This window comes from Magallana gigas, chromosome 10 (assembly GCF_963853765.1).
Source record: "Magallana gigas chromosome 10, xbMagGiga1.1, whole genome shotgun sequence".
Classification (NCBI taxonomy): domain Eukaryota; kingdom Metazoa; phylum Mollusca; class Bivalvia; order Ostreida; family Ostreidae; genus Magallana; species Magallana gigas.
The window spans coordinates 27,281,374-27,425,552 of record NC_088862.1 but is presented as its reverse complement, the minus strand read 5'-3'; the positions used below and the strand labels follow the sequence as shown (position 1 = coordinate 27,425,552).

Sequence of the window (144,179 nt, the reverse complement as noted above, 5' to 3'; positions counted from 1 at the left end):
ATACCAATCAGTTGTTTCATAATGGGGTCAAGGACAAATCTGAATTTATATAAAATATGTACATTTTTTTACTATCCTCTCCACTGAATGATAAAAAAAAACCTGTTTTAGAGCAGTGTCAGATTGGTTCAAAAAATGTCTGGATCTCTTTCGCCTCTGGACCTCCACAAGGGTTTTGATATAAAGGAACGTTGTGGGGGGGGGATGAGAAGGGGTCTCATTGCAGCCTCCAGGTTTGTCTTAACCCGTTCAGGGTTTTTTAAAGCATCTAAGCAGATTTCTTTTGATCATACAATCTATTTCGGCTTTTAGCCTCGGTCCACATTTGAAAAAATCATTAAAGATAGCCAGATTTATTAAAAAGGAAGAAGGAAAAATAGTTTTGCTACAAATATTTAATAAAATCAGTTTCAAACGCATTTTCACATAAACGATTTGATATATTTGCTCATAACTTCTCGAAAAAAAAAATGAGAACCGCCACTAAAGTTTATGTTGCTTACATTGTTTGTTTTCTAATTCACCGTTGCACTGATGCTTCATACAATGACATGTACTTTTTTAGTTGTTTACTGACGCCAGACTGTATCTTGTACAATACTTTAAATTTGTTTATGCCCTGATGTAACTTGTCAGCATATTATCGTTCTGCTATTGTATAGATTAGGTGGAACTTCCTGCCTTTTAGGACATCAGGGTCATCATACTAAACAAAAGAGTACAAGTAAGTACATTTATAGCACACGTAAGAATATTAAGATTTGTTTATTATAAATTTAGAATATATATTCCCTTTCATTGTAGAACGTAACTTGGGTTTCTCCGAAAATGATTGCCAAAACCCTTGTAATTATCTTTTCTATGGAGCCAAATGCATTTTGACGTGTATATATATATATATATATATATATATATATATATATATATATATATATATATATATATATATATATATATATATATATAATCCAAAATGAGTTTTGATTCGGCTTTCTGTTATTTTTTATTATATATATATATATATATATATATATATATATATATATATATATATATATATAATTGTTCAAAAGAAGAATGTCATCTTACAAATGGCTGAAGAAAACATTATGTGGAAGGTATTTTTCTAGAGACTATGCTTGATCACAGTTTATAAATATTATAGTGTATACATATGCATGACCTTAACTTTACAAAAACATGGGCTGTATACAAGTACAGAGAGAGAGAGAGAGAGAGAGAGAGAGAGAGAGAGAGAGAGAGAGAGAGAGAGAATGAGAGAGAGAGAGAGAGAGAGAGAGTAAATTATGGCCAAATGTTTTATAATATTGATAAGTATTGTTTCTACGCCGTTTTGTTATTTCATTCTGTCAAAGTTTTGTTACAGCATTTTATCATATTTTGTATTTAGGTGAGAACAATCAAAATAGCACATCAAAAATAGACACGAATGACAAGAACGTCAAAAACGGTAATAGCAATATTGAAAAATAATTGAATGTTCTAATTTGATGTCTTTTTATATTATTCACTTTAGATCATTATATATTTTTTTTAGATTTATCTCTCTCTCTCTCTCTCTCTCTCTCTCTCTCTCTCTCTCTCTCTCTCTCTCTCTCTCTCTCAGAAAACAAACGCTGACCTATTTGACTACAAACAAAACCTTCTATGTATATTTTAAATTTTTAAATACCATTTCATTCATACACGTACATAAAATGCTCTGGGAAAGTGCGTGATTTTTTTTCTTCCAAAAAACGATGGTTAGATACATCTGCTAGCCAAAAGAGAATGTAAACAATATCAGCAAGCCAAAAGAGAATGTCAACAATAATGATCGGAATCATAGTTCTTGCAGCGATGGACCTTTTCATTTCACTGTCAATCATGTATACTTATATTAAGGAAATCCATTGCCGCCAAGGACCAAGAGTAGATGAAGTGAATCAACTGAATTCAATTTTTTAATTTTGAGTTGAAAAGGTTGTGTTCTCATTGCATAAATTAAGATATGCTTTAAACGTGCTAGTCGATGTTTTGTTAAACAACAAATGATTTCGGGGAGGAGGTGCACTGTGGAATCTTCATTCGTCGTTGAGAAACAATGTTCGTATCTCTCGTGGGTAACCCTTGCTTACAAAGTTACATCCCCACGAACATATATACAAGCATATATTTGATATTAATTTACAAAGCAAATTCGAACTTCCTAACGACAAAATTACGTCCCTACGAACCACGAAATCGCTGCCACTTATCAACAAAGAAACGTAACTATTATATTAAATGTTTAACAATATTCCATTGTGCATCAACATGATTGCGTAATGGAATTGGATTACAAGCGCTGCCTTAATAAGTGCTCTCCACATACGTTGTCACTATTTTAAAGGAGATTTTAAAGGAGAATAATATGATCATAAATCATAAAAATGTACATTTAACTTGATAAAATGTCTCCCAAAAAATGATTTGTAACAAATTATTCTTTACAAATTTCACAATATTCAGACGATTCTTTGATTACTCTTGATGGCTAACCAATTTTTGTTATTTGCTATCCTTGATAATTTAGATTTTTTTCCAGAATGTTCTAGTTTAAAAGTAAATTGTTCAAAAATCAAAATTGTTTGGATTGCCTCTAAAAAATTCTCAAAACAGGTCTTCAATCATACTATATTAAATCTAGACTAGGGATTAACAACTTTTGTTTTGCTTGGAATTCTTTTTTCATTAAAATTAAAAAAAAAAATTACTGAATTAAATTATAAAGAATGATAACATTATTCTACCAAAAATAATTACCGAATCAACAATGGAATAGACGAATACTCACTCCAACTGGTCGGGTCACAATCGTCAAAACTCTCATTTTGCCAACACTTTATCATCTTCTTATTTCTCTTCTCTCACCAAAATTATGAAGAAGTTACTCTACTTTGAATAGATTTAGTTGCGTTTAATCGGAAATGAAAATGTGATAAAGTAAAACAGTTGTTGTACCTCAATACTACTTACTTGAGAGCTTAAAAATGGATAATGTGGACTTTCATCATCATTAACATGCTCTTGAAATAAGAGACTAACAACAAAAAAGCTATGATTAGATATATTTCTAGCAATTTTAAATGGTTGAGACATTATAAATAGAATACTTGATTTTGGTGATGCATTTATTTCAGATCTCTTGATACGTTAAAAATAGATTTTTGGTATGATGTTTTTACCTCTCTACTATATGTCCAGAAGAATACTAAAAAATGAAATGTATGTGTAAAACATTTCTTTAATGTTCAAGTTTGGTTTAATTCTAAAACAACGATTAATAATACCAGTGTTTTTCTTTACAAGCAATGGTATCAAATTGGTGTGAAAACTTTTAATGATTTTTTTATCAAAAATTATGTTTCAACAATTAAATATGTGTAATGCAGTACAATAGTATTATTACTGCTATATCCGGTTTTTTTTAAAATGTATATCATTGAATAGAAAGGTTATGGAAAGAGATGTAGTCCATATCTACCTTTTTATTTTGAAAATATTTTAACAACTGAGAAATCTACAAAAGTGATTTAACATTGTACATGTAATAACAAAAGGAATACTGTTCCAACTTCAATATACAAAGGAAATAAAAAGTCTCCACATGAACTTAATAGTCTTTGTGTATAAAGTGTGTTCAAAGATTGTTTTAAAACTACTATTGATTCCTAACTATGATGGTTAAAGTACAGAATCCTTCATAGGATTCTTTATGCATGTTACTACCTTAGAAAATCAAAATTAAAACTTTTGACTGTTGTAGATTTTGTGGCACGGAAATAGAAACTATACTAAATGATTGTGTAAGTTTTGTGTGAAAATATGTTTCCTCTGTTTTAGCTTGTCTTAGCTAAATTTAAGCTTGCATTTATACACAAACATCTAAAACAAAGTCGGTTTTAATCTTATCAATACTATTTTTGGTGGGACACCATTAAATTGTAAAAACATGGTAATATAATTTTATTATAATTTGTTGCAAACAGTGTATTTTTTCATTCGTATTACAAAGTAGAACTCCAAATTTGTGTGGACTTTTATATCATTTAAGAATGAAATATTACATCGAAAGATATGTAACAATACATGATTCAAAATTGCAATTGGTCGCTCTGAAAATATATTTTTGAACAAAACAATAGCCAGTTAATAATATGTTATTCTTTGTATTTGTTTCGTATCAAGAGCAGGACATGTAAGCACTTTTTTTATATCTTCCATTTACCTTTGTAAATCTAAGGCATATAATTTTGCTGATGTGAATGTGTACATGTATGAACGGGGGTTGAAAGGGGGGAAAAGAAAAGAAAAAAAAAATGTAAAACTTGCATGTATCTTAAATCTGTTTATGAAAATACAATTATTTTTTATAAATAAATGTGAAAAACAACAACAATCCTTAATTTAGCATTATCTATTAAGGACACACGAGACGTTCCTTGATTTTATATAATTTGTCTTGATATTTTATTAATTATTTATTAACATTTAAACCTGTTATTACCCAAAAATTCAGGGTAGATTACAAGGCTTTTTTTCGGAGCTAGAATATTCCAAATTTTCCTTTAAAAAGCATGCAAAATGTATTTGAATGCGTATAAATTAGGTCATACTATACATTTTGAATTGAAAACTGTATAATTATCTTAAAACAAAAAAAGAATCATATCGCAAAAAATATAATTATAAAATTACTAAGAGGAAATTTTCACATTGTTGAGAGTCTGACCTTAAAGCAACTTTTTGTTGGTACTTGATTAGCAAGCCTGATGTTGAAATTTTGATAAATAGTAGTCAAAAGTATAATCAGCAAAATAATTTTACTAAACTACATGTATATAAAAAGTGTAAACGAGTGTATACACTATGTCATTAATACAACAAAAATATCATAGTTCTATCGGAAAGAAAATAAATGTACAAAATCACCCACTTTAAACTGTATGTTTTAAAATACACAATTACAGTGTAAGATGTTCAACTATTCCCATGGAAAATAGAGAGCATTTTCATTGAAAATCTAGATAAAATTGCAACAGTTGAAATTTTAACTGTTGCAAAATTATACTACATCTACTTGTAACACTTGGTCAACAGTTGATAATAACAACTTTGATTGCATCTTTTGAAAATATGTTTGAACGTTATTGAATGTGAAATGGATAGAGACTGCCCTGTTTGCTAGCGCAATTATTAGTTTTCAGAACTTAACGTCGCCAATTAAATGGTCAGACAGTTGTAAACTTGGTACTTGTACGAAGCGTAAAATAAATGCGTTTCTTCCATTGAAAAGCATAGTATTATTGAAAGAATTTTGTTGATGATGTAGAAGCCAACATTACTTAATCAAGTATGTCCTTATATATGTGGTCATCACGGACACCTTACACATTATAGTGTATTTGTAAACAAACATCCGCTATCCGTCACGGACATTGGTTATCGTGATCACTGGCCAGAATCTGATGACCCAGTCATGGTCCGTTAGACACACATACAATTTTTATTATGCAGTTAATAATCACTGACCAGAAACCAATGACCCAGTCACCGTCAGTTAGACATACATACAATTATAATCATGAAGTGTAATACACCGTGAAATATTAGTATAGATAGTAAAAAGTAAATCATATTCGTATATGACCATTGCTTTAAACTATTAAAAATCAAATTAAAATAGTTCGATCACCTTAAATTTCACTTTTCATAACTTGATTCTATTTTTTTTAAGCGAGTATAAAAATGCACTAGCGGTTTTAAACTCGTTCGTTGCAGATTTCAATGCTGTGCAACATCGTTATTGTGAAAGAAAGGGTGTATGTATGTAGAGTAATTAGTATTTTCATATAAATACATTCATACTTCTATAATTGTTTATTTTACGAGAAAGTACGTTACAAAACGGAGATACCTTTACCTTCTTTCAGAATAAAGTTCCTTTCTTTCTTATCCTAAAAAAACTGACAGATATATTCCTTATAAAAGTATAAGTATACATATACATGTACAGTGCATATATATAGAAGAATTTTCGTCCTTTTTACAAGCTTTTTCCCGTCACTTTGAAAACATCCTAAAAATCCCAAAGATTTGTCGGCTGATTCTTGCAGATGGGATAAGACGTTCTAACGGCAAATTCAATTGTATAACAGCAAAAATCAAAAAAGCAAGAATTAAGTACAATGTACACTGTTTATTAAAGAAGGGTTATACATGTACAAGAATACATATTTGCAAATGTTAATATTTAGATTTGGTTCCTGAAAAATCCTGAGTTCTGAGTGTTCCTCGCTATTATCTTAAGTACTCATTAGAAGATGCATATCAAATGGCTTATATATAACTGTCTTTTTCTTTATTCTTTTAAAACAATAAATGAGAAAAAAAAAATAATGAGATTTGTCATCCGATGAATGATCATTCCAGTATCAGCCGAGTTCTCAACTGCGCATGACCGGAAGTGCGACAAACATACAGAAAATAATAGCCGACCATTTTGACAGTGGTGCCGCTGCAGATGTAGACGCCAGTTTGTCTTCTAATTCTACGTAATTTACTCCCCTGTGGTACTCGTAAACTGTATAAAAGCACTCGTACGCCACCTTTACCGAACCGTACTTTTTACCATCGAACCCCCCAAACCGTAAACTACAATCTGAACCCACGACGTCATTCAAGAGTTCATTGAAGATCATCCGGAATGTGCCGTCAGGCCGTGATATAATGGAAAGATTGCCGATTCCGGCATTATTCATTCGGAAGGTAAGGATCCGGTCGCTTATCTGCCCGATGGTCATTGATCCGAAAACACGGCTTCCGTAAGTCCCAACATACTTTCCTGATTCGATCGGCATGGAACCAAGAGGTGGCTGAGTCGTGTTTGAAGACGAAGTAGACGCCGGGTTCTTCCAGGGAGCAGGAAAACTGCAGATGGTGTTGTTATCCAGCCATTGGCTCTCTCCGAGAATGATATCGGACAGGACGTAGGAGAGGGGTGCCAGATAGGTACGGTAATTATTGTACCACGGACCGTTAATGGAGATCGAAAACCCTGCATTTTTATCCGGGAAAAATCCAACGACCGCGGCATATCCGTACCAACTTCCCGGATGTAAAAGCCGTTTGTGACCTAAAATTACAATGATTTCATCTCATATGCACTGCAGCAGAAAAATTATTGTAGACATATACATGTATCAATTTAAACTAAATGATATACATGTACAAGAGGCGTTCAATAAATAATGTCACTAATCATATTGCATAAAATAAGGGTTCAAGTGACCTACGAATTTCTTTTGATTGGTGTTTATATTTTATTTATGGTCGTTTATCTGACCACGTTTTATCATCAAATACTCTTTTGAGAAGCTGATATATATATATATATATATATATATATATATATATATATATATATATATATATATATATATATATATATATATATCCCCTCCTCGAGACACTGTATGAAACTATGAATGGTAAGTCATTAACCAATAAGGCTGAAATTAGAAGCATGTGTCAGACTAGGTAAAGAACGAAAGATATTTTCAAAAAACGGTGTGATGTACATGGAAACAAATGTACATGTATGTCATTGAGACAAGTTTACAGGTTGGACACAAATTCAAAAATGGCCAAACAGACCATAAGGGTAAGCAACGTCCTGGAGCACATGGTACGGCTTCAACGGATGATTGAACAAATATAACCGATATCATTACTAATGATGGTCTATTAGCTATTAAACAAATAGCAAATTTAGTAGGAATTTCATCGGCATATGCTAGCCAAGGGTTTCCAATCACTCTGCTCCGAGTTAAATTGGAGCAGCTAAAACATTTTTTTTTTACATCTATGAGGTATTTTATCTGAAGAAATGGTCATGTGAAATAAGAAAGAATAAGTATGCATGTTATTCATTAATCAGGTAAAAATTGTAATAAACTACACCGCAAATTAGTAGATTTCCTGCGATCGTATGTCTTCGCAGCTAATCAGATTCCGCTGCGCAAGTTTTTATTATGTCTGCTAAATCTGCCAAGGGTTGTAGAGGAGCAGAGTGAATCGTAAACCCTTGGCAAGCAAAGATGTTAATCGCGGGCAGTATTTTTTAATTTTAAAGAAACACCTTGGCCCCCGAAAAGTTAGTGCAAGATGGATACCTCATCTATTAAAAGAAAAACAAAAACGATTGCGGAATAAAATGGTTTAAAAGGTACAAAAATTACAATGAACGACGTTTATCGGAAAGTTTTACAGGTGATGAAACACAGATACATTATTTTGAACCCCAGAGAAAATTTTTATTAGACGATGTGGTTGACTAAAAAGGCCACACGCCCTGTTATAGCAAATAAACGTCAAAATACAAAGAAAGTATTATATAAGTACGCAATTTTCTTTAAAAGTTAATGTCCTGTAAGTTCAACTGAGACGGTATTCACGGGATATGTATACAAAAACTATGTGCTGAAAAAAGTTAAGAAACATTACAAGACAGACGAAAGTGTGGAATTCACAACATTTGACTTCTTCATGACAACGCCCTAGCACATAAATCCCATATTGTGAAATCATTTTAGGAAAAAGAAAAGGTTTATGTTTTGCCTAATCCTCCCTATTCACCCGACTGGTCTTCATGTGAGTTTTTTTCTTTTTCCTAAATTAAACAGGCATTTGTCGGAAGGAAGATATGCATCACAGAATGCTTTGGGTTCTGCCATTTATCATGCAATAAATAAATACCATTCCCTAAAACATTAAATGAATGCGTTCAAAGCTTGGATAAATCGGTTGACATTATATGTGTCTGTTAAAGGAGAGTATTTACCATTAAAAAAAATATGTTACTGTGTTTATGTTGTAACAAAGATGACATTATTATAATTGAACGCCCCTTGTACATTGATAAAATGTTCGCATTAGGATCATATATGTTTACGTAAAATATATTAATAATTTTATTAATTTAAAATCTGAGTGCAATGTTGATTTAAAATATGAATTTATTAACTCTCTCTCTCTCTCTCTCTCTCTCTCTCTCTCTCTCTCTCTCTCTCTCTCTCTCTCTCTTATACTAGTAAAACATTACAAAGAAATGTTCCGGTGTTTTAGTTTAAAATTCAAGGAGTAGCCTTACCCCTGTAGTCTCCGCCATACCAGCCCAGACCGTACCAGGTGCCAGAGGCACTGACAGGGTAATCACTATCCAAACTAAACCTGCTAACTGACCAATCGTCAAGCAGCATCTGAGGTTTGGTGATCTCTTTGAACAGATCCGGATGGATCAGTTGTACCTGGTTCGATGTCTTGCCACCGGAAGCCATGAATTGGACCCATTTCCCGAGATCCTCTGCTGAAGCAATTAAACAACCGGCGGGTGCTACGTCCCCAATCCTGTGTTTAGAAATCATGGTCAAAAAGTGTCATGAAATAAGCTCCCGAATACCCTTTCAAATTCCTTGTTCTCGGTGAGAACTTTATCAAAGCGTTTATTTTTTAGACTTGCTACCCAACAGAATTCAATTTTGGCCAATAAACTCACATTTTGTTTTCTGATACAAATGGTAAATAACTCAACCAATTCCCCCCGCCCCGCCCTCTATCCCTCTATGCTTAAAAACTATGTTTGTTGATTTTTAAGAACATACCTGTACCATTTCAAAAAATATTATTAGAGTATTCCTGAATTATAGTGTTTAATGAGTTTAAATGTTTTCATTACATGCATATATGTCGGTCTATCCGTCGATGGGTAAGTAAATTAAATGGATAGTTACATACTTACTGGTATATACGAGAATCTCCAACCACCAATTTCCCGTTTTTTAAATGATATGGAAGTGCGTAGTTGGTCTGGGAGCTTGTTGGGTATATTTCCGTTCCACAAGACGCCGTACTCATCCCTAAAGCAGCCAAGATTTTACTGTTTACAAGGTTTTCATATCCTTGGCCAGTTTTCACTTGTGCAACATGGCCTGCTACGGCGTAAAGAAGATTGTTGTATATCCACGACTCACGAAATGGAGAGAGAGTCGGCAAATACTGAAGCCTCCTGAAATAGGTACAGAACACAGCTGAGGAATGAAGCCCAATGTATTCTATTACTTTTTTTTAATTGATTTAGTTTTTTGCTTGTTTGTTTGGGTTTTTTGGGGTTTTTTTTTTTTACTTATTCAAGTCATATCTGCATTATTTAACTCATCATACAATTATTAAAAAAATCTACTTTGTTTTGTTCCTTAGCAATCAATGGTCATTACATGTAGAAGTAAATGCATGACTTTTATCAGTGACAACATTTATCTCACTTTACCCTTAAAAAGGTTTCAATTTCAATACTCTTATCCCTTTACAAAAATTATGTTCCTTGGCCGCCATCTTTTGGGAGAAACCCATAGATTTCTTAGTACTTAGCTTTTGTAGTTTAGGGGTTTGTAACTTAGTGAAATCCGTTTTCTTTGTGTATTTGATTGTTCAAGATAGGACAACCCCTTAATCGAAGAATGAATTTAATTTTTAAAAAATTCATCGCAGGACGCCCAAGTATTTGGTCGCATAAAGAAAGGGGAAAATCAGGTTTTCCCTTCCGACCTTTGGATTGACCCCGCGTAGAGAAACAACTTTTAGAGTGTAAACAGACTGTTTTTAATCCTCCCAAAACATATCACTAGTTAGGTATAATAATTTTGAGGTACGTTTTACAATTGTACAGTCTATTTCCAATTAAATCGTAAAGGAATACAATACCAACACATTTTTGGGCATGCATTGCATAATGTTCAGACAATAATATCATTAAACCATAGCGAAATAATTGATTACACAGGTACAAAGGTTAAAAAACTAAACCCGAATTTTTCGTGATCTAGGAAGAGTTGTTGTTTACATTTCAAGTAGTCTTCCTTTTTATTCATTACAAAGCCTGTACATCTCTAAACCAATAAAATTCTATGATTATCTCACTCCCAAGGATATAAAACAAAGTATTATATAATTATGTCTGCTTAGTCATTTTTACTTTGTTGATAGAAATAGATGGTCCAAAAGATTCAAATGATGACAAGACCTAAGTAAACGTCGGCCATTTTGCGAACTCATTTATGGCAGACTAATGTATACAAGATCATGAGAAACGAATGTGAAAGTGCCGTCAGTCGGTTGTAAACGCTTCAGAAAGATTTTAAAAAAAAGTTAACGTAAATTTTGAGGAAAGCTTTCAGTTAGGATTTTCAACACTGCAAGTTTTCATTGGTTCGATAAACATAGTAAAATTTTCCTTACTTGAGGAATTCTGCGCTACCGATTCTCTGCTCATCAGTGTACACGTCAGAATCGCTGAGTCCAGTCCGATGGCTCAACAGGTCTTTGATCGTCATCTCAGATCGCCTGCATGTATCGGTCAATCTAAAGTCGCCCCCAAATATGCTGGCGAGCTTGGTGTTCCAATCAAAACTGAAATCAAGATATATTTAAAAAACATTGCATTATTTAGAAGCTCCTCGGGTTTTATTTATTTATTTCCCCATATACACCCCAAGAAACCAAACTCCCTTAAAAGTATTTTTTTTTATTTCAATACTTTTTTAACAAGGATACGTTGAAGTCTAGTAGCGAAGTATCGAGGTTCTCGCATCTTTGATGAATCATTGCACAAATTTTTACTCAGTGTGAAAAATTCAATTATAGAATTTATATATCACAATCCATGCCAAAACGATATTAATTACTAATTCTTTTGGGTTTTTTTTGTTTGTTTTCGGGGGGGACATATAGCTATGAACCTGTTTGATGTATTCTTGGTTTCGGTCATTAGAATTCCCAATAAGGCTGAAGTAATGGCTTTCCCAACGGATCCAAGGTAGGCCGGAGTCTGGGAGGTCCAATTGAGAGGCGGATCCAAGCGAGCGTGACCATAGCCCTTAGCGAAAAAATCTCCTCCCCGAACCATCGACACACTCATTCCTGTATAAGACGAAACGAGCATTATCCTAGTATATCTTTTTACCGGGTTCTTCATATAAAGGATGTCAATAACGTTTCAAATGGCCATGACCGTACAGCTGTCTCAAAATTCAACATGGATTACTCAAAGAATGATTTTAGATTTTATTTCATACGTGTGTTGTATCATATAACTTTACATGTAAATCATATCATCAATTTTTATCGTGATATTTTAAATAGACTATATATGTGCCGGTCGATTCTAGAATGGAAACATTCTTCTGGCATTATCAGCGGTGTAAGATCGGTTTGTCCACTGTGAAGCAACGGTGTGAGATTTTTCTGTCTTACAATTGTATTATTACGACGCTGTAAAATGTAAACAATCAGCGTATGCTGTAAGAAATTGTTAAAAGACAGATTGTGCTAAGATTTAAGGTTTTTTTTTTACTAAGTTGACTACAATTGATAAGTTTTTTTGAGGGGTTTTTTTGAGGGGTTTTTTTAATGTCTCTTTCACTCTTTTTTACTTGCACTATTTGTAGCGCGTGTAACGATAAACACTTCCCGCTATAAACACTTACCTGGAATGTTCTTGCATCCCATCACAGATCTAACCATAGCGTCAACAAGGTCAGTCTCATTTCGGAAGAAGCTGCCCTGACCCGAAGCAAACGTACACAGCACAAACAAGACGGTCATCAAATGTTGCGCATTCATGGTCCTATGAATGTTAAATGTATAAACAAAACAAACTAGCATATTTTCAAAAATATCGTATGCAGAACTTTTGTTTAATTGTACTTTATATCTTTAGTGCATGAGAAGGAGTTGGTCTCATTTTGCATACAAAATATTAGGAAGACCTTGAAACAGAGAGAGCGTACAAATATTCTTTATTGTAAAGCAATGCAATGCTAGATATTTATAAGTGCCATCTGATCAAGATAAAGCTTGGATATGTGGGTATACCTTATGTCTGGTGCTCTAACCACTGAGCAATTTCAGCCAAAATGTGAGTTATTTCAATGCTATGTGTGACTTTGCCTACAAATTTCGGTCTTGTATTATTTTTTTTCTTAAACGTTTATTTGTTGGGATACAGAATGATATTGTTGAACTATTTTGGGTCATCTCTCCACTTTTTTCTTAATTGAAATAGGTTTGTTTTTCTATTCGACCTTATTTAGACTATGAGAAAAATATGGAGCACAAACACACTAAAAATGACACTATTTGGAGGTTTTGATACGTACTCGCAAGTTTGAGTGTCTTGATCACATTCCAAATATTGAACATGTAAGGGTTACAAATCGATGATATGTTAAATATATATTGTTTGAATTTTTTTTTAAATATTCTCTCTGAATTGTTAATATTTAATATTTTCATAATTTTATTCGTCCTTGTATGGGCATTTTACACTCCTTATATGCCCACTTTTTTATGGTCCAAATTATGATATATAATTACATGTATAATGAAAAACAGAACATGGCAACCCACCACATTCACCTAAAAATAATTCTAAAAACTGATAATAAATTCATGTTCATTAACTTTTTCTCTAGATATGACTGTGGTATTGCTTCCAATTACAGGGCGAGTAATTTAAAGGGGCATGGTCACGATTTTGGTGAAAAATTAATTTTCCGATTTTAATGTTTACAATGCTTCAGTAAGGCATTTTTAATAGGCAACCAAACTGTGAGTGTTATTTGTTGAGTAATAAGCGGATTACAAGGCTTACAAATCTTTGCTATGTAAACAAATCTTGTGTTTACATTTTGAATGTTAAAAGGGAAAATTCCAGTTTGAGACCTAAAACGAATGTGTTAAACGTTCGCAGCTGTTTATCTATGCTTCAAAACAATAAGAAAATTGATAATCAGCTTGAAAAAGATTTTTTACTGGTATACTAAACCTATGTAAACAAGAATATGGCTCTAGTCTTATTAACAAAACATTTCGAGCTCTGTGTCTTGCTTTTAACTGTACGACTGGCTCTCAAATTTTAATAAATCATTAGAAATGCATTCCTAAAGCAGTTTATATAATAATTAAAAAAAAAACAAACAAACAAACAAAAACAAAAACAGAATTTGACCAAAATCGTGACCATATCCCTTTAATGTAGAAGCGTAGGTTACAGTCGATATACTGTAAACCAACCTTTATTCGTTTGCTAGAAATTTTTGCGAGAGTCTCGTCGTCACATATATTTCAAGCCGCTATCTAGTCCTTGCCGAATGGCTATTAAAACGACACAAATGTAGATGAAGCTTGACCGCAAAAATTAGTCGCCGCGAACCAGTTTTTCTTCGCGAAATCAAGAAATAGAGTCATTGCGAATAAAAGTCGGCTGATAGTTGTTGGCAAACAAAATAAATGACGTTAAAAAACATTGCCATCACGTCATGTTTCACAAAACTATATCATGTAACCCTTCAAAAGACCATTACCACGGTATATGTCACACAATATACATTTTTAAATGAAGTAAAAAAAAAATAGCCAGAGAAACTAAAACTATTTTAAGAACCAAATAGTAGCGAGGAATACACAATCAAAGTACACATAAAAACTGATAACATGTTTTACCTACAATGTAAGTTATTAGGTAGCCCAATGAATCCCCAACAATTTATCCTATCGAAATAGTTCCTGTACATCTACATATGCATGTGTGTAATTCACGCAGCAGTTCCTAAACCGAAGCAAACCGCAACAAGGGGAGCCTTATATAAGCTGTGGTTTGTTCTTTATAACACTTTATTGATGTCCGCTATGTTAGGATGGTGTAAACCCATCTAAAATATGCAATAATTATTTGTATGTATGTAGAGGACAAGAAGACATGATTCTGCTTCACGTTTGTTTTTACTATAAAATAAACAACAAAAGCTTTCAAAATGAACATTCAAATACGATCAACCTATTCCGTTTAGCGTCAGACACTAGTTGGTGATGTTTTCAATACGATGTAAGTTCCGATGGTGAGCGAGGGTTTGATTTACATGTATTAATACAAAATGTATTGTTTTATATTTACATTATATCTTTTTTTATTTTTGTGATATTACCGGTATTATGAAATAATTTTTTGTGATAATATAAAAGTCCTGACCATGGAGCTAATCAGTGTCCTTATATAGGAACCTAAAAGATGCCCTACGTACATTAGTTATCTTGCCTTAACACAGGAGCCTAATGCTTTAACAGACGGCCAAACTAGGGAGCCTAATGGTGTTAGGTGTCTGTAATGTATCTTAGTGTCAGTATAGTATTAATATTCACTATATATTCTTACCAAACTTGCGCAACTTTAGATACAAATTAAAAATTTAAAACGAATTTCTTGAAAACATCCTCTTGAGGTCTTTTTAAACAACCATTCATTTACAATCTAGTAGCAAAAACACACTTTTATCCAGCAAGGCATGAGACTTTGTTTACGTCGAAGTTACATATGTGCTTGAAAATCAAGCCCGTGCCGGTTCATCAACCTTCGGAAATAACACGCATCAAAAATTCATTTGACCTTTCATTGTTACAAATATGAAATAGTCAGACATCTTACACATTGTTTTTTTATCTAAAAGATATATTCTCCCGTCAGCTCCTGTCGCCTCAAATTCAAAGGGGAATTGGGGAATTATTTTGCCTCAGCCATGTTTTGACGGTAACCTTTAGTTTATTACTGTAGTGACACTATCAATGGGAGAGAGAGAGAGAATTTGAGGTAGCAGATGTCGAGAGCCAGAGAGAATCAACTGTTGGATGTACTTGTATTATTTGTTCTTTAAGTACACCAGTTACTAAAAAATACCCCAAAATTTGTGTTAGTGTTCATTTCATTAAATGTATAAAGATCTACGAAATCTAGGAAATACAACGTAGAATCCACAATTTTTGACGCAAGAGCAATGGGATCACTAAGCATTGACCCGGGTACACAGCAGAAAAAACCTCGCAATCTATCATAGTGGGTGCTGTTAGGCGATTTACTTGGTTAAAGCTGACATGAACTCATAAAAGTATTTGGTCGCCATATTTGTTTCGAACGCTCCTCTACTGCCACCGGGGTATATATACCGGTTCAGAAAGTTACGGTCGGTTGCTTTCCGATCGAGGCATTCAGGTTGCACGGACGTCTAAATGCTTGAATTACACATTGTAGTAAAATGTTTATAGCAAAGAATAAAGAAAACAATAATCAATGAAATACAAAATATATTTATTATGTGGATGGATTTCCCAGATATCTTTATTATTTTGCACACACAGTGCTGCTTTACTTCGCATTCACATCGAACACGTGTGTCGTTCATACAGAGTGAATAACGTCTGCGTCTTTTTTAAAACCCCCGGCGGCAGTACATCCAACACAGTTGATAAATGATAGTAAATCCAAGAAAATAACAACGTAACATCGGTTCCATCCGTTCCTACAAAAACGCTCCGTTTCTAAAACCCATGCGATCATTGATATTGCTGGATCTGCCACAGTGTGTTGTTTGCGCATGTGTGATGTTATAACATACACAGGAAAACGGTCCACAATTATCGAGGAATTTTATAAGTATCTGCGCCTGGATTTCAGTCTGTCTTGTTTCGTCGTTTATTGGATATATCTTGCCAGTTGTTGTTATTTTATTTTTCTTCAAAACGCGTTTTTACACGTCTTTTCGTCCAAGGTAACGTGTTCGGGTGTATGAAATACCTGAACGCGGTGAAGCATGAATAGTGCTCACAGCCTCATATAGGGGGTGTTTAGCGATGAGCAGAACAATGGAAATCGACACCTAATATGGCGGTAGTCGGAGATAAAAGGGAAATAATGCGTATTTATGAATTCATGTCAGCTTTAAGCAAAAGCTTCGTCCCGCAAAAAGCGCTAAAACAAAACAAAATGTATACTAATATAATTGCAATGTACGGTAACTAAGATATTGTTTGGTCCTATGAACCCTGCTTGGGAGTTAATAGATCAGAATAATGCTACATTCCGTGTTATCAGATTGATGTAGACCGAGCTTTGTGAACTGTGCCGTTAACAGAATAATCTTAAATTGTAATTATTATGTTTCTTGTTATGTTACCAAACCACGCCGATGCCGGGTGATATCAAAATATTGATTAATCAATATGTTGTTATGTGTGATGTCAAAAACTTATAATTAAAAAAACCAAAAAAATAATATATGTTGATTATTAACTGTTATCATACGTCATTGTGTTTTTATTGTCAACTTTTGGAATCAATGGTTTTCCTCTTTTTTTCAGTTACTATTTCAGATTATACTGTCCTTTAGGATTTATGACTGCAATGCATTCACAGCACAGATGATTTCTAATATAACTTCAATGTTGTATTACAATGCATGTATATTCGAACTTTGGAAATTACATATACACTGTACTACAGTACCGATCAGACCCAACCTAACAGAAAGTAAACCCTAACTAAACCCTGGATTTACTTTCTGGGTTTACTCGGGGTTTACTGGGAGTTTACTAGAGTGGAAAAGAGTAAGCCAAAGTAAACCCAAAGTGGACACAGAGAGGAGTATACCCCTGAAAGCAGACTCTAACTGTGTATTCGGAATTTACAAGGAGCAGGAATTACAGGCAATAGGATGGTTAGATAAAAGACAGGTCTGCTTCACACTTCAGTGCGTACAGCTGACCTCAAAAGCAATTTATTTCCAAATAAACCCAAAGTAAACCCCTAGTGGAACTAAGTTTTCAGAAAGTAAACCCCAAGTAAACCCCAAAAGTAAATCCAGGATTTAGTTGGGTTTACTTCCTGTTAGATTGGGTCTGATCGGTACTGTATATAATATGCTGGTCATATACTATTTCGGTGTAATTGTTTAAAAGATGAATTGTTCAAAACACAGCCCAGAGCTTTCAGTCTATTAATGTTATTCCTATAGCTTTCACATTGTTTAGCATTAAAAAGTTAAAAAAAACAAACCGGACAAATAAAATGTTTAACACTTTTTCAATAAATTCTGTAATCCTATATTGATAAATATATAGAAAAAGGATATGTTTTATAATTCTTGTTCAATATTAATAGAAAATGCAATCCAGGTTATAGTATTCCGTTTTCCCGGTCAAATCAATAGAGTAATGAAAGATAAAATCATATTGCTCCTAACAACGAAATATCAACTAAAGAAAAAAATATTTAGAAATCTTTGCATTAAATTTGAATTTAAATTTGAAAATTTGGAGTTGAATTGAGCCTTACCATAATTTATCGGTAAATAGTTGAGCTATAAAAAATAGTTTAATAAATGCCTCTATTTAATTTCCTTTTTCTTCAGCTTTCTCAAAATAAAGTATAATGCTTCAAAGCTTATTGTTAAACAAAGGTAACAGTTTATAATAATTAGTTAAATCTATAAGAATCACTGAATAATCTCGTGAATCTCTGAAATATTCGGCAGCATGTTCAAACAAAATAAAATGACAAAGAATGCTTCAAACAAAAATATGTTTTGCAGAAAATGTTCGCAAATAATAATTCCTGATCTAAATCCCTACCGAAAAATCCCGATCAATAGACATGGGTTTGCTACCGATAACATTGCAATCAACTTATCGAGTTTGCGTAAATGTACATACTTAAATATTTAACTGAATTCTTGGTACAACAACATGTTTACATGTACAATGTTTACAAGATATATATAATGATTGAAGAAATATTTCAAATAGGGTACGTACATTAAATTTTTAATAATAGAAACACGATCGACGATCAAAGGTAAGACAAGAGTGTAACATGTTCATGTGCTTAAATGTGTCAAATATCTTATCGGGCTATTGTAAAATCCAATCAATGTCTTCGTTCTATTATAATTGCGTGGACCCTGAGGTCCACGCAGAAAATATATAAGCGAGGTTAAACCGGATGCTATGGGGAAATTCAGCCTGCACATGAGCTAGCCTGGGTCCTGTGCGTAATGGGTAGCTCAGGATACGTTTATCTGAATCGGGATCGGGATTCCGTGCCATATGTGTGCATAAGTTCAAAGGCGCTGTAATTGTAATGTTGTCGGTAAACAGTACAGAAACAAAGTATTCCTTTTAAAGAAATGATTGGCATGTTATATGAACTATCAGTATTATGAAATAAGTTAATGTTATGCCGAAACTACAGCATGCATCAAATAGCATAATTTGCAATGTTTTGTTGTTTTCCGAATACATATATAACTTAACTTTACTTTTATAGTAGGCGAGGCTAGAGTACTTCCCGATTAAATTTTTTTAAGATTTTAAGTATGATTGAATAATTATGTCACTGTATAAAAGTTTAAATCTCAAGATAAATGCATCAAAATACGAAATTTTAATTTACACAAAGCTGTCACTGCATAGTTAACAAAGTAGTGCGAATCGTAATGTGTGCGCAAATAGTAGAATTCACCGAATGCCTAATACTATACATGCAAACTTCATTTATAGATAGATCATAATTATTTTAGAAGTATGAACCCTTTAAATTCTGAGATAAAAAGTCAGGGCTAAACATACATGTATATTTAATACAATTTACAAATTTAGTGGTTAAAAGCAGAGGGCTAGAGTCGGTGGAATCTCTGATAATCTTTAGGCTTTCACGTTTTCGTTGGAAACACATGCTAATGGTCCACGTATTGTAGTCCTTTTTTAAAGGACAGCAACTTGTTTTCAGTTAATTGTCGTTGGACTATTCAATGTGTTTGGCTTGTGAAATGGTAATTGTGGTTAACTTTTTTAATGATTATATCTTAAATTAACACATAATTATATATTCTATATATCATATCCAATTAACGTGTAATAATATAATATTTATTTATCGACATGCATTCCTAAAAGATAAGATGACTGCTACAATTTTTAACAATAAGGAGTTTACAAAACAGTAGGTTGACCTCTCTTTTGCGAAATGGACATGTTCTCTCTAGTTTATTTTTATTAAAAAAAATGGAAATATCATAGTGGTAAAAATGTAAAAAAAATATAAAATACCATTTTGAAATTATTTGGATATTAAAACTTCGATTATCAAAATTGTTCATAATTCGTTTGACAACATGATCATTACGACTGTTACAATTGCTTTTGTAATTCTCCTTTTCTGTAATACAGTGAATGAAAAAGTTCAGCAATGATACTTTCCTTCACAATAATTGACGTCTTTTACATTTAAAATGTTGGTAACAATATAGTCTATTTATAAAAACTCTAACGGTATCTTACAGCATGATGTCACATGTCATTTTGCAGCTTAGATGACTGTATAGGTGAGTACATACCACGTATGAAAGTTAATTCAATTACTTTCATTTCTTTAAGCTTGAAATATACGATTTTAATTGCAGAATGTGACGTGATATTCTACGGGAAAGGTTGCAAACCCCCTTGTCATTATCCATACTACATGTATGGAAACGCCTGTGTCTAAGTTTACAATTATTGTTCCAACGAAGATTGTAACAATTTAATGGTCGGTAGAAATATTTTCAAATTCGGTATTTCACCAGCGAATTTTCTTAATAACTTAAAATTGACAGTTGTTTTAGCTTGCACAACCAATTTAATGACCTTAAACGAATATGCAAGCAGGCGTACATATATTACAGAGAGAGAGAGAGAGAGAGAGAGAGAGAGAGAGAGAGAGAGAGAGAGAGAGAGAAGTAATTTGTTTTTTTCTAATTCTTAAAGTAATGCTCAGGTGGTGGATACGGCAATCTTGGTCGTATATGAATTTGTAGTGTATCTATGACTGTCTATAAATAAACATATTATATAATCAGATTAATTCAAGGGAAACAGGAAACATTAGGATTGTAAAACTGTTAAAAATAATTGATATAATCATTTTAAAAACATTTTTCATCCATAGGATGAGGACGATTGGATTCTCTGATAAAATGAAAATTACCATTTATTGCTATTTTTCGTACATTGTATGTTTTCAAATACTCCATTGCATTGATACTGCATATAATGAAAGGAAAGCAATTAATGCTTTTTTTACCAATCAACTGACGCCCTGCAGTATTTTGGACAATAATTTGGTTCACATCTTAAAGTTCTTGTGTACATGTACATGTAACTAGTCAACATAATATGGCGATGCTATTGTGCAGTTTAGATGAAACTACTTGCTATTATGGACATAAGTGGGATGAATTACAACAAAAGTGTACACGTAAGTACACATATATCACACATGAGAATTGATTGAATTGTTTTTAGTTTTTAAAATTGAATATTAACTATACCCAACATTTTAGGATGTGACGTGGGTTTCTTCGGAAATGATTGCAAAGTTCGTTGCGAATACCCATCCTATGGAGCCACTTGTATTCTAACGTGTAATTGTACAAAAGAAGAATGTCATTTTATAAATGGCTGTAGAAAACATTATATAGAAGGTATTTTACCCTGCTCAATCACATATGATAAAACTCACAGTTTAAATAACTATTTGAATGACCTTATTCTTACACATAAATATGCAGAATACATGTGTGGAGAGAGAGAGAGAGAGTGTTAACCAAGCCATGATATTTTAGGTGGCACGGGACAGTTTTTTTTAAACATTTCATTGTAGCAAGGGTGTGTCTGTCTTTGGAACTCTGTAACTAGAATTTCCTCAGCTCCCATTCAGCACAAATACCTTTAATTCACTCTTTATAAGGCCAATCACCAATTTCTGGAGGAAATTACAGTCAAAAACTATAACATTTTCTACATACTGGTTTTTATGAGATTTTTGACCCTTTCATATTTTGCTATTTCATGAATTTTCAGCTTTTTAGACCTCCCCCAGCCAATTCCCTGCAAAGGGTTGACCTTCCGTACCGTGTGCATGTTGCACCATCACTTGTCAGAAACTTATCAGCCTAAGTGTAAAGTTCACAATGTCCCGTTATTTACCCTCCCGTCTGTAACTTGCAATTTCACTGTGTAAAGTCAACACAACAATCATAGCCATAGGTTTCGCATTTTACTTCTGATTCTCATGTACCTAATGTATAGGGCCTACATATTGCATATTAATTTCAACAATATCCCTTTAACTAATTATAATCATTAAAAATCATTTCATGAATTTTAGCAACACTCATAAGCCTTCAAGTACAGCAACTCTCAATTTTACAAAATTATTGACGGGTACTTTATCCGAAACTGTCCCTTGTTACCTTTATAATATAAGACTGGAATGATTATTGTTTGTACGCCGTTATTTTTTATTACTTCATTCAATCAATGAAAGTTTTGTTACAGCAATTTATCATATTTTGTATTTAGGTGAAAACAACCAAATTAGCACATCAAACATGGACACAAATGACAAGAACGTCAAAAACGGTAATGGCAATATTAAAAAATAATTGATGTTTTAATTTGATGTCTTATCATATCATTCAATTTATGTTAAGTAAAGCTATAAATTTGATACTGGTATCAGTGAAAAAATGTCGATATATTGCATAAAGTAGACTGTACGTGTTGTCTCTTGCTATGTATCACAAAGAATTCATACATTTAGGGCTAAACAAAATAAAGAAAACGCACTCTCTAAACCATTAGAATAAATCCTTGTTTTAACACAATATTGTTTCGCTATGTTTTAAATTCATTGGTACTGTTTCACTTGTGCTTGTACATTAACTGCTCTTTTTTTTTCTTCCAAAAACGATGTTTAGATACATCTGATTCAGCTAGCCAAAAGAGAATGTCACCAATAATGATCGGAATCATAGTTCTTGCAGCAATTGCCTTTTTCATTTTACTGTCGATCATACATGTATATACATATATAAGGCAATTCCATCGACACCAAGGACTAAGAGGGGATGAAATGTATCAACTGAATTCAATCATTTAATTTTGTGTTGAAAAGGTTGTGTTCTCATTGCATGAACAATTTGCATCGAACTTTATTAATACAAAAGTTTAATGCATTTTTTTAATCTATTAATAAAAACATTTTTATTGTATTGTTTGTTATTGTGTAACGAGCTTGGTGTTGAAACTTTAAAAAAAAATAATGGTCAATGTATAACATGTATTAGCAAAAATAGTTTCTTAAACCATATAGACAGTGAAAACAAAATTAATATATTAATATCCAATATTCAAAAAGAATATAATAGTTCTTTGGGAAAGAAAACAAATGTACATAACTTTACCCATTCTAAACTGTGTTTTAAAATACATAAAACCATACTGCCCTGCCATCTGAAAAGATGTTTTTGGAATGCAGGAAAAGTCTGTCCGTACATACATAACTTTACCAATTTTAAACTGTGTTTTAAAATACATAATTGCAGTGTAGATATGTTTAACCATTCCCATGGGATATAGACGACACTTTCATTAAAAATCTTGATAATACTGCAACACTCACAAATTTTAATTTTTTACAAAAAAAGTTTTGTAGCAGAATTATACAACATCTACTTGTGGTACTTGGTCAACTGCATTTTAACGTTTTAATTAGTAATGGATAGAAATTGCCCTGTTTTTTCCGTATCCATAATGTTTAATTAAAAATTAAAAAAAGAACTTTTTAAAAACCATGTGTCATAACACTATGATATTGAAAATATTTTCATAATGGATGTAAACATCTAATTGATAAACCACAGAGTTCGACAAGACTTGTTACCATTAGAGGTGGAGTACTGTAAACGTATTATATTTAGCGTGTACGATCTTTGCCGGAATATGATTTTTAAACAAGTTAGCATAAATTTGATTTAGCAAATTTCTAAATGTAACTTTTTATTTCCTTACATATTTTACATTTGGCGATGTACTTGATTTAGCGGACGGCGTATTCCGCCAAAAACGCTAAATAGAATACACAGCCAAATGCAATTACGTTCCAGGAACGTTTTGATAACAAGGTACTTAAAAATGAATTGACTAGAATTTTGTATTTTTATTAGCTTAAACATAAACAAAACACCACAATACCATCACAATAAAGGCATTTTTTAAAATAGACCAAAGAGAGACCTGTGCACAAGCTTTATTTTGATACAAGTTTATTTTTCTGAAAAAAAAAAACTAGGTTGGTGTACATGAATACATGTATGCACATAAAACTATGGAAATACTTTAGCACATTCATTATAAATTCAGCAATTCAGCTCCCATGATATGTTTGACAATAAGTGATGCATTAGTTCACAATTTATCATTATCCCATATTACAAACACTACTACACGATTATGTAGCTGATTCCTACATGTAATAGATGTACACGTACATCAAACACTGGCGGTTGAAGCTTCTTGTAGGAATTGGGCATAACGTCTGAGGTAATCATCATCTACAGAAGGTCTACAGTTGGACAAGCTCTTCCTTAAATCCGCCTGAAAGTTATGAAAAGTAGACTCAAAGTAAGCACAAATCTCATGACATACCTTGTTTCATGGATTTTCACTTGTCACAAAATTTGCCTAAATGAGGTAAATAGCATTATTTTTATTTGCGCCCATTACTTTTTGGAAATCAAATATATTTTTTTTTAATAACAAACAATAACATAATAAATACTGCAGATACAGTTTCTGCGTATTTATTTGTTGTTGGTGGGTTTTTTTTTTCTTTTCTTTTTTTTTTTTGATAGCTGATCACAAACACTTTAAATTTTTATTATAGTATTAAAAACATTTAATACGAACTCACTACAAGTTAGCTGCAGGTCTGTAGCTCCCGGTCTGAAAAAATTCGGATAGACGACCTGGGAGCTACAGTGCCTCCCATAGTAAAAAACTGCAATTTACGGCGCACACATACTTGCGCTAGTTTTGGACTGATTAATCTCATTTCCGAACATATTCTGTACAAATACTTGATTCCAAAAAATCCCTCGGACAATTTACTACAGATATCGTCACTTCACTTGCCTCCGATATTCTTTTAAACACCATCACCATCCCTGTAAAGAGAAGTGGTGCAGTTTGTTTACATGTAAAAATGGCGACTCTCTATCTCGACGTAAATTAATATACTTTATTTTCCGAGGTCGGTTTGTATGTTTCAAAAAAGGCTGAGGCAAGTAAAGTAACAATAACAGTAGTAAATTGTCTGAAGAATTTAATGGTACTAATTGTTTTCAAAGAATTTGTATGAAAATAAGGTTAATTAGTTCAAAACTAGCGCAATTTTTCGTGCGCCGTAAATTGCAGTTTTTTACTATGGGAGGCACTGTAGCTCCCAGGTCGTCCATCCGAATTTTTTTCAGACCGGGAGCTACAGACCTGCAGCTAACTACAAGTTAGCAGGTATTAAACGTAAACACATGTTATACAGTTTCGCAGGTCATTTCAGTATTTTTTTAAAATAGTGAGAAAGAGGGTTGAGTGGTCATGCCAGGTTCTGAATAATTTATTTATTTTCTCATGTATAAGAGCTTTGTACAAACTTAAAATTATATGAAAATGCTCAAATTTTACAGCTGAAATATTTGAATGTTAGTTTAAAGCCAAAAATAATGTAGATTAATTAAACGCGAGGAATTATTTTTTGCATAAAATTGCAAGAGGCAACCCTCGCAAATTTTAAAACTTTGAACTAAAGGAAATTATAACGAAAAATTGGAGATTGCAATTTTATATTCTTGCGATTTGATACAAAACGGTGGAATCGTGAAACCAAGTACTCGCGTAAAAGAAGAAATTTACAGTATGATAGGTCAAAGTTTGAGGTAGATCTAATGATTAATTTGTTGACCATTCAGTCTCCATATCCAAACGGTCAGTAATAGATCTGATGGTCAAAATAATCCAAACAATCTAACTCACAAAGGTTACAGTCGGCTCCAGTAGTTCGTCCGCCTGGACGTCTGTCCACGTCATTTCTACGGCACCGGGGGCGTCAGGGAGACACGGCGTCCACTTGGTGTTCTCTTGGACCTAGATTGAACGTATAGATATACCTTGTAGTTAAAAATACATTATAAAGTGTGATTAAATTGCCAACCAATGTCTTTTATGATATTTATATCTAGAATATATTTAAATGTTCATCTATAAAGGTATCAGAGCTATATTGTTTAAAAGGCAAAGTTTAAATACTCGCACCGATTATAAAAAAAACTCACTTTCATATAGTGCGTTGCCTTTTGTACAGTTCTAATGGGTTCTATTAAAGCATCCCGCACAACTATTACAATATCAGATCCGGTAAATCTGTATGAGAACAAATCATTACCAATCCAGTAAGCCTTGTCATTACATCTCATTGAAATCATATTCATATTACATCATTGATAATATGTTAATGATTATTTAAAAAACACCAATCAATAAATATTACTCGAACGAAACAAAACTTGTCGAGACAAAAGATACGAAAGATGAATCTGCATCGGATCCAAAAATATTTTCCTCGGGGTTGGGGGTGGGGGGGTGGGGGGTTATAAGAGTTTTCCGGGAGGGGGGTGGGTAGGGCGAGGCATATTTTCGGTAATTTACGTATTAAGGTCCCCCTTCCCTAGATCTGAGGGTATGATTCTGTGCTACTGAGTTAATTGAATGTTTATATAAAGATTTGAAAAGATAGCTATACGGCAGAGCTACAATGTATCTGTTCAATCATTCAAACAACAATAATTTGGTTACGTTTAAGTTGGCACTTTTCAGTTACTAGCTAAATGGCTGGGATTCATCTTGTGTTGTATGTATATTTACTGTCTCTGGAATAGAGCAATAAGAATAGCGCAAAACTGGGGTTTTTTGTCTATAGTCTATTTAGTATTTACCCTGATGTTTTTCTTCCCAATTCAAGAAGTTGTTCCTCAGTCAGGGATACCTTTGCATGATTTAGCTCAGTTTTGAATATTTTACACCTGTTGTCCTCGTCTGGCAATTGAATTTCAATTCGATGCTGAAACCTACAATGTTATTAAAATGTCGCCGTTACATAAGTCTCTTCTTATGATAGTTATAAATCTCAATGCACGTGTAAATCTACCTATTTTCATTTTCAAATTTTCATGATTACCTAAATAAAAAGTTAAATTAAAACTTATCTTAAAGACCCAAGTATTTTTAAGTTTAATTTCTGTTATCTATTTATTTGTTTATTTATTTGTTGATGTAATGTTACAAAGTCTATTCTCCCTCCAAATAAAACTAGAACTGTCCTAATGGGACTAATACCCCCGCTAGGCTAATTTCAAATGGGACAAATAATTGAATTGAATAATAATTAAGGTTTGGAACATATACAAAAAAAAAAATTCTAGAATTGTAAAACAAAAAAAAAATAGTTAAAGAAAAATTAAAATCAAAATTGTCAGAATTTCACTGTAAATACATATCTATAACAGTAATACATTTACAAATGTATGTATTTGATGATATATTTTTTTAATTTAATTGATTTAAAGAAAAACCAACAAAATGACAATATCCCCTCCCTTTGCAGTGAATAGATATACCGGTAGCCAAGCAATGCTCTTCTGTTGATAAGACTTTCAATATCTTTCTAATAAGAGTCTTGACAGATGCAATTAGTTGTTTCAAATTTTCCTCACTTTCTCCTATGGCACAATTGAACTCCATATCAGAAAATTGATCCCTTAAACTCCCAAAACATTACCATAATTACCATACTATGTAAAAATATGTAAAAAAGAAAATTTAATATTGCAAACAATTTTAAAATTGCCAAAACACTACAATCATATCAGTAATTTTGAATTTCATTTAAATTAATGCCCAATAGGGTCACTTCATCAAATTACTTGACAAATAAATTTAAACAACCTCTAAAAAATAGTTTAACTTCTTTATTAATAATTATATTATTTATTTCCTTATAATGATAGACCTTTTGGTTTACATGAAACAGTTTTAAAATAGCCCCAAAACCATCACCCATTTTACAGATTATCAATTTCCCCTAAACACATGCTCCATCTGAACCATGGCTCAGATAATGGCTCCCTTGGGACAAATGAATTCAGCCACACTTGTCTTTGATGTTCTCATTAGCTCCTAAGAATTTATCATTGACAAACAAAAACTTTGCATTGTCAGTTGATAGAATACTTATAAAAAATAATTTTTTTTTATTAATTAAGACATAAAGACAAAAAACTCCATCTGGATGTATTTATATAAATATATTTTAGAGTGTTTTCTATTAATTAATTAATAAAATCTGTAAGGATTACCTCCCTTACTTTTCAACATTAGTGTACAATATATAGAATAAGGAAAATGAAAACTGTCATAAAATCATTAAATCTTGTCTGATCTTAAAAAAAATTGCAGGTGCACATCTTCAGATGGTGTTCAACATATGTACAAATTTTCAAATTGTTCCATGCAGTAATAAAAAATTCTATATGGGGGACAAAGTTGCGTCTACAGACAGACGGACAGACGGACAGACGGACAGGGTGAAACCAATATACCCCCCTAAACTTCGTTTGCGGGGGTATAAAAATAATAAATTGACCAGGATGACGATAAATGCAATTATTTACACCCTACATTTTTTACCAATAAAATGTGTGTAAAGTTACTGCAGATAAAGCACTATACCACGACAGGGTACCCAAAGGTTAAAATTAGTTGCATGTACTTGTAATTAATGTTTATTATAGATTCTTTCCTACCATTTGTACAGGCTGTATTTGGGGGTTTTTTTATCAATAAGCACACTTGAGTCAAGGAACCACACATTTGATGTTTAATATCATATAAGAAAACGAGGTGCTGTTCTCAAACTTACTGATTATATGAGATAATAGTTTTTACGATTATCATTTTTAAAGGCCAGTTGTGCTTTTTGACTCTAAAAAAATATATTCCAAAACCATGATTTTTATTTTTGGTTAATTTAAAAAAATTATTTTGAAAAAGTTCAGTAAAAATTCAAATATTTTTGTAGCTAATTGCAACGTATATAATCGGATTATGGATTCAATTACAACAAAGAGGCGAGAGACTTGTGCATAAACAAAATGATATTTTCATTTTGAAAATTCCGATTACTGATTACCAGAAATGTAAGTCTGAATGATTTTTCACGTGTTTCTACCAAAGCCGAGAAGGATCATTCGAAATTCGAGATTCAAAATACGAGATTCGAAATACGAGATTCGAGATTCGAAATTTGAGATTCAATATCTAAATTAACCAATCAAATCATGGATCTGAAACCTGTATCCTAGCAACATCAAACTGTTCTTAATAAAGATCATTCGTACATGCTCTTTCCTACAAATAAATGTCTTAATAGCTCTTATATAGTGGTTATAAAATGGTTAAATTAACATTGATGAATTAACCCCACACAGTATAAACAATTAAATTAGAAATAACACTGTTGGCTTTGCGAATCTAAGTAGTTTTGTTTGCCCTGTATGTATTTCCTCCCGAACAATTTTAACCCGAAGTGTATTCGCCCCAACTGTGTAAAAATCGGCTCGCGAAGAAAGATCTGTTTAATCTAAATCATGTTTTAGCTATGAAACGAAACTCAATGAAATAATCGACATGTCAAAATATAGGTTATGATAAAGTTTTAAACCATAGAAGATATAATGATTTACAACCTCAAAGACAAAAATCCAGATAAGAATAGTGTATTGTAGGGTATGGCAATGCCATTGTCGATATGAGAGAGAGAGAGAGAGAGAGAGAGAGAGAGAGAGAGAGAGAGAGAGAGAGAGAGAGAGAGAGAGAGAGGGAGAGAGACAGACAGACAGACACACAGAGAGAGTTTTGTAGTGTCAAATTCAGTTTTGATTTAGAATTTGAAATTGATTTGATTTGTTACAAGCATATATAGACAATAATTAAGCCTCTAAAAGGAGAAAAGAGAGGAGGTAGCTAGGGTAGGGCAGACCAACTAGCAAGCTTTAATTTTAACGGTGTTAGCGCACCTGTGACTTACATCGAGTCCCTCTCTCTCTCTCTCTCTCTCTCTCTCTCTCTCTCTCTCTCTCTCTCTCTCTCTCTCTCTCATCACCTAGCATTTCCTTTTCCGTGAGGGGGTTTGGGGTATTTGTGATGTCTTACATTAGCTAGCGAAAATGATAAAAAAAACCATGAAATTGTCTTTAAATTGTGTGCGGATGTTGTACTCCAATAATCTGTTTTCAGTATATACATTTCAAGAAGGGGGGGGGGGCTATATAGTCCTAATTAGTTTGCCAGTTATTCTGTCCCCACTTTATTTTCTCTTCGTTTTCCAGGGTTTTTTTTTATTTGGCTCGGCAAATTAATATAAAACTTTCTGTGTAGCTCCATAACGATGCACTGTAGATAAATTATGAGTAGTTTTACTTTTGATAAACAGGTACATATCCGTACTTGATTTTTAATTTGACTCTTATAATCGGATTTAATATTCCAATAAATATAGGGTAGGAAAGAGTAGACGGGACTTTTTTGCGCATATCCGACTGTACCATTCATTCAACACAGGTATTAGCACTCATCGAGTTCGACTTGCTTTCCTTTTTTTCATCCACTGGATTTAAAGCTATCAATTTTTGAAAATATTTTGAATTTATGGCCTGATTATATACATGTATAAATAAGAGCTGCGCTGGTGCATCTATTTACCCAAATGGACCAAATTATAACCAAATGAATCTAAAAAATTTGACAAAATTAGTTTTAAACGTACGACTCTTTTTCAATTCTAATCGGGTATGTCCTTTAGAGAAATCTTGAACCGCACACATTTTAGCAAATAAAACGACAATTGTTTCATTTTTTATTGGGAGGGAGGTGGTGCCGGTAAAGGACATGCATTGCTTGTGGCAGTTGTGCTATACTCTCATTTGTTATAATAGGTAATACTACATATTGATATAAAATGAAAGTTTCCAATTACACTGTACATAGCTTCTATCATGCATTTTGACCCGTGCGATAGTTTAAAACAATTTTTAAAGCATTTAATGTAATTCAACCCATCATTTTTGACATTTAATTTTCTAAATCCCCGCCTGATACGTCAGCCTTCTTGTATATTAGAATTACATGTACGTTGACCATATGTACACATTGACTTAATCGGCTATGTTATGTGACGATAACATTTTTTATCAATGTTTTTGCAGGATATGTAAAAAATAAGTCTATTTGTTGGTTTTTGCACTGATTATTTGAGATAATTTGCCGCCATCTTTTATGCATTCCACACACCACTCACAGTTTCTTTATTTGGTGTTCTGTATGTATGGCGACAAATTGGTAAATTTGCACCACTCACCCCTTGGAGCTTCATCCTGATTACATTTTATCTGGCCAAGTGTAGTGTAGTAGTATATTAAATACACACATCTTTGTTTGCAGTGCTTATTTACATATTTAGAGATTTACTTACAAAAAAAGTAAACATTTGTATTATTGTCAATTTTGGTGCGGGGGGGGGGGGGGGGGGGGGGGGTAGGAAACTACAGAGAAACTTAACTTGGCTGTGAAACATATGCTTTTATTCTTTCTTGTTGATATATCAATGAATGAATTATAACAAAATACATGTATAACAATTAATTTTGAAATATTCATGCACAATCAAATTTTTAAAAAGTTTTACTGTTCTCTGCACAAGAAATCGGCAATGTGAACAAATTGGCACCCTATCATCCATACCTTTAATTGTAGAGAGTAGGTATCCTTCTATATTGAAAACATTTCCAAAAGTAAGACTCATAATAAGTTGTTTACTGAGGAAAAGGAAAAAAAATTGTATTTATAAATAATTCCGTATGATGTGATAATATCTCAATGATTTGTTTATAATCATAGTACTAGTGTATCACTGTATGCATACATAAAAACGATAAGTAATGATTATATTTATTAGTGAAACAGGACAGATTACTTATATTTAGATTATTTAGATACTTGTACTAATCTTCATGCGGGGATCTAGAAAGGAGGGGGTCAGGGGATCTGGACCCCCTGCTCGGGAAAATTGGAGCTTATTAAATTTACATAGTGAAATTTTTTAAAATTGGCCTAGGACCCCCTACAGAAAAAATTAGCTACGCTTATGAAGTTCTCTACCATAACCGCATTTTTACACAAAAGGGGTGAATAAACCCGGGTTTTAAACTATTACTGGTGGTGAAATACCCCAGGGTTCAAACGCATCAGGTGGAAATGCACCAGGGCAAACAAAATCACTTAGATCCGCGAAGCACACTGCATTATTACTAGTCTACTTAGATATTCTGTGTAAAAGTAAATACACATAATTATTTAGTTAGGTAGGGAAAGTGAATATAGCATTTATTAAGAGCTATTAAGACATTTATTTGTAGGAAAGAGCATGTACGAATGATCTTTATTTAGAACAGTTTGATGTTGCTAGGATACAGGTTTCAGATCCATGATTTGATTGGTTAATTTAGATATTGAATCTCGAATTTCGAATTTCGAATCTCGAATCTCGAATCTCGTATTTCGAATCTCGTATTTTGAATCTCGAATCTCGAATGATCCTTCTCGGCTTTCGTATGTTTTAGACACACTTTGAACAATCTTTCTGGCTTTAAAAAATGCTCACAGTCATGTAGTACGTATGATTCATAGCGTGTTGGGGATTAAATTGTTTTGCTATTTCAGTAATGCTTGGCATATATCATTCGTTTCCATTGGTGAATACATAAAGTTTCACAAAGATGTATATAGTATAAGTCAAATGTCATTAACACTAAAAATCTTAACTCTGCCAACATAGGGTTGTCTTATATTATACATTATATCCATATCTTTACATTCAGTGTATATGTCCCCTTATGTTTGCATTGGAAATCTGCGATGTTCAATTTCCTGTGAATACGCTTAGTCTATTCATGCGCCATGAGCCCAGATATAAACGTCATTATGCGTTTTGAGTATATTTATTTTTGTAAGATTAAATGAAACTTACATAACCAATTATGTTTATCAAAAATAATAATTGAATCATATCTACTACTAAGTTAATAACAAGAGGCCCATGGGCCACATCGCTCACCTGAGGAACAATAGGTATGATAAAATCAGCTTAAAGGAGTCATAATACAAACTATCTGGACAATGTACAATAACACATGTAGATCCTGTATAAATAAAATCCATTTTACCCTGGATATTCTTATGTTTATAATCATTAGTCCCTTTTCTAACAGGATGATTTTATAGCAATATCATATGTCGAGTATTGCAGTTCTCAAAAAGATACAATAGTTTATATATGGGATATAAAGCTACATCAAACTCTGAACCTTCTTGTGAGGCTGAAGAATTGTCCTGGAGACAAAGTCTTAACAATTATAAAGAATCATCTGGCTGATTGGTTTCTGAGAAGAAGATTTTTAAAGAGTTACCCTTAGCTATATATTCCTTTGTTAAACTTTGACCCCCATTGTGGCCCCACCCTACCCCTGGGGATCATGATTTTCACAACTTTGAATCTACACTACCTGATGATGCTTTCACACAAGTTTCAGCTTTCCTTGCTGATTAGTTTCTGAGAAGACGATTTTTAAAGATTTACTCTATATATGCCTATGTATAACTTCGACCCCCCCCCCCCATTGTGGACCCACCCTACCCCCGGGGGTCATGATTTTCACAACTTTGTATTTACACTACCTGAGTATGCTTTCACACAAGTTTCAGCTTTCCTGTCTGATTAGTTTCTGAGAAGAAGATTTTTAAAGATTTACTCTATATATTCATATGTTAAACTTCGATCCCCCCCCCCCATTGTGGACCCACCCTACCCCCAGGGGTCATGATTTTCACAATTTGAATCTACACTACCTGAGGATGCTTTCACACAGGCGTCAGCTTCCTTGGCCGATTAGTTTCTGAGAAGAAGATTTTAAAAGATTTACTCTATATATTCATATGTTAAACTTCGACCCCCCATTGTGGCCCCACCCTACCCCCGGGGGTCATGATTTTCACAACTTTGTATCTACACTACCTTAGGATGCTTCCACACAAGTGTCAGCTTTCCTGGTCTTATTTTTCATGAGAAGAAGATTTTTGAAAATTTCTCCAAAATTTTCATAAATTCCTTATTATCTCCCTTTGCAAAAGGGCGTGGTCCTTAATTTTCACAACTTTGAATCCCCTTAGGCTAATGGTGCTTTGTGCTGAGTTTGGTTGAAATTGGTCCAGTGGTTCTTGAGAAGATGTTGAAAATGTGAAAAGTTTACAGACAGACGGACGGACAGACAGACGGACAGACGGACGACAGACAAAATGTGATCAGAATAGCTCACTAGAGCTTTCAGCTCAGGTGAGCTAAAAACGAGTTTTCTCTACAAAGTTTCTGGCACTTTACATTTAGTTGCAGAAGCGAACTAAATAACATGTTAATACATGTATGGCTGTTCCAAGTACGTTTCATATCCCTGACTAAGAGCGTATATAAAGGCTTTAAAGCGACCATGCACAAATACTTCATGCAAATAAACATCAATATGAATGTAAATATAAACAGTGAGTGTTTGTTTTTGGATGTCATCGGTCCTATAACACACCAAGGATGTGCAGACAAATTACTATACCCCGCTAACGCACAATTTTCAATTTGTCTGCACAGCCTTGGTGTGTTATAGGACCGACGACATAAACAAAATAAGCATCAGTACTTAAGAAAATGTATTATATAATCTTTTACGAATTAATCATTGACCATGTGCATTGTGTGAAAGAGCCAACCAGAAAAAGAGTAAAAATATATTTTTCTTAAGATATTCCAATTTTATCAATTTTTCAAAATTAAAATGATTAAAATTGTCGTTAAGTTAAACTCATACTTGATATGTTTCAAAATAATGTTTACATATTCAAGACTTTAAATAAAGAACAGCCTTAAGTCTAAACTTTATTTTGTAATGCCCTTAAATAATGTAAATAATTCGACTGTTGGTTTGTATATCGCAAAATACAATACAAACAGGTATATGTAACTGTTTTAAATTTATGACTCAAGAAAATCAAAGACTTAAATGTCTATTCTCAGTTAATGATGTTGTTGCTGTGTAAACTTAGTCAGAGATCAAACCACCATTGTATATTTTCAAGCTGTATGTCGGTCTTTTATGTCGCATGATTATAAAGGAAGCAGACTTTGATGTAAACACTAGTAAAGTTCAATCAGAAGGGATTACCATTGCAGTATAGAGGAATCTAGTTTCCACGGCTTGTTTGTCATCCCAACTACCAACACGTCACTGCCATTGGTGACCTTTAACCTTTCCAACTGACGCAAGAATTCCGATGTTATCCTATTCTCGACATCATCTTTGCTATTACTGAAAACTTCGATGTCATCAAGAAATACCAGAGTGGGCTTCCTTTGTTCTGCCTGAGAAAACAGTTCCCGGACGATACTGAAAAGGCATCCAATTAGATGTTCAAAACTATGTTTACAGCCTGAGTATAAATTTTAATATTACGTTAACTTAGTGTTATTATTTTAACGGCTCTTTTAAAATGCAAGCATTCGAACAATCTGTATGAAATTAAATTGAGAGGTTAATAAATTACTCATTTTTTATCTTTGAAATGATGAAGGGGATCACGAATTCAATATATATATCAAACCTAAAATGGGGATATCATATGTATATTTTATAGGAGGAGGGAACAAACAAAATATAGTTCTTCAAAGAACTTTAATATTGCTATAGAAAAAGAAAAAAAAGAGTATAGAGAGTAGATTTGTATGCAATTGAATAAAACGTGTTGTTAATAGTAGTACATGCATGCATTACAGACCTTTCGTTTTTTATTTCGTAGTAAGACAGACTGAAGCACGTCGCAGACTTCAGCTCCCCCGCTATAGCAGACGACAGAAAGGTTTTCCCCGTCCCAGGTGCCTGCAGAAAAAGAAAGACTATTGGGTTTAGTCAAATTGCTGTAACGAATTTGTTATCAATCAGCAAAGTGGGACTCTGAGTACATGTTTTATCTCTCTCTCTCTCTCTCTCTCTCTCTCTCTCTCTCTCTCTCTCTCTCTCTCTCTCTCTCTCTCTCTGTTACGCATGCGTTTTTAATGGGTAAGAAACAGTAATAATCCCCAAGGGTTCGTTCCGATACCACACTGGCCTGTCATCTGAAAAGATGTTTTTGGAATGCAGGAAAAGTCTGTCGGTACCAGCGTGTCTTTTAGACAAATATTTTTCGAAAGACTGAACTGGACATCATTCAGAATTATGGCGTACATTCATCCCCCTGTGCCTTCAATTTCGTTTGTAATACCTTGGTGATTTTTTGATAATTCTGAAATGACTTTTTGAACGTATTTTTGTCCATTCCAATTGATGATTTTAAAGTCCTGCACGCGAAAGTTTTTCTGTCCCCTTCTACGGAAATAGTACATTATTTCAAAAAACAATTGTATTTAGTAGACCTTGTGGGTTATTAGTATCGAAAATAAGGTGATAGCTGTACAATTTCTTCAGGTCCTCTACATCCTCTACCGCCTTTTCATTCCGCTCGTGTCTTTCTCAGTAATGAAGAAAAACCCACTCGCCGCTCTTTAATGGTTTCTGTCAAAACATCCACCGTGCGCTTTTTTGGCATATTATGCTTACGCTATAAACACCCTTTGAATACTATGCGAAAATAGATAAGTGTCTTTTATTAATTTTCAATCTAAAGTTGAAAATGATTACATGACAAATTATTTGTCGTGGAGAAAAACTTACAGTTTTTCAATATACTTATTCATCTCTAAAATATGTATTTAAATTTAGTAATTCAAACAGTTAAATTTAAATACATATTTTAGAGATGAATAAGTATATTGAAAAACTGTAAGTTTTTCTCCACGACATAAGTATTGAATATATAGAGCCAGGAGGCATATAATATTATTTTACTTTCATGTTAAATACCGAAATCTGATTGGTTTAGACGCAGTTGGTAATCCGTTCTATTACCCTCAGCGTTAGCAACACACTTGGCAACGGGTAACACAACGAATTGTTACATGCGCGTACGGTTCGCCGTAGAATTCACTTCATTTCTATATAAAAGCAGTAAAATTGTCTTCAAAATTAAGACATTCAGTATAATAAAATAAATAGTGCCTGTTTGGGAGGGTAACTGTTGAAATTGACACCCCTCGAAAACCATTGTCGACCTCCGCTTCGCGTCGGTTGACAATGGTTGTCTCGGGGTGTCAATTTCAACAGTTACCCTCCCAAACAGGCACTAATATATAATGGCCAATATGGTCAAAGAGTGATCAAACCCATTAAAGCTCGAAGGGTTTTGTGATAGATTTAATCACACCATGATCATGATATTCAAAGAATGTTTTTTTATTTCTTTTGTTTATATGATTTTCAGCAATTGTACGGTTAAATAACGAAATTATTAACACGTTTACGTTTTAATTTTGTATAGTTATGCAAATTAGGCCTGTGTACATTCCAGCATGCAGTTCGTTATTTGTACATGTAACAGTCAAAGTCATTGAAGAAATTATTGATGCGTTGCAAATTCTATCGTAGTGCTATCACAGACAAAAAGGCCAAAAAAATGTATTTTAATATTAGTATCTAAAAATTATACGAACCCCGAAGAGAAGAACATGTCCGACACTTTCAATAGACTCTACAAGAAATCAACAACATTTTAGCATAGTAATTTTAAATAATTCTACACTAGACTTTGACCCGTGCGTGCACGGGTTGACATTGCATATGATATCGGACATTTACGAAATAGATACATCGACACATCGTATCGTTGACATTTACATATGATAACCAAGCTTTTATTCTACAATAATGTTCTTAATTGCACTACATTCTGCTTAGTAAGAATATTAATCTAACTGTGTCTAGAGACAGACCTTCTCATTAGTTAAATTGCCTCCCATATACGGTGATATACCCGTAATGTAGCAAAAATCTGCAGAATCACTCCGAAACGTTTTTGGAGAAAATTAATGAAGTTGCATTGAAAATAACAGTCAACTTATTCATAACAAACCATTTTAAGGCTGTAAATACCTTCCATCTAAAACTTTAATTCATATTATAAATGAAGAATTAAACACTTTTTCACCAACGATTTTTACTCGATGCAAATTTACGCACCATGCCGAGATTCGGAACTCTCGCGATTTTTCATATTAAATGCACTGAGTTAGATTCATATCCCGTATTTCCTTTGATGAACAGAATATAGGCCTATGACAAATTTTCAATGAAAATTTACACGTATTTGTATTATCGTTTCTGAGTTTATCTATGCAAATGTGGTATTTTGGAAAAATGAGCTAAAGAGCAGCCTGCCGTGTTTAGCGTGAATCTAATGCGAATGCGCAAGATTTTTTTCTTGGAAAAGAAAGACAAATTGTTTTAAAAAAATGGACTATTTCAAGTAAGTCATCCTTTGGATAGAAAAACAAAAACATTATTTTCACAACCATAATAAGTTTGTTTAGGTATGAAGATAAATATTAAAATAATTTCTTTAAGGATCCTCAACACCCCGTGACTTCTAATTATAATTAAGGTTTAATGTGGTGCAATGGGTGTAGCTTAGACCTACCGACTCGCAGGTCCCAAGTTCGAATACGCAGGGACTTTTATTGTTATGAATAGCGGTAAAAATCTAAAAAGATGGACCCCCCCCCCCCCAAATTGAATTTTTTCCTGTCATTTTCAAGTCGAACACATGCTAGAAATCCATATCTTTACGTAATTTAGAAGAATGGATTTGTATGCAGAACTTTTTACAGGTGTGTGGAGGATCCTTAAGAATCTATCTACCAACTACTAACCGGAAGTAAAGGGAGAAGTGATCATATGTTTCCTGATTTTATCGACTGTACTTTTGGGTAGGTTGACATCGTCAAGGGTAACGTTTGATTCTTTGGACATCAGGAATTCTACAGAAAAGATAATTAAATCAAATGTACATTGTTACAAGTATTTGCTGAATATATTATTTTACATATCATTTTTGAGACATTCTAGAGACTTCCACTTATTTATTCATTGTGTAAGTAATACATGTACATGTACCAATACTAAGATAATAATTATCTTTCCCCGAACTTACATGTACTTATTCACTTTTACAAAAAAAATAATAGTGCATCACAGGATCTTGAAACTAAATTTTCTTTGTTGTATGATGTGATTAACTATCTGCCTACAAAAAAATGTTGCACCTTCAAATACCCAGAGATGTAGCACATGCACATGTTTAATCCATAGTTATAAATGTACATGTAGATACACTACTATCTTAAAATGTAAGTTTCTGACTTGATTATTGAGGGCGATAAAAATCAATTTAAGACCAAATGTCCAATCGTATATTTATGTTTTTCCAGCCCTTCCCTTCCCATTTTTATATGTATTCCCTAACTCTCGAATTTTTAAAAGTGTTTTACAAGCGTGTTAAATGCACAACAATAAATGATATGCTGGTCTATGTGCACATGAGATTATTTATTCATCAAATTAAAAGAAAAATATACCTTGCATATCCATTTTCAGATTTTCTTTATGATATCTGAAAATTAATTTAAAAAAAAAACAGTTAAAATTGAGAAGAAATATTTATTTCAAAATTTCGCGCGCTAAAATTCGCGTCATCATGATATGTAGGTCACCGGATATTGACTATAAATAAACCAGCATAATGTAAACAAGCGATGATTCAGTTGTTGTATATTTAGCACGGTACGAAATCCTGAAGCGACATTTAGTGTATAAATATACAGAAGTACTCTATGTAAAATACACAATAGCTTGTGCAATCATTAGTTTTTATAACTCAACGACGCCACTTTTTATATAGTCGGATGCTTGTAACCTCAGTATACATTGTATACTTAAACGTAGCGTAAACAAATTGAAAGACATCACATTATAAGGATTATGAATAAGATATATAAGCCAACATTACCTCACTTACTACGTACGTATACTACGTGGCCATTCCGGGCATCTTACACAGCTACATTGAACATGGTTACAAACAGGCATCCGCTAGCGGTCACGGACAGTGATGTACATGTATAATTGCTCGTGCATGGCTATCATCATCACTGGCAAGAACACCATGACCCTGTCACGGTCAGTTAGACACATAGTTAAACATATACATATTCAGGATTTTTTTTTACGGCCATGCAGATTTTCCAAATTGATACTTTTTTAATCTCGATGCAATACTACATATACTCATAAATATAGTCTGGATGTGTTCGGCTATATTAACGGGGTATATATATATGTATACAATTATACATACATGATTGTTTATTAAAAACATTTATATAATCAATATACACGTACCGGTTATCATGATTAAATGTTTATTTAAAAAAGACTTCTGCTACGTTAATAGGCTAATATTACATTACCATTTTAGACTTGACCTTAATTGTGTATCTTAAATGTGTGTGTGTGTGTGAGAGAGAGAGAGAGAGAGAGAGAGAGAGAGAGAGAGAGAGAGAGAGAGAGAGAGAGAGAGAGAGACAGACAGACAGACAGACAGACAGACAGATTTTAAGTTCTAATTGAATGCAGTTGAATGCACATTTTTATTAATGTATCATTTTTAAAAGCCTGAGACAACCAGTTTTGTTCACCTCAATTATGAAAAATACATGTAGTTCTTAATTGTGGGCTAGTTACCATTATACATGTTTGCTTGTTTTTTTCACTTAAAGTTTATATTATGGTCTTATGCGCATCTTTAAAAATATATTCCTGAAACAAAACAACCAGAGAACTACCCAACTAGATTTCAAGAATGCTGTCTAAAAGGCGGATATTTGTTGGAACTGTGCGTTAACCTTGCTCTCATACACGCTGAGGTAGCTTGTATATATTTACGTTATCTTATTTTATTGAATGGAATGAATGGTATGGGACACTTCCATGTTGTGATGTATTGTTTATCGAAATAAACAATAAAATTTGGTGTAATTATAAAGGCATAGTTTCTTTTAGAATTGTGTCACCCATTAGCATAGCACAGTGGTTTAGAGGGTTTACTACGAATTTGTAAGTCATAAGCTCGAATCTTGCTTTGTTTTTTTTAAATTTTTACTTCTCCAAATATCTCAAAAAGCTATTTTTTTCGTTAAATATTGTAAAATTTGAAAATTCTAAACCGATGAAATTATTTTAATTATAATTTTCTTTAATCCACATTAATATCGACAGACGTCCCATACCACCTTAATAAATCAAGAAGGAATTTTGATTCAATAAGATGCATCTCTGTGGCTATCTCCCTCAGCAATTCGAATTACATGTACACAGGATAGAGACTGTCTTGCCCCCGCGGTATCAACTTAAAGAAAACGCCCTGAAAAAAACGAGGTAAAACTTTCTTGTTTATGGATACCAGACAAGTATCCATGTATAATTCGCAACCTAAACTTTTGATCTAGTTTCGTCTGGAAAAAAAATGGTGTACCAAACACTTAACGGTAAAAATATAAAAATATTTACAGTATATACATGTATGTATATGTACGCCATGATGAAACTCAACGGATAAAAAAAGACTGACCAAATATTAATTTATTAAAATACATAAATTTATGCATGTACTGTAGTGTATCAATAGAGAGGTTTAGCAAATCAACGTGTACGCGTACGTGTACGTGTAGAACGGAAAATATGTGCATTACGTCATCAGTTTGTGAAATGACGAATTTCTACACGTATGTACCCGAATGAACATACGTGTAAATTGCAAAGTACCCGTAAGGTCGAACTTGTAGCCTCTGTTTCCCTGTTGTCTATTAATTTTAAAAAATATATTAACTTTTCTTAAGCCTGAATATTCAATGCGAATACTGATATCTACCAACATAAATTTTCATTAGCGTTTAATATGTTATTGGAGTTATATTTCACGCATCTCTTCCTCCAAAACATGCAATGGCTCCGTTATCTTATTAATTTGCGATAAATAAAAATGTGCATACATAATAAATGATGTTTAATAAAATTAACACATGCAGAATTCCTACTTTTCGTTTATAACCAACATTCTCAGCTTAGTAGGAGAGGATATCCATAATAAACATTAAAACATTTAAACGTACAAGTACACGTTACAACTGCTAAACAAGAAAAGTAATTGAGCTGGTACGGGTAGTTCTAACTTGTAACCTACACATACAAGTACACGTACACGTTGGTCTGCTAAACCTCTCTAATATGTGTAATTATGTCCGTAAACAAATACATTTCTACATGCAAGTTGTAAACGACGATTTCCCAGGCACGATCATTATAAATGAGTTTCCCATGCATAAGATTATAATTATTACAACATTTTAATAAATTCTGAAAAAGGAGAATGACCCGCCCCACAATTTAAAGATTAAGGAGATGAAAAAAATGTATTATTGAAAAACGAACGAAATCAACCTTAAAATTGGAAATTTTAAGTAGGTGCATGTAGTTGGCATGAAATTATTTTTTTTTTCTTTTTTCATTTTTTTTTTCTTGTCAAGATTTTGGATAAGTTTGCCCCCCCCCCCCCCTCTTCCGCAGTAACTTTCAAAACCGACTATTCGTGTCTAGGTTGTATGGTACAGCATGAAATATAACCGTGAAAAAAATACAGTTATTTTATGCAGTGTGGTTTACATACCGTGGGTATCAATAATAATAGTGAATAGTAAATCATATTTTAAGAGGTTCGCTCCTCAGGTTTTGTGTAGCCAGTTTTGATCAACTCTAGTTTGAAGATTCTGCATTACATTTCAAAATCTTATCATCTGCTGTTGAGTTAATTATGTACTGGCATTGGAAGCCACCAGTATGGCAAGTTTTTTAAAACTTGACTTAGATATTACTTTTATAGTCACTACATGTGTTCAACTTCATGCTATATTGAAATCATAATTAAATGATAGTTCAAACTATAAATTTTTGTTTGATTTCTTCAAATTATCCATTTTCGTGCCAAAGTTCAGCAATAATTTCAGAAAAATTATCATTTCTGTTTGGGGCCTCATATTTCTAAAAACATTGCATGTGACATGGGTCACAAATAAAATAAATGAACATTATAGGTCCCCATCTTTATATCAAAGTGGTTTTCAGATGATTGATATTGCTATTAATTAAGTGCCAACCTTTCTTAAAACATGACCTTAGTTATAAAATATTGAAATTGTAAAATGTTTGACTATAAAATCAGTTTACAAATATTGATTTTCTATTTTTTTTTTTTTTTTTTTTTTTTGAAACTGAAAACTGAAAGCCCAAGTGGTTTTTGAACTTATTCATTGAAAATAACGTTACTGAAAGACATCAATAATTGATAAATTCACACAACAACATTCATAGGTAATTTTCATTGTTTATTTTCCGAGAAAGTATGTTACAATAAAAAGATCCCTAAACCTCCTTGCAGATAAAACTTTTTCTTTTTTCTTATCGATTTGTCCAATAAAAAATTAACAGATACTCCTTATAAATGTACATGTATAAATATACATATACAATACTTAAAGCAATATGGGCTGTATTTTTTAGAATATTATTTTGAGGCAAAAACCTATTCGTATGATAAGTCTGCATATAACTTAGACTTTTATCATGAATAAGATTTGAAAAAAAAATCATTTATTTTTGTCAAAAGAAATATTCCTCTTTTAAGGAATATATAGCAAATCAATTTTTGTACAGAACGACAATGATTCAATTTTGTTCCAATTTAGGCTTTTAATGGCTTCTCCCACAAAATATGGCTAACAGAAATTTAAAAGCCATGAATTTTTTTTGTCATTTTAGTAGAAAATAACATTATCGTAAAAAAAAAAATTCAACATGAAAATTGCAGCTCATATTGCTTTTAATAGAAAGCAATTTTCGTCATTTTTACAAGCTCGCTCCAGTCACTAGGGTCGCTTATAACTTCAAAAACAATCCTAAAAATCCTAAAGATTTGTCGGCTGATTCTTGCAGGTAAGTTCAGTGACGTAAATTGTTATAAAAAAACAGGATTAACCAGAACAGTTTCTAGCATATGTTTGTTTCTGATTTATTACACCGAAGGAATATCAAAGTATACCACGCTCTAACGGCAATTCTCCTTTGTAAAACAGCAAAATAAGAAAAAAGCAAAAATTAAGAAGAAAAATATAAGAAGACATATTTGGAAATGTACATTGTCAATATTATATTAAGATTTGGATCCTGAAATACATATATCCCGAATCCTTAGTGTTCCTCACTATTATCATTTTTTAGTATTCATTAGAAAATGCATAAATTATCATATGGCCTAAAACTGTCCTTTTCTTTATTCTTTTAAAGGATTCATAAAAAAAAAAATTATGGGATTTGTCAGCGATGAATGAATATTCCAATATCAGGCGAGTTCTCCACTGCGCATTAACGGAAGTGCGACAAACAGACAGAAAATAAGAGTAGACCATTTTGACAGTGATGCCGCTGCAGATGCAGATGTAGACGACGGTTTGTCTTCTAATTCTACGAAATTTACTCCCCTGTGGTAATCGTAAACTGTATTAAAGCACTCGTACAGCACCCTTACCGAACCGTATACCGTACCATTGTACGAAATGAACTGTAAACTGCAATCCGAACCCACGACATCGTTCAAAAGTTCATTAAAGATCATCCGGAATGTTCCGTCAGCCCGTGATATCATGGAAAGATTGCCGATTCCTACAGAATTCATCTGAAAGGAAAGGACCTGGTCGTTTATCTGTCCGATTGTCATTTTTCCGAAAACACGACTTCCGTAGGTCCCAAGATACTGTGTTTTTGATTCGATCGGCACGGATTCAACAGGTGGCTGAGTCGTGTTTGATGACGAATTAGACGCCGGGTTCTTCCATGGAGCAGGGAAACTGCAGATGGTGTTGTTATCCAGCCATTGGCTCTCTCCGAGAATGATGTCGGACAGGACGTAGGAGAGGGGTGCCAGGTCGGTGCGGTAATTATTGTACCACGGACCGTTTATGGAGATTGAAAACCCTGCATTTTTATCCGGGAAAAATCCAACGACCGCGGAATATCCGTACCGATTTCCCGGGTTAAGGAGACGTTTGTGACCTGAAAATATAACGATTTCATCTCATTTGCATTGCAGCAGAAAAATAATGTAGACACATATCAGTTTATATACAAAGAAATTATTGTAAAAGCCTTAGGATAAAAATGGTTAAAAATTATAATTATCATATCGGCTTTGGTGTGGTTTTTCCGATAGCGCCACGATGAATTCGGTCAGCTTCGTCAAGCATACAATGTATTTATTGAAGGTTGTTCTACAGGTAGTCTCCTAAGGTGCGCACGATTTAGTAAAGAAATAAGATTAAAGTCACTCGAAGGCTCTCTCTCAGCGCAAACAGATTGTTTCCCCACCAACCCGCTCTCACAAATAGTCTTTAATGTTTGGTTTTTATTTAAAATATATATATTTTGCTTATATGTGTTGTTTTGTTTTTGTAAATAAAAAGAACACAAATAAATTGATAGTATGTGATTTGTAAACATGTAATTATTAAACTGCACTTCTGAGAGCGCTTTTGCATCTATATACGTGTTATTTATTTCATAGATTATTTTTGTTCATTTGAGTGTTTACGAATAAGAACATTATATAAATAGTGCCTGTTTGGGAGGGTAACAGTTGAAATTGATACCCCGAGAAAACCATTGTCAACCGATGCGAAGCGGAGGTTGACAATGGTTTTCGAGGGGTGTCAATTTCAACTGTTATCCTACCAAACAGGCACTATTTATTTTGATATACTGAATGTCTTAATTTTAAAGAAAACTTAACTGCTTTTACATAGGAATAACGTGAATTCTAAGGCGACCCGTACGCGCATAATTTTCGCGCATGTAACAATTTTTAATGTTACCCGTTGCTAAGTGCGTTGCTAACGGTGAGGGTAATAGAGGGGATTATGAACTGCGTCTAAACCAATCAGATTTCAGTATTTAACATGAAAGTATAACAAAACAATATACACCACCGGTGTAAAAACTACACATATGATTGGTCAACCCATTTTCTTAGACAGAGTTATTTATGCACGCTTACTCAATGCCAGAGCTTATATATATCTCAGAGCAGTTCATTTTCCTACACCATTGGCTCTCCCCTTGTGTTTGTGGTAAAGAGGCAGAACAACTGAAAACACATGACTTGTGTGAATAACTTCAGATTTATCTATTGCTCGTTAGGAAATAAGAAAGTTGATTGTAATTATAGTTGATATACATAAACATCCCTTTCATAAACTACCTAAGTAACGTAATTCTGAGCTTCCGGTAGCTATATAGGGTCTTACAAATCGGAATAATCTTATATCTTTTATTTGTACCACGTGGATTTTGATTGACAGTAATTGACACGTGCTGAAAACTATAAGATCTTCGTCCGACTACGGTCATCATGGTATACGACGTATGAGGGAGTCTCTAAACAGAACACATCAACACTTTCTCGATAATTCATTTAAAAATGAACAGACATAAACATGTCAAATAACCTCTCAGGGGTCCTCCCTTACAAAAATGAATTAAGGTTGTAGCAACTCGTATGATAAACACGAAAAATACATGGTTACAAAATAACAATTCTGGTTATTTTAAAAATGTTGAACTATTATTACCTGGGCGAAATAGAAACGACTTATTTCTATGTACAAATATGTCCCTGGGAATCTTCGCAGATACCCTATAAAGATAGTTTATTAGGAGAACGTTTGGGGCAAGTTACATGTACATGTAAACGACACTTACATGTATGAACAGTATTTAAATGAATAAAGATTTTTTATTTTTTATTTTCACAGAAAGTGGTACGATATGTTAATCTGGTCAAAACTAGCGTATATTTCGTGCGCCGTAAATTGCAAGTTTTTCGTAAATATCGTATATCTGGATGATTGCACCTTAGCTATATAGTGTCTAGCCCAAATTTTCTTCGTAGAGCTACAGCTTAATGTATATGTGCCGTATATATATTTTGTCATAAGTATACACTTTTAAACAATACCCCATTCCGTTAGTCAAATTCTCTGCATCTTCGCTAGCCAAGGGTTTTCGGTCCACTTCGCTTCCCATAAACCCTTGGCGTATTTCATTACGAAAACTCGGTGACAAGCTCTGTTTTATGATTGGCTGCATCTGCGAGTGGCTGATCCAATCGCAGTGTTGGTAAATATAACATTTAAAAGAGAAAACAAGTGTGATCTTTGGTTAAACATTCGGTGCTTTTAACAACTTGAGACACAACTTCTCGAGTACAGTGCCTCCCCAACGATGGTCTAACCAGATCGCTTTAAAAAAAACCTGAGTGTTTTACTGGAAATGAACATAGTTCTACAAACTTGGTAAGGCTCACGTGATAACATGGGAAGTAAACATGGCGAATGTACGTTGCCTATCCCGTTAGTATTATACGTTCCTGCTTATGGTTATTGCTTTTAAGGGTTCAATGAGCTGTGTTTTATTTGATTTCTTGGGTCCGCAATATTCACGGCAACGATATCTGGTTTTATGGCATAAAAGCTTTTATATAAATCGGCGACTTTTTCACTTGTTCACAGGTCCTTACAAAACACTATGAATAAAACGCCCCGTGCTTTCCATAGATTATAATTTAATTCGTATTTAAGGTACCTCACTACACCCAGACTTGTACTTTTTTAGACACTAAGTCACAAGATAGCGATTTAAATATTTTGTTAAAGTGTTCATATCGTTCGATTCAGTTGTACATTTCGTCGTTGCTCAGTGGATAAATTATCAGGCTTCTGAACCGCAGATCATGAGTTCGAATCCTCCTGGAGCTTTTGTTCACGTTTACTGAATTAAATTTTCGAAAATGTAATATCCTAAATTGATCATTTTTTTGCCTATTAGACTGAAATACTTCTTATCCATTATGTTATCTATCATAATCAAGTACATATGTAATTTTCTGCTGATTTGAGAAAATATTTCAAGATGTACTGGTAGTGAGCCACCTTAATAACATCGTTAATTATGCTCCAATATTTGGTAGTCAACATGTTTCCAAGTTGTATTATAACGTAGTGTGTATATAACCCGTTGTTTAATGCGATTAAAATGTAAATATGCAAGGGGCGCAACTCAAGTGGCTCGCTAGATATAGCGCCATCACATCCCGGAGTTTTCGTAATGAAAACTGCCAAGGGTTTATGGGGAGCAAAGTGGAACGAAAACTCTTGGCTAGCGAAGATGGATTCTCTAATAAGTTCAGTGTTGTTTTGCCCGTGCATATTCTGCGACAGCAGCCAATCAGTTGTAAGCTGAATCCACCAATAAAACGTTTGTGGTTTAGAAGCGGGTATTCTCGTTTTAATGATAAGAATCCGAGTGCGCGGTTAATTTGCATTATTTAAGAAGATTTAGTATGCATAGACTCTCTCTCTCTCTCTCTCTCTCTCTCTCTCTCTCTCTCTCTCTCTCTCTCATGAAAGTTGTCAAGTCATATTTAAGTGTTTAAATTTAAATTTAAAGTGTAATCTTAGGTGTAATCTCAGGCCTTTCAGGCAAAGCTCGGAAAAACCGAGTCTGCCGTAAAGGCCCGAGAATTTGAGATTGACCTCACCCCTGTAGTCTCCGCCATACCAGCCCAGACCGTACCAGGTGCCCGAGGCATTGACGGGGTAATCACTATCCAAACTGAACCTGCTAACTGACAAATCGTCGAGCAGCCTCTGAGGATTGATGATCTCTCGGAAAAGATCGGGGTGGATCAGTTGTGCCTGGTTCGCATTCTTGCCACCGGAAGCCATGAATTGGACCCATTTCCCGAGATCCTCTGCTGAAGCAATCAAACAACCTGCGGGTACTAGGTCACCAATCCTGTGTTCAGAAATCAAGTTAAAGGGACTTGGACCGGAATTTATCAAAATTTTCTTTTTCTTTTTTTATTTATAAAATGGTTTACTTGCTTATTTTGAATGAATGACCAAAATTTGAATGTTACAAATCAAGATATAAGAGAGATACAGAGGTAAGAAATCATTGTTATGTAAACAAAGCTCGAGTCTTATATTTGTTTACAAATAATGTAAAGTATGGAATTACCATTTCTTTGACCAAACGACTCGTGGCACACAAGGTAAACTGATTTGATGTGTTCATAGATAATATGATAAACAGAAAAAAGCAACATTTGTTTGAGACTCATACCAATAAAACACATATGTAACCATAACAAAGCTCGAGCTTTGTTTACAAAACAAAGATTTTTAAATTCTGTACCTTGCATATAAATCTATATTAGACTTTCAAATTTTGACAAAGCATTAAAAGGACCCATATTAACCATTCTATACATTAAAATTGGAAAAATATTTTTTGAGCTCAAATCGTGTCTTAGTCCCTTTAAAAGGTGTCAAAAAATATGCCCCTTAGAACCCCTTTTAAAATCGTTGTGTTATCCGCAAAAACTTTATGAACACGTTAATTCTTTAAAAAAAATTGAGACTTGCTACCCAACAAAATCAAATTTTATCCAAAAAACTCACATTTTATTTCTAACATACATGGTAGATAGCACAATCACCTCGCCCTCAATCCCCAATCTCTATGCCTTACTGTATAATTTATGTTAACAAATTTACCGAGTTTCACGAGAATATATGCGCCATTTGGAAAAATATCATTTGAATTGTCCATATTATAGTGCTTTGTGGGTTATTATTTTTTAATATGAATCGGTCTTTCCGTTGATGGCTTAGGCAATAAGATTTATAGTAATTTACTTACTGGTATATGCGAGAATCTCCGACCTCCAACTTCCCGTTCTTTAAATGATACGGAAGTGCGTAATTGGTCTGGGAGCTTGTTGGGTATATCATCGTCCCACAAGACGCTTGTCTCATTCCTAGAGGACCTATGATCTTATTGTTTATCAGGTTTTCATATGGTTGGCCAGTTCTCACTTGTGCGACATGGCCTGCCATGGCGTAAAGAAGATTGTTGTATATCCACGAGTTACGAAATTCACCGAGACTCGGCAAATACTTAAGCCTCCTGAAATGTGTACAGAATTCAGCTGAGAAATGAAGCTTAAGGTATTTCTTCGTCGTTTTTTTTTATCTTTTTCACTATTCAAGACATATCTGAATCATTTAACTCATCATCTAATTTAAAAAAAGAAAAATACTTGTTTTCTTCTCTTGCAATCAATTAAGCATTGAATCATTAATTTTGCATCAATGAAATGTTTATCAGTGTAAGTATAATATCAGGTTAGAAGTTGCAAGCAAAGTCAGCCTTGTTCTTCGAGAAATACTGAAGAAAGAATTGTTGAAACTGTATTCACACGCACCAGACTTGGTGATATGGTCTTCTGTGTTATTCTTAAATATCACTAAAATCAATCATTGCAATTTAACAGTTAAAAGAAAGTGAATGTACATGTATATATTATATTGGTCAGTATACATGTATAGAAGTAGTACATGTATATACCACTTTTATCTGTGACATCATTTGTCTCAATCTGCATGTAATGTACCTTCAAGGGGGGGGGGGGGATTTCGTTATTGAATCCTTCCAAAACAGATCACTACATGTAGTTAAAACCATTTTAACAAGGCCTTGGACTTTCAGTAGGACGTAGCTATCTATTTCTTGCGTCAAAACATGTCAAAATTGACGCTGGTTTCAAGCGAAATATACACGGATTGCGTAGTCTTAGCTCAAAAGCCAGACTTTTGATTTTAAAGAGCCATGGCTGAGTGGCCAACAGTGAAATAGACAGGCTTACGTCACATTGCTGTTTGACACAACTACATATGTTCCCAAAGTCCAAGCTCATGTTAAAATGGTTCTACTTACAGGATCATCAAAAAGGAAATGTGAAAATACCGTCAGTCAATTGTGAACGCTTCAAAAAAAAAAGAAAAGGATCTTTGTAAATGATGACAAATCGTTTAGTTCATTTTTTCTACATTGCAAGTGTTCAATGGCTCGATAAACATACCCAACCTAACACCAGAGTAAACCCCAAATAAACCCAGGGTTTACTTTCGTGGTTAACATGGGGTTTACTCTGGGTTTACTTTCGTGGTTTACATGGGGTTTACTCTGGGTTTACTTTCGTGGTTTACATGGGGTTTACTCTAGGTTTACTTTTTACTGAAAATTTATGTCCAGTTATATATTCCTGTTGGTGAAATTCTCCTTACTTGAGGAATTCTGCGCGACCTATCTTCGTCATATCAGTGTACACATCAGTATCACTGAGTCCAGTCCGGTGGCTCAACAGGTCTTTGATTGTCATCGCAGATCGAGCGCCACTCAGTCGGAAGTTAGATCCAAATATGTTGTACAGCCTGGTATTCCAGTCAAAACTGAAGTCAAGATTTAATTCAACTAAAGTGCAATTAATATTCAGAAGCCCTTCGGGATTTATGGGGTCTTATCAAGTTACATGTACCAACTTGTATTTATATCGCCATATACACCAACAAAAATGTTCCCTCCTTATTTTCCAAGTTTTTTTACTCATCTTTTTTTTATTTTAACAAGGATGCGTAGTAAATTGATGAGACCCGCAAATCTTTGTATCAATTGATGAATTACTGATTCAATTTTTATTCAGTGGGAAAAGTGAAATATAACTTATATTACTAATTTTTATTACTCATTCATCCTAAATTGATAGTTTCTTGTTCGCTCATGTTAAGATTCATTTAAACCAATACCTGTGATATGTCGTACATTACCAGTATAATTATGATACATGCGTAGATATAGAGAATAAACATTTGAGCACCGCATTTCCAAGGCATTTGTATGTACCTGTCCGCTCTATTCCTTTGTTCGGTCATAAGAATACCCAGTAAGGCTGAAGTAATGGCTTTCCCCACGGATCCAAGGTAGGCCGGAGTCTGGGAGGTCCAATTGAGAGGCGGATCCAAGCGAGCGTGACCATAGCCTTTAGCAAAAAAATCGTCTCCCCGAACCATCGACACACTCATTCCTGTAAAAGACGAAACGACCATTCTCCTATATTTTTATACAGGGCTCTTTATACATAAAGGAAATCGAAAAAGTCTAAAAATGGCCACTTAGTCCTCTTGAACTTAATTTGCATGACTAATGATTATAGATTTTATCACAAACTTGTAGTGTATACAGACTAGACTACCCGTGTGAAAAACCTTTGCTTTCTCAACTGGTGATAATTTATATAATTATACATGTACACTACGATCGATATCTATTGTGATAAACCGTACAAAAATGCGTATTTTTTGCAATTATAAATCTTCCGTTCGATTCTTGAAGGTACACATTTTATCTGAAATGTTATCAATTTAATAATTTCGCGTTTTCTGAATTCGAATGTAAATTAGATGAAAAAAGCGGGCTTATAATTTTGATTACATTTAACTAATAAAAAACTGCAGTACTTGTTTTGTCAGTTTTCAGATACATTCAGTCAAATTGTAGATGATAAGGAAAAACTATTAAGACAGATTGCTTTTCATGTTGTGACGTCACTTGCCCTGGACATTCTTCTAATCGTTCAATCTATCAATCGATAGTTGAAGCAGGCCGAATTGTTTTCTTAACCGATCGGCAAGTCAATTTATCAGTTTCCAAAAATATGTAGCTATAAGTATTTACGAGGTCAGTAAACTTAAATAAACAAAATTACACATTTCCAACAAATAAAAGGTGTCAATCATAATAGGTGGATGCTTTTAGAACTAGATTTTGCTTTTGTGTGAAGTAAGTCCGAAGTTTTTTGCAAGTTATTAAGGAAATGTTGTAGCCAAATAGTCATCCCGTGACCTAAATAAGTACTATTTGTTGGTATGACGAACCAGCTATTGATTAACATGACACATAATTTAAACATACATGTATTGCATCATAATTAGGCGGTATGCACTTTGTAACAGGATGATAACGTAATCTTGTGCAGCCGAATTTAACAGCACAATAATTATTATGATTGTTTTAAACGTTGTTACATGTATACCTATGTTGTCATCAAGCGTCATACTCTGCAATCGTGTGTCCGTGTTCGATAGCCCTGGCTTTGTATAAGTAGTTACATGTACTTTAAAATCAACTACTCACGTACGTCATTTTATTATACTTTCATTTTGAATACTGAAATCTGATTTGTTTAGACGCAGTTTACACTCAGTGTTAGCAACACACTTGGCAACGGGGTAACTCAATGAACAGTTACATGCGCGTTAGTCATCCGCATACAGTTCGCCGTAGAATTGACGTCATTCCTACATAAAAACAGTACTCTTTTTTTTTAAAATTAAGACATTCAGTATAACAAAATAAATATATATAGTATGACCTTTCAAACTGCACGTGAGCTTTATAACCAGACAGGATGCCCATTCCCCCCGGCTTTATATGACGGACAGTTCCAACGGAACTGGTACATGTACTGTCTTAAGAATAAAAATGTTATAACAGAAGTTAAAATGTTAAAAACGTGTATAACCTGGGTTGGAGCAATTTACGCTTTTTTTATTACCCGCTTCGCGGATTATAAAGCGTAAAATGCCCCAATCCAGGTTATACTCGTATAACTTGGGTAGACATTTAGTTCATTTCTTAGATATATTACGTGTATGTTTTTATTGTCCCTACACGGTTTATGATATACCAACCCTTATTTTACAGTAGATGTAGAGCTATGTATGTTTAAAACAACAAAATGAGTCATATCTGATAAAAATTCATATATTTAATTTTGTAAAATTATTTTTGATGTTTTTTTAATTTTAGGTTTTGAGAACACCGTGACGGTCGCTCATTCCCCTCTTCCCCTCTATATGAATACATTCTTACCTGGAATGTTTTTGCATCCCATCACAGCGCTAACCATTGCGTCAACCAGGTCAGTCTCATTTTGGAAGAAGCTGCCCTGACCCGAAGCAAACGAACAAAGCACAAATAAGACGGTCGTCAAATATTGCGTATTCATGGTCCTATGAATGTGAAAATTTAATGAATGAACAAAACAAACAAGAGCATTTCTTCACTAACATCGTGCATGCGTATGTAGGGTTACGTTTTACAAAAGAACTTAAGACCAAATTAATGAATGTTTATTTATCACATCCAATCTTTATTTGAATTCAATGGCTGTGAAATTTAATATGAAAAATAAAAATTAAGATATATTAATATATATATTGTTACAAAAGGCATTAACTGAGACTGAAAATATGTACGAATTAATTCGTCTTATTTTTATTTATTTTTTTTTTTTTGTAAAATGCAGCCCTTGGATTCTGTTTACTAGGTACTGTAGTATATATTTGTAATGCAGTGAAGGAAAGATTTTCTTACTCTTCTTTTTCTGCATATCACATATTAGGAAGACCTCGAGACAGAAAAAGGGTATATACACCTATATCATACCTGGTATTGTATGATAATGCAAGGTAATAGAGTCATGTGAGATAAAACTTCAAACAATGTAAAATTTAATATTTGTAAATTGATATATAGAAGTAGTAAAGTCGCATGCAGAGAAATACATGTAATTATTCAAATACTATTATTAGAACTATGGATGATCTTTGAAATCTTGAAATTTATATAATTCAAAATTAGCACCTGCGAAGGAGCAGTACTACGGTATATATTACCAAACAGTACACATTCTGAAATGAAGTTAACACAAAGCCAAACAGATTAGAGCTATTTCAAAATAAGATGTGAATAAACAATCAAAGTAACAGAAAAAAGTATAACGGTAACATTATTTACCTAAATCATAAGGTAGCCAAATGAATCTGTAACAATGTTTTCCATTCAAATCGAAAACTAATACATGTAACACCTGTAGAGCTATTTATGCATGGATGTCATTTACGCAACATTTACCGCTGCAACCTTAAATAAGCTATGGCTTGTTCTGTATAACATTTTCTTGACGTCCGCTATCATAATGTTATGATATTGTTGACCAATTTAATACACAGGCGTCGGAAGAGGAGGGAGGGGGCTTAGCCCCCCCCCCCCCCTTTTTTTTTTGGTTTTTGCTTGTCAAGATTTTTTTTAGAAGTCTAGCCCCCCCCCCCCCCCCCCCCCCCCGCTCCCCTCCCCATCCAACTTTCAATTTGTTTCCGATGCCTCTGTTATTTATGCAATTGGAATATATGTACATGATAAGAAGACACGATTCTGTATTACGCTTATTTTTACTAAACATTAATCAACAATTATTAATTTACAGACTGAAGAATCAAATACGATGAAATTGCATATAAGTTTAGCGTCAATTAACTTGTGAATTAATCACACTGAAGAATATGAACGTATTTCACTAAGCATTTATGATATTTTTGTTCCAAAAGTTAGGGGGAATTTGAGTTAGCGCATTTCTGAATTTACATATATCATTACATAGTATTACATGTATGTGCATCACATTTGGCAATGTACTTTTTTGTGTAGAAATTTTCCGTTCGTTTCTAGAATTGAAATGTACCTAAGTGCAGGTTAGATTTACTTAAAAAATCATTTGTACCCAATGCTGTCAATCAATGGAATTCACTAAATATAGAAGCCAGAACAGCCACCTCAATCAATTTGTTTTGCAAACATATGCCTAAAGTTACGAAACCCCCTATTTATTTTTCTTTTGGTAAACGCTGTACCAACATTATTCATACAAAACTGAGACATAACTGTGTATTAAACTATGATCTTTGTAAACGTAATATTATAAATAATCCGTTGTGTTTATGTGGTAAAACAGAAGATGTGTATCATTTCTTTTTTTCTTGTAAAAAATACTCTAGAGCGAGAAACAACATGTTTGATCAATTGTTTATGTTAGATTTAGTCAATATTGATACTGATTTACTTTTATATGGCAACAATAACCTTCCTTTACATATCAACAAAAGCATTTTTGCTTCTGTACAAAAGTTTATAGACGAATCCTTGAGATTTAAATAATATTTCTTTGTGTATATCAATATTATATTCTTTTGTTCTATACTCATATGCATGACAACTATTGTTATATTTAAGGAGAGGAACTTGTAAGTTGTTAGAACTTGTTTCTGATCCTTTTGTTTACTCAATAAAATATGTTCAAAACAAAACAGAATTGAAACATTATTATTCTGATAGGTTATTAAGGAATAAAGAATCATTCTTTGAGTATTATGAGGTGATAATTTCGGTCAGGGCGTGTTCAAATCCAGTAAAGCCCGAAGGCTTAAAGTTTATGATATATTTGACCACGCTCCGACTGAAATTATCACCTCATAATATTCAAAGAATGATTCCTTATTACTTATATTGATATTATTTCCAATTGGTACACTTTAAAACAACTTTATTTTAAAACCACTATTTGTTTATGTAGCACATGCTATGTATTGCTACGCGGCGCAGCCAATGACGTGTCTCGGTTATGCTGTAAGACACGCCCATTTTGTGTCACTCATGCTTTATGAAGTTATCGGGTTTTAGGGTTCAAATCTGATTCGTAATAATATCACAGACAATGACAGTTGAAAAAGTAAATATTTATGAATAATTCATTTTTTCGTTTTCTTAATTAGAATATAAAAAGGGATTCAATTTTGGGCACATTAAGCTATCTAAAAAACTGCAGTAATTTTGGAAGATTTTTGGTTTGATAGTAGCAATTCAAGCAAAGAAAAACTTGCAATTTACGGTGCACAAAAAAGCTCTGGATTTTGAAATATTTTGGTAGTTTTCTGATACATTATATTCAGTTCAAAATTTTGATGACAAGGTAAAACTCTTAAGACAGATCGCTTTTCATGCTGTGACGTTTTTTGCCCTTGACATTCTTCAAATCATTCATTACAACTTCGATAATCGAAGCAGGCTAGATTAATTTCTTAAATGCTGATCGACAAGTGAATTCATCAATTTACTATATATGTAGCTTTAAGTATTTACGAGGTCAGTAAAGTTATAAAATAAACAAAATAACGCATTTTTAACAAATGATAGGTGTCGACAATAATAGGTGGGTGGTTTTAAATATAGATTTTGATTTTGCGCGAAGTAAATTCGAATTTGTTTGCAAGTAATGAAGGAAATGTTGTAGCCAAATAGACATGTCGTGACCTAGATAAGTACTATTTGTTGGTATTGACGAACCAGCCATTGATTAACTTGACACATATACATATTGCACCATAATTTGGCGGTATACACTTTAATTGTAACAGGGCGATGACCTAATCTTGTGCAGCCGAATTTTAACCCATAATGAAATTAGAACTTTTTTGAACGTTGCTATATGCATCGTTTAAGTCGTCATCAAGCATCATAATCTGCAATCCTGTGTCCGCGTTCGATAGCTCTGGTGCGGGATTATAATAATTAGTCACGTGTACTTTAAAGCTATGGCTTGTTCTGTATAACACTTTCTTGTTGTCCGTTATGTTATGATATTGTTAACCCATTTATTATATGCAATTTGATCATCTGTACATGATAAGAAGACACGATTCTGTATTAATCTTAGGCTTGTTTTTACTAAACAATAAACAACAACAACTTACCGCACTGCGTAAGTTCAGTGTCAGTGAAGAATTATTTACACCGGAGAACATATTCGTAATTTATTTAGGTTTATGATATCTGGCGGTAAATTGGTTCCAAAAGTTAGCGTGGATTTGATTTAGCGCATATCTGAATTTACATGTACATATACCATTGTATATTATTACATGCATGTATACATGTCGCGATGTTCTTACTTGGTTTAGCGAGAGCTTCGTCCTGCAAAACTCGCTTAAATACAATCATATGTATACTTATCACTGGCGGATTTAAGGGGGGCGTGGAGGGCCTAAAATTTTCAAAGTATGCATGACTGTAGATGATTTGATAAATTTTACATAGAAAAGTTAGGATTTTGTGTTTCACTTTATTTATAATTATGCCTGACTCAGTGTTACACCTCATTGATACATTAGCTGTGCTATGCTGACTGTAATTCTGCTCCTCTATAAACATCTATACACATCTGATCCTAATGCATGTTTACAGGTTCTGATAACAAACCAATTAAACTGTGTTTAAAACAAGCAGCGTTGGTCATTTCATTATGGTGGCTGCATCAAATTCCCCAGGGCCCTGAACTTGGGGCTTCGACCAAGAATCGACTGGAAATCCCAGCAGTTTTGTTTCAAGTGTAGACTGCGCTGTCATTTCCCTATTGCGATGCAAGCAGAAATTTCTGAATAACTGTATATTTTTTGAAATTTTTTCTAGGTAAATAGACTATTTTAATATAAGAATATTGAAGATTTGATGCATCAGATATTTCTAACAGCTAATAGGGGGTCTAATACCGTAACGTCATTAGAATGTTGTAACTTTGATAACCTGGTTAATTTTGGGAGTTCATAAATGCCTAAAATATTTTGTTTTTAATCCAATACATGTATTAGGTATAAGTAACAATATGTGTCAAATTGTTATATATATGTTATAGGCTTTTGTGTAAAGAGTACATAACTGAAAAAATACCACTATTTTGAGCCTGGTTTTACCTTCAAAATACACGAAAACCCAGGAGCTTCCGGGGGCTTCGCCCCCTGGGCCCCCACCAGGGCCTCGCCCCTGGACCCACGGGGGACCTCAAGGCGGCCCCAAGACCCCCTGCCTCAATAATTTTATCCACGCCCCCCCCCCCCCCAACTACAAATCGTGTATCCGCCCCTGCTTATATATATACGGTTACTCATATACTGCTTTGTCCTATGATTCCCTGCTTGTTGTTGAAATGTTATTTTCTACAAGAATGACAAAAAATATCATGTTAAACTTTTTATTTTATATCTTTGTGTAGTTAAATTCTGAGGGAAAAGTCGTTAAGAAGCCTTAACTGGAGCAAACTTGTCGTTCTGTTCAGAAATTGATCTGCTGTATTTCCTTAGAAGAGAAATTTTTCTTCTGACAAAAACTGATGATTTCTTTTCAAATTTTATTCATCATAAACGTTTAAGTTACTAGTATATGCAGGGTTTTGTTTCAGCAAAATAATTAAATTCTTAAAAGATACAGCTCATATTGCTTCAAGTGGTTCTTGGCCGTTTCTGAACTTTCAGTACAGGAATCAAACAGTGTACCACACGATCAACGCAGATAACAGATACATGCATGCTGCGAAATATTGAGTGATGATTGGTGGTAATGAAATAAACACTTATGAAATATCAAAATAACCGATATAACAACTAAAGACTGTTTACAATGCGTTTGCCTAACAGCATTTATCACACCTGGATGGCCAGTAAACAAAATATCGTGTACTGTTCAGCACCATGAAATATACAAATTAAAGTGTATTTGTGTAGCGTAAGAAACACTTTTTGTTTCTCATTTTCTTTTCTTCAAACTGATTTTTTTTTATAATTTTACTCTAAAATTTATAAATGTCAGATCAGAGAATTTTAAATTTAATACACTGCGCATGCGTAAGAGAAACGATCCTGCTGAACAACCCCGTCCCTAACACGATTGAGGAAAACTAGGTTTCGAGAAGTAGGTCTAGATCTCTATCGTCAAGAGATCGGAACCATTTTAACAAGACCTTGGACTTTTAGTAGGGCGTAGCTATCTATTTTTTGTGTCAAAACAAGTTAAAAATGACACGGTTTCAAGCAAAATATGCACCGATTGCGTAGTCTAAGCTCAAAAGCCAGACAAATCTTGTTGATTTCAAAGAGCCACGGCTGAATGGCTTGCAATGAAAAAGACAGGCTTACGTCACATTGCTGATTGACACAACTACCCAAAGTCCAAGCTCATGTTAAAATGGTTCTATAACTAACCATCACCCTTTTTGAAGATGTTTCGGGGGGTAACCGCCCTCAATTGGATTCAGAAAATCTAGATTTAGTGAAGTAAGTCTCTGTCTCTTGATTGTCACGATGATTTGAGTCACCACCACCCCCTCCCCTTTTTTTGAAGATGTGTTAGGAAAATAGAAAATAAAACTAATCATTGAATAAATACAAAAGTATCAATTTAAAGAATTCAATGAGAATAAATAAAAGATTAATGTACTTAGTATATATCGTATGAACAAATAAAGCGTCTAGCCATCAAATTTGTAATTTAATCACTAAACATATAGTTAACATATACAGTTATTAGGGACTTGGGAATTTCCTTTGAAATTAACGGAGGATAAAGACTTGATGAAGTACTTGTTATTTGTTGTGTGTTAAATAAAAAAACAACAACAACAAAAACAACCCAAAAACAACGAGTTGCTTGGATGGGATACCCAGCAAGCCTATGATTACAAGCCCCCACTGGACCCGTAGCTGAGGGTAAATTAATATAAACACATGTGCTGATCCAGAGAAATTTTACAGGTGTCGGGTGGGGGTCCGAGGAATATTTAAATTTGCCCGGGGGGGGGGGGGGTGAGGCATTTTTTTAGTAATTTTACTATAATTCATAGTAATGAACATGGAATATCATTTGACACAACGAGAACAAAATTAATATAATTTATGGGAGCAGTTTGGAAATTCCCGTTCTAATTTTAGTGTGTCGGAATTTATTTATTTTTTAACCTCAAAGGTCACGTGGTGGTGGTACATGTATCAAAATGTTAAGTATCAGGAAATCAAAAAGCTGATAACTACATGACTGTATTCAATTATATGATAAAACCATGATTTTACTGTACGTTAATATTTTAACAATACAGATTTTCTTGCTCTTTAAAAAGAACTTGTTTTTAAAGTTCTGATTCATTAATACTCTTTATTAGTGCACAGTTTACATAGCTTACGGTGACTGCGATTGCATAGAGGGCCTGGTTAAATTAGAATTAAACTTCCAAACACATGTATGACACTGCAAATGTGCAGCTTGAACAAAGACCTAAAATAAGCTTGAATTAAAAACTTAAAAACTACAGCCTTTTTTTGGTTCTTACTCTTCTTTTATTTAGGTGGTCTCAAAATGTGAATCCACATGTATATGTATTCTTTTAATCAAGCACTAATTTAAAACATCTTTTGTCATTTGAAAAAAAAAACAACAACAACAACGAAAAAAAACCCAACAAAAACACGTAATATTAAAAAAAAGCAAAATACTAAAGTTGTGTTTATAGCATGTCTGACGTCATCATTTACACCCGACTTTAATGAATCATGAACAATGAACATGTAACCGCTAATCAAAGTCTAATTAACACCTTTTGAGAAGAAGGAATATTATTCCCTTCTTTTACCTCGACGAACTCCAGAAGATGCTGTCATGAAGATGGAGCCGAAGACTTCGAGCGTGTTTAGAATTGTGTTCCTTGGTGGACCCGGGGTGGGGAAAACCTCCATTATTCAACGATGTGTCTACAATGAATTTAAAGAAAAGTCTTCTCCGACTGTAGAAGACATGTATTTCTACAAATTAAATCTTCCAGGTAAGAAAGCTAGCATTGTTTCTTTTTTTTAACTGTTAATCTTAAATACTAGTATGTCTCGTAATTATTTTACAACATCTTTTTTGGAATTTTGAGACCTGTTTTGAGTTCTAACTAGAATGATTAACAACATCGCCCAAATGTCAAAGTGCCCCCCCCCCCCTAAAAAGATATTCCATATTTATTTTTTGGAGAAAAATGAAATGCAAATTTATGATTGCATATCATCATATAGAAATCTTTGAGCTATTTTCTAATCAATTTTGATTCAGATGGCCAATGCGGACGATTTGAAGTCGTGGATACATCGGGATTACTGGAATTTTCCGCCATGATTGACTTGAGAATAAGCCAGGCCCAAGCGTTGGTGGTAGTATATGCAATTAACAACGAAAGGTCATTTCTACTCGCCAAGAGTTTGTGTGAAAGAATTCGACAAATAAAAGGTAAGTAGAGCTGTAGTCAACAAAAAAAGAATAGATATTTTAAGATGGCTTCGTCCTACATTTTCTTCTTTTCTGGCGGAAATTCATATGTAACATTTTATTAATATATGCGCAAGAATGTTGCTTTAAAACTGCATTGGCTGTAACACAAACAAGTCGGACCAAAAGAAAAAAAAAGAACAATTTGATTAAGAGAGTTCGATGGTCGTGGCCATTTTTTTTTTACTGTGTTGATCTCCTTTAGAAGAAGAGTTCTGTATAAAACATTAATAGGAATTTCAAATACCCAAATTTTAAAAGATAAAAGATATGGATCTTTTCTTTACTATTAACAGGCATAATTCTATCGCTTAAGGTACTTCACTACACCGAGACTTATACTTTTTAAGACACTACGTCACAAGATGGCGATTTAAATGTTTTGTTAAACTGTTTGTATCAATCGATTCAGATATATTTCATAATAGCTCAGTGGTTAGAGTATCAGGCTTGTGAACCGCAGGTCATGAGTTCGAATGCGCCTGGGATTTTTGTTTATGTTTACTGAATGAAATTTTTGAAAATATAATTTTTTTTATCTAAAATTGCACATTTTTTTGCCTATTTGACACATATATACTTCTTATTCATCATGCTATCTATCATAATCAAGAATTGTTCTGCTGATTTTTCAAGGTGTAGTGAGGCACCTTAACATATCATACCTGAAAAATCAGAGTAGATATGATGGTTAATTTGTTGACCATCCAGTCTCCTTAAGTTTTAAGTTAATACTCAAGACGACTATTTTATGCAAATCTAAACATTTTGACTACAGCTTCTTGATCATTATCGGTTTACATTCTAACATTATTTAATCATTTAGAAATCATTATTTTTTTCCTATTTAATTAAGACACATCTATTTTATCAATAAAACATAAATTCAAAATGTTTCATTAAGTTTCTCAGTATAGTAAATGAAAAAAATATAGAACTGAATTTATTGAAAAAAAATACACTTTTGAAATCTCAGTCTGCATTTTAAACACCCCCTCACCCCATTCCAAAAAAAAAACCACCCATATTTTTTTTTAATTTATAGAAAATAAAAATAAAATACAACATAAAAAAGCGCCTGTAAAAATTCTAGGGAAGTAAATCGGTTTGGCAACTTTGTAAGCCTGCTCCGTAAATGAATACAGTCATGTTTTATGCATTGAATGTTTAGTTATTTTTTGAAAGATGTGATCCCATCACTGCAGAGGTGTGTGCATACCAATTGAATATCGCGCGCTAGCGCGTTACGTTGACTGCTTGTTAGAAATAATCTGCCGTGGACCGTATATATATAATGTTAATAATTTAAACAAAAAAATGATTTTTTTTAAAGTAGGTTATAGTTCATGTCAAAAATATAATATTTGATAGTAAATGGCAGATCTTGAGGGTAATTTGATGACCACCCATCCCGCTAAAGTTCAAACTTTTAAAACAAAATCAATTAAAATCAATCATCTTGTTTATTTACAGGATGACATTTTCAGCATGTCTAGCTTGTTGGATATTATCTTGACAGTACATATAAAATGTTAATGATTTTTTTATTTCTTAAATCGGCAATTTATTTTTTAGGAAGGGATTTTCAGCATATCTTGCTTGTTGGAAATAAATTGGACCGAACAGATAGAAAAGTTTCCACGGTTTCCGCTTGTCGGTTTGTTGGCTGGCAGCCGAAGTGCCTGCTGGTGGAATCAAGCGCCAGATACGACCTTAACATCAAAGCTATTTTTCACATTCTTTTAGACAGTTTATCAACATGTGATGCGGATGCTCAGATTAACCGAGAAATCACATAGAGTAGGAAATGACGCGTTTGGTTAACTAGATAATTTTATTTGTTGTGTCATTTAAAATACGCAATTATCAATAACATGTACATGAGTTATTAAACATGTATACAGATAAAATTGCAGCATGTTTTGGACATGTGTTGCAATTTTACCTGTATACATGTGCATAAATCTCTCTCTCTCTCTCTCTCTCTCTCTCTCTCTGTTTTTTTTTTTGGGGGGGGGGTGTCTTTTTTAAAGCTCTAAGCAAAGCTCAGCGCTTTATTGTCGTTAGACTTCTACTTCCGGTGCATCGAATAACCGCCCCCTATGAGCAGAAGTTTACATCATTTAAACTGGTTAGGGAACCAGTTTCAGGACCTTTTGCACATAACTGCAAGGGCTATTGTTAATTTACTGTGGAATCATTAAATTTCGTGGGGGCCAATTTTCGTGGATGACTTAAATTTTACAGGTTCGTGGGGACGTAATTTCGTGTATTCTTATATATCTAAAAAAGGAAATATGACTTTATTACCCTAATTTATCAATTCGTGGAGGATGTTATTTCGCGGATGAGAGGTACCCAAGAATTCCACGAAAATTGATCCACCACGAAATTTAATGATTCCACAGTAATGTACGAGGCCTTAGTTACATACATCATTGCAGGGGCTGCCACGCAGTGATGAGGATATATAGTGCGTAAACAGAAGCTGAAATTAATATTATACTCATATATCTGTTATATACATACAGAAGCTGGGTTCGCGCTTTTCAGTACTATCAGTACTTTGATTTTTTTCTGTCGACGTTGCAAAATTTGAATGGCCAATTATTTTTTTTCTTGTTTCTTGTGGGAAAATTTGTCAAATAAGAAGAATATGTTCATTATAATTGTTCAAAATGGCATTTCGACACAGCAGAATAAAATGAACACATCGTTACCCTCTGAAGTATTTTGTGTATCTTGTTTTTGTTAATTTATCAAATAAGCCTACCATTTTTGGGAGTTGATTTTAATCAACTCTCCTATGCACTTACTCGGGCAAAGCGAAAGTGAAACAGTGTTTGGACCTAAGCACAAATCAATACCGCTGTCAACACTTAGTTCCTGAAAATAATCGATAAATTTGATGCTATGTATTCTAAAGCATTTTTTTTTCAAGAAAAATTATTTATTAATACCATGAAAATAGTAAGATTTTAAATTGTACATACAGTTTAGATATGTTTTAAAGTCGTATGTATTCCTACGCTAGAGTTCAATGTAGTCTCGTTCAACCAGACGTTTGGCTGTCATTGCATGTATATTGTATGATAAAATATCGAATTTGTTAATATTTGAAACACTAACGTATTGTTCGATATTATACTAATTCATTGTGTTTAGTATGATAAATAGGATTTTACGCTACAACTATTATTATTATCAATCATTATTAGAAGCAAAGTTCAAACATTTCCTGAGTGTATTGACATATTAAGATTGCTGGATGGTCACGGAAATTTTCAGACAGTACATGTATTAATTTCCTTTTAAAAGAAGAAAGGCTCTGTATAAAGAAAGGCGCAGACAAAACGTCAAAATTAAAAAGTAAAATTTATACAAAAAAAATGTCCTTAGTAATTGATTATAGAAGGGCACACGATACGGCATTTCCTGAAAATAACTAGCTCCAAACAGGCCTACTCTCAAAACCACGTGTTTTCCATTTGTAAGTAAACAGACTGCACACTGCCCACGAAGCTGCTGCATGTGCCCTGAAAGATGTAGTTCCTGTGAAAAAAGATCATCATCTCACAAAATACATGAAACATCCTTCTCAGTGGTAAAAGAAATTTTAAAACCGAATAAAGGAAATTGTACAAATGCAGTCATGGAAAAAACAAATAATTCTGAAAAATATAGAACTTGATCGATTACCGTTGTGACACCTTAGTTACCTCAATCGGCGAATGTGTTACATTGTACACTGAAAATGGACGCTATAAATTTATTTCTTTATGCTTTCACTATACTTTTTATTAATATACACGAATCTTGTGATAAAGCTGTTAAAAACTGTTGATTATGATTGATATTTTTTGTGTGAAATTTTGACTTTATTTTCCAATGCATGTACAGAAAAAGGCTAATGGCTAATGGAGTTTCAATTATACAATATTATATAAATAAATATAATTTAAATACACAATTATTCATATATTTGCATACATAGTCGTTACATTAACAAATCTATATCGGGTTTTCTGAATTCTTAGTACTATAGTATATTATTTCAAACGAAAGTCATCATTGATTATAAACTCGGGTTTTAAATAATCGTTAAAGTGATCCAATTCGTCATGTGGTCGTCCACCTGCATTCTATCGGACTCGATGTTCCGGGCAGTGCAGCTCACCTGAGATGGCGTCTCGGGGACCATCTCAAGATCTAGAACAACGGATATATTTTTCTTCAAAGAATCGTTCTGGGCAGAGAATTTGATGGTTCGAGCATAGTCGATAACAAGAGGGCTGTATTCTTCTAGGTAATCGGATAGCGAGTTGTTACCATCTTCATTTAACGTGTCCAGTGATGACATGAGGGATGAATAGTTTTTCATTGGCCGCTCCCGAAACAATATGGCGTCGTTCAATTCGTAAGGGTCACTGAGCTCCACGTGACACTCCATATTTATACTTTCGCTTCTTTCTGCAGTAGCTTCAATGTTAATTGTTATCTGTAAAGGAAGAAAGGAAATTTTTACAACAAAAAAATCAGTTTATTGCGTGCTTGGTGCGCTAATTTGCGTTCTCACAGACAAAAAGTTGTTTTCGACTCTAATACTTTAATAATTTCCTTACAAAAGAAAGCAAACGAATATGCGTATGCACGTAAAAACTGACTTTTAAACGTTGATTTGCCAAATGGTGGAAAAAAGTTGCACAAAGTATGTAGAATATTCAGTATGAAGAATACGAAAATTCACAATGAAATCCACCTGGTTTCCTTACATTCAGACATATAACATGCATATTGATAGGCAGATGGGCGGTCAAACTAAAAAAAAGCACACACAAACACTCATTCAGGAAAATCAATAGATAAGAAATTAAGACTAAGAACTATAATGTAGGAAAAACCAGACACTACAAATATTTCAAACCTACAAGGTTGTCACTTTTGGTGACATTTGCGTTGAGTATCCGGACAAATCCAACAACGTCAACGTTGAATTCGTCTTCAACAATACGACTACCGGCAGTAGCTCTGCAAAGGTACTGTCCGCTGACATCGTCTGTAACATTTTCCCAAATTTTTTCGACGAATACAATACTATTAAAGTACGTTCTAAAGGTTCCCAAAACCCTGTTCCACCCTTTGTCATCTTTCTTTAGAATATCTACAGCAGTTGTAGGATTGGTAAAAAATGAACACTCGATATTTCCTCTTTGGTTTTCGGTTAACGTTTTGTCTCTATTGCCATTGAGTTTTGCAATTTCCGTTAGACTTAAAGGTTCAAGTAACGAAGTTTTCCCCTGTAGCTGCATATCAAACTGTAAGTGTATTCCCCGTGAGACCTCCAATCTATATTCAAGATACACATTCGTACCTCCGTGAATCTCTTCGACTTCGTCAACCGGAACCCTTAAAAGCACCATAGTTTCAGACTCGGACAAGGAGGAAACATTAGTTGTTAAGTTGATGCTCTCCTCTGTCCCGTCATTAGTCCATTGCAATGCACCTTTGGATTCATTACTCCAGAGTAACATACCGTCAATATTGTCAGCATGGGTTTTATTTTGAAATCTGAAATCAACTCTTGCTTCCCGATATCCGTCGCGCTCTATATTGGTGTACGCTTTGAACTCTACATTCAGGTCACTAAGGTCGTCATTTAAACTGTTGCGTCCCGAGGCTGGTACGTCTAAAAATGTAGTATATTGTGGCTCTATGCCCGCTGACAATTTGATAATACCAGAGCGTGAGTAGCAGGTCACGTGATGTAGCCCATCAATCATCTCATGACGTGGATTCGGTATTGGTTTTGGAGGGCTTTCGGTCGATTCAACTGGAACGTGAAAATAAAATCGTTTTAAAGGTCACCAAAAATCTACGACCACTTTTCACTAATATAAATTAAACCTGTAATGTCTACAGCCCCCTTTCTATCTTTAACGACTGGCGGTGTTTCGTCCAACTCTGCACTGGCAAAAAAAATTCTATATTATTTACTTGGATTCACCACTAGAAAAAAATCCAACAACATTACAGAAAAAGTAAAATTAACGACAAATAAAAAACAAATTAAGCCTGCAAAATGTTATGGCACCAGAACTAGAGGACTCGTCAACACGTATATGTTTAAATGTTTTTTTTAATACAGGCTTGTCTAATTTTTAAATTATACACTGTCGTAATTTTAGTTTTAAGGGCGTTGCATATATCATATGCATGTAATGTTTACTACGTTAAATTTTTGTCAGAAAACAAAGTGATCTACTACCTGGAAATATGACCTGGTTGTGGCAAAAGAACTTTGTCCTCATTGGAGCCTCGATCTGGACTGTGCAAGCATTGTACCCGGTTCCGGTTGAAGTGAGTCGTATTTGATGATATCTTATGGGAAAGTTGGTGTATTCGTTATAATTGTCCTGCTGAATAAAGATGATAAGGTGTTGAACTTTATTTAATATAATGGACTTTCCCATCGGTCTTAAAAGGAATATAGAAATGCATGGTTTGAACTCTAACTTTATTTTTAATGCGTTGTGAAATTGTTAAAGTTAAATATTGAGTTAAAGGGGCATTCTCAAGATTTTGGTCAAATTCTATTTTTCTGTTTTATTATTTACCATACTATAGGAATGCATTCTAATAATCAAATGAAATTTTAGAGTCATTCGTAGAGATAATAGCAAGATACAGGGCTCACAATTCTTTGTCGTGTAAACAAGGCTCCTGTTCAGTTTTTGTTTACATATGTTCAATATACAAGTAAAAATCTTTTTCAAGCTGATTTGTCGATCTCTTTCATCATGTTAAGCATAAATAAATATTTCCTAATGTTGAACACATTCATTTCAGATCTAAAACTGGAATTTCACTTCAACATTCAAAATGTAATCAAACGCTTTATTTACATAGCAAAGAATTTCAAGCTCAGTAACTCAAATTATGGTTGCCTATTAAAATGCCTTGATAAAGCATTTAAACATTAATATCAGAAAAAATAAGTTTTGACCAAACTCTGGACTATTGCCCTTTAAGTTGTAAACAAATTTAAAGCTCGAGCCTTGTTATTGTTTACATAATTACATGTAAGTGTTTTGTTGATATAGGTTTCAAATATTGCTTCTTTTCTATGGATTTATAAACACGTTAAATCATTTCATCTTGTTTGGCACAATTCATTTTGTCAAAGGAATGGTAATTCTATGCTTTACCTTATTTGTAAACAAATATTAGATTCGAATTTTGTTTACAGAAAAATAAGTCGAACTACATGTAGAGTTAAAACATACCACGTTTGATATATTTGTTTCAAATTGTATATAATTATGTACAAAAGCATGCAAAGTATGAATAAATCGATCCAAGTATTTAAAGTCTTGACCTCTTTATTTTCTTCTTTGGATCCACCACCTCCGTTATCTTCGTCATATCCCTCTTCTTCCTTTCCGTTCTCTTCTTTACTATCATCTTCGTCTTCTTCTTCTTCTTCAGATGAAGACGACGAAGACGATGAACATGACGACGAATCGCTCTGTAGAACAGATTACATTGCTCTTAATACCATATGCATTTCTACCATCGGTTATGTATATATATACTGTATACAGGGACATATTCGCCCCCGTTCTATTTTCGCCCCTTTTTGCCATCGTTGTTAGCGGGCGAATTAAAGACTGGGCAAATACCAATGTTCCAAGGTATATCTTTAGTATACAATCGTGTCTGTGCAAATTAGAGCAAAAAAGACGGAGCGAAACCGGGCATTTGCAAGTGTAGATTAGCGAAAATTACACAAGGCGTAAATAACCCTGTATACAGTATTTAAAATGATAAATTTGAAAGAAAGAAAAATCCAGCAAATCTTGAAGAGGATTTACCTGTTCTTTATGATGTAAAGATTTCAGTTGTTTGACGTCTTCTTTTAGTTCTTTGTACTTTGTCCATAATTTGTGTAGCTGAAATAAATATTCTTTCTAAATTTTAAATGTCATTTCCAATCAAATTATAAGAGTCTGTATAAAGCTCAAGCTACAGTTGTATCTTAATATTTGATATTAATTACCTTTTTTGAATCTGATTCACGACTTTTACATTGTGTGAGTAAAAGTCCACTCAAAATGGCTGCAAATAAGATCCAGAACTTTATCATTGTTTGGCGAACAGTTACATGTATGTTTATACTGTAATATTCAGACCATCGCAGTTTTAGACATATTAATATAATTGAAATATGCTTATGCTATTACTATTATAGAAACAACGATAAAATTGCATGCATGTCCAGATGCCCGCTATTTTACAGTTAATCGTAAATTAACTCTCTCTCTCTCTCTCTCTCTCTCTTCTCTCTCTCTCTCTCTCTCTCTCTCTCTCTCTCTCTCTCTCTCTCTCTCTCTCTCTCTCTCTCCAATTCTAAAGTCTGTTATTATAGTTGTTTATGTATAATGAGAGTATGTCCTGTTTCCGTTTTTATTTCAGTAAAATACTCGTTTATAATTTGATCTCTAATTTTTGACAAACTTATGTTTAATTCAGATGCAGTCGAACAATTTCTATTGATTGTAGTGATTTTCATCATTTTACGACAACAACGTGCAATCTGTCTTTTCGTATTCTACTGAATGTTATTTTTTTAAGCTTTAAATTGCATATTCTCTTGTAAATAATGAAAACATAAAATTATGATTTAAAAAGTGACAGAGAGACAAATGAATCCCATTCAGTTGATTCTGAAGAAGTTGTTATCTAATCATGATTTCAAAAATTAATAACAGAATTAATGTTGAATTTATAGTCTTTATATTAGACTAATTTTGCATACAATTCCAACTACCAAAATATACAAAGGTGACAAACCTACTAGATGCGGTTAAGCCAACTTCTACATGAGCATTCATTGCCCTCTTCCTTGCCAAAAGCTTCTTCGCAGCATTTAATTACGTTCATCCTTATCAATCTGGCAGTATTTAAATCAAGATTTTTTCATACTTTAAAGAGTAATTGTACATATTGAACAGCAAACAATATGCCTATACATACATGTACATTATCATCTAAAACCTTTATTCTAAATCAATAATTCGGCAGCTGCATGACAATATAGCTGATGACATTTACTATGCTCTTTTGACCGTTGAAATATGGTATTTCTGTAAGTTGATTGCCTCATCTAATTAATGCAAAGGTCAATCAAAGGTCAATATCGCCATCATGAGAGACACCAATCCTTGGTCTCAACAGTTAGGGTCACGTGATGTCTTGATTTTTCTCTGGCGTTAGAAATATTTTGGGACGATTTGACTTAAATTTTTCAAATTTTATTTTTCCATTTTCAATGTGTATAGTGATAAATGATAAATATAGAAGTTTATAATGATACGTTTATGTCAAAATTTGAAAGTCAAATACCAAATTTAGCAAGATACAGAGTTCACAATTCTTTGTTTTGTAAACAAAGCTCAATATTGTCATTTTTTAAGTTTCAATCAAATGTATCTTTCTTTTGTTGATAATAGTATTTATAAAGATATTGAATTTGTTTAATTTGTTTTTTATGTGTCATTTTGTCGAAGAAATGGCAATTTTCTACATATGTTACATTTTTTGTAAACAACTAATATAAGACTCGAGCTTTGTTTACATAACAACCAATTCTTTCCTCTGTAACTCGCTTGTAACTTGACTTTAACATTCATTATTTTGGTCAATCATTTAAAATGCACCAGTTAACCATTTTATACAGCAATTTAAAAAAAAATTGATCTTAAGTCGTGTCCAAAGCCCTTGTTTTATATTTTTCTGCTATAAAATTATCAAAGGTCATCTGTTTAACATCAAGTGTCTGTGTTTTACGTGAATCAGGTGAGTTTGTATAATATATACACGTACATTGTATTCTCGCTTCATTGCAAATGAAACACACTGCCTTGCAACGTGTGAAAGATAGACTCTATCAAATGCATGATACCACCACCCAAACCCAAACTTTATTTCGGTAGATGTTACCAATTCTATAACAACAGTTTGTTATCCAACAGTTTTAACTGTAAGTTGTTTGTGGGTCGTTTTTCTTTAAAAAAAGATTCATTTTAAAGGTACACGGTGGTCTCATTAATAGTAATATACGTGGGCATTATATTTCGTTGCTTAACTAAATTTGGTAGTTGTAAGGATACGTTAAGTTGTGGTCATAAATGTTTCCGATATTCAATTAAATATTGAGTTATTTTAAAAATGTTGCAAAGCAATGAGCATTTATATTTGTGGATTACTCAACAGCGAAATCCACGAACATTCAACGGACAGACACGTAGCATGGCCGAGGACGGGGGGAGGGGGGGTTAAGGTGAGGGTGAAGGTAGGGAAAATCAACAGTGATAAAGGAAAAGTAATACTTACGTAACCCCCCCCCCCCTTGCACCCGCCCCAACAGATTATAATTTTCATGATTTTGAGGAAAAATAACTTTTCTTTTTTTTCGCTTCAAAGTCATTTTTTGGAGGTTGCCCCCCTTTTTTATTTAAAAAAAAAACGACGTTATGTGCCTGCAATGATCGTTGATGAAACCACAGTAATTCACGAGACAATTTTTTTTAGATTAAAAATTATATAGTATTCGTCTCCTCTAAAAAGTTTCTGCTATGTTTGTTCCTTATCACACCTACTAGTGTTTCGATAATCTTTCATGAGGTTTGGACGGTCGAGTAGGTGTTTTGAGAACTTGACTGACCTTAGCGTGTCTAATCATGAGTTGCTGCGCCTGAAGATCGCAAGAAATACAAAACATTATGCGTTGTTGCGTACAGTAGAAAATTTTTCGTTCTTAGTTTGTCTAACTCACACAGGTGCATTGTACACGTACAATAACGTGCCGTGAATATTTATCACAGGTAGTTCTAGTCTTGAATATATATCACTTGACAAGAACGTCTTAAAAAATGTCGTATAATTTGCACAAAATGAACTCAAACGGTAGAAGTTTAAAATAGCAAATACTCAATCGTAGGAACAGTTTTTTTTATGTAAAATATGCTTCCGTGTTAAAGACTTGAAAAAAAAAATCATATTTGGGACAAATTAAACTCAAACAATTTTTTTTTTTCAATTCAAACTACTCGTCTGAACAGCTTTTGTTCCAAAAGGCTACAATGGCTATATACGTACAAGACATAGTGCTCCAGTTGTGAACTCGCTCAATGCTGTCATGTGCTTGAAGCGTCTATAAAGCCCCTTTCACAATTGGCGCACGAGCATTTACGACACTTTGCGATCGGAATTTTTTTAGATTCGCACGAGCTTTCTCATACATTGCACAAGCTCTCGCATAAGTTGCACGAGCTCTGGCATTCGCTGCATGCGTTTTAGTTGTCGCATCAAGTCTCCTCAGAATAGTGGACATGCACACTATTCAGACGCGACCAAATGCGACCCAAATCATCGCAGTGCAACGCACGAACATTAGTAGAACATTAGTACGAAAGTTTTACAACGTTTTGTGAACTCGCAAGAGTGATGCACGATTTTTGTAGGTCGTAAGATGAATCGCAGTTGTTTATGCGCGTATTGTGCGACCATGAGACTGTTGCTCAACATGTCTCATGTTACATGTATCATGCAACGTTTTACTATCATTGTACGACGTATCTGAAATATGCCATGCTTTGCCACTAGTATACATACCCTGTATAAGCATCTCTGTTTCAGCCCAATTCAACAATATACATTAATTGCATGATAGTGAGGGAAATATGAAGATTTATTTCTCCATGAAATATCATATTTCCCGAGGGAAATTTGTTTTTCTGGGGGAATAAATCTTTATATTCTCTGAACATTAATACATTAAACGTTTTATTATACCGAACAACATATGATTTTACAAAAATACGTTGATTTCTAAAAATTGTTTGACTTTTCAAAAGCAATAATGTCGTGATTGTTTGATTTCATCTGTTACTGTCTCTCTTTTCTTGCATAATTTCGATTTAAGGTAACTCTGTACCTATAAAATCATGGGTTCAAAGTTAAAAACTTAACTTTTTTTTAAATTATTGGACTTGAATTTCATCAAAAAATAAATAAAATATATATGTATCCATACTATTTAAGATGTAAGGTAATAAAAACCAAAGGCTGAAATTATCATCTGAAAATCACACTTTTTTGTGTTTAAAAACTAAATATAAGTGGATGGATACTTGTTTGTCTATTTAAATTTTATTGCTTACTTTGCCAGAAAACTAAAATTAATTAAAAAAAAAGAAAAAAATTGTTTACATTAGAAAAATAATAGTATTTAGATATATCACTTGGAGAAAAGTAGAAAAGAGTTATTTCCCTTTGTCATTATTGAATTATGTCGAATATAAGGATGAAAAACACTTATTAAATATATCCAAGTAAACAATGATTTGAGTTTTTGATGTGCACCTATCATAACATAGAAATTACAAATCTACTTGCAATAATTTTAATGAATTTATTGTTTATGTAAAATGTATGACGTCACAGGAGGGTGGATTTACTTTAAACATAGTTAAGTTGGTTTTGTGATATATAGAGAATCATAATGATTAAATATTTTTGATTTAATCATATTTGTCTACATCATATGCTCATATCGGCTATTTTATTTCTATGAAATCGCCCTGTCACGTGACTTTCTACACCGATCAAATATAATAGAATAATCATATTGAGGTATAATAATATATGCTGCTGCATCTCTGTTTCTTCTTGAGGGCATGTTATCTCGCTTTCAACCATGACTGCTTAAGCGTCGGAAAATGGGCGGTATATATACCGCCTCTGACTCGCACGAGCATTCGTACCATGATCGCAAGTCAAATCGCATTGGCACACGTCCAATCGTCCGATCACCTGGTCTCTCGCGCGATTCTATCGCTTAATCTTTCAACAGTCGCTTTCATTGTACAACAGTCGCATATAGACGCAAGATATATTGCAAAATATAATGCGTTTACATCGCATAACGCTCGCTTAGATCGTGCGAATTTCGTACGAATACTTTTTTCAAATGCGATTATATCGGCAACAGTTTACGATTCATATCTTCAGTCGTTTTACCGGTAACGAACCAGTATGTGGTTTTTTCGTGCATGCGTCTGAGATGGTCGTATCATCGAATGTTTTAGGATATTATTTAAATAATGTGTTTGTGTGCTTAAATTTGGTGCCTCAAATTTCCAAAAATATATCTAATAAAACACAGAGATTGCGATTTCAACACGGTGAACATTTAATAAAATAGTCACAGGGAATGACCGCACCACCACCTTTCTCATGCACCTGAGGCCATTGGGGGGAAACTATGGCATGGCATTCCAAGAGGTTCACTTGAAATGACACACCCCTTTTCCATGAAAAGGCGAAAAGTGCCACTAAATCCCTGAGGAACGTGACCAATTGGCAATCCTGCAACATCGCATACCTTCAGCTATCTTTTGGGGTCTGTATACATGTCATGCAAATCAGTGGACATGTCTGATAAAGGTGATATCCATACCAGTCATGCACTGGGGTCACGGGGATTAGAAAACTCTCTTTCAACCATGAGGCGTGTTGCAGGATTTGTCATTGGAGGTTTTACTTTGTATATGTGGTAACCTTTTATTACAGAATTTTTCAACACAACCTCTTTAAAAGGGGCATCACCAGTGACCTACTGTTCAGGCGTCTAAAATTTTAAAAGAAATAAAGTTAAGACATGTCAGTTAAATAAAACACATAGAAAACTTGTTAAGTTTTATTACAATCAGCTGATTTTGTTTTTGTTGCAAATCAATACACAAAGTACAGAATGTTTGAAATTGAGTTCAAACAAAATTCTATTGATTCTAATTGATGAATTAGAGCAGTTATGTGCAAATGTGGCAAATGAATGGAATATCCTCATTTCCTTAAAAAAACATCAGCACTGTAATCAAAGTCCAAAGGAATGCAATATTTATGAATCCATTTAGAACATTTATCGCACTGGATCCAGGTTGTGTTAATCACACCACTCGCCTCCTCCTCCTCAAATGAACCATGACACACAATGCATAAATTTTCAACAGGGGATGATAAATTAGTTTTCTTTTGTCGACGTTTATTGTTTCTTTTGACAGTGGAGGACTTTTGAGAATAGGATTTGTTTACTGGTAATTTTGACAAATATTTAGTTTTGGCCTTCAGTTCTCTTTCTGCCTTCTGTTTGGCAACTTTCAGCTGGTTTAGGGCCATGCTGCGGATAAGGTCTGGTGATGTCACATGATCAGGTAACGAATTTGTTGCTCTTACTGACTTTCTTTTTGATGATAGTGTCTTAGGTGGTAGAATGAGACCGGAAAAAATAGGTGAAATGCTGGTCTGTTTGCTTGACTCAGGTGTGCTTGACTCAGCAGTGCTCACTATGCTTGCCTGTGAAGAAAAGCTCTCATTGTGCAAGACGCACATTGCAGCATCGACTAAAACCTGCAGACTACTTATTTCCTTGCCATTAGATCCCTCCGGATTTTTACTGTCTGTGTCGTTTGATCTCATTGTACTATGATGGGCATCAGTCAGAGAATTTACAATTTGAAGATTTCTCTTTAGCTTCTTGTAAACATCATACCCAGGGGATACCCCCTCATCTCATACCCCCTCATCTCTTTTCTCATACTTCTCTCTTACAGGTGTTGAAATTGTTGAGTTATAGGTCTGAAAAGCAATCTGAAAACCATTACTTTGCATCTCAGAAGAGTTTAAATTTTCTCTCACATTGTTCTTACAAGATGTTACTGGAGAGTTTAAGAAGGTGAGAGGGGGCTTTAATGAGGTTATAGAGACGGCATCTCTATTAAGTGGAAAAACCCCTTCTCCTTTGAAACTCCCTACAATAATGCTAGGTTTGTAGAACTTCATGTGTTTCTGCTAACATAGCAGCAACATTTCTTTTGTTTATGGGAGTGTCTGGGTTTTTTCTTGTATTTTCTCTTACTGTTGAATACCACTGCTTTTTTGAAAGGGCCAAATACACCTTTGTCAAGGGGTTGAATTAAATGAGTTGCATTTGGAACCAACCTATAAATTTCTATCTGTAAAGAGATTGCTTTTGAGAAAATATCCATATTCAAATGGGAGGAGACACTGTCCATCAAGAGAACTACTGGGCGCTCTTGACCTGCATACTTGTCAAAATGATCTAAAAATGCACAAAATGCATCAGAATTCATCCACCCTTTCTCTGTGTAGACAACTGTTGAACCTCTCTGTGCTCCTATCATGGGATCATATGATCTTGGTTTCGGCTCTGGGTACACAAAAAAGGGGGGAATCATAGATCCTTCAGCATTTGCTGAATAAAGAACAGTTAACCTCTCCTTTGATGAACCACCTGAAACATGTGGACAATCATCTGGGGCGACTGATTTTACAGGACCTATTACCTTTTCTGGTTTACTGCCCATTGTAAACCCAGTTTCATCAATATTCCATATTCTATGGCCTTTATCAAGCAAATCTCTCTTGGATAAAAAAGCTATGTAATTTGTGAACCACTTGTCCATACTTTCATGAGTCACTTTTGATCTTGGAGTCTCAAGAAGAGTTTCCTTTCCCATCTGAATTTTCTGAGCATGTCTACTGATAAAGCCATAATACCATGTGTAACCAGGTCTATTATTCTTTTAAAATAGTGTTTTTCTTTTCTCCATATTAACAAAATTTTGATCTAAGTTCATCACATCAGCTGGCCTGAGTCCCATACCCCTCATGGCCATTTTAGACAAGTACTCGGCAATGGCATTTTCTTCCTCATTAGAAAGAAAGGGTGATGGACCTTTTCTAGCTGTAATGGGCACAGAACCACTAGCTCGCCGTTGCAAGTAGCTATAGCTTAAGTCATATTTTTCAGCAGCTTTATGTAATGCAAGACCTTTGGTTACCTCAAATAAGGCTCGCTTTGCCCTTTGTACTTTTGTAGGTGTTTTCACATATCCTTTGCTGTATCTCTTCTTAATCTTTGATGCAGTTTTTTTGTGCCAGCCTGGTGATTTTGGATTCTTTTTTGGCTTCATTCTAGAAAATATATTCATATATATGACTTCCCTTTACTAATTCCCTTTATAAAAATTTAAATACAGGAACTCTAGATTATTTAATACTATAAAAAATAAGTTGTTTTCAGTACAGATTTATTGTATTGCATGTCATTAGTGTAGGTCATTCAATGTATAACAAAATTACCATCCTTTCAATATTGATTTCGTTTGCTTTAGACCTATAATAATACAAATTACAATAAATAATATTCAATAAATAAAGACAATCTACTAATTATAATTAAAATATGCATAGTCTAAGGTTAGTAATTTAAAAATTACCTTTATAGTGTCTGCATTCGTTCATAAACCCCGCAAAATGATACTTCTTTCGAACTGACCCGAAACTAGGAAAAGTACACGTGTTCCGTTGGGTAGTCGTAATTTCATCCAAACCTCAAATATCGTAAATTATGATGTTTAATCCTAAAGTATATATCCTAAATAATACTTACCTACTAAATCAGGTTTGATAACACACATGTTTTTTTTTTTTTATTTTAACTTATTTGTTTTTCCACTTTCGTTTTCGCTGCCGTGCATTTCCAGCCGCTCTGATCTAGGTCACATTTTTTACTTGTCAACAATGTGGGAAATAACTGTGCAAATGTGAAGCAACATAACACACGGGTAGAATATTCATTCATGTATAGTAATAACATAGATAGGTATTTTTAAAACTCTTACTTTATTTTTTTTCGCACGACTATTCAGTCGCTTCTGTTCGTGCGCCAATTGTGAAAGGGACTTTAGGGATTTTCACCTAGCTACTCGAGGTGCTGTCTCCATGGTCGGGCTTCTGCTTTTCAGGTCTTTTAGGGCAGTTCGTCTCCTCGTCTCCTTTGGCTAGGCCTCTAATCCTTTTTCCCTGGAGTGTCCATCTACCGGCGACCGGGGGGGGGGGGGGGGGAGGGCATGCGAAGGACATTGTCCTTTCCGATATATTTTATTTTATCAAATAAGATATACAACATGACTACTTTATATTTTATTTGATAAACCATGGCCAGCGGATACGAAATGCTTTTATTATTATTGTAGGCGATAGCACGATAAAGAAGCTGATACATGTATATTGTACAGTGTACAGTTGAATAACTACCTCTTTCACCCCCGTGTAATAGTGTACAATCTATGGAAAAAATTTAATTCCCGCTGATGATATTTTTTCTTAAATGTTCTGTACAACTTTACAACTAAATACAAATGACTTTTCAAAACAACAACGGGCACTTGATGAAAAATCCAAATGCGTGCGGCATGGTGAAATCTCCCTGTCATTTTCAAAATGCAATTAGTGTGATTTCTACATGTAGTGCTTCTTCATCTAGTCTTTAACGATAATTTAATGGTATTTACAAAAATGCGTACAAAGTTTCTGGAAGTAAAAATATTGGTAAACAAGTTAACGAACTAAAGTCGAGTTATTGCACCTTGCGCATCGTATTCAGTGCCCTGGTCTATGTCGCTCGGACTTTTCCAGGGGTTTTTTTTCCGAGCTCTGCCGGAGAGGCCCGAGAAGTTGCAATGAAAATCAGCACTTGATTTTTTTTTCGTTTATTTCGATAAATAGTAGGTCAAAATATGGTAATGTCCCATACCACCTTCATTAAGGAGTTTAGTTATTATGAGACGGAACAACCGTTGAAAGTGAAAGTATATTCGATCTTTTAAAAAAAACCTCTTCAGAATCTACTTTACTCTCACATATATACGAGAAAAAATTCCTTAATGCATGTTTATGATAGTCCTTTGGCCTTCTAATTCATGGCCCCTGTATCGGGGCTCCTGAAGACCCTTGTGCGGGTCCATATTGTGAAACTGTATAAGATTTATAGTATTCTCTTCTTTTTTCCACAGAAGGGGGGGGGGGGGTAATTTGAAATCAATTTCTTCGTGGGGAGGGTGGGGAGAGGGGGGGGGGGCAGTGTTTGTTGGTAGAAAAAATTGTCTTTGTGGGAATGTTTATGTCGATCGTACGTGTAGTGTGATCGGGAAAATTTTTTTAAATATACATTACATGTACATGTAAATTCGAGGGCATAGCTTCCCACCGAAGGTCAGGAACACTGGTCCCCCCCACGAACAATTGTGATTCCATAGTAAGCTGATTGAAAGCAAAAACCTTCCACTAAAATTGCGAAATTTTTGAAAAAGTATTTTCAGAGTGTGGCAGTAGAAGTCGCATAAAAATGTATTTCTCTTAAATTTTGCAATTTTCATATTTCATGTATATCTGATAGTAAATCTATATCTATCAAAAGTATGAGACTAAGTAATACGTAATTTTCAAACAAAGAATTTATGTTAGCAATGTCTGTGTGTGTTTTTTACGTGACATGCGACGCATTAATCCAGGCAATGTTTGTGTTTCAAACTGGTTTTACAATGCAAATACACCGGCTTGATAATTTAAGATTATTTTTTTTCGTATGAAGTCGTTTATTAAATATTTTTTTTCTCTTTGAATACAAAAAAATATGGCTGGACAAAATCTTATTCCAACACTCTTTCTTATGATTTTTTTTTCTTTAACGAAAAGTATAATACCAAACTCTCTCTTGCTACACCGACCCAAGAAAGAGAGACAACTAGAGCCGAGCTCGTTGCAAAGCAAGTAGGTCTTCCGTCGCAACTTCGTGTCGCGAAAGGATTGTCCATCAGTCTGATTAAAATACCTCCTTCTCCTGACACTTGTCAGAGCCTGACAGACCCTGTATTGAAAAAAGGTCATCTTTACATGACATTTTCTTCTTACGAATTAGAGCTTTAGAAAATTGATTGGAACGCTTCAAATGGAGACAAAAAAAATTAATTCATACCTGTTTTCTATGTAACCTCTAGATTGAGTATTGCACTACTCATTAAACAGATAAAGGCATATTCTGTTATTGATACAGGTCTATCAGAACCTAGCGAGTGTAAGGAGAAGGGAAATGGTTTTTAATTATACTGGATTATCAATATGATAATAGTAAGTTCAAGAAATCGAAAACGAGACTCAATTTCAAAGTATTATTTTCATACCAGGCAAGTTCTTCGTTTAACTTACTTCAAGTTTAGGATAACTTTAAAAAGTACATCATTTATGTACATGTATATAATTAATTTAATTATAATAAAAGTGTGGATGTGGCGGTGGGGGAAATGACCCAAAAATCAATTTTCTAAGCGTAAACTTAAGGGAAATTTTGGTTGAGAGAAAGGGGGCATTGCTCCCACTGGACCATCTAAAAGGTACTGTTAGCAAGCTCACAAATGATATCCCCGCTAAGAAAGAAGTCATTACTCACGTATTTCTCTATTAGAGAATAATGGATGGTTCGTTTTCTTTAAGTAGTGAGTCAGACAAGGCAGGGTATATTTACAGGTCACAAGTAATCTTTATGACAAACTCTAGCTTTTACTCATTTCCATTAATACAAGATATGACACATGTTTAATATGACTTTGAACTTGCGCAACTGACCGTGGGTCAAGTTCATGACACATCATCGGTCATCAGGAATCTTTACATGAAATAGAAACTCCCAATGTTTCTCCTTAAATGACTTAGGAACAAATCATTACACACCCTCAGGTCATAAGCAATCTTTGTGTGAAGTAAGAAATTCCAAAGTGGACCGGAAACAAATTTTGCACTTTTCCTGTCAGTGACCTTTACTTTGTCCAAATGACCTTGGGTTTAGGTCATGACGCTTCGTCAGGTAATGAGTATTATTTGTATGAAGTAAGAACACTTCCAATGTTTCTCCATCAGAAAGATATAGACCGGACACGACGTACGGACGAACAAGGTGATTTTTATTTACCCCCCCCCCCCCCTCAATTTATTTTCGTGGGGTTTAAAAATCTTTTTCGCCCGTTTTGTGCGGCACAAAAAAGACCTATATTTTTCAATTATTTCTATCATATCTCATATAAATATACATGTAAATGTATGATTTGTATGCACATTTGAGTTCTTCTCATCATCGTCGGAAAGGATAAGAAACCCTTGGGGTCCAATAATGTCTTTTCATGGGCATTTGTCAATTTGCATAACTAAATGATTTCCAAGCGGTAATAAGCTATCAAAGCTATTGAGATGTTACATGTAGATATTGAATTTCTATAGATTTAAATTTAAGGTTAGGAAAAAAAACACTTTTTTATACAGTAAAAAAAAATCTAAAATAGCTTTATGTACGCGTACACATAAATAAGAAGATGTAGCGAAAGCTATAAAGACTTTATTTCTTCTGTTCTAGACTTTTTCAGAGTTAACAAGCTACAAGTTAACAATCTCCCACTTTGACAAGCTAGATTAAAAATAAAATATTCAGCTGAGTTTTAATCTGCATTACAACCTCATATTACACAACTTCAATGATTTTTTTTATCAATGTGCATATAACAATAAGTAAAATCCCCAAGAACAAATATCTATCGCAATTAAATGCATACATTTTTGGGAGGCAGAAAAGTCGCTATATTATAGTCTGCAAGTCAATTGAACTACTACAATTATTTCAAAGAAATAAGAAACTGTCGACACTTGCAGTATTCTGATGATTTAATGACGATCGACCGACTTTATTGCTTAATGTAGTCGTATATCATTACTTCTAATCCTGAGAACAAATTTTATTTAATATTTGACTTAAAACTGTTAACTTATAAAACCAGAGACATAAATAACTTATTAAGTTATTTAAGTCTCTGATAATATATATTTTATTCTGTTCATAACTATAGAAGTTTAGCGTGTTCAACAGGTTAATTTTTTAGCCACATTCTCAGATTACGATATCGCACCTTTAATGTGAGGTTGATTGACATCGAATATTTAAACACTTATTGTTTAACAATTGACCGCTGCATTGAAAGCATCCTTCCAAATGTTACTCAATTATTTATCAATTGCTGATCTGCAGCCCGGGGGCAATATTTTAGGCTATGTGCGCTGACGCGACACGAGATTTTCGGTCGCACGTGGAGCGGATTCATTTGACTTAGCATAGACTGACCGAATAAACACACGGGTGGGAAGGTGACATACATTGAGGAGAAAAATGTACACATGTTAAGTAGTCGCCAAAAATGGGTCTTCGCCACATTTTGAAAAAACAAATCCCTTGCACTGTGATCATGAAACCGATAAAATCTAAACAAATCTTGTTTAAAAACACATGTAAACATTCTAAAAATAATCACTAAATCCCTCAATTCTATCGTGTCAGCCTCTACCGCCAATCGCAACTTCTCGGGCCTTTCTGGCAAGCTCGGAAAAACACTTCGAATGTATTACCTAGGCGTCCATGACGACCCCCCTTTTTATAAAACTTGATATAATTACATCTCATTTTATGATCTGTTGAGATGTGAGCTATACTTCATTAAAGGTATCAATATACACTAAAATATAACACAGAAACGACATACAAAACTTCTTGCCGATACTTATTTTAATGGGAAGCGACTCCATTTTGTATAATATTCTAACATCCGGTGATGTTAATACATTCGAGGTGTTTTTCCAAACTTGCCAGAAAGGCCAGAGAAGTTGCAATTGCCTCTACCGCATGTGTTAATTTGATATTTGATTTTTTTTATCCTGCCTTGAACGCTTGGAGACTGTTTCATTTTCTTAATTCGGCTAAATAATGCTTCCAATTTTGAGCGCTCTCTCTCTCTCTCTCTCTCTCTCCCTCTCTCTCATTTTATGTGCAACCTTATGAAGACGTCAACTACTTTCTACGATATCTATAAAACCTCTCAGCAGTATTTAGCGGAAATATTTGTGGGTAAATAAAAAAAAATCTTAAATTGAAACACAAGTCAATCTTACATGTACCGGTCAAAATCTCGAATAAACAAATAGTTGGAATCGTACAAAATATCAATAAACATGCACGTGTGATAAAGTACATGCAGAAGAACACGAGCTACCGCGGATCACTTGTCCACTCGCGCGGGATCTCCTTGGCTATGTTCTAGGGGTGATCATTTGAAGGTTTAATCTTTGTGGTTTTTCGTTGTTTATCTATAACATTATTAGTACATGTATAGTTTTTAGAACATTTTAGAATTACAAATTCACTATTGATATATGTCTGATGATGTTTCTGATTTGGAACAATATCGCTTTTATCAATTTTTAGAGGGGCTTCTCAATTCACATTCTAATGTTTCATTCAATAAATTGAAGGTGAACAAAAAGAACATAAAATTGAAACAGTTCTTGTATATATATCTTGTTATTAGATAACCGCTGACCTCTAGGTAGTGCAGCCGCGACCGATTTCCTCGGCCGCGGATGAGGGATCGGATAACTTACGTAAAGTTAAAACACACATAAAAAGCTCAGAACCCAGGAAGATTTACAATGTTTGCAGTATGATGAATAAACTCTAATTAATATAAGTTTTTTTTCCCCTTTAATCCCACAGTTGATCTATCTGTCTGATACTGCTTCAGTTCGAGTTTATGATTAAACAGAACGATTTCTTATTCTATCGTTTAATTCAAATTAAGAAGAGTAAGCTTTAATGTCATTGTGTACGATTCTTGTGTTTGCTGCTAAGTAAAATCACATATGACAGACGCGATTCTTGTGTATTAGATAACCGCTGACCGCTAGGTAGTCCAGCCGCGACCTTGGCGATCCATTTTTATCGGCCGCGGGCGAGATGGGTTATGTAATGACGCACACAACTAAGAATTTAGGTCGATTTGAAATGCTTGCAGTAAAATGACTCAAATCTATTTCATGGAAGTTATTTTTTTTTTAAATCTAGTTTATGTATCTCACTAGATAAGAAAAAGAACGTTTATATTTTCTCGTTTTTGTTTTTCTTAACGGTTGTCCACTATAGGACCTAAACAGAGGTTACTCTAAAAAAAAAGGCTGTAAGAAAAACATGTACACTTTTTCAAATGAATCAAAGCATCCCGTATATGCTGGAACACTTTCAGCTGTTAATATATGTACGTTATTCGCACGAAGAATATTCGCTTACTTGCCAAATGAATACAGGTACATGTTAACAAGACAAGCTTTTTACACTCATAATACGCATTACCGGTACAAAATAGTTTTGTAACGACATTGATAACACAATAATGAACAACTTTTCTATCAACAGCTATAGCGAAATATTAACCATTTTTGAGTTATAAAGCGAAGACTTTTAAGGGCTCTAGACCACTAATTTAAGGGGCCAGCCCTTTTTCAATGGTGTCAAGTGAAAGTCCTTGACATTTTGCACATATTTTGTTCTATATGTGTTTAGAAAAAATTTTAAACTAAAGAGCTACATAACAAAAACACAACAAAAAATCAGCATTTTTTGAAACACAAATTCAAATTAATTTTTTGAAACTTTAAAGGAGGAAAATTGTAAAAACAAAACTCGGAGGACAACGTTCAAACTCTCTATTTTGAAGATTTATGACTTTGTAACACAGGCTGTGAGCGGTTTCAGAGCCTTTGCGTGCACAAGAATGCCTATATTTTGGGGAAAAAGGGGAATAAGTCGGTACCGGAATTGTCGATATCAACGATTTTCCATAGATATTGAGAAATAGTAACTACCAATAAGCTCTGCAAATTTGAACTTTATAGGACAACAAACAAGCAAGATATTTGAGTTTTAAAAAACGTCTAGAAGAAAAAAAAGAATAACTAGAGCAAAGCTCGTTGCAAAGCAACGAGTGGGTCTTCCGTTAATATCTGAAGTAAAGCCGAAAGTTCCTGTAAAAAGCAGAGCTCTTAAACCAACAACAAGAGTAACTTAAATAAAAAGATGAAAAAATCGAATTATTCCCGGTACGACTTAACAAAATCCGAATGATTTTAAGTACGAATCAACAAAAACCTTTCTGATTTCAAGAACGACTTAACAAAAAAATCCGAATGTGTTCAAGTACGACTTAACAATTATTTTTTGGTACGAGTTAATTTCACTTTGAACATTACGCTATTTTTTAAACCAAGGCCGCGGAATCAAAATTTCCGGAAAAATCAATTTTTAAACCCCGATATCTCTGTAATGCATCGTCCGATTTTAAAACGGCTTTCAGTGTTAGATTCAGTTTAATAAGCTCTACAAAACACATATTCATTTTTGATTTGATCAGAAAATTCATTTTTTCGAAAAATTTGTTTCACTTCCGGTTTCGACCGAAAGGGACAGATTTTAATTTCCAGCCATATTACAGAGGTAAATCGACCAAATCATAACCATTGAAAATTTCAAGCCTTTATCTTAGAGCGTTTTTGAGAAACGCCGCGGACAAAATGACTTTTTAAATTTTTTTTTTAAATGACGTAACGTAAAAACGGAAAGGTCGTTTTCAAAGAAACTTTAGGATCTTAGAGGCATAATAGTTGCACATAATCTCTCAAAGTTTCATTTCAATCGGTTATAAATTTTTTGAGTTATAAAGCCGAAAAGGAGTCAGATACAAAAGATGTCACCTTTGACCTTCCAAACTGTGTGCTTGTTGCACCATCAAATGTCAGAAACTTAGCAATGTAAAGTTTATTATATTTCTGTGAATATTTCCTATGTAAAATTACAATGAATAAACATGCTATTCCATCTAACTGTGAAATAGTTTCTATGCTATCTGTCCATGGTGAATAGTCAACGAAAGTATTCACCGGCAGCATTCGATTTCCCTTTTTTAAACTCGGAACACCTCTGGTATAATCCGATCACAGCATTAAATTCAAAGTCCGATAATTCTAATTTGTTTATCATCAAGAAATTCTGCATCGCCAACAAATTAAGTTTTCTTCAGGATTATAATTAATATATCTATATCTATTTACTGACAGAAAGACAGACTAAGACTGTTGTGTTGTGTGAGGATGACAGAAAGTTTATTGTCCCCCTCAACAGCAACTATTTCACTTGGCTTCGCCCATGAAATAGTGGCTGTCTTGGAGGACAATAAACTTGCTATCATCCTCATACCCAGTGAATAGGTATATAATGTCCCATCCACATAAATTTCGAGTTATATAACCTCCCATTTGTAACCTGCAATTTCACAGTGTAAAGTCAACACAACAGTCTTAGCCGCAAGTTTCACCATTCAATTCTCATGTACGTATTAAACATTAGGGGTTTTCATATTGCATACCAATTCCAACAAGGAAGATCCCTCTAATGATGATCATTAAAATTCATTTTATGAATCTTAGCAACACTCATAAGCCTTCAAGTACAGCATCTCTTAAGGTGGCTCAAAACACCTTGAAATATTTTCTCAAATCAGCAGAAAATTACTTGATTATGATAGATATCATAATTGATAAGAAGTGTTTAAGTCAAATAAGCAAAAAATGTGCAAATTTGGATGAACAATTACATTTTCAAAAATTTAATTCAATAAACAGTAACAAAAGCTCCAGGCGGACTAAATCTCAAACGGTTTAGAAACCCAATACTTTAACCATTAAGCTATGACGATATACAACCCAATCGAACGATATTAAGAGTTCAACAAAACATTTAAATCGCCATCTTGTGAAGTAGTGTCTTAAAAAGTATAAGTCTAGGTGTAGTGATGTACCTTAATTTTACAAAAATATTAACAGGTACTTTATCCAAATCGTCCCTTGCTACCTTTAACTTAGTACATTTTATGAACCAGATGTCTTTGTCTTAGAATAAGAAAGCTAATGCAATTCTGAGAAAAAAGTATACCACATATTGACAATTCCATTGAGGTTTAATAAACATATGGCCATTTAAGTGAACCCACCATTTCCAATTTCTTTTACTCAACACAGGTTTACAGGGTTCTCCATAGTAAAACATCTTTACCTGACCTTTTAGAGGTCAATTGTTGTTCAACCACCTTTAATAAGAAACCTTATTCAATACAACATACATCTACATGATATTATCTTGATAAAAGCATCACATAACTTAGAAATGCCCTTACATGTATACCCACCCCCTATCTTTTGATTTTCATAAAAAGTCATGGTTTGAAATCTTTTGCCTAATTTTCTGAAACTTGTGGCAATTTCTATGAGTCATTTCTCACACATATTTGATAACAATCATCAATGATACTAAAATTTGATCTTTTTATGTTTCTTGAATGATTTGTAGCATTTTAATAAATAAATAGACAAGTATTCCTGCATGTGATTTCTTTTTTCCATGAAAAAAAGTAAGCTAACAATCATATTTATTAAATATCTAATATATTCTGGTTTCTTGTCTCTTTTTAACCATGATAAAACAGTAAGATCAACAAGTTCAACATCTGCCTTAAATAAAATTAAATTCAAACACACCCGGGTAGCTGGAGGCGGAGGAGAATTCAATTAAAAATGTTCAAATTTGACATGTTTTTTTCTACTTTTTTTATGCATATATACCTTAAAAGGATGAAAATAGATTGTTTCTTGCTCGAGATTTCAAAAGTAATAATCATTGCTGGTGTTATTCAAAAGTCAAATGTACATTTACATATCTTACATGTAATCTTAATGGAGAAAATTGGAAAGAGTTGGGTGATTTTTCAACTATGTAAACACATCTAAATATCTTTATAAAATAAAAAATGAAGGAAATATAATTGCATACTTTTATTGAAAAACAAATTTTCACAACAATTATATTTCTTTAAACAGCCTTAATTTTGTTTTTCATAATTTCTTATCAAACATGAACAAACCACAATAGGACATGATGCTTTCTTAAAGTTCCATTATTGTTCATGCATTATCCGATTTAATTTGAATTACCGGTAGATAGTCTGTAGAACACAAGGAATATGCATGTGGGTAGAGGTGACAGGTTAACCTCAAGAGCTGAAACCACAAGAATCAACAGGTAAAAGCCATGTGGTAACAAGAGTCTGCTTTAAGCTGAAATGAAAAAAAAAATTAGCTGTGTTAACATACATGTACTTGTAATAGCTGTGTTTACATTAACATATACATAATATTTTTGGAAAAAATACACTGACCATGCAGTGTTATAAGTATGACATATCCAAATACCAGTATATGACATTAACATTTAGCCAGTACAAAAACAAAAATGTGCATATCAAGTCATAATATCATAACATTAAAATAATTTCTTGGGTATAGACATATCAGATTGGGAGAGAGCGAGAGCAGGAGTGAGAGAGAGAGTTTGTTTTACTTGAAGTGCGACAGCAATATTTCAATTCATAAACTACAAAGGAATATTACCAATCCAAACATGCAGTGTCAAAGTATAAGCTTCTGGTACGTGTATACCATGTTTTGTCAATTCTACTGGGGTTTATTGCGAATAAATTTAGCGAGGGTTTTTTTTTTCTTACGAATTACATGTTTTAAAAACAATACTATGTATAATGCGCATAAAAATGAGGGATTAATAATACATGCTCATTTTAAAATTCAATGCACTTTGGATTTCTTTTACAAGATCGAGATATTTTTGTCACAAAATTAAGTTGCCCTCTGACAGTTTCAGTCTTTGCCAAGATTAAAGAGAGAGAGAGAGAGAGAGAGAGAGAGAGAGAGAGAGAGAGAGAGAGAGAGAGAGAGAGAGAGAGAGAGATCTGAGGCACATGCAGTAAAAATTATTTACATGCTATGTAGATGTGATATGCATGTAAAGCTTACCTAAAATGAATCAATATCTATAAAAGATAATCTAATCTCTCAAATTACAATGATTCTGTGAAATACTTATATCTTGAGAAGACTGTTTAATAGATACCATGGAACATTGACCTAAATTCTGAGCTTGATATAATATGAATTTGAGACTTTTCATCTCGCACTCTGTTTTACATGCCTGTTACACAAGCAATAACCATATATAACAGAGAGCGAGACAAAAGGTCTAATTTTAATTAGATTGAATATTTACTTTGTCAAATATATTTATTTAATTAAACACAAGCATGAGTTTTTTAATTTATAAATTAAGTGAAGGCGATATGGTAAAGATCTGCTATATTTAACAGTTTAAATATTTAGGGTAAAGTTATCATCATGCAAACATGCACTCTAATTACAACATTCTATTCTTGTGTACCTTAGGATTCCCACCGCTTTTAATTTTAAATTCTTCATGCAATTTACTACTGATATCCTCTCTTCACTTGCCTCGGATAGTCTTTTAAACACCATCACCAGTCCCGTAAATTCATGTGGTCCATTTTGTTTACATGTAAAAATGGCGACTCTCGATCTCGATGTAAATTCAACATACTTGATTTTCCGAGGTCGGTAGCGTGTTTCGGAGAAAGTCTGAGGCAAATAAAGAGTCGATATCAGTAGTAAATTGCATGAAGAATTTAATGGTACTGATGTTTTCACAGAATTTGCGTATAAATAAGGTAAATCAGTCCAAAACTAGCGCACGTTTTTCTGCGCAATAAATATACATGTACAATTTTTACAATGGCCGAATGGGTGGCCCTGTAGCTCTCCGGTCTGTCAATATTTTTTTCCCGGAGAGCTACAGTTCTGCAGCTACCGTGAAAATACACTGGACAGATAATATTCCGAGATTCCGCTGACTCTAACGCCCGCTTTTATATTGTGACGTACTTCAAAAGCGGAGGTAAGAGTCAGAGGAATCTCGGATTAGATTGAAAAGTGCAAATACTTTGAAAAGAAAAAGTCAATACGACATATCCTGTATTGAAACATACCTTTATAATCTGTCTTCTTTTAAAAATGTAGACACACCGCTATCAGCTGTTTGTTCGCAGTTAAAACATGGCGAGTTGTAATGGGGAATCGTACGATAATTATTTCGATTAAAACTAATAAGACTAATAAAAACTAACAACGTAATTATCGATCGAAATAACGAAATTGTATCGATAAACACTTCAATTAACTATTAAAAAACAGAGTCCGGTTTTATGACCTGCACGAATTGTTTTCAGCAGGAGTTACTTTCAGTGTGAATTTTACACTATTTTTAAACCAAGAACACGGAATCAAAATTTCCGGAAAAATCAATATTTAAACCCCGATATCTCTGCAATGCATCATCCGATTTGAAAACGAATTTCAGTTTTGTATTAAGCTTTGCAAACTCTACAATATGCATATAATTTTGTGTTTTATATATAGTTTAATTATCAGTACGAATTGTTTTCAGTAGAAATTACTTTCAGTGTGAAATTTGCACTATTTTTAAAACCATAAACACGGAATCAAAATTTCCGGAAAGATCAATTTTTAAACCCCGATATCTCTGAAATGCATCATCCGATTTGAAAACGAATTTTAGTTTTGCAATTAGCTTTGCAAACTCTACAACATGCATATAATTTTATTATTCGCTCAAAAAAATGAAAATTCCGAAAAATTAGAATCACTTCCGGTTTCGACCGGAAGTGACAAAATAATTTTTTTTGTAAATTTGCCATAAGTTAATCCGCAGATTTACAATCACAGAGAATTTCAAGTCTTTATAAACAACCGTTTACGAGAAAAGTCCTGGACAAAATCACTTTTTGAAATTTTTAAAAATGACGTAACTAGAAAACGGAAGTGACTTAATGACTGAAAGTTCAAAATCTTCAAGGGACAAGTATTTAACATAATCCCTGAAAATTTCTTGCAAATCGGTTGAATAGTTTTTGAGATATAAAGCAAAAAAGAAGTCAGAAGGAAAAACAAGAAGAATAATAATAATAAACTAGAGCAAAGCTCGTTGCAAAGCAACGAGTGGGTCTTCCGTTAATGTCGGAAGTAAAGCTAGAAGTTCCTGTAAGAAGCAGAGCTCTAAAACCGATAACAAGAGTAACTAAAATAAAAAGATGAAAAAATCGAATTATTCCTGGTACGACTTAACAAAATACGAATGATTTTAAGTACGACTTAACAAAAACCTTTCCAATTTCAAGAACGACTTAACAAAAAAAATCCGAATGTGTTACTGTACAACTTAACAATTATTTTTGGTACGAGTTAATTTTACTTTGTACATTACGCTATTTTTTAAACCAAGGACGCGGAATCAAAATTTCCGGAAAAATCAATTTTTAAACCCCGATATCTCTGTAATGCATCGTCCGATTTTAATACGGCTTTCAGGTTTAGATTCAGATTAATAAGCTCTACAAAACACATATTCATTTTTAATTTGATCAGAAAATTCATTTTTTCGAAAATTTTGTTTCATTTCCGGTTTCGACCGAAAGTGACAGATTTTTATTTCCGGCCTTATTACAGAGGTAAATCGACCAAATCATAACCATTGAAAATTTCAAGCCTCTATCTTAAAGCGTTTTTGAGAAAAGTCCGGGACAAAATGACTTTTTGAAATTTTTAAAAATGACGTTACGTCAAAACGGAGGTGACGTTCTCTTTAAAACTTAAACATTTTTGAGGGACGCCAACTCGCAAAAATCTCTGAAAATTTCATGAAAATCGGTTTAAAACCTTTTGAGTTATGAAGCAAAAAAGGAGTCAGAAGAAAAGAAAAAGAATAATAATAATAACTAGAGCAAAGCTCGTTGCAAAGCAACGAGTGGGTCTTCCGTTAATGTCGGAAGTAAAGCTGGAAGTTCCTGTAAGAAGCAGAGCTCTTAAAGCAACAACAAGAGTAACTAAAATAAAAAGATAAAAAAAATCGAATTATTCCTGGTACGACTTAACAAAATACGAATGATTTTAAGTACGAATTAACAAACACCTTTTTGATTTTAAGAACGACTTAACCAAAAAAATCCGAATGTGTTTAAGTACGACTTAACAATTATTTTTGGTACGAGTTAACTTTACGATAAACATTATGCTATTTTTTAAACCAAGGACGCGGAATCAAAATTTCCGGAAAAATCAATTTTTAAACCCCGATATCTCTGTAATGCATTGTCCGATTTTAAAACGACTTTCAGTGTTAGATTCAGCTTAATAAGGTCTACAAAACACATATTCATTTTTGATTCGATCCAAAAATTCATTTTTTCAAAAAAATTGTTTCACTTCCGGTTTCGACCGGAAGTGACAGATTTTCATTTCGAGCCTTATTACAGAGGTAAATCGACCAAATCATAACCATTGAAAATTTCAAGCCTCTATCTTAAAGCGTTTTCGAGAAAAGTCCGGGACAAAATGACTTTTTAAATTTTTTAAAAATGACGTCACGTCAAAACGGAGGTGACGTTCTCTTTAAAACTTTAACATTTTTGAGGGACGCTAACGTGCAATGATCTCTGAAAATTTCATCAAAATCAGTTAAAAACCTTTTGAGTTATGAAGCAAAAAAGGAGTCAGAAGAAAAGAAAAAGAATAATAATAATAATAATAAAAAGAAACCGAAGAATAACAAGAGGGTCTTCCGTTGAAAACGGAAGACCCTAATAATAAAAAGAAACAATAGAATAACAAGAGGGTCTTCCGTTGGAAACGGAAGACCCTAAAAAAACAATAGAATAACAAGAGGGTCTTCCGTTGAAAACGGAAGACCCTAAAAAGAATTACCAACAGAATCAGTACAAGGTCTTCCGTTGAAAACGGAAGACCTTAACTACAAGATTTTGTAATAGATAATAAGAAAGAAAACAGATGAATCATCTAATCGTATGCAGAAGTTTCATACTGTCAAACATCTCAATGGAAAAGTACACACCTTTAGCCTTAAAAAAGGGGTGGGTCATGAAAAAATTATAACAAAAAATGTATGAAACAGGTTTTAAAAAATTGACAAAACAATATGAGCCTAGGCCAGGAATGCTTCGAATACAGATTTAGGATGCTAACTTTGGGTTCTGGCTAGGGGTAGATTTATTTGAGAGGAAGCGATGTTGTTTCGAGAGTGGTAAGTCCATGTTATATTTTATGGATGCTTAGTTGACAGTGCTGTAGGTGGATTGCCTACTGCGCTCACCTGAATAATCACAGCTTAAACAGAATCAAAATGGGTTACGATGAGCTCAAATGACACAATAACACTTATTAATCAAAGTACTGAAAACAGGGCTCTTTTGATATTTAATTATGCCTATTGTGTAGTAAAGACCTCTCTCTCTCTCTTTCTCTCTCTCTCTCTCTCTCTCTCTCTCTCTCTCTCTCTCTCTCATTTTAATATCTACATGCGTTAGAGAGCATTTAGATTACATTTTTAAGCGCCTGTTCATGAAATTTCAATATATGTCTTTTTACACAAAAAAATCAGTGCATTGAATTTTGAATTAAACCACAGGATGAATATCTGCCATTCAGTCAACTGAATGTTAACTGAATAGTCTGGAAATGTGACTGAATGGCATAGATATGCCATTCAGTCACATTTCAGTTACCTAAATGGCAGAGATTCATCCTGTGAGCGTTAAAAATCAATCAATCCCCATTTCGTTGATGTGTAGTAAAATAGCAATGTTTTGTACAGTAGCTCATTAAAATCCATGGAACATGTATAACGGCCCAAAAAGTAAAGTAATATTTTCAAAACACGTAATTATATAAGAAAACAGAAAACATTCATCGCTAAATTTGTTGGCAAAGAAAATCAAGTAGATTTTTTAAAAAAATCGCTCTTTGTATAACTATTTGGTATAGAAGCGGAAGCTTTAGCTCTAACGCTGTTGGTTTTGTTGTTGTTGTTTTTTTTTTTTTTGTTTTTTTTTTTGGTTTACTTTTGCGATGGTGACATCGGTTCCAAAAATCTTAACATTATACACGCAGCTAATGGCTGTTAGGGATATCCTTAACAGTAAATGTAATCTACATCCACTGGCTCTGGCGAGCGAAAAAAACCACCTTTATAAGCAAAAAGTTTGCGTCCAATTTTCATTATAAAGATGTCGGGGAAGACTACCAAGCAACGGGTCGCTGTCATTGGAGCCGGTCCCTCGGGGCTGATTGCTCTCAAGGTCAGATCTCTCTCTCTCTCTCTATCTCTCTCTCTCTCTCTCTCTCTCTCATTGAAAAGTTGTTTTAGAATCGGTGAACAGTTGTTGGTTTTTTTTCTTCATTTTGCCAGAATAAAAATAATATTTTATTGGAAAAATCAACGTTTAAACCTATGAGGTTATCGATATCGGAAAAATAAAAACAAGTGAGAACAAATTTGTCATTTAATAGTTATATCATGCCCGGTGTCAAAATCTAATAATGAATGACTTGACCAAAAAATTGATGACATCGGTTTAAGAAAAATCAGTATATAAAAGGACTTTAATTATATTTGTAAGGTGCAGTAAGACTAGAAAACACCGCTAGAGAAATTATTGTGTCGATTAAAAGAACTCTGCAATAGTTTATTAAATATGTGGCCATCTCTTGCATAGTTTCTGACTGGTTATGGCCACCAATCACTGAGTAACCATTCTGCCATCTTGAGACTGCATGCAAAATTTTAATTTGATTAAGAGTTTAAAACATGGGTAATGAAAGTTGTTGCTGAGATACCTGTGCCTTCTCAACAGATTTAAGTGACATAATCTCTGGCAATAATGCATTGCATGCATTTCCTGATCACTGCACGTGGGCTGCAATAATGGCATTGCAATCATCTTGAAACTTGTCAAAACACGGAGTAAAGCTGGTTCGTGTTCTAATAATGGGGCTTCAGGTGGGGTGCATGGAGTAAAGTGAAGTAAAGCGGATTCTTTTAAAATGCCCTCCGAAAATTCATTTTAATCACAATTTCGAAAATTTTGCAAAGAACCTTTTTATAAAGGTGAAAAGATAGTTTCTGGACTAATTAAACGGCCTAAGAATGGAAAACAATACTATGCATCACTTAAAGGACTGGTGTAGTTTGAAAATATTTACAGATTTCTAAAACATACATTAAACAAGCATTTTACCAAATCTTATTTTATTTTTAAAAAGTATTACATCTGATCGCAACTTACTTTTTAATTTTCTAAATACAATATTATATAACGTATAGAGAAATGATGCCTATATCATAAATATTCATTTGGATTCTCAATTATTATTCCTTTAAATTATATTTATCCCTGTCCTGATTACATTCTGACCTAAATATTTAGTATTTCTCAAACTGTAATGAAATACCTTGCGGCGTTTTCCTCAAGGAAGGGACATGACCTAATGAATCAGCAAATCATTTTTAGCATTGATTTCTTAAATTTGGATGTCGGAGTAAAGCTGGTTCGTGTTCTAATAATGGGGCTTCAGGTGGGGTGCATGGAGTAAAGTGAAGTAAAGCGGATTCTTTTAAAATGCCCTCCGAAAATTCATTTTAATCACAATTTCGAAAATTTTGCAAAGAACCTTTTTATAAAGGTGAAAAGATAGTTTCTGGACTAATTAAACGGCCTAAGAATGGAAAACAATACTATGCATCACTTAAAGGACTGGTGTAGTTTGAAAATATTTACAGATTTCTAAAACATACATTAAACAAGCATTTTACCAAATCTTATTTTATTTTTAAAAAGTATTACATCTGATCGCAACTTACTTTTTAATTTTCTAAATACAATATTATATAACGTATAGAGAAATGATGCCTATATCATAAATATTCATTTGGATTCTCAATTATTATTCCTTTAAATTATATTTATCCCTGTCCTGATTACATTCTGACCTAAATATTTAGTATTTCTCAAACTGTAATGAAATACCTTGCGGCGTTTTCCTCAAGGAAGGGACATGACCTAATGAATCAGCAAATCATTTTTAGCATTGATTTCTTAAATTTGGATGTCGTCGGTCCTAAAACACAACTAGGCTGTGAAGACAAATTGAAAACAGATGTTGCAAATCACTTTAAAATAAAATTCAGAGAGCGTTAAAGCAATATGAGCTGCAATTTTCATGCTGAAATATTTTTTTGTACCAAAATGTTATTTTCTACTAAAATGACAAAAATCTAATGGTTTTTAAATTTCTGTTAGCCTTATTTTGTGGTAAAAGCCGTAAAGAAGCCTTAATTGAAGCAAAAATGAATTATTGTCGTCCTGTACAAAAACTGATCTACTATATATTCCTTAGAAGAGAAATCTTTCTACTAACAAAAACTAATGATATTTTCAAATCTTATTTATCATAAAAGTTTAAGTTACATGCAGACTTTACATACTAGCAGGTTTTTGAAGCAAAATAAAATTCTAAAAAATACAGCTCATATTGCTTTAAATTTTTGACCAAATGAACGCATTTTGATTATTTTTTTCTCAAAGTGTGTTATAAAAATACATAAATATTTTTTTTTATTATCGAGACACTAACGCACCTAGAAAAAAATATGTATAAATCACATATTGTCTTCATTTAATTAAAAATAGGAAGAAGGTCCACTACCCTTTATTTTTCCTTCCAAAACATATGATATTATAGCAACTTGGAGTAAACGTATAAGAACAGAAAAAGAAATACGCTTTGTTGTGAATTAAGTACAGTGATATTTTTTTTTAAAAAGAGCTGGCCAAACAATGATTTCTCCCATGGTATCTTACAGAATCTATAAGTTTTTCAACATAAACCCCTTTAAAAATAAAATAAAATAAATCACTTCATTATAAAATAAAAATTACATTGACAAACATTAAATCAATGTTAACGTAAAAATAAGCATTGGGTTTTTTTCTTCTCGTATTGATGTCGTAAAAGGTCATATTGTTTTTAATATAAGCACATGCAATTGAAAGCCGTTGAAATACATTGATCTCTATTATCAATATATGTGAATCATTTTCGTTTCTGGCATAGAGTAGTTTACCATGCAGATAAGAAGTAAACTTGCTGTCAAACTACATACGCTTATCAGAAAAGGAAAAAAAAACCAACAATAACCGAGAAACAGTGTATCAAGTTAGCTGAGAATTCATTGGGTTCTGTTTTAAATACACCCCATTGAGCTAAACAATGTTAAAGCAATCATTCATTGTGCATAAAAGTATCAGTTATTTTGACCAAACCCTGCACAATTTTTTTTTCAAAGACGATATATCAACGCACTTTGAAAAAAAATATTTTTTGTTCGAAGTGCGTTGACTTGGTTCCAAAATTAACGCACTTGGGAAATCAAGGAATTGTTCACTCTGTATCTATGTAATTGCTAGACAACTGGCTTTCAAATTTCGACTGTTCTAATGTAGTGTTTCAAATAATTATTTTCAGCTCAGATCATTTTAACCAAGCCCATTTAAAGAAATTTCTAACGTTTTATGACGGCATATATTATCAAGAAAAAAATGCCTATAGTATAATCTATTTTACAAGGAAAAAAATGATTGATTGAATGTTTTTAAAAATCAACAATAAAGTCAGACTATATGCCACCGTTAATTTGTCGCCAGTGGATTGAAATCAGAATGCCTGGAATCGAAAAATAACGTCACGGGCTCTTTTTGATTATACATGCATTCATTTGTACATTAAAATTATTCTCTTAGTATTGAATGTTTTCATAATTGTGTAGCATTGCTTTTTGATCAACCCTCATTTATAATTTTCTCTCATCTTTTATCTAGTGTAAAATAAATTATTCCATTTTTATAGAATATTTTGATCAGTTTTTCGGTTTTTCATACTGCACGTAATGTTAAAACGTTTTTTCACGAAATGCGCCATTGTGAAGAAACATATCACAAACACATGCTTCTAACATATGCATGCATGCCCTTGATTTTAACTGTCGTTGATCAACAAAAACGCCCAAGCTTAATATCCTAGTAACTCCCATGAATTATTACGACAAAAGATAAAACGCGGGGTTTTTCCCTTTGGTGCAGATCGAATTGCAAAAGCTGCACAATGCAAGTCCTGTCTAGTTGAGAGTCTGTTTGATCAATCATGACAGATTTAAGATCAAAATGTCTCTGCGCGTGGGTTGCTATCGTGTATTTCTGGTTTTTGATGTCTCTCTGTGTTTACTTTCTTCGACTAAAGATAAATAATTAAATGGCTATCAATGCAGATTTGATTTTCTTAACCAAATGATGGACATAAAAAAGAGTATACCAAAAAACCCAAAGTTTTATCCAAAAATCGTGTTGAATTCAGTAATTAAAAAGGCCTGTCTGCTGATTTATTGAAAGAAATGTGTAAATATTTAAAAGAAAGTTAATCCAACATATTGACAATATTAATGATAAAGGATTTTATAAGATTTAGGTCAAAATAGTTTTTGCACCCTATCACTTTTCTGACATTTTTAACCTTTATCTTGTCTACTATGAAGAAAATGACACATTATTATATTATATGTAACATTAATGATTCATTAAGCCATAAATAGTTTGCAACCAAAATATTCAGTAATTTACATTTCTAAAGTAATCAATTTTTAAGTGATTGATTACATAATTATTCACACAAAATATAATCCCTGTTGTCTGAAAGCGCTAGACTAAATAAAAAAAATATTTTTAATTTATACAATAAAATGAAGGATAGATGGATGAGTTTGGTTTAATGATCGCTTTAACAATCTCCAATTATGATAGCAGCCTCTCGAAAGAGAGAACTCGCGCTGTTAAAATGACGCTTCCACAATTTTACCGCAAACCAGTAGGCATGCTTATGAAAATTTCTTATGATACGTCCTAAGAGATATCTTAGGGTATATCTTAGGACGTATCTTAGGACATTCTTATGACATCTCTTAGGATGTAAAACGAAAGCGTCTTAGAAATGCTTTACGTTAAGATGTCTTAAGTTTCATCTTAATTTTTTTCATGTACAAAACAAACGAGTTTGCCGCTGTCTTACGTGCACAATTTTAAATGATAGTGGAGAAACGAGACCTTTATAAATAAGCGGTCAATACCAATGGCCAAAAACTTGTTTTAAATCTAATACAGAATAAAAAAAACAATCAATGATATGAACTAATTTTCAGCAATATTTCATCGTTTTCAGAACATCTCTCTCTCTCTCTCTCTCTCTCTCTCTCTCTCTCTCTCTCTCTCTCTCTCTCTCTCTCTACTCAGTAGTCCTAACATCAAGACACCCGTGTACCAATTCCATTGTTTAGAAACCATATATAAAGGCTGTTTAGTCTGTGATATAGTTCATACAGAAAAAAAGAGTTTGGGAAAGTATATGTGATAAAGTAAACGCTGTGAACACAAGTCGCCAAGTCAGGACCGTGGAAGAGGTTCGAAAGAAATTTTCCACATATACAAGCGAGACAAAAAAGAAAATCGCCGACAGCAGGAGAGAGGCTGCAAGGACAGGGGGAGGGATGGCACCCCCATCAGAGCTGACGCCCCTCCAGGAAAAAGCTTCGGGGATTTTGGGGAACACTCCCATTGACGGGATAGAAGGTGGCCTAGAAGTCTGCGGGAATACATCCTCATCCTCTATGTCGTCTTCTTTGTCCTCGTGCAGAGATGCATACAATACAGACCACCCCGGTATTATAATTTATTAAAATTATGCGTTGCTTCAAAGGGTTAAATTTAAATTTAAATAGCATTTTTAAGTGTTTTAGTCGATTTAAATATTCTCTATGTTTTAAATATATATCTATTATATTGATTACATTCAATCTATTTTTTCTATTTAAAAATGAGAAAAATTGGGATGCTCTCATAATATAATATATTTTCGCTTTTCCACAGAGATGGCTGAAACTTCTTCCCCCTTAGCAGTCGAAACTCCGAGTCGACCAATGAAGAGGCTACGATTTACGGGAAAAGAAGATTATGAAGAACGTCTACTAAAGATCGAAGGACAGAAACTGGAGGTACAAAGAGAAAGACTACGCATTGAAACTGAGAGACTGGACGTTGAGAGACAACGACTTGCCATTGAGCAGCAGCGTCTCTTAATCGAACAACAGAGGCACACAGTGTACTTGGCACAGAGAGGAGTTACCTTTGAAGTGACTGAAAATTGAAGAATCACTTATTATTGAAATTAAACAAGTTAGATTTGTATAACAATTGTTTTTTTTATTCAATTATAACATGATAGCATTTTAATAAATTTTTGATATGAATATAAAAAGAAATTTTATTATAATGATAATTAAGTGTCATATGTTAACAGACAAGTCAGTGTGAAAAACGTCCGTTTATAAGCATTTCTTTGGTCCTCGCTCCGTCATTCATAATGTTGCCTTGGTAGTGTGTTCCTCTGATGTGGCCATGATCAATTGGGTCGTATTCATCTGGTAATGGCACATTGTTGTCAACACATAAGTTATGCAAAACTGCAACTGCCACTGCAATTCTGCATGCCTTTGTTGGTGTGTAGAGAAGTGTTCCCCCACTGGAATCGATGCATCTGAATCTTGATTTGAGAACTCCAAAGGCCCTCTCTATTGTGTTTCTCGTTTTTACATGGGCAGAATTGTATCTGTTTTCTGATGGAGTGATAGGGTTTAACACTGGGGTCAGTAACCATGGTCGGAGTGGATAGGCACTATCACCAAGGAGCCACCCGTCCGAAATAGTGCCATTGTCAAAAATAAGTTTTAAAGATGAATTGTTCCAAATGAACGAATCATGAGTGCCACCTGGCCATTTGGCAACAATGTTCAAAAATTTCTGTTTAGAATAACATTGGCATTGTACATTGATGGAATGAAAATGTTTCCTGTTAAGATAAAGGTGTTCGTCGGTAGATGGGGTTTTTATTTTGATGTGAGTACTATCTATTGCGCCGATTGTGTTGGGGAATCCCGCTATCTCATGAAACACACGTTTAATTTCATTCAGGGCACCTTGATTTGTTGGCATAAATATGTAAGTGTTGGCTACTCTTACAAGGCATTCAATTACATCACTGAGTAGATACGATACACTCTGACGAGAAATGTTATGAATGTCACCAACTACTGCCTGAAAACTTCCAGTGGCGAAAAATCTCAATGCTACCATGATTTGTAAAGAAACTGTGAGTGCACATGACCTCAATGTAGGTCGTTTGAGTTCGTGTTTGAACTGTTGACACAGCTGAATGATAATATGTCTCGGCAGCCTATACTTGCTAACAATAGCTTCTTCTGTCTCGTAGTCTAACGGATTGTCTCGGTCTCTGAATATTCTGTCTCGCCGTCTACGTCTCCTTAGTTGAAAAACACCATAAGGCAGCAGCCATTTTTGTTTTGTATTAAACAAAGATATATCTTAAATCAAGCCCTTGTTTGTCTTAAATTTAAGATATTTCTTAAGAAGGCTCTTAAGTTGAGACATCATCGATGGACTGACTTAAGAATAAGACGTTGCTTAAGTTCATCTTAAGATATGTCTTAGTCTTAAGATACCTTCATAAGCATGCCTGCTGTTTCATTAGTTACTCAGTCCAACATTGACTTGGTGTATACATGATGTATTACTGTGACGACACCGCAAGAGAGATAACTCTCGCGAACTTAACAGGAAAAATTATAAAACGTAAAATATTTTGATAAATCTTAAAATTCAAATGTTTTCTGCGATGCAGTTTTCTATTATTATGTTTTATATGCATGAAATGTATGATGTACAGTTAAACACGCTTATAAAAAAGTGCAAGGGACGGGCGATTTCTCTTCGTTATCAGCGTAAATCGTTTCATGTATATCCGTCAATTTTACATCATTAAATAAAGTCATTAGTAATGATTCTTTTCATTATCATCGGTGTGAGATCGGTTTGTCCAGTGTGAGACTGCAGTGTGAGATTTTTCTGCCTTACACTGTGTATTACTACGCCGCTTTAATCTGTAAACAAACGTTGTTTGCCGTAGATCTAGAGAAATGCAAAATGATGAATTGAGATTATTCCTTTAGTAATTGTTTGCTTAATTAATTGCAGTTTATCATTATTATTAAAACAAAATGTTATATGCTCTCATTTTGACTTGCGCTATATGAAGCATGCGGAGGGATAAACCGAAAGTATTACTAATCTTTTGAACGTCATAACAGAAAGTTGTCAAAAATCAGTTTTTAGTGTAAAATGATGCGAGAAAAATAATCATTCAGTACATATACTTGTGTGGGGTAGTGAAATTCCACATCGGGTCCAATATTCACTGTCTAGGACTCGGCAGAGTCGTTCTAGACCGTACATCTTGTCCCCTTGGTGGAATTTCACTATTCCGCACCTGTGATAATTAAAGGTTCCATTTCTCTTGCTGTTTGCGTCAATTCATTATATTAAGTGTGTTTGTTGTAACTCTGTTTACATGTCTAACTGTATAATTATGTTTATTAAAATTAAAGTGCTTTACATATATTGTGACATTTATTTTTACTTTTGTTGACTTTTGCACAATGCTTAGCATTTGCTAATTCCCAATCTTTAAGAAAATCAGCTAAAACTGCGAAAAAATTACAAACTAGGACTGTATATGCTGAGTAAAACATTGGGGAAAGAGAGGATTCTTCAAAATACACGACGTTATAATTGAAAACGACGTAATCTTTTCCTTTAAAAAATAAAACATGATTTCAAAAGGCAATCACTACTTCATTGTCAACGTTATCACAACTTGCAATAAATACTGCAAAGTTAAGTGGAGTTGATAGTGAGAATAAGTAACTCCAGTTAGATTTTCCTTAATACAGAAACAAAAACATTTATTGGATGCAAACAAGACACAGTAATCCCTGAAGCAAATCAACCTTTCATTTTGAAAAAAAAACCATATGCTTAAGATAAAATGTTTAACTGTTTAACCATATGGATGAAATACATGTAACACCAGAAAAAAAAAACACAAAAAAACCGTTACGTACGTTCAGATTCCCACCGTGTTTGGGTGCATGGCATTTTAAACATTTAACGATTTGATTGGCAGATGTGTAGGAAACATCTCAGAGTCTGACCTACAATATTTTCATGTTTTTGGATGACACAGTTTTGTGTGGCATTGCAATGTTAAAGACAAAACTGTTATTGCCTTATTCCGATTAAGTGAATTTAGGATAGATTGTAAATTGTGATTCTTTTGGTTTTGTAATTTATATATAAATTAATCATTCTTTATAGATAACTGCGTGTGGCCCATTAACTAATCAAACAATAAACTGATCAAAAACCCTTTTGGGGAAATAAAATGATGATTCATTAAGTGAACATGCATATATTCATATTTTAAATGCAGCCAATGCAAACCCCATATTTTCCCAAACATTTAATCCTCTCTGCGGTAAACAGTCACGGTATAATTATAGCAGTGATTGTAATAGTTTTCAAATGAAAATAAAATCAATTTGATTTTTGGTTTGAAGATATTTTATTGTCAAGATGGTATATACAATAGGATCCGGTACACTTTCTGTAAACTTAAAACGCCAAAGGTCATAATAAAATGCCATCATTGAAATTATACTGAAGTAGATATACCTTGACAAAAGAAAAGATATTAGTTTTATATCAAATTTTAGACAATGTTAAAACCGTATTAATCTCTTAAAAAATACTAGTAGCTGAACGTTCAAAAATAAATTTTCATTGCCTTCAATACTGATGGACATGAGTGTCGATTATGTGTTCTTATGTGTTCTTTTCCACATGAACATATTTCTTGAGAGAGAGAGGAAAATACATGTACTAAGTAAATGCTAATACTTGAGACAGTTGTCCTTAAACCGACCCTTTCATAAGATCATCCGCAATATATTAAATGTAAATTGCCCCATATAATGTGGGTAGTTCAGAATGTGAGTTAAATAACAACTTTGACACTAAACAGTAAAACTTTTGTATTAGTTCGGGCTCTTATCGTGTTTTGGTGCACGGTGAAATAAACATCTCCCAGTCTGACCTACTTCTTTATCACCTCTGGGTTTTTTTGTGTGTGGCAATAGAAAAAAAGTTTATTGCCTATTACCGATTTGTTGAACTTATGATTCTAAAATGGGACGCTGTTGTTTTCGAAAATATATTTTTACGGATAGCTACATTTTGCTCACTAACTATTCAAACATTAAACAGAGCCAACATATTTTTTTTTTTAGAATAAAACTGGTCTTTTATTAAGTGAACATAAAAAAACAGTAACATCACTGCGGCTAACGCAGATCCCGTATATTCTCCTTTCTGCAATAGGCCGTAAAGGTATAAAAACAGTATCATGGCGGATCAAAGTAAAATATGCTAAACAGTAATATTGTATTTTATTAATTTTCAATCTAAAGTTGAAAATGATTACATGACATAATTTGTCATGTAATCGTTTTCAACTTTAGATTGAAAATTAATAAAAGACAGTATGAAAACACCAACGTGACAAATCATGTGTAAATATATATATTTGCGGGGCCAGGTTTTCACCGCGACTGCGTACCCTGTGCGCCACCATAATGGGCTTTTTTGGGGTTTATTTGGGGGTCTTTTTGCCCTTTTTGTATTTGCATTTTATATTTCATTTTTTCACATTCATACAAACACAAACACATAACATATCATGAGTTATTATAATTTGAAATTGATACAATCAGCAAAAAAAATTATTTGACTTTTGCTATTGTGTAGATAAAAAATATTTTTCCGTTCAGACCACACTATGATATGTTTGTATAGAGAAGAATTTGAAATTGCTAGACAACTTTCAAGTTTATACTTAAAATGTTAATAGCACGTCAGCTCAGCAAGGTTTGTTTTTTTTTTAATTACAAAGGCATTGAAAGATAATGATTATCATACTGTTTGATAAATAAAGTTAAAAAGTTAATGAATAAATGGCCATATGATCGTTTTACAAAGAAAAACACCAGATCACTGGGTTTTTTGTTTGTTTTTTGTTGTTGTTAGAACTGAAGGGATGGTGACAAATTATATTTTTAAGGGGAAAACACGTTATTTCTTTTAATAATATTCAACGAAAATTTCAAGAAATCCATCACTTTCTTGTAAAATACTTTACATGTATTACAAACGTAATGTAAAATGTGTCACTGTGCTTGTAACAAAACTATCACAAGTAAACGGCCACTTTATCTGATATAGTCCCTGTTGAAGATTAAATCATGTATTTTGTACTGTATTGAAACTAAATTTGGGGATTAAAAAAGGAAATTTAAACTTCATCGCGTTTAATACACTGTTTTTCCACAAAAACAAAATTGACGTATATCACTTTTAAGCAAAACAGTTATATTTGAATTATGAATCGATTTTATAATTGTTTATATTGCTTATTTTTATATATAAATACAATTTGATATGCAGTTTGCATTCCTGATTTAATAAGATGTCAATACAATCAAATTCTCTGCAGTGTTTTATTAACAGTTTATAAACAGTTTATAAACAGTTTAACCTATCAAAAGAGGGGGTAATAATTATTTAGAAAAAGATTCAAAGGAATATTTATCTAACACCAGACAGTCGTACTTTTCCTTCCATGCAAAGAGCCTCCATAAAATGTGGTAGACAGATAAACTGTAACTTCACTTTTTAAACTATGCGATAAACGACAGAAATTACTGTGCGACGTAGGCATGTTGATTACATAACAATCACGACGGGAAGCGGCATAATGTTTATGTTAGTGCGGGTTCCCACAGTTTTTAGTTGCGTATCGTTAAACGAATAACGATTTACCTGGCAAAGGTGTTATTATAATTTTAAAAAATTTAAACATCACTGCGTCTGGCCCTCTATAGCCCGTAATTTGTGTCCTTGATAAAAACATCCGTATGTGGTATTGCAATAGTTGAAGGATGGAATGTTTATTGCTCCATCCCGACTTAGTACCTGATTTTTTAGTCGTTATATCGGATTAAAAAAAATATTCATAGAACCATTTTAACAAGACCTAGAAGCTCGGGTAGTTGAGTCAAATAGCAATGTGACGTAAGTCTGTCTATTTCACTGTTGGCCACTCAGCCATGGCTCTTTGAAATCAACAAGATCTGTCTGGCTTTTGAGCTAAGACTATGCAGGAAAAATTCCCATATTTGTTAAACATGTCTTTAGTACCACACATGTTTTACACATATTTTATATGTGTAAAACACATGTTCAAATTCATACATGTATAAATAATAATTTATAGGAAAAACATATAAAATATACACATATTTCACATGTGTTATATTTTATATATGTTCTACATATATTATATACATGTTTCTTGACACATTTTACATGTGTGGTACATGTGTGACGAGTTACATAGAAAATTACATGTATATTCTAAATGCCAAAGATTGAAAAACTGTGTAATGAATGACGGGAAGTGAAACTACTAATAAGACAATCAGTTCATATTTCGCTTGAAACCGCTTAATTTTGTAACTTGTTTTGACGCAAGAAATAGATAGCTACGCCCTATTGAAAGTCCATGGTCTTGTTAAAATGGTTCTAATACAGAACTAATCAAATAAGGCGATGCTCAATTTGGCACATTACCCTTTTCACAACAAATTTGTCAGGAAATAGAATTTTCTTTTGATGAGGGGAAATAGAGAGTTTATAACCATTCGGAAATGTAGTTAACTACATATCACTGTAATAGCGAAAGAATTGTGGCCTAGGGCCTGAATTGTCACCTGCATATAATGTAAACCTGGTAATAATTCATAGAATTGTAATTTAGTAAGTACATTCCAATTTAAAGGATGATGATGAATATTTTTCACACAAAAATGAATAAATTTAATTACTGGATGATGAAGAGATATGATCCAAATTTAGTAATATGACCTCGTCAGCAATTAGGTTAAAGATACAGGTAGAATGTAAAGAAAATATCTTTTTTGAATTAAACTCGTCACATGACCACAAGAGAAGTTAAAAAAAAATCAAAAGTGAGAGCACCAACTTTGCTGAAAGTACTTACATAAATTTAATATGTATGCCACATTTAACAAATATTTTAAGCGATATCACCTAACGCCAAAAGCCACATAATGTATTTTCATATTTAACAAGTAATTCTCGAGTATATATTCCTTTTTATAGAAGGCCCATATATTGCATTTGATTATTAAGATATATTATCACAGATGAATCACTACGTTGAAGTATAAATCAAATATAACGCGTCTCAAACAAAAGTAAAATAAAAAAGAGATCCTGATTCTGCTGATATAAGATGAATAGATACATAACTCTAAGTTGACCAGTGCTTTTATCTGAGATAAAATCATACATCAATCAGATCATTATCATCGCAACAGCCTTTGGCCAATTTAATGAATATAAATTAAAAATTAAAAAAACAGACGAAAATCGAGTTTTGACCAAAGCACAAATCATGGTTTGAAAAACATTACAGCTGACAAGGTATAGTGCTTGAAAACAACAAAAAATCGATGTAATGAATGCTAAAGCACTGTTTGTTAAGGAAACTTATTAATGAATACCTTGAAAATACTCGGATTTTATATAGTACGAAAGATTAAGATATTTTCGAATCGTACATGTATGAACAGTTTAGATATTTCTGAAATTGTATATTTTTTTTTATTATTTCAGCATTTGTCTGCTTTTCCTGATTTATTCGAACCGGTTGTGTTCGAACAAAATTTCTGGCCTGGAGGAATCTGGCAATACACTGACAAGACCGGAAATGATGAATTTGGACTTGCAGTGAACTCAGCGTCGTACAACAACTTACAGTTAGTATCATTCAAAGGTCTTCTTAAATAAGAAGTTAATAATATGATAAACCTTTACATTTTTAAAAAATATATACCACATATTAACTTTTTGGGGTTACTTTACTTTTTCTGGTAGACAAAGTTCTCTTCAACAATTTATGCATGTTATACCTATTTGATCTTCTTACAGAGTAAATATTCCCAAGGAAATAATGGAAATTCCTGGTTTCCCGTTTCCTAAGGAATGGAACAAGTCTTACATCACCCGCCAACAGTGTCTTGAATACCTCAACATGTTTGCAGATCATTTTAATCTAAGGAAACACATTCGGGTATTTTTTTAACAGTTTAATATAGACTCCCATTATAAAAAACGACAGAAAAGTGTCCGAAAGTGTATTTAAAGGTTAACGACAAAACAATACTAAATATGCATCAGACCATTTCCAAAACTGAAAATGCATTTTCACCTGCAGTTTCATACACATGTCCGTAATGTTCAACCACTGAAAGAGGTCAGCGAGAATGGGAAATCAAAATGGCTGCTGACCTTCTCACCAGTTAACCAGATGTCGGAAGTCAAACAAGAGAAGTTTGATGCTGTATTTGTGTGCAATGGGTAAATGTAACATATTGCAAAACAAAACAAAAAGAAACATTGTATTTAGTATTTCTTTTAATTGCTTTGGGGTTAAGGAAAATTTAACAACATTGTAGACTGTAGGTTTAAACGCTCCCGACTCCTCTATACTTGAATCATTTCAATAGATGGTGACCAGTTCTAGTAACCGACGTCTTGTTGACTGAGTAGATTTTCTAGGAGACTTGTTCCAGATTTTCATACGTCTAATTAAAATTATGTCACTTCTGGTGTTGGAACGTTGAATTATGGGTAAAGGATTAAAAAGGACGCATTTCTTTTATTACTCTGTCTTGTTAATATGATATTTTTAAATATATGAATATCTTTATATTCAACGATCCCAACCATTGCCTTACTACAGACCTGTATGTTATTAGTTTTCCAGGTTCAATGGTCTGAATTGGACTTGGGTAACAAATTTATTTCCTATATATGTGATTCGAATACTGTGGAGTCATCATTGTGGTAGAGGACCAATGTTTGTGACTTTCATGGGTATCCCTTGTCCACGAATTTACACCCCCATGAACTTATATATACAAGCATTTGTGTAATATTCATTTACGAAGTAGAACTTGTTACCAACGAAATTATGACCCCACGAACCAGGAAATGTTTGACTACCCACGAACATTGACCCCCTCGAATAAAAGTGACTCCACAGTGAATACTTTTTCCAAGTCCACTCAGGGCCGTATTCCAACGCCAGGCTTCCTTGCATGTAGAAAGAAAAGGCTTTGTGACGTTATGTTAATTGTCTTAATTGTATATGGAACCGATAAACCCTTTGTATCAACACAAGGTACAAATGACGCTCTTTTCAAACAAAACATATGCAGATATTACGTGAATTTTAAAGGGTGAAAATTCTTGGTAATTTTAATGGATCTTAACAGAAAGGCCGATGAAGAAATAGGCAGGCCAACGTTTCATTGCTGTATGATAAATCTTCTGAAGGGGCTATGATCTTAGAATTAAATCATGATACTCTTTTTTTTCCTTTTACAGCCACGATTCTAATCCATACATCCCCGATATTGCTGGAATGGATGAGTTTCAAGGAAGAAAGATTCACAGCAAATGGTTCCGATTCGAGGAACATTTTGACGGACTGAAGGTAGCCGTTCTGGGCTGTCACTTTTCCGGGGAAGATATCTCAATGCTTGTGGCAAAGTTCGCCAAAAAGGTAAAAGATATATAGATACTTGTAACAGACTAAGATATTGTTACAGTGTATATATTTGTTTGAACATTCAAAATTACATAGGAAATATTTCTGAACAATAAGAAATCAAATTAGTATCTCTAGAGCAATGACCACAATAGGAATAAAGACTAAGAATAGAAAAAAATAATTGGAAACAACAATAATTGTAATCAAACAAGAAAATTGCTAAATGAGCAAAATTTGACATGCTATTTATTTTCACGACCCCTTTTGCTATACCGGTATTCCAGCCTTTCGATAAGTGATAAATAGTCTTCAGATCACAGCATACGTTTCTATTTATATATATTTAAGGTGATTGTTTGCCACAGAAGAAAGGCAGAGGAATTTCCACCCTCGTTTCCAAAGGAAATCGAGCAAAGGCCACCCTTTGTTCGCATGACCAAAGATTCCGTCGTTTTTCCTGACGGAAGTTCCGAAAAGGTCGACGCCATTATTTTCTGTACCGGATATCGGTATTCATTTCCGTTTCTGAACGACGGCCTCATTACAATTAAGGATGAGCGGATCGAGCCAATATACAAACACATGGTTCACATTGAGCATCAAAATCTCATATTTTTCGGAATTCCCCGCCAATTGCCCTATTTCCCTCATTTTCATGAAATGGCAAAGTTCGCCATCAAACTGTTGGCGGGAAAAATAACCCTTCCATCTGAAGAGGAAATGCGGGCTGAAAGTGAAGCTGAATACCAGGCTCGTCTGAAGGAAGGGAAGCCACCCATTTTTGCACATTACATGGGAGATGGGGATCGACAAACCGAGTTCAATGCACAGATTGCTAAACTCGGCGGATTCGAACCACTGTCGCCTGTCATACAAATGATTTGGGATGATGTCATGGATGAAAGGTACATGAACATCATCAATACACATGAGTTTGACTATCTGGTTACCGGTCCAAGCTCGTACCGCTGTCTGACCCCTAACAAGGCCAAATCGAGGGTCTCTAAAGCTGAGAATGTCGTTAGAAAATAGAACATTTTCAGACCATGCTCGCAGAGTCTGGAACTTGTTCGCATGAAACAATGTAACAGCTTTTATTCAATGAATACGAAAGAATACAACCGCTATATATTTTAAAATAGCAAAGGTGTATTTTTAAAATGTGAACGTTAGGCCTTTTGTATTTCATAGAGATTCGTATTGTATCAATATGTAATCATATACTATTTATACTTATTATATACGTGTACCAATCAGTCTTTTCCTTTTCCTTTACTTGAAATTTTACAGAGTGTGATCGGATTTCCACTCGGTGGGTTTCCGAATCCAGATCACCACTATCTTAAACTGATGACGTAGTACACAAAAAATAATGTCTGTATTTTAGAGCTTTTTAAAAGAGTTCGTTTAAATTACCGTGGGTAAAAAAATAAACGGTACACAAGGAATCTTAAAGAATAGTTCCGCAATTATAACTTTTTAATGGACAATTGTATAAAATTGATAATTTGACATTGTTTTGCATTCCTTTGATCTGATGATCCGCGCCTGAGAAATCTATCTGATCCGACGCTTTGGATCAAGTTCTTGTTATAACAATCTATACCTTTATAAGAATGTATGATTGTCAAGAAGTTGCAATAAGTGTATATATTAGCTTCATATGCGTACGTACTTTTTCCCTTAACCTTAATAATTATATGATAAATAAATATGTATGAAACTCTACGACATGAAATATGCTTTATATCATATACATGTAGCTCTGGTATATTGGAGTATTTACATGTACTAGTGAATTGTATTCTGAGAAACAGATTAAAATGATTTGGACAAAATACCAAAAATTTGTTTGTTTGTATAATTAGGTTATCTTAGGAGAAGATTTTATTTCCTGATAAGTATACTTCGATGATACGGTTGTGGTTTTTCGAATAAAAATGATCATATTCAATCTGTTCAATTCAGAATTTTCAGTCTAACATGTGTTTCATCCGTATATCAATTCATTGAAGAACAAAAACAAAAATCATTTGATGCTTTTTTTTAAAAAAGAATTTGATACTATTACATACGATGCTGTTTTTTTATTATGCTATCAAAAGGTTTTTAAACAGTTATTGACCTTCCGAATATAAGATCGAATCACTCTCGTTGCAACAACTCAATTAACATTTACTGTGGAGATCGATGCTAACAGGTTTATCTTTATCTTTGAAGAAGTGTCTGCCTCGTCTAATTCATTGTTAAAGGGGCATGGTCACGATTTTGTTCAAATTCCATTTTTCTGTTTTTATTATTTACAATGATTTAGAAATGCGTTTCTTATGATCAAATGCAATTTGAAAATCTGTCGTAGAGTTATAAGCAAGATACAGGGCTAACAAATCTTTATCTTGTAAACAAGGCTCGTGCCCTGTTTTTTGTTTACATAGGCTCAATATTCCTGTGAAAAAATTTTGTTTCAAGCTGATTTATCCATCTTCTAATTCGTTTTAAGTACAAAAAGATAGTTTCTTACTTTCAACACATTCATTTTATGTCTAAAACTGGAATTTTCACTTCAACATTCAAAATGTAAACAAAAGCTTTGTATACATAGCAAAGAATTGTAAGTTCAGTAACTAGCTTATAACGCAACGAATGACACTCAAATTTTAGTTGCCTGTTAAAAATGCCAAATCCTGAAGCATTGTAAACATTAAAATCGGAAATGTAATTCTATACCCAAATCGTGACCATGCCCCTTTAAAGTGTATATATACCATACAATAATTCTTTTGAATTAGAACGTCATCTGCCTTGCTAGTGGTTTCATTCATGGAATTTTGTAAACACCCCATATGGAATCATAGGATGTACACGGTTTAGAAAAGCATCTTATTTTAAGTTTCATAAAACGAGCCCCTACTGATCTTTTCAAACTTTAAAATTTAACAATTTTCTATGCGCATTGCTAAATTGTATTAATTTTTTTTTTTTTTTTTTTTTTTTTTTTTTGCACAGTGAGTGAATTTTCAGCTATCAACAATGAAACAAACACAATCAAATTTCAAACATGTATCAACACCTCCTGTTAACAAAAACATGATTATGAATATGGTGTTTAATGGCTTCAGTAAGTGGATTTGTTGCATGGATTAACTCACGAAATATCGAAAACATTTAACACACATGATTTTAATTATTTTGTATACTAGCAATATGTAGTAAATGGGCATACATGTATACTTCAGTCATTAATTTTTTTTTTAAATAGTACATTCCATTTTTTTGACAAGAAGTCATTAAACTCTTAGTCTACTTTAGGACATGTTTCTTACTGATCAAGCATTTGATTTGATTTGATTTGAAAAAGCATTTTAAATATTTAGGTTGGTAAGAGTATGGTTGTGGCATAACTTTTATCTTCTTTTTCAAATTATGATCATCTAACTCAAGCAATCTGTTCGTACACATGCTAAGTTCAACTGACTATTAAAAACATGAATCTGGACAAAACATTATACCCATAAAATGAAAACATGACTTTTTTATTGCGTGACATTATTTTGGATAACCCTTTTCCATTTTCACCCCAATAATGAAAACGATGTACAAGTTCATTTAGAAACAATGAGGAGAAAACTAATGTTTTTATTAGCATTTGTTGCAAACCCAAAACGTGTGCCATATTCGAACAATTGTGAACTCTTTCTAGTTTGAATATTGAAAACCGACTTTAATTGGTAGATTTGATAATTTGCAGCTTATATCACTCAATGATGATTTTAATAACGCATTTATTTCAACAAGTAACATTCAACTTTTTGAGCATTAAAGTTATCCTTAGGCTATCTGATTTATAAATATAGAATAAAAACAAAAGAAGACATTTGGACAATTGGTTACCATGCTACTTTCACAAGATAACTTTGGCAATTTAGTTAACTGAAACATTGCCATAATATTTTGTTCCAAGTTTGTGGTAACTGAATGACACAACTAAGCCAGTTAGTCAACCAATGACATCTCATAACATTCAGTTGGCTGAATGGTAAAGGTTCATCCTGTGTTTGGTTTAGGTTGGATGGTTTTTGGGGGCATTTAAATATCCATGAACTTCTCGATGATGACATCTAGGAGACACTTATTTACTTTCTTCGGTTCAGGCGAGGTAGAAATATAGTTTTTTATACAGAGGAATGTGCGTCCAATTTTCCTTTTAAAGATGTCGGGGAAGACTACCAAGCAACGGGTCGCTGTCATTGGAGCCGGACCCTCGGGACTGATAAGTCTAAAGGTCAGCTCTCTCTCTCTCTCTCTCTCTCTCTCTCTCTCTCTCTCTCTCTCTCGTAGCAATGTTGTTTGATTAAAATTAAATATCCTTACAACTGTAATTTCTAATAAATCTAAAAGAAAACTGATGTATTAATGAAATCACAATAAACACAGAAAGCAGATCTAGATATATGATGTACACGTAAAACAAGTTCTAAAATTATACAACGTTTCATAAACTACTGTAAAATCAACTTTATAATAATGGAAATATATTAATTTTGCAATTTACACCATGGAGAAAATGATTCGTGTCGCCAAATTTCCGACTAGCATTAGCGATAAATTTTAGTGGCTGTGTGGTTACGGAAATGTTCACTAAAAATAAAAATGTGATTCTTTCTTAAACAAAGACAAAAAATTACCATTCACTTTAAAAGTACTTAATAATGAGACTAAGATGGTTAAGATGACAAATGTTTTCTAAAATGCAACTTCTCACAAAAACACTTGATAGATTTGGTAAGGAAAACCATACACAAATGCACCGTCCGGACATCTTGCATATATCTACATATGGTCAGGTAAAGGTACAATTGTGTAGTTTAATAATTGAATAATAAATGTATAACAAATGCCATTCATAGGATACATCATCGTCGGATACCCACGGGTGATCGCGTCTTTTACAAAAGACGCGATCACACGTGGGTATCCGACGATGAGGATACATGTAAATTAATTTTGTAAAATGGGTTCAAGGGCATTTAAAACTTCATAGGTAGATGACCGATGTTTGTGTGAAAAGAAGCTGCTTATACATATATGAAGTGTTTATGAATCGAAAAATTGGAGGCATACATGTAATGATAAATCGATTCTACAAAGTTAACGCACCTTGTCCTTTGCAGTTGGTGCGTTAAGTCAGTACAATTTCGGACAAATAAGCAGGTTTATATCTGATCTAGTCAGATTTAAATACAATCGCGTGTTATGCAATATTTTTATATGAACATTTCATAACCAGTTTTGATTATCAAGAGATGAAAATAAGGTAATAAAAAGATATCATTAAAATATATTCCTGTGCTTGTTCTGCTCGAGTTTTTAATCGTGATAAATTTATTAATAGATTGGGTTGATTTTAGTATCGGAGGACAATAAATAGATCGGAAAAGACATATAATATTACATATCACATGATCTATCTACTCGCAAAATCCTCAAAATTCGAGAAAAAATTAGCCATTAGAAATATCACAAACGTTATAAATACTGTTTATAAATTATATTTATATTTTTAAAGAGCTGCATAAAAGTGTTAAGGCAAGCCAACGTCACATCGCTGTAAGGTATAATTATGAAATTCTTATTTAAAAGTCATCCTTCAAATGACCCCCCTTTAAATTCTTCTGATAATTAAAATTTGAATTCACTCAATAAAATATCCTGATGAAATGCTAGTACATGTATAACCATTGTGTTTTAAGTATGAGGATTACATATCATCCACGACCAACACAAAACAGTAAAATGTAAATGAGTTTGTATTCCCATCGTTTCTTTTTGAATGCATGTAAACAGGTCTTGATACGGTAGGCAAATGTGTAATAAACATCGCTTAATCTGATCGGCACAATATTGTGTAATATTTTAGAACCATTTTACCAAGGCCTTGGACTTTCAGTAGGACGTAACTATCTAATTATTGCGTCAAAACAAGGTGAAAATTACGATGGTTTCACGTGAAATATACACCGATTGCGTAGTCTTAACTCAAAAGCCAGACAAATCATGGTGATTTCAAAGAGCAATGGCTGAGTGACCTTCAATGAAATAGACAAGCCTATGTCACATTGCTGTTTGACACTAACTACCCAAAGTCCAAGTTCTTGTTAAAATGGTTCATGCGAGTTTTTGTATTTGTATAAAATATAGAAAATACACGACAAAGTTAAAAAATTGTTGTAAAAACCTGAGTGTAGATTCAAAATATAAATATATATAATTTATCATATCCAGTATTGTCAATAGAACGTTCAATTTTTTTAATACAACCTGATCAATTTTTCTGTCTGTGTTTTTATTTCAGCAATTAACTAATTTTCCTGATGTATTCGAACCAGTTGCATTCGTTTGGGGGAGTTTGGCGGTACACGGATAGGACCGGAAATGACGATTTTGGACTTCCAGTGCACTCAGCGATGTATAACAACTTGAAGTTAGTGTTACAGTTGTATTATGAGTTGATCAAAAAAAAATAAAATCGAATTTTAAGAATTTGAATCATTAGGTTTAATTTTGATATTGTATTCGTCTTTTAACTTAATATGCATGTACATGTATCTTTTTGCTCTATTGTCGTTTGTTTTCTTTAAAACCTTTTCATTTGCTGACAGAGTAAATATTCCAAAAGAAATAATGGAAATTCCCGGTTTCCCGTTTCCTAAGGAATGGAACAAGTCCTACATTACCCGTCAACAGTGTCTTGAATACCTCAACATGTTTGCGAATCATTTTAATCTAAAGAAACACATTCAGGTAGTCTAGAGACAAACTGTCTGCACCCCAGGGTTTATAAACAGTTTAATACAAAATACTTATTATTAAAACAACAAAAAAGCAGGTCTTTATAGTGATTACAACCAAACTGTAAACATACATGGGTGGACAAAAAATAACACATCGCACATACGTATCTTAATTTATATTTTATGTTTTTGTCATTAACTATTATTCATCAAAGAAAAACATCAAGATTTTATCTTTAAAATTTGATATTTTCCTATATCTTCATTACATGAATTAAAGTCTAAAAATAGTCAAAACTATCTAGCCCTCTTGAAAATAATGAGTAATATGGTATGAAAAAAGTTCAGGTCCTGGAATAATTTTTTGTTGCAGTTTCATACACATGTTCATACTGTTCAACCGTTGAAAGAGGCCAACAAGGATGGCAAAACAAAATGGCTGCTGACCTTTTCACCAGTTAACAAAATGTCGGAGGTCAAACAAGAGAAGTTTGATGCCGTCTTTGTGTGCAATGGGTAAGTAAGATCTTATGTAACTGAGGGGTTGAGATTCACAATTTTTTTTTTTACAAAGATTAATAGATTATATGAAGTCAAAAGTTGATTTAAAAACACAAAATAACAATGTTATTTATAGACAAATATCGATATTGATTTCCATATTTTGTTCATTTAAGGAAGATATGCTACAAGAAAGGTAGATTAATATTAAAACAGAGGAAATTTTTTTTCTCTAACATACTTTATGTAGCAATGTGATTGCAAAAGTTTAGTCCTGCTTGTTTTTTTTCATATCATTTTAAATAGTTTAAGGTTGACGTATAGTTTTATATATGTGCCTGGCATGCAAAGGGAAAAAACACAGAAAATACATAATATTAATTCCAGATAGAATATCTCGAAAATTTTATCATTTACCTTATATAATGTTAATGTCAACGGAATAAAATCAATGATTGTAGTTTTATGCAATCAATGGTTTGGTACTCTTATGAGTCAATTTTTAATAAATAAATACTCGATCAAACACGGGTAGAATTTTGAAAATTGAAAGAGGAAATCTGGGCTAAATTGAATTTAGAATATGAGCATAAAACAATTTATTGAAATATGAAATAAGTAAAACTATTCGTATTTTATCATTTTCAAACAACAAATAGTTTTATTATTTCTCATAATTTCAAAATAAAGAAAACATTGGAAAAGGTGAACAGCTTTGACAAATATTTCAATAAACCTTCAGAGGTCATTATCGTAAAAATGTAGGTCATTGACCTAGTTACTTAAAAGTGAAAAATAGCAACAGGGCTTAAATGTACAATAAGTAGTTTTTCGTTCCTATTGGTGGAAATTTTTTCGTCCCTAGGTAAATGAAATCCTTACGGGAAAAACCCATAAAACGTAATATACTTTTCGTAGGCGTTGAAGTTCTATTAAAGCCAATGAAACACGTTTGGTTTTGAAGTAACAATTAACCTTTATTATTAGGACAAGTAAAATATTAAGCTGTTCTGAAGCAAAGATTACAAAGATTAAAAAGGCACAGTTATAGAATTGGACAAATTTCGTTAAATTCATTGCACCATGATTGAATGGCCGACAATGAAATAGACAGGACAACGTCACATAGCTGTTAAACACAATCCATATACATGTATATGACCATTTTAAATATAAAATTTAGTATTAAAGATCGATAACAATATTAAAAAGTTCATGAGGATATGAACATTGTTGGTACGGAATCAAATCTTTACAGCAGCCCTTCGGACTTCACAGGATTCGATCTTGTAACCATTACTAAATTCATATCCCGGTGAACTTAAATGGCTCTAATACTACAATCAGATGAATATATAATTTTTCTCTATTTCAGCCACGATTCTAATCCATATATCCCTGACATTGCTGGAATGGACGAGTTTGAGGGACGAAAGCTTCACAGCAAGTGGTTCAGATTCGAGGAACATTTTGACGGACTTAGGGTAGCAATTCTGGGTTGTCACTTTTCGGGGGAAGAAATATCAATGAATGTAGCAAAGTACGCCAAAAAGGTGAGAAAGTTTAAGACATTTTTAGACAGGAATATCGTGCATTTGTTTGAACGTTAACGAATAAAATTTCTTAAAAGGGCATGGTCACGGTTTGGGTTAATAATTATTTTTCCGTTTTTAATGTTTACAATGCTTTGGTACGGCATTTCTAATTGTCAACCAAACTTTGAGTGTCATACGTCATGTTATATGCGAGATACGAAGCTCACAATCATCTGTCATATATAAACAAAGCTTTTCTTAACGATTTGAAAGCTACAGTAAAAAAAAAGCAGTTTTAGATCTTGATAAACGTAAGGAACTATTTATTTATGCTTAAAAAGAGTTAGAGGACAGAGAAATAAGCTTGAAAAAGAACGCTTACTGTTTAAATGAACCAATGTAAACAAAAACAGGGCATGAGCTTTGTTTACATGAGAAAGAATTGTAAGCTATGTAGCTTGCTTATAACTCTTCAACTGATACTCAAATTTTCTTTGACCATTAGAAATGCATTTCTAAAGCACTGTAAACAAGAAATATAGAAAGATAAAATTTGATTAAAATTGTGACCATGCCCCTTTAATAATAAAATTCAAAAAATCATTTTGTTTAATAAAACAGGGTTCTTAATAGTAACACAATGTTGAATTAGAATTTCATGTATAAAAAATTGGTGCTACAACAATCATTTTATTCACGACTTTGCCAGATTTTATTTACTTTGTACATGGCTCGTTTTACTAGCCGTCAGTTTTTGTAATAGTAAGTAAGAATTCCTATATAATTATGGACTTTCTCTTTCTTTTAAATACAAGGTATTTGCTTGTCACAGAAGAATGCCAAAGGAATTTCCACCCTCGTTTCCAAAGGAAATCGAACAAAGGCCGCCCTTTGTCCGCATGACCAAAGATTCCATCGTTTTTCCTGACGGAAGTTCCGAAAAGGTCGACGCCATTATTTTCTGTACTGGATATCGGTATTCATTTCCGTTTCTGAACGACGGCCTCATTACAATTAAGGATGAGCGGATCGAGCCAATATACAAACACATGGTTCACATTGAGCATCAAAATCTCATTTTTTTCGGAATTCCTCGCCAATTGTCCTATTTCCCTCATTTTCATGAAATGGCAAAGTTCGCCATCAAACTGTTGGCGGGGAAAATAACTCTTCCTTGTAAAGAGGAAATGCGGGCTGAAAGTGAAGCTGAATACCAGGCTCGTCTGAAGGAAGGGAAGCCACCCATTTTTGCACATTACATGGGAGATGGGCATCGACAAACGGAGTTCAATGCACAGATTGCTAAACTCGGCGGATTCGAACCACTACCGCCTGTTATTCAAATGATTTGGGATGACGTTCTGGATGAAAGGTATATGAACATCACCCACATTAATGAGTTCGACTATGAGATAACCGGGCCAAATTCGTATCGCTGTCTCACCCCAGAGAAGGTCAAATCAAGGGTCTCCAAAGCTGAGAATGTCGTTGGAAAATAGACTGAAATGTTTACCATGTTGTACAATAAATTAAGTGTAATTTAGGCGATTCTCTGAAAATGAATTAACACTGAGGTTAATATCCAACATATATCCCGGTATTAGTTTTGTGAAGAAAACCCTATAGTGTAATATTTTATCATGTTGATAGCAATTAAGGATTACGTTATTTCAGGGTTTGAGATTTCAAAAAAATGTTTTTAGAAAGTTCATTACCTGAAGTCTAAAGTTGTTTTAAAAACACAAATAACAATTTTATTAACAAAAATCAATATTGATTTCCATGCTATGTTTATTTGAGGAAGATGTGCTACGATAAAGGTAGGTTTATATTGAAACAGAGGGAATTCGGACTATTTTTTTTTTCCATTTTCCTAATTTTTCTAAAAAAAAAACTTTATGTAGCAATGTAATTGCAACAGTTAATTAAAAAAGGGTATAATTTGAGAATCAATAGAGGAAATTCGGACTAAATTAAATTTAAAATATGAGCTCAAAACGATTCTTTGAAATATGAAACTAGTACATGTAAAGCTTTTCGTATTTTATCATTTTCCAACCAACAAATTGTTTTATTATTTCTAATAATTGCAAAATAAAGAAAACCTTAAAAAGGGTGGACAATTTCGACACATTTTTCAATAAACATTCCAAGGCCCATAGCATAAAAAGTAGGTAATTGACCTTAGGCTAGTTATTTGAAAGTGAAAAAACAACACCACAGAATTAGGGATACAATGTATAATTAGTAGCTTTTCGTTCCTATGAGTGGAATTTTTTCCGCCCCTGAGTAAACGTAATCCTTAATAACAGTATATTACTATTTACATATATAATCATTTTTTTCATTGCATATCAAATTTGCATATTGCACCTCTTGTATTTCTGTTACCCAAGAAAGGAAATAACATACATGTACGACCGGCCAACTCAGCTTATTTCCCATATTTTGTATACTTCGGCAATAATGTTTACGCGCATATTGATAAATCTAATAAAAATTGAAACATTTTTGTGACGCCGTCTTTTGTTAAACCGAGTCCAGTTCATCTCTTATTCCCCTGCATCCCTCCAATAAGTATCTAAAGCTGCCCAATAAGTTTCCTCTCATTGGACGGCTACAAGTGACCTACTTGATTGCTACAAATTATTTGGATGAACGCATTCTCACAAAAAGTAATACAATGAAAAAATGACAATTACAAACTATCAAACATCTCGAAAATCTATAAAACGAAATACAAATTCAAAGCAGAGCAACAAGGACCTCTAAAAATAAAGAGGCAGGATCAGTGTGAGCATCTTCTGCTGACCGGTCACACCCGCCGTGTGCCCCTTGTCGTAATCGGGGGGAAACGGAAAACTTCGTAGACAATTGTTACATTAAAAGTTTAAAATTTATCAATTTAAATTTTAAACTTTTAATGTAACACAATTACAGTGTAGGTTATTAATTATGGTCTAACAATTAAATATTATCTAACAAATAAGAGATTAAAAACACAACTACTGGTTCCTCCTATCTATTGTGTATTTATCAGCTCCCACATGCAAACTGAACAGAATATCAATGATAATTTAGATTTTCAGATAAAAAAAAACCCAGGTAGAATTTTAAAAAGATTAATTCTTTTATTGAAAGTGCTCAGCTAACGTCGTCCTTTTGTATGAAATTGGATAAAAGTAATTCAAATTAAAATAAATACATGTACTAGTATTAACATTTAAAACCTACAGAACCACAGTACTCTTTACCGTTTTTCGTTAAAAAAAAAGACCAATACTGTGGAATCATTAGATTTCGTGGTGGTTCAATTTTCGTGGAATTTATTGGTACCTCTCGGCCACGAATTAGCACCCTCCACAAATTAATAAATTAGGGTTATAAAAGTTATATTTCCTTTAGTAGATATTAGAAAATACTCGAAATTAATACCAAATAACCACACAAATAACCACAAACCAATAAATTTCATCTATCCATGAAAATTGCCCCCCCCCCCCCCCCCCCCACGAATTTTAATGCATGATTCCACAGTATGCGAGGATTTCGAATTATGCTTACCTTTGCGCATGCTATTTGTGACGTACTGTGGACTAAAGGGACAGCTAAATTATATCTAAACCTGCTTCGTCTGGCCAAGAGTTCCTTTTTTAAAATTCATTTATATAACCAATCGCAAAATGATCTGTTTTGTGCCTAATGCTTCTTGTTAACAAATTTGAAAGTGTCAGGTAAATAAAACGAAGCAAGACGATTGGTAAAACTGTGACAAGCCATGAAAAGACAAAGGTTCTAGTAAATTATAAGCCTATAAGCCTATTCATTCTGTCAGAAACCACACTGTCAGCTGACGCGTATCGCACTGTACAATGTCAGCGAGAATGGGCAGTTTTCGGCTTATTACCATTACAGAAAGTGTTGTGTCCATCAATTCTTTGAAAGATTTATTGTAAACATACTTAACAAATGATTAATAAATGTACTATTACTCATTAAAGAAGTTATTTTTCATTGCTTTGATTGAGTCTACTAGTGTGTTTAATTTGTTGTTGAATTCAAATGAGGGATTAATTGATTATTCATCTATATAAGACCCAATTATCCAAGAATTTTATTCTGCTTCTTGCTGCCCCCCCCCCCTTTTCCCATGTTCAGATAAGAAAGAGTTGTTCCTCAAAAAATACTTCTAAACTAAGTGTTAATTTCAAAACAGCGCTAGCTTAATCTTAAAATTCGTCCATTTTTAAAAAAAATGTTTAACAACTTTAACATTGTATGGGTTCAGATTTGTTTCAAGAAAAGAGTAACTTACTTTTTTTTTAATTTATAGATTATAACTTTAAGCTCTGCATATTTCTATATCGTTATAAAGGTCTCTTCTTTTTAAGGGGATTCCCTATACATGTAGTTTAAAAATGGCCAAAATCACATGGCCCATTCTTTGATAATCAATGCGGGATATGAAGATAGCGATCATTATATTGCAGAAGAAATTTTTCGGATGGTATTAATTGCAGCAGGTACATACATATTTTATCATAACATGTTGTTTTTATACCTGCATCGAAAAAAAATCACAAACTGCGTGCAGGTGATTATTAAGGTGGTATGGGGCATTTCCCTATTATGACGTATTTTTTATCGAAATAAACAAATATGGTTTTATGCCCCCTCCAAAAAAAGAGAAAAAAATGTTATCTAGCAGCGTAGCGCAATGAGGAAGAGTACGCAAGTCATCAGTTCGAATCCTTTCTGTTTCTTTTATAAAAAAATTTAACGTTTTTCAGTCCAATACTGTAAAGAATGTTTGAAAATTCTATAACTGTTGCGGTAACCGTATTTTGTTCATAATGTACTTTTATCCACATTAATATCGACAGGTGTTCCACATCACATTAAAAGTCTTCTTCTTTTTTAATCGAACGGCAGGCTTCTGCATGCCAATTAAAATGTGTAAATATGTACATCTTAATTCTCTGAGACTTACAATCGTCTCAAGTTTATCGTAAAATAAATTAAACTTGATTTTGAAAGAGATTTACGGGCTTGGCGAAGTTTTTCGATTTATCTGCTGGTCCAAAACTAATTTTATACATAATATACACTTAGATTACTGAAACAGGTCAAAATACTTAAAAAAATTCCCTGAGTCCGATGCCCTGTTCATTTATGCCCTAATTGTTTTTTATTATTATTAATCTAGTGTGCAAAGCTTTGCAAAAATGTGTTTACATAATCAGTGCATGACGAGACTGAAGCAATCCATTGAATTTCAACAAATGAATGTTCTCTTGTGAGGGAAATGACCGATCGAACACAGAGTTGGCTGATAAATCGTTTCTCATAAAGCATTAAAAATTCTCTCTCATGTACATTCCACAGAATTCGTAGGAAAAAAGTCATACACAAATACTGTATAAAGTTCAAGCCTTAACTGTGCTGCGTAAAGTTAGCGTATCCGATTTATTCAAGTTAATGTACAATTGTGTATAACCATGTTTTTCTTATAAATATATGAAAGTAAAATAAACATGGTATTTAAACACAGGCAACGATTTTTCTCGTATTGGAAAAATACAGCTTACTCCCTTCATTATCATACCAGCAGTGCAGATAACCGCTATTTTGGAATTTTTTCAAGGACTGTCACATATGCCCGACTTCATGGTCTGTATAACTTGAAAAAAAGAACTTTTTCTTACGATCATCTCCTTTTACAGCAAAATCTTCAACATCTTAGTTAACTTATATTACTACCAATTGAACTCATTAAATTTAATCAGAAACCCTGCATCTACTGATTACATCAGGAATACAGCATGTGCATATTAAAATTAAAAAGGGGCTTAAGTTTTTATCTGTGTGCAACATACATTTTCCTCACACCGTGATTTTTTTTTTTTTGGGGGGGGGGGGGTGTTTTTTGGGTTTTTTTTTTTTTTTTTTTTTTTTTGGGGGGGGGGGGGGGTGCATTAATAATATCCTCATTATACCACTCGGCCAATTCAAATATCAGCTACATGTACATTGTAATGTATTTATAGTGTATATTGAATTCAAACTTGTTCAAACCATCATCCTGGACCATGGATCCCAGAAGAGGGTGGGGTGGCTGCAAAATTTAACCAGATTGTAGTTGAGATGGGTCTAAATTATATATCATTTTTATATATATACATATTTTGTTAGCATCATAATCTCCAAAACTGTTGTCAGTGTTGATTCATTCACTGTGATCATTGCTCAAGAAGACGATGTGTCTCACGACCCAATTTTTTTTAAAGGTTAAAATGCATTTTATTGATGTATTTTTGGAATCATTTTATTGAAAAATAAATGCATTGATGATTTTGAATTTGAAGAAAAAAAAGTAAAATTTTAGAATACTATTCATTCCTTATCTAGAATCTTTGTAATCTACTTGTATTTCTTTATTAGATTATTGACATGCATTCAGTGCACTTGTTATGGAGTAAGCTTAAATTGCATAATTATATATTCCTTGGATTGCATATACATGTATATATCCCTTGTATTGCATATATATCCCTTCGTTTACCCAACGTTCTTTTGAGCTTCTGAATATTCAAAATATAGTTTTCCAAGCAGGTCCGCCTCACATTGTTGTCCATTTTCACCTATATTCGTAGTTTTAAACACAAAACGCAGAAAAATTTATAGAGAAATAATTTTAATTTAAAAACATGAAACAATAAATCTTGTGAATATCCTAAACAACAAAATGCAGACTAGAAAAAAAGATAAATTTTCATGCGCGGATCTAGAGGGGGGTTAGGGGGTCCAGAACCCCTCCCGCCTGTAAAATTCAAATTTCTTTAAAATTACATTATAAAATTACAAAAAAAACTATGATCGGACCCCCCCCCCCCCCCCCCCCGCACACTGAAATAACCGTCGGGACCCCCTCCCCTGGGAAAATTTTCTGGATCCGCGCATGTTTTTACATTGAAACATCGTGAGCATTAAGATTATCATCATTTATTTCATAATTAAGAGACTCTGAATGTTCAATCCTTTTGCGCATATGTTTTAACATGATATAAATAACATGTACCACATACAACTAGGATGTCATATACAATGCAGACGTCATACAGTTATGAAAAAAAATATTAGTTTCACTTTACTGTTAGTTATGAAAGGAACTTTACTGTTAGTTATGAAAGGAAGTACACACAAGGAAATAAATATACATACAGTTTAAGTATACAAGTAAATATAGTACATAATTCATGAACACATTTGAATTAAAATCCTTCTCCACGCCATGAGGAGCATACAGCTGGTGCTTATCCCCGGTTTCCGTGGTGCTCATTGGATGAGTCATTGATTTCCCCTGGGTGGGACACCAGTCCATTGCAGTTAACCACCACACAGGGTACACATTGCAGCTGTGTGTGTGTGTGTGTGGGGGGGGGGGGGGGCTGAAACAATGCAGTTAAAGAGCCTTGTCAAAGAACACAACACAAAACATCAAGTGACCACTTGCCCAAGTGGGGCTCGTACCAGCAACCTGTCGGCGTGGATGTAGGTGTTTGTCCAAACACCTTTGACCACTGAGCTATGTTCTCCATTAAACACATTAAAATCTTTGACAAAAGGTCTACATGATTGGATGGGCATTTCACAAAGGAGGCAAATAAAAACAGAGTGGTGTAAATCAGTCTCACTACATGTACATTGACTTCATTTTATCAAAATTAACATTATAGCTTTCAGACACTTTGCATGTTGTTATTCATATATATATATGATATTCAGTTCCCATTCATAAAGTTTTTCTTTGTTTTGAGCTAAAAAAACTACCTTACACAATCTGGTTTCCTTGTACGGTAAAACCTCCATCATACAATGACTATTCTTTATCCTCCCTTATATGCCAAGAGTCTTAATCAATGCCAAGACATCCAAGATCTGGCAAATTGCCAACTGGCTCAAGCTCCTGATTGGACTCCTGAATTGACCAATCATCTTCAGCCTGGCGGATGGGTAGGAGATTTTCACTAATCTGCACCTCAGAAAATGGAAAATAGGCCTCACTGATTCCTCCATGGTACCCTGTCTGGTAGCAATCAGTCAACAATCCTGCCCTGTCTCCCTCCTGCAGTGATTCCGATTCCTGGTTCCCATCCAATGACATTCTTATCTGTATCCCATCGCTGACCAAACCACTCTGACTTGATTCCCTTATTTCCAGGACTGGCTCCATTGGCTTCATGACTTTGTCTGGAATGGCAGATGAATGCTTCAGAAGCTTTCTCTTCAGTTCTCCCTTCACCATGCGCTTTTTCAGCTGTGGGTTTTCTGCCAATATCTGCTCACTTTTCTGTGTCATCTTGATCTAAATCAGGCAAGAAAATGAATATCAGGAGAAAGGGCAGTTGCAGAAAAAGTATTTTAAACCTTTACAGGTAACAGAATCTATATAGAAAGTTTATTTACTGTTGATTCATTAGAATGCATGATGGCTCAATTTTTTGTGGTATTTGTTAATAGCCCTTCCCCCAAGAATTTACATCCTTGACGAAAACACAAATTTTGCGAGAGTATAAAGTTTTCTACTTAAACTGAAAACCCATGCATCCACAAAATTATATCCCCACGGATAAGCAAAATATCCCACCATCCACAAAAAATTGGCCCCAATGAATTTAAACGATTTCAAGGTAACTGACAAATGAACTCTACCCACCTGTGGTGTGGATGACGGAGCTTCCTGTTTCTTTTTGCAACGTCCTCTTCTTGCTCTTGGTCTGCCCGACTGGATCTTTTTCTGCGCCACTACATTTTCTTCTACAGCTCTCTCTTGCAGTGACGTATTTTGGTCTTTTGCAGACAACATGGCTAAAATTGGAATTAATTTACATTTGTCAAACGTGCTTTGAGAAGTGTACTTAGGGAGTGGAACAAGAACTTATAGAGAATTGAACAAGTACAGACTAAGAGAATTGAACAAGTAGAAGCACAAATAGCTTACCTTTAATCATCATCATTGTTTCTTCAGCGGAAGATCTTTTCTCAACCTCAAACTTCAGCATCCCCTGTAGAACTCTCCTCATCTCTGGGCCTATTGACTCCGGGATCAACAAGGATTCTGGGAGTGGTTGATTCGACAGCTGAAAGCAAATCGAAAGCATTGATTAATACAAAATTCTTACACCAACTATAAGAGTCAACTAGTATACTTTTAAAATATCGAGCGATCCTTTATTTTCAAAAGCATTACCATATTAGGCTGTAAAACAAAACTTCTATGCTTAAACCATAACAGAGAATTTAATTCTGAAAGCAAAAAGTAAATTGAAAATAATTGTGGTCATCAATTTTTTGTCGCATTTTGTTTATTCATCTCACCGAAAAATTTCCCCCATGAATTATGAAACTTTATTTGGACCATCAAATATTGGACCCATAAATAATCAATTCACAACTTCATACAAAGATTTATTTGAAAATTGAAGAGGGCTGAAGGGTCTTTGCCATTTTTAATTACAAGACTATATTTATCTTTCAAAATAAAAGAGCTCTTTACATGTAAAGATATAAGAAAATATTCAAATTTTAAAGCTCAACTATTTGGATTTTTTTTTAAACGTAAATGACAGTTTATGGCTAAATATATCATATCTGAGATTTGACAGCAGATCTAATGGATAATTTGTTGATCATACAGCCTCAACAAATAAGATTGGAACTTACAGACAACAGAATGGCCAGTTGCTTTTCCTTATTGTCTGTGATGTTAGGTTTGTCCCTGGTGATGAACTGATTTAACACGTGGTCCCCGACATACATAAACAACACCACCAACCCAGCAGAGAACATGTCCGTCTTGGGTTGGAGGGTTCTTTCTATTTCTTGCTCGGTCAGTAAAATCCCAAGGTTCTCCAACAGGCCTGGAAAGTTTCTTTTCAGAAACAGTCTTGCCATCTCTGGGGTACAGTATACAGCGGTCCAAGCTGTCATTTCTGTCTGTGCCCCAGGCATTCGGGCAGACCCAAAATCACCAATCTTAAGAATGTATCCATTTTTCTCGTCTTCTTGCACAAAGAGGTTTTCAGCTAGAATTGCAAACAAAATTCATCATCAGATTACAAGTTCATCAACACCATGCAATTTACTGGTTAAGTGTTAAATCTCACACGTTTAATCATTAAGTCTTAAGCTTATACAAATGGGAATATATTAAAACTAAAAAATAGACATACATATAGTGTACTTATCCACAAATAACATGCATAATGTAAATCATGATTTAGTCCTTACTGGTTATTTACACCTATCAATATATCAAACATAAATACATGCATGTTAAACATACGTTTGATATCGAAGTGAACCACGTTTTCAGATTCCAGGAACGCTAGACCACAACAAAGGTCCAAGGTCAGAGACCTGATGATGCTTTCTTGTAGAGGCTTCACTGTGTTCACCAAGCTCAGCAGTGATTGTCCTGAAAGCAGCAGAAGAATGTTTTGATTAACAGATTTACTTTCCTTTGTATAAACACTATTTGTAGCCAGCTAGTCACAGTAGCTGATTCGGTTAAAGATTAGTAGAAAAGACTTGAAAGAGATTTATTTACTAATGCATTTTTAATGGGAAAATTTATTTCTTAACTTTTTAAAATTTTAGACTTCTAAGAAAAAATGTCAAACAATTTGGTAGCATTCATACATCAAATTGATAATTTAAAAAATGTTCATTCAATATTGATGAATATTCAAATTTAAAAAAAAGCCCAGATGCTTAAATTCCCTTACAAATTATTTAATCGTTTTACATCATGTAGTCCTTTCTTAAACCTATAATCAAACTTGCAACCCACTGACAAACTAACCTGCAAATTCCATGATGATTTCCACTTTCCCAAAGTTAACAATCAATCCATATGACTTGATGATATTTGGATGCGTGGCTCTGTTGGTAAATACAGCCTCTGGTTGGTGGAATTTCCCGGTCACCTAAAAGACATTTTAAGCAAATGTTTTAACATCACATGTATAACTACACCATGTACACTAGAGATTAACAACCTCTGATCCTCAGCAAAGTTTGATAACTCTTAAACTTGTTCATATCATTGATTTGGAACATAGATTAATAAATTGCATATAACATGTTTTTATTGGCTCAGTGGTATCACAGAGACTAATAACATTTCATGAATGAAGGTTACTGGTTCAAATATTAGAGATGAGATGGCATCCCTAAGATGTTAATATTACTTGGAGCTGAGGATCTGAGAACAATCAGACACAATATTTTTTTTGCCATATATATCATCATCATCATGCAATCCAAAGCCGCTTATGAATCAAAGCTGGAATTGGACACAGAAGAACATTTTAAATGATGTGCGTTCTTCAGATTGCAACGCAAAATTTCTTCTATCAATTCAATTTTGACAATGATCATAAAAAGGCAGAAAATACTTATGTTTCAGTTATAAACAGTATTAGAGTGCTTACCTTTTTCTTCACAAATTCTAAATGGTCCAGCCCAACACACTTGACAACAACTCCAAATGACCCCTGACCGAGCTTTGTGGACTGGATAATGTCAGGTTTCCGAGTCTCCAATCTCAGAGCTTCGAAACTCTGCATGAAAAAAACCCCACATAATATGCTGTCAGAAGCTGGTATCTAAAGTGCATATTTTTATACAAAATTTGATCATGTAAGTGCACATGATCATGCATATACATGTATATAATTATATGGATTAAGAACAGCTAGCATAATTCATTTAATCCCACATCACCAAAGAAATGAGCCATGTACCATATTCATCCTATTAAGCACCCTTAAATTCTGCTTCATATGCCCTTCCCTTGGACAATTCCAATCAATGGAGAATATTAGGACCTCTCAAATACAAAAGACCTTTTCTCTTTGTGATAAATGTGTTTTTTATAATTCTAAACAAGTACTGATATGAATTTTGATATGCAGTACATCACTTTTATTAACATTTAATCTTCCCCCTTTTCTCTAATGTTCATAGCACCTGAAGTGCTCGATAGGACAAATACGGTAAAAGATTTAGTACAAGGGGGCTCTGAGTTTACCTTGTCAGTGTAAACACCATGTACGCCGGTTTTCAGTAGATGATGATCATGTCTCTGGGCCAAGTCCTCTACAGCTTTGGTACTTCCATGAACAACATCTCTACAATACAAAATTTAATATGAAATAATAACATTTCACACCTAGTTCAATTTCTGTTTAACATTAATATTATTTCATGGTAGAAGACAAACAATCTTTTGCAAAAAGATATGACAATATCTTTTCTTCATTTACTGTTTACAAAGACATGATTGGTAATACAGTTGAACTTCGATATCTCAAACACTGATATCTCGAAAACAATGGATACATCGATGCGATTTGCAAGTCCCAACCACTTAGTTTTTAAAACTATTTTACCATCCATATCTCAAATGCTTGGATATCTCAAAAGTTTTTAAACAGTCCCAACTAGTTCGAGATAACGAAGTTTGACTGTATTTGGCTCGTTGCAAGCTGATGAAAAGTGGGCACATTAACAAATATGATTCAGCCAAAGCGGTTTACTTATATATATTTTAAATAATATAAATGTACCCTAGCGAAAATTTATCCCTGGGAATCTCTTCTGGTAAATCATCACAAGTCATCTCCTGATCCATGTCAGTTTCTCCTTCAAACCCCTTATGATGATCTGAAGGCACTGTAGTTGTACAGCAGTCTGCATCTTCTCTGCAATTCTTGGCAGGATCTGACTGAAAGAATCTAGAGTCCATTCCCGACATTTCCCCATCAGGCTCTAAGGCAGCCTCTTGACTATTTGAAATTTCATTATCATCCTTGAAGCTAGCCTCTAGGTTTTGCAACATTTCGAAACCCGCTTCTGGGCTCAGCATCATTTCGTTACCAAATGCAGAGCCAGTCTCTAGCGTCTGCAACATTTCACTTAAATCAGCTTCTGAGCTCTGTGTTTGAGGACAACTTTCTGTGCTGGTAGAAGTGAAGCTAGCATGGCTTTCCTGTATATTCTTCAAGTCACTATTAGGTAACTGATCAGAGCTTTGGGAAGACTGGGTCCAAGGAATGAGCAATTCCTTCACAGCAGAATTTGTATTCTCTGCCTCTGTTGCCTTTGATGAGTTGGGTAGTCTGATATCCACTGACAATAAATCTCCATCAAGGAGATAATCTTTGAAGAGCTCGTCCGCTAAATTAATTGCAACATTAGTTGTTAACTGCATGTCTTCTATCTCCTTATTAATAAGGTCCTCTGTTTGGTCCTTTTCAACAGTCTTTGTGATCAATTCCAAGTTCCTTGGAGCCATGACTTTCTTGTTTTCCGGAACAATGACACATTGTGTGCCAGATTTCTGTGAGGACTTCATAGTCTTCAAATTTTGCTCATGTGGAGAATCTGCATTTAAAGTTAAAAGGTTAAAAGTAACTACATACAAGTGTTGATTTATGAAGAATGTAAGTGCACAAATAAAAACTAAAATTCCATGGCACATTATTAATGGAAGTCGACAAGTCCCCTCATAGTTAGATTTATAGATATGTTTTATGACATTCAATCAACAAACATGATTTTTTTTAAATGAGTTAATTACCTTGAAACTCTTTGCTGTTCAGACTTTGACAGAATGGGGCATAACTTCCTGTGTTATCAGAGGGTAGCACTTTGCAACTTCTTAACCGTGGTTTGAGAGACACTTCATGGTCATGAGTCGAATCAATTCCCACCTTCTGATTGACAACAGCCCTTCTTCTGGTGTTGTAACTCATCTTTGCACTGTAATTTAGAAGGACATAAAACATGAATTAATTGTTGAGAGTAGGGATTGAAAACAGATTAGAAAAAACTGACAATTTTTCACCATTTTGATTGAGATCACCTAATACGATTCTTTGATTAGTCAATGATATGACATGGGTCTTGGAAGTAACCAGTCAACATAGTATCTCCTACTACATGACATTGTAGATGTATATTCATAACACCCCCCCCCCCCCTTTGTTTTGGTGTACATTCAGTGGACACTCATTGACTTCTGGCACAAAGCTGTCACAAACTTTCAAGTCAATACTCAGCCTCAAGTGTGAGCTCTGACCTCAAACTCATGCACTTTACTTTCACAGATTTGAGTTGACAACAGAGTTGAGTAATTTGAATATTGTGGCAAATGGGTCACATGACTCATATCTATGGCTCTGACTGGCTCATCCAACCAATAGTCTCCAATTGACCCAAATCCCTGTATTGCAATCTTACAAGTACATGTGACTGATACAGTTTAAACACAATATAATGTAAGAGGGTTTTACTAAGCTTCAGTTCACATGAGCTAGAAAATATCAAACGGTTTTCTTGCAGGAGTTTAAATATTTTGTAATCTGAATTTCAATCATAAAGTTCTACCTTACTTTACAGGGTTGCAAATAACCACTCGCCCACTCGCAAATGCGAGTAATTTTTACTGTGGGCGACTATTTCTTAAAGATTTAGTTGCCCACATGGCGAGTATAAATTTTTTGGGCAATCAAGGACCAATTTAAATTAAATAGTCACTTTTTGATCGGCAACTTTGTTGGAATTTCCTCCATAAGAGAAGTAAAAGTTGCCCTATATTATGAGTTTACAATCGTTTGAATTAACCCCAAAGGCAATCAAATGATAATTAACTAATTCTGAAGAAGTTTTCACAGCTTCAGTTAACACCTGTTGTAATTAATAACTCGAGATTGTCTTATCTTTCGGGGTTATAAATACGGGTGATGCAACACATACTGTGCAACCGATGTTTATTACTTGTAGTGTTGATATTACTATTAGTTGGTAATTTGTAATTAGTTAATAATTCTGTCAAATTAATGCTAAAATAAACATGAAACCGCTTTTTTGCAGTTATCTTTTTAAAAATAAGATTTTTTATATAACGGTTGTAACTGGGTCAAAAGGTTGGACTAATACCTCAAAAATACACAGTAATACAGAGACTAATTTTATTTGTCATTAAGCTAACAATTACAAAACATCTCATCTATAAAATGTATGAATACAAAGAGAATTAAATTTAATAAATTGGATCTAATTCAAATTAATAATGGCACTTTACAATTTTTATTCTACATGTATATATTTTAATATTATAAACTAACTTCATTGTGAATATCAGTGGAGTGGGCCCCTATAAATTTTTGTGGGCTTCTATAACTTGAAAAGTTGGGAGCCCACATGGCCCCTGGGTTTGAAAATGTTATTTGCAACCCTGCTTTATGAGTGTGTGTGTGTGTCTCTCTCTCTCCTTCTCTCTCTCTCTATAAGTATCGTAGTTCAACACTATATATTAGGCCAAACAAAAAAATATGTTTGTTTACTGTTACATGCTGAAAAAAATAGGGTCGGTAGGTAGGATTTTTTTTTTTATTTTATTTTATTTTTTTTTTACACAACTTCAGAAACGTCACATACATGAAATTATTGAGACAACTCGAATATATCCCTTATCCCTTTCTAAGTGACAAATTTTGACGAAAATTGGCATAAACATTGAAGAATCCAAAACAAATAATTAAACAAAGTAATATTGAAAGTTAATTAAATATTTTGTTTACAACGGTAGGTTAACAAGTCAGTGGTCGGGGTACCTGGCGCAGGCATAATCTCGGAGATTAAAAAACATGAACATCCCATTTCAAAGTGTCCGTAGAATTACAGTTGTTGATAAAAGAAATCAAATTAAATATGTTCATTTTGCTATATTTTGCAACTAACGTTTGATTACGTTTCACTAATTTTCGAGCTGAAATACAGATATGGTACAAATATATTTACCAAGCTATAGAAATATGACAACGACATTACTTTGAATTTTGACCTTAAGACGGCACAGCGAATATACATCAAACTGGTGGAAATCTCAGAAGAAGACCTTTAAGGCCACGCAATTCCTTAAACCAAAATTATACGATAACCAGGGATACAGAGCTTCAGTTCATCATATTATTTTCACTGATTGTTTAACTAGAATTAAGACAAATAGACTTAATATCAAGTACTGTTTACCACTAACTGTTGTCAACAGTTCTAAAATAAAAACAAGCAGGAGACATTCACAGTAATTTGATTTTAGGGTAAACAGAACTCAAAATAAAAATCAAGAATGAGAGAAAAAGTAAATGATGACATCTTGAAATCAAAACAAAAGATGAGAATTAAAAAATAATTCTTATTTCCGATCGTTTGTAAGGTGTTTAAACACAGGAGCAATGAGAAGCGTTAAAATGACGTTGCAAAAATTTTGCGGTTGCGCCGGGTCACTGGATGCAGGCAGGTTGATCCACTTACCAATAATGATCTATTCATGCCATGGAAAAGAAACTTTTTACATTGATAAACTCTATTCTGATTTACATTTTGGTGAAATTTCAAGGGTTTATCTCTTTTCCTAAAAGAATAAGAGAAAATGTCTCAATAATTTCCGAACAACCCTCGAAAACTGATAATACAAAATTGTTTTGCCATTATGTCATGCTTACTTTTGTTTGCCATATGCACCCCTGCGAATGTTATTGTCATTTAAATTTTGGACCACGTGGTTTTATTTAACCCGTTCAGTTTTGCAGTAAAAATCGTGCCTCATATTTATAGTCTATTTTATAGAATCTAGGTACTTGTAATCAAATATAAAATCTAGAGGTTTATCGATTTTAAAACTTTATCTTCATTAATTGGTGGATAAAATGTGTTCTAGAAATAAATAAGACAATACAAAAAAATAGTTTATGTCTGCTGTTGCAACAATTAACATGCTTAGTAGAGATCTCCCCTGAGGATTAATTTCCGATTTGCGCCTGACCTAGTAATAGTATCAATAGTGCAACAGACTATATATTTTTTTGCAGAATGTTCCTTGAAAATGGCTCGATATGCTAAGTTTTTCTACAAAACAGACACCAATTATTTTTTTAAAAACATGATATTGCACACCACAAGCATCAAACATGGCCATGATCGAGATTTGCAAAAATGGATTTAAAATGATTTTGGAAGATAATTTTAGGGAAATAAATGCAAGAAATTGATAAGATACCACCACGGATGTCTGGTGTTTAATATCGGTTGGAAAGCGAAATAAAGAAAATCTAGAAAACTCATTGCCATCCTGTCGCTTCGCCCGCTACGCTCACGAAGCTCACTGGTAGGATTTTGGTTGTTTCTCATTTATTTTCAAGAAATTGATAAAATCGCCGACTCCTGTGGTCAAAACTATCTTGCCTCCATTTTGTTTGCCTCGTACTTCAAAATTGGGAACCTTTTCATTTCCCCCATGTTATCGATCGAACATCTGGATAAATGTCATATTATTCGGCAATACCAATATCAACTGCATTTGCTTAATGTGTGCGCATTCTTCAAACTGCAGAGAACATGTGGACGTAGATATTGACGCCATGTTTTTTTTCACTTTCGATTTCGATTTCAAACGCTTGACAGATTAAGATGAATATAAAAGTTAAACGAACCCACGTGTGACTTCCGGATTTCTAACGATGGATAAAAACAATTAGGGTCGGCAATTAAATATAGGGTCGGTCGGGAAACCGTTAACAAACATATTTTTTTGTTAGGCCTTATAGTACATTAATGCAGACATTTCCTTAAAAATCAGCTTGCTAGATGTAAATCAGTCGATACTTGAAACAAAGAAATACACACCATAAAAATGGTCACATTTCTCAACCAATCAATTTATTTTCCCATAAATATCCTTGATGTAGGGTTTATTACTTGAAGAATCTAAATGTTCAGCAGTGCTTCTTTAAAATTGTCACACAATTCAACATATGATCATAAAATCAGGATAGGTATTAGGAATTAAGTTTACGTATACTGTATACACTCATACTGAAAGAGCAATGTGACCTGTGTATTAATATCCTTATAGTACATATAGGGCACTTTTTCAAGAACTTTGTGCACAGCAAGAAACTCATTAATGATAATTGGTTTTGGACCTATTGTAACAGCTATACTATATCAAATGTATTTTTTAAGACAAGACAAATGAAAACACAAAATAAAAATTGAATGTGGTACTTTTCTCTTCAGTTCTTCAATTCTTTGATATATAGATCTTTATTATTATTAATTTGTAGGCTTGAAAAATGGCAATCCTGCAAAATCCCCCATAGGCCTCAAGATTTTCAAAAGTTGGCACGTATGACATTATTGTAACAATATGAGGTGCTTTGAATTTCCGGGGGGTGTGAAAATGCATTCATTTGGTTTGATTTTCAAGCATGTGTAACTTCTAATCTCATTGAGATTTGTCGATGAGATTTGTCGAGTCACTAAAAATTTTTTAGAGAAGTCCTTCAAAAATTTTTAGTCTGAGTACTCTCGACGAATCTCGCTGAGATTAGCATGATTAGTGTAACTTCGAGCTGAACAAACTCCCTTGCTTTGTTGGATTCTAAATAAATGTACTAATGTACTAATCGAATTGTATGTAAATGAAAAATACATGAATATATTATAAGGTGTTATTTTGGTTTCGTTTTGTAAATGTTTTTTTTTTCTTCCTTGATCAGTGTTGATATCGATATTTGCATGATGATTCAGTACTATTTTTAGAAATAGGTTGGTAATTTATATGTATAGATACAACAGTCAAAACAAGATAATTTTCTTTAAAAATGTGTAAAACATTACAAAATATGTAAATCAGAAAATTGAAATACCTTTGAAATGAACTTGACTTGGTCTTTTTAGCCAAAACTGAAAAAGTAAGACACCACAATGACCACTGTCACTGATCTCAAAATGGTGTCCTAAAATCTTGATGTACGACTAAATTCGTGACCTGGTAAACTCGGCACCCTGTTCATTCGGTACCTTAATCTTGTTAGGCTAATTCGTCAACACATGTTTGTTGAATTAGCGCCTGTTTAGAATTGAAGGTACACAATAAATATGTCGCGGGATATACAATTACATTTTTTTATTTACATGTACAAGGACATCGGAAGAAAGGGTGGTGGTGGTGGTGGGGGAGGGGGTCGGGGGGGGGGGGGGTGGGGGGTAGGGGCGACGGTCGCTGCCGTTATAATTTTAATGAATTTATTCCAGCAATATCATGTTTAGATTAAAATTCAAGTTTTTTTTTTAAACGTTTATCTACATGTACCTTTGACCCGGGGGAGATTGTACGTAATAGTATGAATATAATAAATATTTTAATTATTAATTAATTAAGATTGTGTTTATAAATTTTAAAATAAAACCAACCAAATCTGACACACATTTTAAATACACACCACACACACTTAGATCCACCCTGTACCTTTACACACCTGTATATATATCCCAGGGACAGTTATTTGGTAAACATTTGTATGCACTGCCATGAGTTTAATTGGTCAGATATTTGTTAGCTAGGGTTGTTGATATCCCCATGATATTATGTGATCATTCAAATCTATAAATGCAAGTATACATTTAAGGTAAGGTTAACGGATTATTTTATTTTCAGGAATTGTACAAACTGAAAGTTTGACTTCTACTTATATGTAGGCTGATATCCAATAAGTCTGATACATTTACAGTGTTAATTATGATTTGAGGTTTTTTTTTTTAACGTTATATATAACCTTTTTATGAAGGTACTGCATGCATCCCTTGTGTATGAACAAACTGTTATAAGAAATAACCAAAATATATACTCTAATAACACACTGCTAAAATAATGCTCACCACGGAAAATAAAACTACCACTCGCCCCCCCCCCCCTTTCATCCGCCCCACCACGATTTTAGGAAGAAAATCTAGATTTGTACATGAGTATTCTTTATAACATACATCTGAATTTTAAAGAATTTTACACTTTATGCATAAGTTTCTGCAAATTTAAGCAAAAATATAAATATATCGATATATATGTATATTTCCTTGCTTATAGCTTCAACACGTGCCGAGTTAAGTAGAGACCGAATTAACCAGTTGCCCCTTTACTAAATGCCTGATCGATTTTAAGAAAATGTAATTTTTTGGGGTTTATCTAATTAGGGAACTTATATAAATCGATTTTAAATTCATAATGGAATAACTCATTTCTTATCTCAACAAAAAACTGTTTTGTTTTGGTATTTTTTAATACATTAAAAATGTGGTCATTTTAATTACCTGAAACACCAATGACCTGAATTCACCTGACATTAAAATAGACCTCAAGTATTTTCCTTTTTCGGGGGGAAAATCATCTTAAAATTGCGAGAAACGTTTTCACAAAGTTTTTGAATTCCTTGGCTTTAACGCAATCGATATGCAGTGCTGGTTAATCTCATTTTAAGTCTAAGTTCATGATTGTAAAAATGTAAAATGTCTTAAGTTTTCAGATAATTGAATTTCCTCACCTCTCATTTTTATACTGGCTGCTAGAATCAATTGCAGGCATTCAATAGTTCAAAGGGGATTATTTGGCTAGGTAACTTACGTTATAAGGGATTTACTCGAGTGTCAAGGTCTGAGCTACAGGTACATGTATCATTTTTTTTTCCGGTTTTACACATGTTACATAATTTTTGTTTTATATATAGAGACTATAATTATATCTATGCTAGGAGACTGTACTTATGCAAAAAGATTGTATGATTATATCTATGCTACGAGATGGTAACTAGGCAAACCAACTGGGAAATCTAGAGTGCTACCATTTACAGAACGTGTGTATTTAACCAAAATATTTACAAAAACATTAAATCGAAGTAAACAAACACCTGGCAGCTGACCGTCACATCGACGTGCGAGAATTTATATTTTAGAGTTTAAATCTTTGCTAAGCGCTATCATATGTCTACTTATAACAAGTCCAACAAAACGGTTTTTCATCGCTTTAAAAAGTACATTAATAATGTTGTAACTCTCAAATTGTTGGTACAGTGTAGATTATAGACAGAACGATCTACATGTATGTCAGTGTTTGAAAATGTCGGGGTTCAAATGATAATTTCAAATCAGAATGCATGTTCAGACTTAATTATTAAGACTTCACTTATAAACCAGCTGAAAGTGTGTAAAGCTTTCCTCAAGCAGGGCATAAGCAAATAAATGATTTTTTTTTTAGGATTTCCTTCAGCTGAATGTTACATGTGTCGTTATTACATAATTTGTCTGCAGATATCAGTAGAATTTGTCTACAGATATCATTGTTCAAAGCAGAATATTTTCCTCAAACAAAATCCTGCAAAGAGAACATTTACTATAATTTTGTGAGAAAGTGTTATGAGTGATTTTCTTTGTTTTTGTGGTTGCTTGGCGTAGTGAGGGTAGATGGATCCTTAAGACTTGCTTTCGGTCTCTGTGCAAATGACCTTAAAAGAAAACAAGCTTTGACGTCTAAAGATTTTATTAAAAGAGAAACCGCAACTCATTTAAATAAAAACATTTACAAAATTCCCTGAAAAAGAAACAAATTATTCAACAATATTTTACTTCAATTATAATTTACAGTTTAGTTGCGTTTACTTTTGAAATAACTTACAAAGTTTATTACTAACTAAAGATGATAGAACATATATGATTAACTATTATACATGTACGTACCTTAAAAGAAAACAAGCTTTGACGTCTAAAGATTTTATTAAAAGAGAAACCGCAACTGAGGTTGTAAGGGCGCGCTTGGCCATTATATACCCCCAGAACCGGTTTCAATGACGTCTCCAAAACCTGTCGACTTTTTCGGTACCCATGCAACTTCATCGTGTGATCAGGGTTTCATAATTTCATCAAAATTAGTTCTTGCCGAAATGTCGCAATTCCAGTTATATAATTTTAATTTACTAAGCACTCTTGTTATCCCGATTTGTCTTAAATTTAGCATCTTTATCTTTACTTAAACCCTGACCATTTACACAACATGTTTTATGATTTGACTTTATTATCCAAGTGATTGGTCGTGATCAATTTTATAACCAAAATTGAATAATACTTTGACCTTCGTTTCCTTCTGACAGATTTGAATACACTATTCCCAATTATTAATTAGGTCAGTGACGCATATCGCTTATCAAGAATGACGATGATATGAAATCACTTGCAGACCTTGCACTTGGTATAACAAAACCAATTAATCAATACAATTGTTGATGATATATAAAAATACAATAAAAATGTTATATTAATTACTTCGGATTTGGCGTCTGTGGGAGCAGGCCCTGGAAATTGGTAGTTTTTCCATTCCTTAGGTCCATCTTCCGAGATTTAAGATGATTTCTCCACCAGATTGTTATGAGTGATTTTCTTTGTTTTTGTGGTTGCTTGGCGTAGTGAGGGTAGATGGATCCTTAAGACTTGCTTTCGGTCTCTGTGCAAATGACCTTAAAAGAAAACAAGCTTTGACGTCTAAAGATTTTATTAAAAGAGAAACCGCAACTCATTTAAATAAAAACATTTACAAAATTCCCTGAAAAAGAAACAAATTATTCAACAATATTTTACTTCAATTATAATTTACAGTTTAGTTGCGTTTACTTTTGAAATAACTTACAAAGTTTATTACTAACTAAAGATGATAGAACATATATGATTAACTATTATACATGTACGTACCTTAAAAGAAAACAAGCTTTGACGTCTAAAGATTTTATTAAAAGAGAAACCGCAACTGAGGTTGTAAGGGCGCGCTTGGCCATTATATACCCCCAGAACCGGTTTCAATGACGTCTCCAAAACCTGTCGACTTTTTCGGTACCCATGCAACTTCATCGTGTGATCAGGGTTTCATAATTTCATCAAAATTAGTTCTTGCCGAAATGTCGCAATTCCAGTTATATAATTTTAATTTACTAAGCACTCTTGTTATCCCGATTTGTCTTAAATTTAGCATCTTTATCTTTACTTAAACCCTGACCATTTACACAACATGTTTTATGATTTGACTTTATTATCCAAGTGATTGGTCGTGATCAATTTTATAACCAAAATTGAATAATACTTTGACCTTCGTTTCCTTCTGACAGATTTGAATATACTATTCCCAATTATTAATTAGGTCAGTGACGCATATCGCTTATCAAGAATGACGATGATATGAAATCACTTGCAGACCTTGCACTTGGTATAACAAAACCAATTAATCAATACAATTGTTGATGATATATAAAAATACAATAAAAATGTTATATTAAAAGTAATAAAACTAAAGAGAGTCAACTGAGGGGAATGGAATATCAAATGGAGTGGTGACAGTCGTTTACAGTTTATGATATGTATGCAACGTAGTCTAGTTTTAATTGTTTAGTCAGTATATGTGTCTTTCATAAAACATAAGTAGTAGACCATTTGTTATCATTTTTGAATTAACTGTTAAACTGATTACTGTAGTTTCATTAATATTCAAGGGTATCGATTTTTGTGGATAAATTGAAAATCACAGTTTCAAGGATACGTAAATTTGTGGCCAATGACTCTTTCAATACAAATTGTTAATAGAAATTGCGTTTCAATGAACATTAAATTTCATGGATCAACTTAACAACGAAATCCACAAAAATTGGTATTCAACGAATATTGATGAAATCACAGTATGCTATGTATTTGTGTGCTAATTTTAATTAAATGAAATTAGAGATTTTCACTTTGTTTTTTTTCAAACTTTTTGAGGGAAGCATACAAGGAAACATGTTAGTAACTTATTACAAAAAGAGTACTGTACTTTTAAGTCATCAGGTTCATATTTTGGACCCAAAAAACTATATCACTCTTTAAATGCTCGTGACATAAATGACATCAGCGTTTACAAAATCAGACAATGGTTGAACAGTCAAGATGATTACAGTTTACAAAAACCAACTCGTCATCCTTACAAAAGAGCAAGAGTTGTAATCTCTGGTGTTGACAATCAATGGGATGCTGATCTGGCGATATGTCGTCACTGTCTAAATATAACAAGGGTGTTACATTATTATTAGTTGTAATAGACATTTTTTTCTAGATTTTTATGGGTCCAACCGTAAAAAAAATAAAATCGCTAAAGAAGTTGTGAAAGGATTTAAAGAGATTATACAGAAAGGTCGTAAATATAAAAAAACAACTTAGAACAGATAAAGGATGAGAATTTTCAAACCGACTGCTACAAGAGTTTTTTTTTAGTCTAAAAACATAATTATTTAACCACATATACAATTCTGACACAAAGGCAAATTACTCTGAGCGTGTAATACAGACTTTGAAGTCTAGAATATATAGGTATTTCACAAAAACAGAACCAAACGATATGTTTACGTTTTGAAAGATTCAGTTGAAAGTTATAATAATGAAACACCTCACACATCTTTAAACAATATTGGGCCTCAAAACGTTACCAAAGCAAACGAAGCAGATATATGGGCCTATCAGTATTTGAAACCCGTAAAAACAAAGAGCGTTGAACTTGTTCCCTTTCATCTTAAAGTATATGATATGCATGGTTAAAGTATCTCAAGAAAAAAACAGCCTTTAAAAGAGCATAATTATAAAAAACAATTTTCTCAGGAAATCTTTAAGGTAGCACAAAGGTTTCGTATGCAGAGCATGGCTATGTATAAGATAAAAGACTTTTCAAACGAGTTGATTAAGGGTACATTTTACTGATCTGAATTACAAAAAGTCAGTAAGAACGAGGATTCTCTCTGGATCATAGACAAACACATTTGAAAACGATCTGTTAATGGAAAGGTTGAATGCCTGGTATCATTTGAAGGTTGGTAAATGATGTAAAAATGTTAAAAAGTATTGAAAAAAACCCCTAAAAAACCCAAAATGCTTAAAATCTTTATATGTTAGAAATGTATTATATGATAGAGCAGTCAGTCAATATTTTCCTAAATACTATGAGTTTAAGTATGTACATTCAAAATACTACATCTTTTGGGCCAAACAGAATATGTTTCTTTTCCAGAGCGAAAGCTGGATATCGCAATCTCGGCATATGAACAAAATCCCTTTATAATATAATGAAGAGAACATTTCAC

At 33.4% G+C, this 144,179-nt stretch overlaps 7 protein-coding genes, 1 long non-coding RNA gene, 1 other non-coding gene and 1 pseudogene across 14 annotated transcripts; 4 read left to right on the top strand and 6 right to left on the bottom strand.

Moving 5' to 3' along the window:
- Positions 1-6,101: 6,101 nt before the first annotated feature.
- Positions 6,102-12,721, bottom strand: LOC105325659 (uncharacterized). Its single transcript, XM_034453102.2, has 6 exons — positions 12,585-12,721; positions 11,838-12,018; positions 11,338-11,508; positions 9,842-10,108; positions 9,194-9,450; positions 6,102-7,177 (listed from the first exon to the last, which is right to left on the bottom strand). The coding sequence occupies exons 1-6, from the start codon at positions 12,718-12,720 to the stop codon at positions 6,489-6,491; spliced, it is 1,701 nt and encodes a 566-aa protein (XP_034308993.2). The 5' UTR covers position 12,721; the 3' UTR covers positions 6,102-6,488.
- Positions 12,722-23,947: 11,226 nt separating this feature from the next.
- Positions 23,948-40,126, bottom strand: LOC105325544 (vacuolar protein sorting-associated protein 4B). Of its 3 annotated transcripts, none has more exons than XM_066073485.1 (10): positions 39,946-40,125; positions 39,515-39,549; positions 38,810-38,917; positions 37,595-37,632; positions 35,788-35,888; positions 35,178-35,399; positions 26,793-26,924; positions 26,133-26,220; positions 25,834-25,944; positions 23,948-24,399 (listed from the first exon to the last, which is right to left on the bottom strand). In XM_066073485.1, the coding sequence occupies exons 2-10, from the start codon at positions 39,525-39,527 to the stop codon at positions 24,295-24,297; spliced, it is 918 nt and encodes a 305-aa protein (XP_065929557.1). In that variant the 5' UTR covers positions 39,528-39,549; positions 39,946-40,125; the 3' UTR covers positions 23,948-24,294. The 3 variants fall into 3 exon arrangements, with proteins under 3 accessions (XP_065929557.1, XP_065929558.1, XP_065929559.1); XM_066073486.1 differs by having other exon boundaries at positions 39,962-40,125; XM_066073487.1 differs by lacking the exon at positions 39,515-39,549 and having other exon boundaries at positions 39,946-40,126.
- A 3,298-nt stretch (positions 40,127-43,424) lies between these two features.
- Positions 43,425-54,914, bottom strand: LOC105325546 (uncharacterized). Of its 2 annotated transcripts, XM_066073788.1 has the most exons (8): positions 54,801-54,865; positions 54,648-54,694; positions 53,874-54,013; positions 51,846-52,026; positions 51,230-51,394; positions 49,803-50,069; positions 48,637-48,893; positions 43,425-45,098 (listed from the first exon to the last, which is right to left on the bottom strand). In XM_066073788.1, exons 3-8 carry the CDS (start codon positions 54,007-54,009, stop codon positions 44,389-44,391), a joined length of 1,716 nt encoding a protein of 571 aa, XP_065929860.1. In that variant the 5' UTR covers positions 54,010-54,013; positions 54,648-54,694; positions 54,801-54,865; the 3' UTR covers positions 43,425-44,388. The 2 variants fall into 2 exon arrangements, with proteins under 2 accessions (XP_065929860.1, XP_011423466.3); XM_011425164.4 differs by lacking the exon at positions 54,648-54,694 and having other exon boundaries at positions 54,801-54,914.
- A 6,268-nt stretch (positions 54,915-61,182) lies between these two features.
- On the top strand, positions 61,183-64,932 carry LOC105325548 (uncharacterized). The gene is made up of 3 exons (XR_010710265.1): positions 61,183-61,479; positions 61,752-61,925; positions 63,540-64,932. It is a non-coding gene; the product is annotated as an uncharacterized protein (transcript).
- A 478-nt stretch (positions 64,933-65,410) lies between these two features.
- Positions 65,411-70,141, bottom strand: LOC105325549 (uncharacterized). 2 transcript variants are annotated; one of them, XM_011425167.4, is made up of 6 exons: positions 70,021-70,141; positions 69,836-69,913; positions 69,340-69,489; positions 68,230-68,380; positions 66,893-67,794; positions 65,411-66,462 (listed from the first exon to the last, which is right to left on the bottom strand). In XM_011425167.4, the coding sequence occupies exons 1-6, from the start codon at positions 70,105-70,107 to the stop codon at positions 66,055-66,057; spliced, it is 1,776 nt and encodes a 591-aa protein (XP_011423469.3). In that variant the 5' UTR covers positions 70,108-70,141; the 3' UTR covers positions 65,411-66,054. The 2 variants fall into 2 exon arrangements, with proteins under 2 accessions (XP_011423469.3, XP_065930279.1); XM_066074207.1 differs by having other exon boundaries at positions 68,230-68,377.
- Positions 70,142-88,624: 18,483 nt separating this feature from the next.
- Positions 88,625-90,706, bottom strand: LOC136272494 (uncharacterized). The gene is made up of 2 exons (XR_010710501.1): positions 90,162-90,706; positions 88,625-88,919 (listed from the first exon to the last, which is right to left on the bottom strand). It is a non-coding gene; the product is annotated as an uncharacterized lncRNA (long non-coding RNA).
- A 4,058-nt stretch (positions 90,707-94,764) lies between these two features.
- On the top strand, positions 94,765-111,562 carry LOC105325661 (uncharacterized). The gene is made up of 6 exons (XM_034454222.2): positions 94,765-94,894; positions 108,365-108,507; positions 108,680-108,821; positions 108,966-109,108; positions 110,141-110,318; positions 110,655-111,562. Exons 1-6 carry the CDS (start codon positions 94,823-94,825, stop codon positions 111,336-111,338), a joined length of 1,362 nt encoding a protein of 453 aa, XP_034310113.2. The 5' UTR covers positions 94,765-94,822; the 3' UTR covers positions 111,339-111,562.
- Positions 97,960-101,501, top strand: LOC105325550 (uncharacterized). The gene is made up of 2 exons (XM_011425169.4): positions 97,960-100,360; positions 100,568-101,501. The coding sequence occupies exons 1-2, from the start codon at positions 100,189-100,191 to the stop codon at positions 100,843-100,845; spliced, it is 450 nt and encodes a 149-aa protein (XP_011423471.3). The 5' UTR covers positions 97,960-100,188; the 3' UTR covers positions 100,846-101,501.
- Positions 111,563-114,292: 2,730 nt separating the features above from the next.
- Positions 114,293-120,997, top strand: LOC105325551 (uncharacterized; annotated as a pseudogene).
- A 4,809-nt stretch (positions 120,998-125,806) lies between these two features.
- On the bottom strand, positions 125,807-138,037 carry LOC105327897 (uncharacterized). 2 transcript variants are annotated; one of them, XM_011428573.4, is made up of 11 exons: positions 137,913-138,037; positions 132,779-132,960; positions 131,766-132,582; positions 131,228-131,327; positions 130,629-130,757; positions 129,998-130,121; positions 129,479-129,610; positions 128,857-129,218; positions 128,135-128,273; positions 127,850-128,001; positions 125,807-127,498 (listed from the first exon to the last, which is right to left on the bottom strand). In XM_011428573.4, the coding sequence occupies exons 2-11, from the start codon at positions 132,951-132,953 to the stop codon at positions 127,046-127,048; spliced, it is 2,583 nt and encodes an 860-aa protein (XP_011426875.3). In that variant the 5' UTR covers positions 132,954-132,960; positions 137,913-138,037; the 3' UTR covers positions 125,807-127,045. The 2 variants fall into 2 exon arrangements, with proteins under 2 accessions (XP_011426875.3, XP_011426877.3); XM_011428575.4 differs by having other exon boundaries at positions 125,807-127,492.
- Between the last annotated feature and the right edge of the window lie 6,142 nt (positions 138,038-144,179).

Excerpts from the sequence above, each read along its gene's own strand:
- LOC105325659 (XM_034453102.2), bottom strand. The coding sequence starts at position 12,720 with ATGAATGCGCAACATTTGATGACCGTCTTGTTTGTGCTGTGTACGTTT. Across the intron at positions 12,019-12,584 it reads GGGATGCAAGAACATTCCAG|GAATGAGTGTGTCGATGGTT; the intron begins GTAAGTGTTTAT and ends CGTCTTATACAG. Across the intron at positions 10,109-11,337 it reads GGTAGCGCAGAATTCCTCAA|GAGGCTTCAGTATTTGCCGA; the intron begins GTAAGGAAAATT and ends TACCTATTTCAG.
- LOC105325544 (XM_066073485.1), bottom strand. Across the intron at positions 35,400-35,787 it reads TACGAAATAAAAAACGAAAG|TATCGTCCGGGAACTGTTTT; the intron begins GTCTGTAATGCA and ends ATGCCTTTTCAG. Across the intron at positions 26,221-26,792 it reads TTGGGAAGAAAAACATCAGG|ATTTACCGGATCTGATATTG; the intron begins GTAAATACTAAA and ends GTTCTCATACAG.
- LOC105325546 (XM_011425164.4), bottom strand. The coding sequence starts at position 54,009 with ATGAATACGCAATATTTGACGACCGTCTTATTTGTGCTTTGTTCGTTT. Across the intron at positions 50,070-51,229 it reads GGTCGCGCAGAATTCCTCAA|GAGGCTTAAGTATTTGCCGA; the intron begins GTAAGGAGAATT and ends TACACATTTCAG. Across the intron at positions 48,894-49,802 it reads GGAGATTCTCGCATATACCA|GATTGGTGACCTAGTACCCG; the intron begins GTAAGTAAATTA and ends TTCTGAACACAG.
- LOC105325549 (XM_011425167.4), bottom strand. The coding sequence starts at position 70,107 with ATGATAAAGTTCTGGATCTTATTTGCAGCCATTTTGAGTGGACTTTTA. Across the intron at positions 69,914-70,020 it reads GTGAATCAGATTCAAAAAAG|CTACACAAATTATGGACAAA; the intron begins GTAATTAATATC and ends TATTTATTTCAG. Across the intron at positions 69,490-69,835 it reads CTTTACATCATAAAGAACAG|AGCGATTCGTCGTCATGTTC; the intron begins GTAAATCCTCTT and ends TCTGTTCTACAG.
- LOC105325661 (XM_034454222.2), top strand. The coding sequence starts at position 94,823 with ATGTCGGGGAAGACTACCAAGCAACGGGTCGCTGTCATTGGAGCCGGT. Across the intron at positions 108,508-108,679 it reads GCGTCGTACAACAACTTACA|AGTAAATATTCCCAAGGAAA; the intron begins GTTAGTATCATT and ends ATCTTCTTACAG. Across the intron at positions 108,822-108,965 it reads ATCTAAGGAAACACATTCGG|TTTCATACACATGTCCGTAA; the intron begins GTATTTTTTTAA and ends TTTCACCTGCAG.
- LOC105325550 (XM_011425169.4), top strand. The coding sequence starts at position 100,189 with ATGGCACCCCCATCAGAGCTGACGCCCCTCCAGGAAAAAGCTTCGGGG. Across the intron at positions 100,361-100,567 it reads ATACAATACAGACCACCCCG|AGATGGCTGAAACTTCTTCC; the intron begins GTATTATAATTT and ends GCTTTTCCACAG.
- LOC105327897 (XM_011428573.4), bottom strand. The coding sequence starts at position 132,953 with ATGAGTTACAACACCAGAAGAAGGGCTGTTGTCAATCAGAAGGTGGGA. Across the intron at positions 128,274-128,856 it reads AACTGGCCATTCTGTTGTCT|CTGTCGAATCAACCACTCCC; the intron begins GTAAGTTCCAAT and ends ATTTGCTTTCAG. Across the intron at positions 127,499-127,849 it reads CTCCGTCATCCACACCACAG|ATCAAGATGACACAGAAAAG; the intron begins GTGGGTAGAGTT and ends TGCCTGATTTAG.